The 144179-nt window shown below is 42.7% G+C and overlaps 1 protein-coding gene and 1 long non-coding RNA gene across 2 annotated transcripts; both read left to right on the plus strand.

The window, feature by feature from the left end:
- Positions 1–18336: 18336 nt before the first annotated feature.
- LOC149449872 (uncharacterized) lies at positions 18337–19610 on the plus strand. The gene is made up of 2 exons (XR_016315349.1): positions 18337–18746; positions 19195–19610. It is a non-coding gene; the product is annotated as an uncharacterized LOC149449872 (long non-coding RNA).
- An 8779-nt stretch (positions 19611–28389) lies between these two features.
- Positions 28390–103331, plus strand: SLC25A38 (solute carrier family 25 member 38). The gene is made up of 6 exons (XM_089692608.1): positions 28390–28673; positions 58305–58386; positions 62147–62326; positions 76071–76239; positions 95108–95274; positions 99474–103331. The coding sequence occupies exons 1-6, from the start codon at positions 28483–28485 to the stop codon at positions 99594–99596; spliced, it is 912 nt and encodes a 303-aa protein (XP_089548734.1). The 5' UTR covers positions 28390–28482; the 3' UTR covers positions 99597–103331.
- Positions 103332–144179: the final 40848 nt, after the last annotated feature.

Consider the following 144179-nt stretch of genomic DNA (forward strand, 5'->3'; position numbering starts at 1 on the left):
AACAAAGAAATCTGTTATATAAATTGGAAGACCAGGAGAATAGGGATAGGAGATGCAATCTAAGGATACAAGGCTTTCCAGAGATCTCCCAAGGAGAAGATTTGATGGGAATAATAACGAGAATGCTGAATACTATAATGGATAGAACTATAACAGAGCCTCTCAAAATGGATGGAGTATATAGAATAGGAAAATACCTACAAGAAGATAGAAAGGAAAATCCAAGAGATGTAATAGTGCAATTCCATAATTTTCAGGATAAAGAAGAGCTTTGGAAGAAGATAAAAGGAAGAGCAATAATAAAATATGGAGAAATAAATATACAGATCTTTGCTGATTTAGCAGCGGAAACATTAATAAGAAGGAGAACTTTGAAACCGTTTATTGGAACAGATGAGAAAGCAGAATGTTTGATATAGCTGGGGGTTTCCAGCGTGTTTGATCGGATGGAGAAATGGACATTCAGCAAGACTGAGATTCCCCGAAGATCTGAGAGACTTTTGTGAGAGACTTGATATACAGAAAATAAATATCCCTGGTTGGGGAGAAGAAGAAGGAGAAATGTGGTCTATGGAAAATGAGGGGAGGCAGGTAGCTCTAAGGAGAAATAGAGAGTAGGAATAGTAAAGAGGAATAAGATGGGAGGGAGGGGGTTTTCTCCTTTTTTTTTCTCTCTCTCTCTCCCTCCATTTCTGCCTCTCTCTTATGATTTTTGAAGTTTACTAGAGTATGGCAGGACACGGAGGATGAGACACGCTTATTGGGGAAAAGTTCATGGTCAGAGTTTCACCTTAAAAGCTGAATCAAAGGTGGGGTTAGGACCACAAATGATTCATAGGCAAAATGTAAGCCTAAAGGGAGGTGGGGGGTGGGGAGGGAGAGGAGTGGGAGGGAGGGAGGAGGGGTAGAGGAGGGACAGGAGGGTGGGTGGGAGGAGGGTATGGGGTGGGGATAGGTAGTTTAAGACTCGGTGAAATAGTGGAAGAAACATCAGTCTGGAGAAATCCTAGAGATCAAAGGGGAAGATGTGGAGGAAAGAGGAAGAGAGAAGAGATGGGGAAGATAGAGGTGTGGAGAGGAGAAGAATGGAAGAGATTCACTTTGTGACTTATAATGTTAAAGGGTTAAATAGCCCTGGGAAGAGATATGGGATTTTTAAACAAATTCAACATAGATTTTCTTCAGTGTTTTTTTTTTACAGGAGACACATTTGGTGCAAGAATCAAATGTGAAATTAAATTCCAAATATTATCCAATGTGGTTTCATGCAGATTCCCCAATTACATGTGCCAAGGGAGTGGCAATAGGTTTTGCAAAAAGGATAAGATTTAAGCTGGAAGACAGATTGGTAGATCCGGAAGGGAGATTTCTGTTTCTGAAGGGAAAATTACAGAAAATAGACTGTACATTAGCAAATATTTATTGCCCTAATAAGAAACCGGAGGTATTCCTAAAAAATACTCTGAGGAAGTTAATGGATTTCAAAAATGGCAATTTATTATGGCAGGTGATTTCAATCTCTGCATGGATCCCCAGATGGATATGAGGTCCCCTGTGCAGAGAGATGGTAGTAGGTCTCTGAAATTCTTGAAAAAAATGTTATATCAATGTCAACTTGTGGATATATGGAGAATTAAGCACATGAAGGACAGAGACTATACGTTTTATTCTCATGCATATGAGGTGTATTCAAGACTGGATTATATATTGCTGGACCATCAACTTATCGAGTCTCTGGTCAAAGTAAAAAAATAGAAGTGATGTCAATATCGGACCATGCCTCTGTCACAATGCAATTAAATGGGGAAATGAGCAGATCGGGGGAAAATTATGGAGGTTAAATGAGACACTTCTCCAGGATTCAGAGGTGGATCAAAGAATTAAAAAAAAGAAATATAGCAATTTTTTGAGGAAAATTATTCTGAGGAAGTGTCTGCAGCAACAGTGTGGGAGGCTCATAAGGCCTATATTAGAGGAACCCTGATAGCAATTGGAGCAAAAAAAAAGAGGGAAAGAAGAGAAAAAATAAACACACTTCTTAGTGAACTCTCTGAGTTAGAGCAGATACATAAACAAATTAACAAAAGAGATTATACAGAGGGTAATAAATAAAAGAGAAGAATTAAATAAATTTCTGGAAGAAGATAAGAGTGTTCAATAAAATGATAAGTGAGAGATACAGATGGGGAGATAGGCCAGGAAAGTATTTAATGAGGGCTCAGAGAAAAAAAAATCTAGGAACTATATAGAGAAAATAAGAGACCACAAACGAGATTTAATGTATTCAACCAAAGATATAGCTAAAGTGTTTAAAGAATATTATAATAAGCTATATAATATTATCCCCCACAGCTCCATAAGTAAAGATGAAGTAGAAAAAATAGAAAAAAGACAGACATACTTAAAAAAGGCAGGATTACCAAAATTAAGTGAGGAGCAATTAAAATCCCTAGAATCAGCAATAACGCAGGAGGAAATACACTTAGCATTAAAGAGCACTATAGCTGGGAAAAGTCCAGGACCTGATGGATACACAGTGAGAGATTATAAAAAATATGAAGAATTATTAGTACCTAAACTGAGGATATATATGAATGCATTGGGGGGAGAGATGGAAATGAGGAGGGAATCCCTACAAGCCCATGTAGTTCTCATACATAAGGAAGGTAAAGATGATACTCACTGTTCCATTTACAGACCGATTTCCTTTTTAAACACAGATACCAAACTATATGCAAAAGTTCTGGCAAACAGGTAGAAAGACCTAATGTCAGAATGGATACACATAGACCAAGTAGGCTTTGTCCCAGGGAGAGAGGGTAGAGATAACGGATTGAGATCTCTGTTTCTCATACAAAAAAATAGGAAAGAGAAAATCCCTGCGGTGGTACTCTCTATCGATGCTGAAAAGGCATTTGATAGAGTAGATTGGGGATATATGTTGGATACATTGGAAGTATTGGGGATGGGACCTAGAATGAGAGAGTGGATAAGGAAATTATATAGTCAACCCTCTGCTGCAATCATGGTTAATGGGGACTTGTCAGAGTATTTTGGGATGCAAAATGGAACTAGACAGGGATGCCCTTTGTCTCCATTGCTATATGTTTTATCATTGGAATCTTTTTTGGCTACAATAAGGAATAATATAAATATAAAAGGAATTTGGATAGGAGATACGGAGCATAAGGTGGCAGCTTATGCAGATGACATGTTGTTCTATGTGGTAAACCCAAGGATAACTTTACCAAATTTAATGAAATCATTGAAACAATATGGGTAGATGTCAAATTTAAAAATAAACCCAACAAAAACTGAAATTTTAAACATAAATCTTCCAAATAGAGAGAAAAATAGGTTACAGGAGGAATTTTCCTTTGGAGAGAAAAAGAATTGAAATATCTAGGAATAAAATGAACTGTATCCTCCAAGAACTTGTATAAATTGAATTATATCCCATTGTTAAATGAGAGCAGGGATGAACTAAGGAAATTAGGAGAGGGAACCCCGTCATGGATAGGTCGTATAAATTTGATAAAAATGGTGATTGTTCCAAAAATATTATATAATATAATATAATATTATATACCAATTAAACTACCAGAAGCATACTTTAGATTAATTAAAAAAATGTTAATAAGATTTATTTGGAGGAATAAAAAACCGAGAATAAGCCAGGAAATTTTATGTAGAAATAAAGAGAAAGGAGGATTGGGAGTCCCAGATTTAAAAAGATATAACTCGGTAATAATGGCGAGAATTTTTGACTGGACATATAATGCAGAGGGGAAAAGCTGGGTTAAAATAGAAAATATACTAAATAATACTAAATTAAGTAGAATTGTATGGTTACCTCCACAATACAGAGGATTAGCAGATAGTACATGTTTGTTCACATTTAATGTTTTAAGAGTTTGGGATGTTTTACACAAACAGATGGGATGGGAATTTAATTCATTGTTAATGCCCTTAAAGTCCACAGAGTTTTTCCCCCCGGGTAAAGAAGGTATCACAGGGAAGTGGATTAAGAAGGAAGATGCACAATTAAGGGATATAATGGTGGGGAAGGAAATAGGATCACTTAAGGAATTGGAAAAAAAAAGAGAAGTTTTTACAAGAATGGATGAGTGGTGTTATTTTCAATTGAAACACTTTATAGGAAAGCTTCCAAAGCCTTTAAGAATAAGAGAGGATTGGAATCCTTTTGAGCACTTATTAGGTACACGGGGAGATGGGAAACACGAAACCTCTAAAATATATAAGATTCTCACTGAAATAAATGCAGATATAAGTCCTCCATATATAGAAAAATGGGAAAGAGAAATAGGAGTAACAATAGATGCTGAAAAACAGAGGAAAATGTATAGAATAATCCATGGAAATATAAATATGCAAGAGGTAGAAATTAATTATAAGTGTTTGGCAAGATGGTATATCACACAGAGTGTGGGACATAAGATTGAGTGGAGATAATTCACCTTTATGTTGATGTGGAGGTAGAGGCACAATGTATCACATATGGTGGGAGTGTTCTAAAATACAAGAGTATTGGGGGAAAATAGTAAGCTTGATTCAGAAAATTACAGAGGTTGATATTCTAGTAGACCCAGTTATTTGCCTTTTTCATAGTACTAAGTTTTCAGTTAAAAAATACAAAGAATCTGGTTTATTGTACTATTCGAATGCAGCAAAGGGACTGATACCGAAGTATTAGAGGAGACAGGAGGTGCCAAAAATAAAGGACTGGGTGGATCAAATATGTAAATTGGAGGAACTTTATCATTTGAATGAAGATAAGATGGAGAGTCACCATACAAGATGGAACAAATGGAAGGAATTCAAAAAGTCAAGGCTAGCCTTAGAGGTTATGGGGGATTAACATAGAAAAATAAGAAAAAAAAAAAGAATACATTTTGACCTAGATTTATGAGTAACTTTGAGTTTATAGGATATTTTTTTATAACCAAAAGTAGAAAATATAGGGTTTTTTTCAAAATGTTCGTTCTTTTTTCATTTATATCACAAAAAAACCCAGTGTTGATCATATAGCACCAAAATAAAGCTCTATTTGTGTGAAAAAAAACCCATAAATTCTGTTTGGGTACAGAGTTGCATGACCATGCAACTACCAGTTGAAATAGCGCAGTGCTGAATAGCAAAAAATGGCCTGGTCAGTAAGGGGAGGGGGAAACCTTCCACAGCTAAAGTGGTTAACAAATACTTTTACTTTTTTTTAGCAATTTTGGTTTATACAGTATTTACAGAATTTTTTCTTTGTGTGTTAAATACTGCATAAACGTATAGTGAATTGAGCTTTCCATACTTCATGTTATATTTTGATACATGACCCAAATATCACATGTGATCTGCCTTACTGAATTGAGCCCATCATTCCTTTATGAAATCTGATGGTCCATGTCCATGGTTGTCTTTGTCAATATCTGTTTCTAGATCTTTTTCCCAGTCAGTTTATGTGACAACTTACAAGATGTAGTGACAAACCGTTTATAAAGTATTGAGATTCCTCCTCTCTGAACCATATCCTGAAAACATCTGTTTTCAAAAACAATTCTCAGCGGGAGTTATTTTTTGGAGTAAGCTTAGAAAATGCATAATTTGCCTCAAACTTAAGAAAATCATTTTACAAATCATTTTACGAGATTCAACAAGAAATCATTTTACAAGAGGAATGCCATAAATGCAAGGAGTGGGACAGTGTTGGACACAAAACTGCTTTGCAATTTTTATTCCTATAAATCTGTTTTATTATATTTTTTACAAAAGAGTACAGGAATTGTTATCCATACTTACTGTATTTTTATTTATCTATCGGCTCATCATGACAGCCTACTCATGGGTCAGCTCCACCCCTCTGACCCTACAAGACAACCTCCTGCCAAAATAAAAGCTGGTACTCCCTTCAGCCTAATGTTCACAACAGAACATCAGGGAGGGGAATCCTAGGTTGCCACAATGAGCCAGGAAAGTAACATTACCATAAGTATGGGTAATAATTTTCTGTATTTCTAGGGAAAAACATGTCAGACTATTAATGGGGATATAGTTAGCATAAAAAGGTAGTGTGGAAACAAAACATAGAAAAATAAAAACACTAGAGCCAAATGCATGCAAAAGAATCTGTTAAAGAACTAAACCAAGAGAGCACCGATGAACCTAACGATTGAGACCTCTAGCCAGTAGTGGTGGATGAAAGTGTTAGGGGACTTCCAGCTGGCAGATTTACAAACCACATCTGCTAGTACCTTGGCATAACTTGCCCAAAAAGCTGCTGTTGCACTTGTAGGATATGCCAAAATCTTCACTGGAGTGGAAAGACCAGAACTCCCATATCCCCACTTAATGGCTTGGACTATCTGTGAGGAAATGATCTTTGGGGAAGCTACCGGACTCCTTTTTGGTCTGTTAGGAAAGATGAACAGATTATCTGGTAATCTGTTTCTCTCTGTTCTGTGGAGATATACGGTAACAGCTTGAAGCAGGTCTACCCTAGCCCAATCCTCCTAGGCTGCACTCTCCATTGCTGGAGGGAAGGGAGTACAACTTCCCAATTTAGGTGAAATTGCCTAGAAAAGACAGGACTAGACACTACTGTCTTTAGCATCAACCAGAACAATGGGATATGTTCATTAGGCCAAAAGGAACCTTTCATTAAGGCCTACAGAACTAGAGGCAGATTCCATTTTGGAAAGATAGATTCATAAGGTGGGTTAATCTTCAGTACTGCCCTTATAAAACGTAATAAAATGTACCATGAAAGAGTGTTTCACCCACCTCACTTCCGTTATATCTGAGAGCGCAGATACTTGTACCCTACTAGTACTATAGTTAAAACCTTTGTCCAGAGCAGATTGCAAAAAATCCAGGACATCTTTCTGAGAGAAGATTTGGGATTGAACTGCTTCACAGCTGCCACTTTGAAGAACTTTTTGCATATCCTGTAGTATGCATTGGTAGAAAGTTTGCAAGCCTTTAGCAAAGTAAACTGGACATCCTACTATACCAACTGGGAGATCTTAAGCTTCTTAATAGCCAGGCCATCAAAGTAAGACCTGTCACATTGATATTTGCCACCCTTGAGGAGAGGATCTTTGGACTGTGGGAGCAGTACCGGAGGAGCTACCGACATCGGCTTCAACAGCGAGAACCATGGTCTGTTGGGCCAGAAGAGAGTGATGACAATGGCTATTACTGCTTCCTAATGCATCTTCAGAAGCTTCTTCAATAATATAGACATTGGCACGTAAACATACACCAGCCAAAAGAGTCATAGTTAGACTAGTGCATCTTGGCCCTGGCTTCCAGATAAAAGCGTTGAGCGAAAACACTGGTAGACAGCCATTGAGAGGTGTCACCATCAAATAAACTTCACAGGGTACCCCAGAACACAAACAGTGTATGAGTTACCTCTGGTTCAACATTCACTTGTTTTGATCTAGAAAGTGGCAGCTCAGCTTTTCCGCATGCGAATTCTCCATTCCCAGGAGGTAAGATGCTGTTCAAGACAACAGACTGGACTCTGTCCACCAAAAGATTTGTGCCGCAATTTGCAACAAATGTAGACTCCTTGTTCCACCCAGATGTACCACATAAACCACCTGCATCTGTTGTCCATCTGGAGCCTCACATTATAGCCTTGAAGCAGTGGAGCAAAGCATTTCAACCAGCTGTAAACAAGTGGTAGAAGTCAGAACAATCCCATTCTGTCTTCTGTGGGTGGTCTGATCCTGGCATTGCGCCCCCCAGCCCTTCAGGTTTGCCTCGATAATAAGTATGGTCACCCCTGTGACTGAAAGCAGCAATTCTTATCACAAGTTGGCTGGCCTCGTCTAACAAGTAAATGCCTGTCCGACAAATTGTGGATGGATAATCTTCTGATCTGGAGACTGTTTGTCCCACTGTTGGAAAAAAACAGAACTGGAAGTGTCTGAGATGCCACCATGTTCAGGCTACTGTGCACAAAGTCAACTGGTAATGGTTGAAAGTTATTGTCCAACCAAAGGCTTGGAGCACATTGAGAGTCCTTGCTCGCTTAACCAATAACTGCTGTTTTGAAGTAGGACATTGTCCAGATGGTGGAAAATCCTCAGATTTTCTATGCGGAGGGCGGGTTTCATCGCAAGAAGGATCTTCAAGAAAGTTTGTGACACTGAACTGAGACCAAATGAAAGGCAGATGAATTGGTAGTGAGTATCCCTGACAGCAAATATGAGGAACCGATGAAAAGCCGGATGATCTGGAACATGAAGATACACTTTTGACAGGGCTATGGACAACATTCAGTCCAATTGTTAAACCAGAGAAATGATGGTTAGAAGTGATTCCATTCAAAATCTTCCTGGCTTGATGAATATTTTGATCCAGCACCGGCCCAAGGCCTTTTCAACTAAAAAGATTGGGAAATAAACCCCATCTCCTCTCTGTTGTTTAGGCACTGGAATTATAGCCATTAGATTTTGAATATATGAATCCAAATGCTACCTCTTTATCTTCTTCGAAGAAATATGTATCCTTGCAAAATTATTTCCTGGAGAATAGTGCACCCATTCCAGATGATACCCTTTTTTTACCACAAAGGTAACCCAAGGGCCCTGATCCTGTTCTGCCAAGACTTGTGCAAAGAGAGACAGTCTGGCTCCCACTTGTGCAGTCTGGACAGGCAGAACTTCAGAAGGATCTATCTGTGGGTTTAGAGCCCTGAGAAGACTTAGGCTTCTTAGACTTGGCCATAGGCTGAGGTCCTCATCAGGGCTATCCCAGATACTCCCTGCCAAGTCAGTAGGACCTTGACTCCTGGAACTGCTCTCTGGATATTCTTGTGACATGAAAGGGATTCTTCTGCCTCTTTCTCTCTTGCAGAATGAAGCCTGATTTATCACCAATTATTCAGTGAATAGCCTCGTCTAATGTTTATCGAAAAGAATCTTGCCCACATATGATACAGAGCACAGACCTTGCTTGGATGCACTATCTGCTATCTAATACTTAAGCCACAGAGGCCTCTTGGCCACCACTGAATGAGCCATCACTCTAACCAACAACTAGATTAGTTTAATCTCTGCCTCCATTACAATATCTGCTGCCAACATGAGCTCCCCCATTGTGGAAAGGAATGAGTCCTGCCAATCCTCTGTTTCTTCAAACAATAACACCCGGGCCTTCATAGCTTTGGCTATTGATGTTGAGGCTACCGCAAGCCGCTCCTGCTGTGAGGTTGATCTTCATTAATTATGCATCTAATCTTCTGTCCATTACATGGCCACCGATCCATCCAAGTGCAATGTGACGTGTCTTACCAACCTCTGAAGGGACATATCCACCCTTGGTGCACTTTCCCATATGTCTGAATCATCTGACTAGCAAGGACAGAGTTTTGACATCCTGTTCTGGAGGCTCACTTTCTTGTCAAGTCTTAGCCATTCTTTCTCAATCATTTCCGAATTTAAAACAGAATGGGAAAGGTAAGCAAAACCTTCTTCAAATTAAGAAAGTACTTCCTCACCTTCTGTGGAGGTTCCGATGGATCTTCCTCCAAGGAAATAGCCAATTTTACTTCGCTTAATAAAAAAAGGACACCAAGAAAAAATAAAAGGAATAGGCATCTGTCTGATCCTCCATCTCCTCCAACAATGACCCCACCTCATCGTGGTCCTGCTCTGGGAAAGTAGAAAAATCTTGCGCCTGAGTTGCAGTACCTGAACTTCTGGAACCTCCTGACTTTACTGCAACTTCCTTCAGATTCTCCCCAAGCACTTTGGCAAATATACTCTTTAAACTGCAGCAATTATTCCAGGGCCACCTCTGTAAAGTCTTCCTCGCAATCCAACTTTGCTGGTGTGGTGGCAGGTGCCTGCTGCAGGTTTGGGGAAGAATGCCTGACAGACCTTGAATGATGCCATGAGGGAGCATGGGAACCAGAAAGCTTATCCCTGGAGGCCTCGTATTAGCCTTGTACTTTCCTCATTTCCAGTCTTTCCCCCTGCAAGCAAACATTAAACACACTTTTTTTTTCATAGCAACCACATCCTGAAGTCACGCTCCTACCTGGTGTCCCATTTTTGTACCTCTGCTTCTGGTCTCGGAGAGCTCACCGCAAAATAAATCTGCAGATAGGATAAATTTGGTCAAAAAATTAAAAGCCAAGCAATTCACCTGCCCAGCATATGCATTCCCCTGTTACTTGTGGCCAGCAGCAAACAGATCTTTAGTTCCCTAACAGCCTCCATCCCACTCTGTACCCAGACTACTTTAATAAGATGAAAGCACTCCCTGGAGGGTGAAACTTCCCCCAGCACCTGCTCCCAGCATCCTATAACCTAGGAAATGCCACTCTGCCTTCAACAGAAGTGACATCATGGTGCTGGAAGCTGCACCGGTGCCATTTTCAGCAAGGGCAGAGCGGAGCATAGATGGCTTCTTGGAACTGGAGCAACCACCAGATGCAGACACAGTAAGATAGCAGAAAACCAGACACAACAGCCCTCTGAGATTCCACATGCACCATTTAGGCAGCTCTATCGGTCTGGGAACAAAAGCACTCCTGTTATTGAGGATTGTACCTCTGGGCAGTGAGTCTTACACCTGGAGAGGCTGGACCAGGTGGGAAGGTTGGGAATCTTCAACCCTTACAGGATCCAAAACAAAAAACAGTTGTCCCAAAGCAGGGGTTGGCAGTGGCTTGTCCTGTGGGGTCAGAAAGGTAGAACTGACCTATGAGTAGGCTGACATGATTACCCCCAGGAAAGTAGAGATACCAAGGCCCTGATTTACTAATGTGCATAGACGGCATCTAGACACATTTCCGTGGGCTAAAGTCTACTTTTCATTGAAATCCGTATACTTTTAGATGGCAAACACATTTACTAAAGAAAGAGTCTAACAAGTAGACTCGAAAGCGAATTTACTAATAGGCACAATACAGGAATCAGTCTAAAAAAAACAGATGTCCTAGAAGCACGTCTAACAGAACAAAAAATCACTGCAGAAACATGTTCACATTGAAATTTGCTTTCCCAAATATCTGAACTTCGCTTTAAACAATATATTACTTTTCAATAAAAAAATTTCAGTGGGTAAAAAATAGTTTTTTTAGGGAATTCATGACAGTCAAGAACTAGACGCTTTTCCAACGTCTATGCAGGGATAGAAATGAGCATGAGCAGAACACAATTTAGACGTCTGCCATGGGCGTTTTCTTTTTAGATGTTGTTTAATAGTAAATCTCAGTGTGGACTGCAAGACGGTAATCGAAACCGTCCTCTGTGTTTGACAAAAAGCACTATTTGTAGCTAGGCATATCTTTATGTATTCTAATTTGATTTCCTTAGTTCTAGTGATTCTGTGTTTGTTTCTTATCCTTTATAATGATTTCTGTAATGGTTTTACATATTTCGACAGCTGAATCTAAAAATAAAGGTCATCAATACAAACATTTTTTAAAAAACGGCTTGGGGTCCCCCCTCCCATCCATACTAAGCCCTTTCGGGTCTGGTATGGATTTAGAGGGGAACTTCCACACCAAAATGTAAAAAAAAAATGGCGTGGGGCCCCCCTCCAAAATCCATACCAGACCCTTATCCGAGCATGCAGCCCGGCAGGTCAGGAAAGGGGGGACTTGCGAACGCCTCCCCCCCTCCTGAATTATACCAGGCCACATGCCCTCAACATGGGGGGTGTTTTGGGGCATGTGGGGGGGGGCTCCTCCCCAAAGCACCTTGTCCCCATGTTGATGCAGCCCGGCAGGTCAGGAAAGGGCCCCCCCCCCCATCCATCCTGCTTTTTTTCCCACCAAGAAATTGACTGTACCTACTTGTTGCTGCTGTCCAAATAAATGTGGAATATGTATTTGATCAATAAATGTTTGGACTATATATTTTTTGGTGGGTTATTTCATGTTCAAGTTCAATATACTAGCACACCTAACACTTATTTTTTGCTACCTATGTAATATGCCCAAATCTAGCTTGTTAGAGTGCACATATGCAAGTATGTCCAAACTAACAAACCAAAAGCCCCCTATTGCACCACACGACAATGTTCTGGACCAATGAATAGGTCGTGTTCAATGTGCAGCTAGCTATTCTTTTTCTATAATCCTCTTAACAGTAATAAATTAGGCCCCCAAATTATGTTGACTTTGAGCCTTTACCGGCAAATATATATTCGCCAATGCCAAATACACAATAGAGCTGCAAACATATATTTGCCAATGTCATATACACAGTAGAGCTGCAAACATATATTCGCAAATGTCATATACACAGTAGAACTGCAAACATATATTCACCAATGCCAAATACACAATAGAGCTGCAAACATATATTCACCAATACCAAATACACAATAGAGCTGCAAACATATATTCGTGAATGTCTTATGCACAATGCAGCCGCATGGAAAATTGCTATGGCACACAAATAAACGCCAAGATGGCTGTCGGAGGAGGAGTTAAAGCAGCTGTCATACCAGAAATACGTCATCACTTTTGCAGAAGGACGTTTGCACACACCCAGAAGTGATAGTGGGGAGTGTTAGTGGATGGGAGTGTAGTTAGGACAGTTTAGTGGTAATTTGCAAATCTATTTTTTGTCTTTATGAATCATTCTTTTGTGGAATTCCAGACCAGATCTGGACATGGCGAGATTGCTGTTCTCAACCGAGGAGCTGATCCTCATTTGCAAAGTAAGTGTTCATAGCATGTGAGGGGGTTATGTGATAGTTTGATGCTTTTTTTGGTTTAACAGGTAATGTGCAGCTTTTGGGGGGCTAGCAGCATGTCACTTAGCGCGCATGTGCATACACACGCTACTTCCTGTTTATCTGCACATAAGCTTGCGGGTATTGATAGGTCACCGATATTAACCATCCTAGCAGCTAGGTCTTCATATTTAATCTTTGCATACAGTTGCAAGAAAAAGTATGTGAACCCCTTGGAATTACGTGGAGTTTTGCATGAATTGGGCATAAAATGTGCTCTGAACGTCATCTAAGTCACAACAATAGAAGAACACAGTCTGCTGAACATAATACTACGCAAACATTAGATGTTGCCATGGTTTAATTGCACATAACATGTAAACATTCACAGTGCAGGGAGGAAAAAGTATGTGAACCTTAATAACTGGTTGACCCTCCTTTGGCAGCAATAACCTCAGCCAAACGTTTCCTGTAGTTGCAGATCAGACCTGCACAACGATCTGGAGTAATTTTCGACCACTCCTCTTCACAAAACTGTTTCAGTGTAGCAATATTCTTGGGATGTCTGGTGTGAATCGCTCTCTTAAGGTCATGCCACAGCATTTCAATCGGGTTGAGGTCAGGACTCAGACTGGGCCACTCCAGAAGGCGTATTCTGTGCTGTTGCAGCCATTGTTTTGTTGAATTACTTGTATGCTTTGGGTCATTGTCCTGTTGCATCACCCATCCTCTGCGGAGCTTCAGTTGGTGGACAGATGGTCGTACGTTTTCCTGCAAAATGTCTTGATAAACTCTGGAATTCATTTTCCCATCAATTACAACAATCCGTCCAGGCCCTGAGGCAGCAATGCAGCCCCAAACCATGATGCTCCCTCCGCCATTTTTCACAGTGGGGATGAGGTTTTGATGTTGGTGTGCTGTGCCTTTTTTTCTCCACACATAGTGTTGTGTGTTTCTTCCCAAACAACTCAATCTTGGTTTTATCTGTCCACAGTATATTTTGCCAGTAGTGCTGTGGAACATCCAGGTGCTCTTTTGCAAACTTCAAACGTGCTGCAATATTCTTTTTGGACAGCAATGGCTTCCTCTGTGGTGTCCTCCCATGTACTCCATTCTTGTTTAATGTTTTCCTTATTGTAGATGTGTCAACAAAAATGTTAGCATGTGCTAGAGATTTCTGTAGGTCTTTAGCTGACACTCTGGGATTCTTCTTTACCTCATGCAGCATTCTGCGCTGTGCTCTTGCAGTCATTTTTACAGGACGACCCCGCCTAGGGAGAGTAGCAATAGTGCTAAACTTTCTCCATTTGTAGACAGTCTGTCTTACCGTGGACACATGAACATCAAGGCTTTTGGAGATACTTTTGTAACCCTTTCCAGCTTCATGCAAGTCAACAATTCTTGATCGTAAGTCTTCTGAGAGCTCTTTTCTGCGAGGCATGGTTCACATCAGACAGTGCTTCTTGAAACCAGTAAACCCAAAACAGGTGTGTGTTTTTTAAGGGCAGGACAGCTGTCAGCAACACATCCAATATCATCACACTGATTGGAGTCAAGGTTGGCTCACTCCTGGCTCCAATTAGCTCTGGGAGAAGTCATTAAGCTAGGGCCTCACATACTTTTTCCTCCCTCCACTGTGAATGTTTACGTTATGTGCAATTAAACCATGGCAACATCTAATGTTTGTGTAGTATTATGTTCAGCAGACTGTGTTCTTCTATTGTTGTGACTTAGATGATGTTCAGAGCACATTTTATGCCCAATTCATGCAAAACTCCACGTAATCCCAAGGGGTTCACATACTTTTTCTTGCAACTGTATATGTACATGTATACTGCATACCGTGCATTAGTATACAGTGTGTTAGAGTACAATGCATGTGCGTGTAAAATGCGTTAGAGTACAATGCATTAGCGTGTACAGTGCATTAGTGTAAAATGCGTTAGAGTACAATGCATTAGAGTGTACAATGCGTTAGTGTACAGTGCATTGTGCACTAACGCATTTTACACTAATGCACTGTACACTCAAACGCACTGTACACATTAACACATTTTACACTAATGCACTGTACACTCTAACGCATTGTACACCCTAACGCATTGTACGCTAACGCATTATACACCAACGCACTGTAAGCTAACGCATTTTAGACTAATGCACTGTACACTCTAACGCATTGTAGTCTAACGTATTTTACACTAATGCACTGTACTTTCTAAAGCACTGCACACCTAACGCATTTTACTGTTTAGAGTACAATGCGTTAGAGTGTACAGTGCTTTAGTGTAAAATGCGTTAGTTTACAATGTGTTAGAGTGTACAGTGTGTTAGTGTACAATGCGTTAATGTGCAATGCATTAGAGTGTACAGTGCATTAGTGTACAATGTGTTAGAGTGTACAAATGCGTTAGAATGCACAATGCGCTAGAGTACAATGCATTAGAGTGTAACGTGCATTAGAGTACAGTGCGTTAGTGTACAATGCGTTATAGTGTACAGTGCATTAGTGTACAGTGCGTTAGTGTACAATGCATTGATGTACAGTGCATTACAGTGTACAGTGCGTTAGTGTAAAATATGTTAGTGTAAAATGCGTTAGTGTACAATGCGTTAGAGTGTACAGTGCGTTACTGTACATTGTGTTAGTGTATAATGCGTTAGAGTGTACAGTGCGTTAGTGTGTACAATGCGTTACACACTAACGCACAAACTACGGCCCGCCAAGGACATTTATCTAGCCCGCCAGGCAGTGGCATATCTGCCGCGAGGCAAGGTACTAGGGTTTGGCAGGTCGCGACCTAAAAGCATCGGGAGGGCAACCGCCGAGCAGAAGCGTGCAGTGTCCTGTCTCTCCACCTTCTCCTCTCCGAGCTGCGGAAGTTTCATGTGTGTGTATGGGGCCCGGAGAGCGGCGCTCCTTTGTGTACAATGATCAGATAGGATGGAGATGGCCGGGGATTTACACACGGGGTGACACGTTGTCTGCCAGCCTGGGAGGGGGAGGTGAGGAGGGGACAAGTTAGTCTGGAGAGCGGCACTTCTCACACATCTGGGACCCCGGGCTGTCACCAGGATATGAAGGTGACTCCGGACTACACATCCAGGGAGGGGGCATTCCAGGAGGACCGACACACTCCTCATATATGGAGTCCAACCTTGTTATCAGAATTCACCCAAAACTCTCTGTGCTCTGCTTCATACATGGGGGGTCAGTGTATATAGAATAGATGGGGGGATCAGTGTATATAGTATAGATGGGGTCATGGGGGGTCAGTGTATATAGAATAGATGGGGTCATGGGGGGTCAGTGTATATAGAATAGATGGGGGGGTCAGTGTATATAGAATAGATGGGGAGGGAGGGTCAGTGTATATAGAATAGATGGGGGGGGGTCAGTGTATATAGAATAGATGGGGTCATGGGGGGTCAGTGTATATACTATATACACTGACCCCCCATGACGCCATCTATTCTATATACACTGACCCCCCATGTATGAAGCAGAGCACAGAGAGTTTTCGGTGAATACTGATAACGAGTATGGACTCCATATATGAGGAGTGTGATGGTCCTCCTGTGGAATGCCCCATCCCTGGATGTGTAGTCTGAAGTCACCTTCATATTCTGGTGACAGCCCGGGGTCCCAGATGTGTGAGAAGTGTACACAGATCTGACCCAACAAGGTGTCCTGCATTTACCGTATATTTCGCTCCATAAGACACACTTGGGGGGAAATGTCTGTGCGTCTTTGGAGCGGCCGGCCCAGTATTCCCGCCGCCGTTGTATGCCCGCAGTCTCTGGTCATCTCATGTACTATGTCCACAGTCTCTGGTCATCTCCTGTACTGTGTCCGCATTTGTTTATAGTTTCTTTTTTAAACTATAGCCCGGCCCTCCAACGGTCTGAGGGACAGTGAACTGGCCCCCTGTTTAAAAAGTTTGAAGACCCCTGCGTTAGAGTGTACAATGTGTTAGAGTACACAATGCATTAGTGTAAAATGCGTTAGAGTACAATGCATTAGCGTGTACAGTGTGTTACTGTACATTGTGTTAGTGCACAATGTGTTAGTGTACAATGCGTTAGAGTGTAAAATGCGTTAGAATGTACAGTGCGTTAGTGTACAATGCATTAGTGTAATGAGTTAGAATACAATGCGTTTAAACCATAAGAAATGCACTCACATTCCGGAGGTGTATACTGCACCAGGTATGATGAACATACAGTAATGTACTTCTTTAGGCACAAGATGGCAGTAATGATATGGGCCCTTGCCTTGCATTACACAGTGTGTTGAAGTTTTGGAGCCTGGACTGGTCTAAGCTGCTGGGGATGATACTGCCATCTTGTGCCTAAAGAAGTACATTACGGGATGTTCATCATACCTGGTGCGGTATGCACCTCCGGAATGTGAGTTCATTTCTTATAAAGCACTATGTTGAGCGTTTATGAGGAATTATGGCTGACCCTTAGGCGATTATCTGGAAGGGGCATCCTGGGAGATATTATTAACGCACTTTACACTAATGCACTGTACACACTAATGCACTGTACACTCTAACACATTTTACTGTTTTAGTGTAAAATGCATTAGAGTACAATGCGTTATAGTGTACAGTGTGTTAGTGTAAAATGCATTAGAGTACAATGTGTTAGTGTGTACAATGCGTTAGTGTACAATGCATTAGTGTAAAATGCGTTAGAGTACAATGCTTTAGAGTGTACAATGCGTTAGTGTACAGTGCATTAGTGTAAAATGCGTTAGTGTACAATGCGTTAGAGTACAATGCTTTAGAGTGTACAATGCGTTAGTGTACAGTGCATTAGAGTACAATGTGTTAGAGTGTACAGTGCGTTAGTGTACACTGCATTAGAGTGTACAGTGCGTTAGTGTAAAATGCGTTAGAGTACAATGTGTTAGTGTACAGTATGTTAGTGCACAATGCGTTAGAGTGTACAGTGCGTTAGTGTACAATGCATTAATGTACAGTGCATTAGTATACAACGCGTTAGTGCACAATGCGTTAGAGTACAATGAGTTAGAGTGTACAATGCATTAGTGTACAATGTGTTAGAGTGCACAATGCGTTAGAGTACAATGTGTTAGAGTGTACAATGCGTTAGTGTGTACAATGCGTTAGTGTACAATGCGTTAGTGTACAATGCGTTAGAGTACAATGTGTTAGAGTGTACAATGCGTTAGTGTGTACAATGTGTTAGCATGTACAATGCGTGAGTGTACAATGCGTTAGAGTGTACAGTGCGTTAGTGTGCAATGCGTTAATGTACAATGCGTTAGAGTGTACAGTGCATTAGTGTACAATGTGTTAGAGTGTACCAATGCGTTAGAGTGAACAATGCGTTTGAGTACAATGCGTCAGGGTGTACAGTGCGTTAGAGTGTACAGTGCGTTAGTGTACAATGCTTTATAGTGTACAGTGCATAAGTGTACAGTGCTTTACAGTGTACAGTGCGTTACACTGAAGAGCCGTCATCTTACTGCGATGTGGGGAGGTCCAGCCGAGAAGAGATGACGGCTCTTCACCCGGGTTACCACCCCACCGTTAACTATTGTTAACCACGGTTTTTAAGCTTATGATTACTTCACACATGTGAGTGTTTCTACATTTAGACTTGAATAAAAAGACTTATTGCACTTTGAGGCGCTTCTCACCTTTTCTGATCCTCAGAGTCCATACGTTTGAGACCAAAAGTGCAGTTAAACCACAACTATAGGGCGGGCACAAAGTGGTGCTTGCCATTTTAGTCAGTGTGTAGTCAACATGACAACAAGTTGTCCTGGCCACTCAAACATTACATGAATAAATGCTGTGGCTTTGGGCAAGAGAGTGTTGAGGGAGTAGGACAGCTGGCCAGTTTTGGCTATTGTCCACCTGTAGATTTATGAAGAAAAAAGAACCTCTGCTATGTATCTAAATGTTTGTATTTTTCTTTCAGTCAATTAACATCTGGAGTACAAGGCAGAGGGAGACCCTGGGAAGCCTGTTGGGATTAGCTGTCTGGCATCACAGGTGGGTTTTGAAAAGTAATCTTAACAATTGTTCCAAAATAAAATAATAAACAGGTAAGACTTACCTGCTCTGCACAGTAGTTTGCCACAGAGCAGCCCAGATCCTTCATTTAGTTGCTCCCCCACCAGCATTCCTTGGCCCTTCTCTCCTGTCCAGTGCCCCCAGAAAAAGCACCTTGTTCTGGTGTGAGCCCAAGAAGACTCACTTATGAGCCACGGAGCCCAGAGAGCAAAGCTCATCAAGGAATCAGGATGGGGCTCAACTTCAAGGAAGCATTAATGTGCCTGGGGAAGGGGGACCTTGTGCCTTTCCAAACACAGTAAATGCTCCAAGAATGTTTACTTCAACTCCTGAAATAGTAACAAATTAAAAAGATACTCTAGCAAGCCTTCACTGAGAAGTGATTGTCATGATGAAATGTCAATGATTCTTTGCTCTTATTTTACAGGAGTGGTCCTGCTGGTGGGTCCAGCTTGGAGAAAGCCACCTTCATGTCCTCCACTCGCCTTTATTTGTGGCCAGTGGATATTTTCTGGCACCAGGCAAGAACTGGCATCAAGGACCTGCATAAACACCCTGGCATGCCAGAGGTGGTTTGGAAGCAGCACAGCAACTTGACCATCCCTTTCCTCTATGCTGCTTTTGGGGGTGCATAATTGCTTCTCGTTCCTGAACGAACTTGCACCAGATATCGGAGTCCTCATATTTTGCAGATATATGTTTGAGTCATGTGCTGGCAAAGAGCAGAGCCTGTTTTTGGTTTGCCCAAAAATTGGGAGCTGGCAGCCATGTCTTTACATCAGGCCATGTATTTGCCTTTTTTTTTGGTTTGTCGAATAAAGACTATTTTTTTGTTCCTTAAAACAGTGTCATATCCTCTTGATTCTTTTTCCTAGACTTAAAATGGCCAGATAATATGCAATCTGATGAAAAGTCAGTGCAATTTCCTCAACATGAACATAAAGTCTGTAACAGGAGGACCTACCAGAACAATGCATTCATTTAGAGTGGGCCAGGCCCATACAGTACGTAATGGAGGTTTGCTATGAAGGAACATTCACGTTTGAATACCTGAGCTCATGTGGTTTGGGTCCAAATATTTCCATCCATTGCAACATATTGACTAATGCAGCTCAACATAGATCAGCCATATAAAAAAGTTTACCTTGTCCATAGAATAGCCACTGGGAGGTCCTATCTGGGCACACAGATCTGGCCTATGCATAATTGGGTACATTCTGGAAAATGAGAATTCAGGATGCTTTATAATACTAAGGTGTTAGTTCATGCTTGCTTCAGGGGAAACATTACTAATAATCGTATTTCAGTAGAAAACATGTCCAATTCCTAGATACATTGAGGTACATAGCAGAGGTTCAAGGTATTCCATAGAAGTTATTATTCTTCCTAACTATACAGGTGGCACAGACACAAGCTTACACCCAGGGCCACTGTTAGATATCACAGCCTACCTGACAGGCCCCACACCACCAGAGAAAATATCTAAATTATATTTATGGTAAAAATTATTAATGAACACAATCCAAACCAAATTCCTGTGAAATCTAAATGGTAAAACTGTACTGAGTTAATATATAAAGCTATGTGTGTAATTGAGCTCATTCACATGGGTGCTGTGGCCTGTAGAGTGTGAATCAGTGGTTTTTGTGGCTGTCGCCATTTGTAGGCAACCTATGTTACACTATAGAAATGCTGCAGGTCCTAATTTGACAGGCATATGGGTGCAGGTGTACAGCCCTGAACACAGTGAGCATTCAGGGCCACTTTCCCATGCCTGAACACCTGTCAGATTATAACCTGTGTTCATACAGCTGCTGTGTCCCCATAATGTAACAGGTGGCTCCAGCCACATGAACAACCCACTCATTCATGCTGTACAGGCCAGAGGACCTTTGAGAATGTGGCATTTTTTACTTTTTTCTCCTCAGCCCATTAATTTCAATGGGCTGTCTAACGTGTGGGAACATGCAGAAATACTGGAGGCATATTATTTTAAAAGTGTGCTGCACCTAACTGCACATTAGTGTGGTGCCATGCGTTTTGGTGGCTATGAATGCATCTGTGTTTACTAGACGTGTGGAGGTGTAATAAGGTTTGCATCATGGTACATATGCAAAGAGCACTGCATTTCTTTGCTGTGCAGGAAAATTAGTGCTCTTGCATGCGTTTCTGCACCACAAATGGTGTGAACAAGTCCTAAGGGGCAGTTCACACTATAGAAGCACAGTCTAGATGTGTTCCTGCTGTGTTTTTGCACGCACTTTTTGGATGCATATTTAGCATATTCCAGTGCATTTTGGATGCGTTTTTGACGAGTTCCAGTGCATTTTTTATGCATTCCAGTTATTTTTTTCCCCTCTCTTTTTCTTCAATTTAATTAGGGACATGTGCATTTAGTGTTTTCCAGGGCGTTTTACCGCATTCCAGTACAGTTCTCTGCATAAACAATGCAGCCTGTTCGACTTTTCTGGCTGCACCTGGAACGCACTGGAAATGCAAGCACTGATGTGAACTATAACATTGACAACCATATAACCTTCTTTCTGTGCATTTTGGATGCAAAAAAACAACTGAAACACATGTTGTGTGAACTGGCCCTAAAGGCTTTTATAGGTAAGGGAATGGGACTGACCAGGAATTGTGAATTAAATCAGACTAGTGGTCAGATACAATCAGGAATCATATAATAATGTGAAATCTGAGCTGTAGGTGATAGGAAATGAGACACATTAACTAGATCAGTAAATACATAGTGAAATAAAAAGAATTGGGCAGTGATACATAGATTTGCAGATGGAACAGGTGATAATGGGGTGGGGGAGGGAGGGGGTCAAGTTGTACAAAGAGAGGGGTTTAAGAGAAGAGAAACAAAGTTGCAATTATATATAAACAGAAGGAAAATTGAAAGTTTCAAACTTGTCAGAAAAACAGGACGAATGTAAGATTCACTCCCTCTCAACTTTCTATTCAGTAGCCAAAATCTTAATTGATTGATCAATATTCCTGGCACTTACCCTGGAAATTGACCTGCATATTTTGGGCCTTCAAAATAGTCTGTAATGTCAAGGAGCTTACAATCTAAGGCCAGAATCTCAGACATATACTAGGCCCAATTAACCTAACAGCATGTCTTTGGAGTGTTGGCAGAAACACACTCACACAGAAAGCATGCAAACTGCAGATAGGTGCGCCCATGCCTGGAATTAGAACGCATGACCCAAGTGCTGCAATTTTCTTGTGCTAACCACTAAGCCACTGTAACACAGAGAGTTTGAGCTGGAATGTAGAATAGTTACATGATTAAAGAGAATGAAGATATATAATTATATTGGGAAATTAGAACTAGACATTCAAATTATTTGAGATATAAGTTTGAAAATGTTTGATATTTGAAAATAGGATGTATGACTTTGTAACATTCATCAGAAAATGCATTAGTTGGCCCATCATTTTGGGAGAAAAAAAAGGCAACAACATTGAGGCAACAATCTCAACAAATACAGAAAAATATTCTCCTCTGGCACACAAAAAAAGTGAACAGGACAAAGCACACGCTTGTGCGCCACCTAGCGACCATATCCGGCATTGCTCCTAGAAATGTGTTTAAGCTGGTTTGCACATGTAGGAAGGGAACTGATTCTATCAGATAGACGCATTGTAATCAGCTTGTTAGACGTTTTTCTGACTACTGAAAGGTCTTCATTAATTGAATTGAGTCTGCCTGAATGTTCAGCAACTGCTGTTAGACTTGATTCTTAGTAAATCAGGGCCCAAGTGTCTAAGCCCATGCAGCGGTGTGCCATAATGGTGAAGTAACAAAACACAAAATTAACAAAGAACAGACAAAATCAAACTGTGTGACTTGTGCAAATACACAGGTAATTTCAGATGTATACCCAGATTTTATTCAACTTCTTTGGGCAGCCCCTGTTATAGTAGGTATCTTGGTACAATAGTACATTGAGGTTCAGTAGTTGCTTCCAGCATGGGATGGATAAGATGGCTTTTTCCTACTCATAGTAATTGCCTTACTAACGTTGAACAGCAAAAGACCAAGAAGTGTCCTTTCAGCTGTGGTAGGAACAAGATCCTGCTTTGTGACTTTTATCACAAGTGACAAAAAAAACCTTGTGATGGCATAGGCAGTGCCAAATACTATTTACTGGGAGATCTGGGGTCTGTTAGACCCCAGATCTCTCCTATGCTCTCAAAAGAATCTGATCAAACTGAAATCTGTTTGATCAGATGCATTACAAGTTGAGGTCTGGAAGAAGCACAGTAAGTGTGAAAAATGTGTTACCTGTCCCTTTCCCCCCTGAGTATACTATGGTGTGGTCCTATGAATGCCGGTTTCAGTATCAGGCTTCAAAGTTGAACGGGAGAGCCCAGGAAGTGGGGGAGGGGATGGGGAATGGGAAACAAGCTTCCGCCACATGTATAAGTGATCTGGCAGCTGCTTCATTCACTTTTGCACGCATTAATCAGAGTATAGCATTGTCAATTAAACTCCTGGGATATTGATCTGGTCAATTAAGTAGCAGAGGGGGTTGTTAATGAGTTTCAGCTGCTTTGGTGTTAATATAAATTAACAGGTGCAATAGATGGGCAACAATGAGTTGACCCACAAAACAGGAATAATTTTACAGGTGGAGGCCACTGACATTTGTTTCCCTACTCATCTTTTCTGACTGTTTTTCACTAGTTTTGCATTTGGCTGGGGTCAGTGTCACTACTGGTAGCATGAGGTGATACCTGGACCCTACAGAGGTTGCACAGGCAGTCCAACTCCTCCAGGATGGCATATCAATATGTGCCATTGCCAGAAGGTTTGCTGTGTCTCCCAGCACAGTCTCAAGAGCATAGAAGAGATTCCAGGAGACAGGCAGTTACTCTAGGAGAGCTGGACAGGGCCATAGAAGGTCCTTAAACCTATCAGCAGGAGGTATCTGCTCCTCTGTGCAAGGAGGAACAGGATGAGCACTGTCAGAGCCCTACAAAATGACCTCCAGCAGGCCACTGGTGTGAATGTCTCTGACCAAATTTTCAGAAACAGACTTCATGAGGATGGCCTGAGCTCACTGCCCGGCACCATAGAGCTCGACTGGCATTTGCCATTGAACACCAGAATAGAAAGGTCCGCCAGTGGCGCCCTGTGATTTTCACTGAGAGTAGGTACACCCTGAGCACGTGGCTGACGTGAAAGGGTCTGAAGAAGCCGTGGAGAATGTTATTATTATTATTATACAGGATTTATATAGCACCAACAGTATGCTCAGCGCTTTACAATATAAAGGAAGACAATACAGCAATAATACAGTTCAATACAAGAGGGTTAGGAGGGCCCTGCTCCTTGGAGCTTACAATCTAAGAGACATTATGCTGCCTGTAACATCATTCAGCATGACTGTTTTTGTGGTGGGTCAGTGATGGTACAGGGAGGCATATCCATGGAGGGACGCACAGACCTCTACAGGCTAGACAATGGCACCCTGACTGCCATTAGGTATCGGGATGAAATCCTTTGACCCATTGTCAGACCCTACGCTGGTGCAGTGGGTCCTGGGTTCCTCCTGGTGCACGACAATGTCTGGCCTCGTGGTGAGAGTATGCAGGCAGTTCCAGGAGGGTGAAGGAATTGATACCATTGAATGGACCCCATGCTCATATGAGCTAAATCCAATAGAACACCTCGGGGGTATCATGTTTTGGTACATCCAACGCCGCCAGGTTGCACCTCAGACTGTCCAGGAGCTCAATGATGCCCTGGTCCAGATCTGGGAGGAAATCCCCCAGGACACCATCTGTCGTCTCATTAGGAGCCTCCCCCGACATTGTCAGGCATGCATACAAGCACATGGGGGCCATACAAACTACTGAGTACCATTTTGAGTTGCTGCAATGAAATTTCAGCAAAATGAACTGGCCTGCTGCATCATTTTTTCACTTTGATTTTCGGGATGTCTTTGAATTCAGTCCTCTGTAGGTTGATAATTGTCATTTCCATGAACCGATGGGCCATCCTTACATTCCTAACACATTACCTAGTCCATATCAGTATAGAGATCCAGCATGATATTTTTCCCCATTGAGAACTGATGGGTTTTCAAAGTGTTCCTTCAATTATTTTGAGCAGTGTATATACAGTGGGGATCGAAAGTTTGGGCACCCCAGCTAAAAATTTGTACCGTATTTTCCGGCGTATAAGACGACTTTTTACCCCTTGAAAATCTTCTCAAAAGTCGGGGGTCGTCTTATACGCCGGTATACGGCATACTGACACTTTTTAGGGGTGGCCGCCGCCGCCCCCCCCTTCCAATGGAAGGGACACCAAGTATAGGGGTGGGCAGGGGCTGCTGTTTCTTACCTGGCTCCGGTCCCATGACGATCCAGTCCAGGAAGCACGGCTGCTCCTTCAGTTCGGCCACTGGATGTTCGCGCGGCTGCTCGGCTCCACATCCTCACCGGTGATTGGCCGCCAGAACTGTAGCTCAGGAAAGGCACACAGGCGGCCAATCACCGACGAGGGGGCGGAGCCGAGCTGCCCCGCGAAAATCGAGTGAAGGAGCGGCCGGTAAGTGTGCCGTGTAGAGGTGCTGCTGCAACCACACATGCTGGCTGCAGCAGCACCATACTAGAACAGAGGTCAGCAAGTGTAATTGGTGTCAGTAGGAGGAATAGTGCCCCATCATTGGTGTCACTGATACCAATGATGGAGCACTATTCCTCCCACTGACACCAACGATGGGGCACTAATCCTCCCACTGATACCAACGATGGGGCACTATTCCTCCCCCCACTGACACCAACGATGGGGCACTATTCCCCCCCCCACTGACACCAATGATGGGGCACTATTCCACCCCCCACTGACACCAATGATGGGACACTATTCCTCCCACTGACACCAATTATGGGACACTATTCCTCCCACTGACACCAATGATGGGGCACTATTCCTCCCACTGACACCAATGATGGGGCACTATTCCCCCCACTGATACCAATGATGGGGCACGATTCCCCCCACTGACACCAAAGATGGGGCACTATTCCTCCCACTGATACTAATGATGGGGCACTATTCCTCCCACTGACACCAATGATGGGGCACTATTCCCCCACACTGATACTAATGATGGGGCACTATTCCTGCCACTGATACCAATCATGGGGCACGATTCCTCTCACTGACACCAATGATGGGGTGCTATTCCTCCCACTGACACCAATGATGGGGTGCTATTCCTCCCACTGACACCAATGATGGGGCACGATTCGTCGCTCTGACACCAATGATGGGGCACTATTCCTCTCACTAATACCAATGATGGGGCACTATTCCTCCCACTAATACCAATGATGGGACACTATTCCTCCCACTGACACCAATGATGGGGCACTATTTCTCCCACTGGTGTGCATTGCTAGAGGGGTAGTCTTATACGGCGAGTATAGCCCAAACACTACATTTTAGCAGGAAAAGTAGGGGGTCGTCTTATACGCCGGAAAATACGGTATTAATGTGCATAAAGAAGCCAAGGAAAGATGGAAAAATCTCCAAAAGGCATCAAATTACAGATTAGACATTCTTATAATATGTCAACAAAAGTTAGATTTTATTTCCATCATTTACACTTTCAAAATAACAGAAAACAAAAAAATGGCGTCTGCAAAAGTTTGGGCACCCTGCAGAATTTATAGCATGCACTGCCCCCTTTGAGACCTGCCAGTGTCATGGATTGTTCTCAATCATCGTCTGGGAAGACCAGGTGATGTCAATCTCAAAGGTTTTAAATGCCCAGACTCATCTGACCTTGCCCCAACAATCAGCACCATGGGTTCTTCTAAGCAGTTGTCTAGAAAACTAAAACTGAAAATAGTTGACGCTCACAAAGCTGGAGCAGGCTATAAGAAGATAGCAAAGGGTTTTCAAATGTCAATATCCTCTGTTCGGAATGTAATTAAGAAATGGCAGTCATCAGGAACAGTGGAAGTTAAAGCAACATCTGGAAGACCAAGAAAAATATCAGACAGAACAGCTCGCAGGATTGTGAAAAAAACAATTCAAAACCCACGTTTGACTGCACGATCCCTCCAGAAAGATCTGGCAGACACTGGAGTTGTGATACACTATTCCACTATAAAGAGATACTTGTACAAATATGGTCTTCATGGAAGAGTCATCAGAAGAAAACCTCTTCTACGTCCTCACCACAAAAATCATTGTTTGAACTTTGCAAATGAACATATAGACAAGCCTGATGCATTTGGAAACAAGTTCTGTGGACCGATGAGGTTAAAATTGAACTTTTTGGCCGGAATGAGCAAAGGTACGTTTGGAAAAGAAGGGGCACAGAATTTAATGAAAAGAACCTCTGTCCAACTGTTAAGCATGGGGTTGGATCAATCATGCTTTGGGGTTGTGTTGCAGCCAGTGGCACAGGGAACATCTCACGAGTAGAAGGAAAAATGGATTCAATAAAATTTCAGCAAATTTTGGATGGTAACTTGATGCCATCTGTGAAAAAGCTGAAGTTAAAGAGAGGATGGCTTCTACAAATGGATAATGATCCTAAACACACCTCGAAATCCACGGGGGATTACATCAAGAGGCGTAAACTGAAGGTTTTGCCATGGCCTTCACAATCTCCTGACCTCAACATAATTGAAAATCTATGGATAGACCTTAAAAGAGCAGTGCGTGACAGACAGCCCAGAAATCTCAAAGAACTGGAAGACTTTTGTAAGGAAGAATGGGCAAAGATGCCTCAAACAAGAATTGAAAGACTCTTGGCTGGCTACAAAAAGTGTTTACAAGCTGTGATACTTGCCAAAGGGGGCAGTACAAGATATTAACTCTGCAGGGTGCCCAAACTTATGCAGACGCCATTTTTTTGTTTTCTGTTATTTTGAAAGTGTAAATGATGGAAATAAAATCTAACTTTTGTTGACATATTATAAGAATATCTAATCTGTAATTTGATGCCTTTTGGAGATTTTTCCATCTTTCCTTGGCTTCTTTATGCCCATTAATACAAATTTTTAGCTGGGGTGCCCAAATTTTCGATCCCCACTGTATATAGTTTGGGGGTTCCAAGTAATTTCATATCAAAAAAATGCAGATTTGTACATGTAGGAGATAAATGTCAGAACTGGCCCGGTAGAAAAGTGGTTAAACATCATTGTAGCGGAGATCCGATCACCCCTGGTTCACACGAGCCCACACAATGCAGCAATTAATGATTCCCGCACTGTGCTGCTCTTGCACAACACGCAGGGCTGACGTTCATTCTGAATGGCAATCCCACACCTCTCAGCCTGCAGGGCAATCACAGCTACCGAATGGTGAAAAAGACCATACAGTTTTTAAAAAGAAGCATGCACCTTTTTTTGTGCGGTTCACTTGGCACAACAACCCACTCTAATGAATGGGTTGCCGTGCCACAACAAACGCGGGCCTTATGGCCTGCAGTAGTTTGAACCAGGCCTTAGTTTGCTCACGTTGATAGCCTTTCAGTGACACATGCGCATGCGCTTACAAAGCACCCTACCTCCGCCCTGTTATCAATAGCAAGCACATGTTAACGGACGTCATTCCTTCTGAGGAGAGAGTCACGTGTTCAGACATGTGACTCTGATGTCACGAAAGGTCCTTTGGCAGGAAGTGAGGCTGATAGTAGTTTTGGTGGAGTGATGGGGCTGTAACTTTGTCATCATGTGTAATGCTGCAGTGATGGCGGGAGAGCCGCTGGCCTCTGGGAATCGCCTCAGCTCTCTGTCCCACATGCACCCGGTCATTAAAGCTTTCCTGTGCGGCTCCCTCAGTGGTACCTGTTCCACACTTCTCTTCCAGCCTCTAGACCTGGTGAAAACCCGGCTCCAGACACAGCGGATCTCCTCCCCGGGGTAAATATGTACGGGGCCGGGGTGTGAGTACAGCATGCCGGTGTACATGGTGTGTTCTACAAAGGAGATGAGGGGAAGGTGCATTGTTATGGTGGCATTAGAGAATCACATTGTACAGTGGGGGTCTGTGAGGTCATGTATTGGGAGAGTAGCAGATTCTGGGATGGCAGCACATCATTGTGACTGCAGCTTGTGGGGAAGGACATTGTTGCTGTGATAGCAGTCTGTGGAGAAGTACGTCCTAGTGGTGACAGCGTTCTGTGTGCAGTTGCTCTGCCGCGGGGACAGCGTTCTGTGTGCAGTTGCTCTGCCGCGGGGACAGCGTTCTGTGTGCAGTTGCTCTGCCGCGGGGACAGCGTTCTGTGTGCAGTTGCGTCGCCGCGGGGACAGCGTTCTGTGTGCAGTTGCGTCGCCGCGGGGACAGCGTTCTGTGTGCAGTTGCGTCGCCGCGGGGACAGCGCTCTGTGTGCAGTTGCGTCACCATAGGGACAGCGTTCTGTGTGCAGTTGCGTCACCATAGGGACAGCGTTCTGTGTGCAGTTGCGTCGCCGCGGGGACAGCGTTCTGTGTGCAGTTGCGTCGCCGCGGGGACAGCACGTTGTTGAGACAGTGCTCTATTCAGTGCATGTGGTTGCGGCGTGGTGGCATGGGTGGTATAGGGAATGAGGCTGATCACCTCCTCACTGCCTGTCAAGTTGTGAAAAGTGATCCACCGTAGATTGCTCTTTGGTGCCAGCACTTATGTAAATGAGCCCTTACTGAGCGATTACAGCTTAAGTCATATATTCCTCCCTCGGTTGCTCCAAAGTAGCACAGCTACAAAATACACCTGATCCTGGCCACTTCTTATTGGGACATCTGTTTAGAGTGAATTTGCCTCCTCTCCAGCGATCTGTCGCAGAACTTTTCAATTCTGTCACAGTAGACTGCTCAGAGTTCCAGGTGCAGGGGTTGCGAATACACAGAAAAACTGTCCCAAAGACTTTGAAGCAGTGGAAGCCTGATTGAGGGCGGTTTATCACTGAAATGCGTCTGCAGCCGCAGGGCAGTCGGCTAGTAGGATACGAGCCACAAGTCCCCAATTTGCCTGCATTGGGTTTTGCGTTAACCTTCCTTGACTTATTCCAGCCTCTCTTTATGATCCAATACGTTGGAATAGGTCAGCTGGTAAACTTTCCATCTCGAAATCCCCAACTGAGAGGTTGCAGTTCTTGTTCTGTTCATGTTTGTTTCCTTATTTGGACCCTTGATCTCCTTTTCTAAGCTGCAACTCCCGTGTGCCAGTCTACAACATCATGTTCCTATTGTGGCTGTCGGGAGCCTCCTAAGCACCGCACACTTGCACTGGGTCTACTTGGACTTTCAGGTTGAGCAGCTGCTATTTAGTTAATTTTATATGTACACTAATTGGTTTACGCTTGTACCTTTTTCTAATGTGAACTTCTATAAAAAGTTATTGAATATCAACCACAGATCATGTTGCCACTCTGAAAGCAGTATTAAACCCAATAGCAAACATTTACTACATTGAAGCTTGATTCTTAGATGTGGTGGCTGCACTTGGTTTCCCTTTTTTTTTTTTTTTTTTTTTTTTCTTTCTTTTTTAGGGTTTTTCTTCTATTTTTATCTGGTGATCCCATCAGTAAGTCTGTTGATTTTCAAAAACATGAGCTGTATCAGCTACAGGGATGACACAAGCTATATAACACTGGCAGGTGTGCTTAAAATGATCATCTTTTATTAATGTAAAAACGTATCGCAAAAGGAAACATCTGTTTGCTGTAACTGATTATAACATGTTAGCTGGAGTTTGTCTTTAATTTGTTAATGTATTTAAATTTGCTACTACATCCGTCAGTCCCCTCCTCCCAGACTGCCAATGCTGCTGTCTACTGTGCCCTCTGTGCTCCTTCATCCAGAGTCGGGGCATGCTAATACAGATGGTTTGTTACTGGCCAGATAACCAGGTGAAAACAGAGGGAAGAAAGCCTAAGAAGAGAATGCTAATGCAGCCACCACATCTGATTGGTAAGCTGCAATATATTCCATTTTTGGGTTTAATACAGCTTGAACAATCCCAGGAAGTGACAGTAAGTCAGAACAAGCACTCTCACTTGTTTCCCAGGCTTTTGTTTGAATATAACTAGTATGGCGTACAGGGCAGTGTTGTCAAATATGATTAACCTCCCTGGCGGTATGATTATTTCAGATTTTTGGTGCTGAAAGCGGTACCATTTTTTTGCATGGAAATATGTATTTTTTTTTTATTGTAGGCCTGTAATTTAGGAATAACTCCCTGAAATCTGTCTGAACAAGAGTCTAGTAAACATTCCGGATATGATAAAACTTGAAACACGAAATCATAAATTATAATTTAATAAATTTAATTCAATAATATAATCAAACTAACACTGAAATTTGAAATATAGCGCCAAGTTCGCACATCACTGAGGAAAGTCGCAAAATCGTTTTCAGTGTCTGATGACGAATTTCCCCCATGAATCATCACTCAATTCTGCAAGTAGTTCTGATTTACTATCGCTGCTCTCTAGTCGGTCTAAAACCGATTTTGATCTAAAGGGGCGCTTTTTGGACGCCATGGACTTTTCCAAGTTTCCAGGCAGAAAGAACAATTAAAATGCAGGCAGGGCACAGGACAAAGCAGTAGGAACAAAATGTATGTGACATGCTTTGATACAGGAATGTTTTGCTCTGAAATAATCGGCTTAAAAAAAGTCATTTTTTTAAAATTCTCAAATTTGCCGCCGGTTCCGGCGCCCGTACGTCCCGACGTCACAGGGACCGGAACACGGAAGCCAGATGCCGGCATCGGCCAGAGGAGATGGCTGGGGACGCTGCAGGGGACGCATCGCGGGAGCGAAGGACAAGGTAAGCACTGTAGGGAGTCCCTGTGCAACGCCGCATGGTAAGCCCGAGTGTAGCTCGGGGGTTACCGCTTTTGGTACTGAAACTTTACCCCAAGCTACATTCGGCAATACCGCCAGGGAGGTTAAAGCCTGAAATAGGAAATAGCAGAGTTTTTAAAGCCCAACTCCAGCCAAGCTTTTTCTTTTTTGTTTGAGAATATTTTCTTCATATCCCTCTGCGGTCTGATTCCTTTTTTTTTTATTCCTAGGAAACTGGCACAAGTAAGGAGCACACCTACACAACCCCACACTGATTAGGGAAAAAAAAAACGGGTTGGTATTTTTCCCCATTGGAGACATTGGAAATAAATCTTTGGGACACAGTAATAAGAACCTGACAGGTTTAAAAGAAAAAAACAAAAACTTATCCAGTCATGTAACACTGTACCCAAATGTGTAAGAATGATCATTTTTTTGAGGTAGAGCTTTCTTTCTTTATGTAGTATCGCCACTGATTAGGCAAAAATGTATTCAGCTACATTTGTTTGGTAGAAGTAATCCAAATCGGTGTATTATAGTATTTAAAATACTGGAAAATGAACCGAGCGCTAATAGAAATGGGATCAAATAAAAGCAGCTGAACACACTAAAAGGTAAACCATATGCCTTCAAAATAGATCTGTAAATTAATGTTGGTGCAGCGCTAAGGAAATATGTAGAAATGACCAATCACAATGACATACACGCATGTAGGTAATGCGTTTAGCTCATAATATATACTGAAATGGTAATTCTAGTATAGAAATAGGTATATAAATAGGTGAATAAAGGTGCAAGTGTCCACATAAAATGCATAATCACAACATGCGTGAGGATTGTACAAAGTCCATAAATTCTTAAATTCAGATGTAATCGCCAAGTGATTCAATTAAATCCCAGTGTGCTTTTTCCTCAGGTGGGTGTGCCAATAAATATATGAAATGCGCACTCACCAGATGCGCTAATAAAAAGCGCGTTGTATCATAAAATCCTGGTCATTCACGGTTCCCATAGGGGTAGTCCGGGAAGTAGCCTGGGGGTAGATGGTCTCCCTTAGGTGCCAGGATATGGTGGCCAATGAAAGTAGTTCGGCCTCTTCAGGACGCTGGTACATTCACTGGAGGTAGCGCTAGGGGATTTAAGATGCTCAATGCAGAGCAAAAATTAGGGATAAGCACATAGTGTAGTATTCCATGTACTTTATTGTTGGTAATTAGAGATGAGCGAATCGAACTAGGCGAAGTGGAATTCGTTTCGAATATTAGGAAAATTTCGATTCGCGACGAATCCGAAAATTAGCATACTTCGGATGCGCGAATCAAAATTTTTCCTAAAATGGCGGCGACATGTGCGGCGACGGAGCGGGGATGTCTGGGAAGGCACGCAGACAAGGCGCGCTGACCCATAATGCATTCATTCATGACATGTGATCGCATTAGCCAATCAGCAGCCAGCCAGCCAGCACTGTGTAATGGTCGAGCTATAAATGGCGGCCATTTTAGAATTCTCCATTTGCCTCCAGTCATTCAACAGAGGCAGACCTGGCTGTATTGAGGGAGAGAGTTAGGGCCACAGAAACGTTACTGAGGGCCACAGAAACGTTACTGAGGGCCACAGAAACGTTACTGAGGGCCACAGAAACGTTACTGAGGGCCACAGAAACGTTACTGAGGGCCACAGAAACGTTACTGAGGGCCACAGAAACGTTACTGAGGGCCACAGAAACGTTACTGAGGGCCACAGAAACGTTACTGAGGGCCACAGAAACGTTACTGAGGGCCACAGAAACGTTACTGAGGGCCACAGAAACGTTACTGAGGGCCACAGAAACGTTACTGAGGGCCACAGAAACGTTACTGAGGGCCACAGAAACGTTACTGAGGGCCACAGAAACGTTACTGAGGGACAGACACAGAATTGTTACTGAGGGACAGACACAGAATTGTTACTGAGGGACACAGAATTGTTTAATTAAAGAGTATGTCAGACAACATGCAGAGGAGTGGCAGAGGAGGCAATGTTTTAGGAGCGAGCAGACGTGGCAGCAGAGGAAGGGGTCGAGGCAGCACTAGTCGCAGCCAGAGGCCATTGCTCCCGGTGTCATCCAGCGGTCTTGTCTCCACCTACAACCCTGCCGTCATCGATTGGTTGGCTCGGTCGTATTCCTCTTCCCAGGTCACCTCTGACACCTACAGCCAACGGTCGGTGGGTACGTCAGACACAACCGTTAGTTGGCATGGCCCGGGAGCAAGCCCACTGAAATCACCTGTCCTCGACCTGCCCCTGTCCTTTGGTGTTCCCTCACCAAGCGAAGTATCGCATGCTGTGGGCTCAGCCCCACTGTACAGTGAGGAAGAGCTAACAGAGGGCGGTCAGGAACGGGGGGAGACATCCGCCTCTTCAGCAGCCAGGCGAAGAAGTAGTGGCGAGGAGAGTGGCTCGGTAGCCGGTCTAGAGACAGGTCTGTCTCCTGACCCACACGCAGCCGAGGGGGCTAGTAGTGAGGCGGAGACCCTAATTGATGATTATGAGACTGATCGCACTTGGCAGCCTCGTCGTCATCAGGCTATTGCTTCCGCATCATCAGGAGAAGAGGATGGCAGCTTGGCAGCGAGCAAAACAGTCGGTGGGTTGCCCAGGAGGCAGCAGGGTCGCAGCAGTGTCAGTGGAGGCAAACGGCCACGGAGTAGAGCACCAGCTCCACTGCAGCCTACCACCACGGCCAGTAGTGGTGCCGGTGTGCACGGAGGAAGTAGCAGTCAGCCAGTGAGGAGTATCGGGGGCAAAGTTTCCTACTCGGCGGTGTGGCAATTTTTCGTCAAGCCGCCCGAGGAAGTAAACGTAGCCGTATGTCGACTATGTGGCCAGAAAGTCAAGCGTGGCCAGGGGGCCCATGTTGGGACTACAGCGTTGCGGCAGCATATGCAGCGTCGCCATTTGGTGGCCTCGGAAAACCGTGATAAAGATACGGCGGTTCTGCCTGCCCCAGCCCCCACTCCATCACCCGCTCCGTTACTTGCTCCGTCACCCGACGTCAATCGCCCTCTATCAGCCAGACAAGGCTCCAACACCTCTGCTGAGGGGAGTTGTCACTCGTTGGCATCTTCCGCTCGTTCAGATGCTCCTTCTCCTGCTACTCCTCTTCACGGATTCCGTCAGCAGTCTTTCTTGGAATCCGTTTCCAAGAGACAACAGTTTGCGAGCACGCACCCGACGGTGCAAAAGCTGAACGTCCTCCTGTCCAAGTTGCTGGTGCTGCAGTCCCTCCCTTTCCAAGTGGTGGACTCAGCACCTTTTCGAGAAATGATGGCTTGTGCCGCGCCGCGGTGGAGAGTGCCAAGCCGTCATTTCTTCGCCAAAAAGGCAGTGCCAGCCCTGCATTCACATGTAGAAGAGATGGTGGGCCAGTCTTTGAGCATGTCGGTCTCTGCCAAAGTGCACGACAGCGCCGACGTGTGGAGCTGTAACTACGGTCAGGGACAGTACATGTCATTTACGGCCCACTGGGTGAACGTGGTGCCGTCACAGCCGCACCAGCAACTTGGACAGGTCACGCCGCTTTTGCCTCCACGTTTGCACGTCCTTGGTCCACAAAAGATGTCCGCCTCTACCACCTCTTCTTCCTTCCTGTCCTCAGCCGCCACCCCCGTGCCAAGTCCCATTACCCGACCGGCATATCACATGTGCAGGGCGCAACTGTGTCACGCTGTGCTGCACCTGGTATGCCTTGGCGAACGTAGTCACACAGGGGAGGAACTTCTCAGTGTAATGAACAGAGAAATCGACAGATGGCTGTCTCCGCGCAAACTGAAAATCGGAACCATGTTGACCGACAACGGAAAGAACATGGTGTCTGCTCTGCGTCAAGGAAGGTTGTGCCATGCGCCATGCATGGCTCACGTGTTCAATCTGGTTGTCAAGCGGTTCCTAAAATCCACCATCCCACTGCAAGACATCCTTAAAATGTCACGTAAACTTTGCATGCATTTCAGCCATTCCTACACCGCAAAGCACACCCTCCTTGAGCTGCAGCGGCAGAACGGAATTCCACAGCATCGCCTGATCTGCGACGTTGCAACAAGGTGGAATTCAACCCTACACATGTTAGACCGCCTTTACGAACAGCGAAAGGCCATCACCGATTTCCTGATGTTACAAGCGGATAAAGGTACTCCCCTGTGTAACTTCGATGTCAGCCATTGGCAGCTCATGCGTGACACCTGCCGCTTGCTCAGGCCCTTTGAGGAGGCCACTCTATTCGTGAGTCGGCAGGACTATGGGATGAACGACGTCATTCCTCTGTTGCACGTCCTGGAACAAATGCTGTTAACAATGGCTGGTCAGGGTGCGGTAGACGTGGCGCACAGTTCTCAACGCCACATGACCCCTGTGGGGGCAGGACAGGAAGAAGAGGAGGAGGTAGAGGAGGACATTTGTGCTCAGGAATTATTGAGTGAAATGGGTGGTTTTTCCACTCAGCGGACAGGAGTGGAGGAGCAGGAGCATCTGGTAGAGGAGGAGGAGGAGGAGGAGACAGAGGACCCAGACGCACCGTGGCAGTATGCTGTGGAGATGGAGGCAGGGAGTCCCTCGCATTCCTTGGCACAAATGGCCCATAGCATGCTCGGTTGCTTGCGTAGCGACAGCCGAATAATAACCATCAGACAGAGGGATGACTTTTGGCTGTCCACCTTGTTGGACCCTAGCTACTGTTCAAAAATGGTGGCCTTTTTCACACCTGCTGAGAGGGAGGCCAAAATAACGTACTATAAAAACCACCTCTGTAGTCAGTTGGTCTCTGCCTTTGTGCGCCAACGTCCAGCAGCAGCAGCATCAGGTGGACCTGGAGCAGGACCTCAAACAACAGGCTTGGGCCTACTTGGACAGCACCCTGCCAACCGAGGTAGACAATCCCCTTGACTACTGGGCAACGAAACTTGACCTTTGGCCCCAACTAGCTGAATTTGCCCTTGAAAGGCTGTCATGCCCGGCCAGTAGCGTGGCATCGGAGCGCGTGTTTAGTGCGGCAGGAGGTATTGTAACTCCGCGGAGCACACGACTGTCCACCCAAAGTGTGGAGAGACTCACGTTTGTGAAAATGAATCGGGCGTGGATTAGTCTGGATTTCAAACCACCAGTTCCTGACACAACTGATTAAATCCGCCATGAATCATGCCCCAAACATGTGCCACTTTCAGGTCTCCTCACACTGCTGGTGTGTTCCATTTTTTGTCATAGGGTGCTGGCAGATTACGGGCCTCCCATAGCTGCTGCCAGGCCCCTAATCTGCCATGGGCCCCTGTACCGCCTCCTCATGTTGCTGCCAGGTCCAGAGTGTGTCATGGGTCACTGTACGGCCTCCCATTGCTGCTGTCTCCATCGCCACACTCTGCCATGTGCCACTTTCAGGTCTCCTCACACACTGCTGGTGTGTTCCATTTTTTGTCATAGGGTGCTGGCAGATTACGGGCCTCCCATTGCTGCTGCCAGGCCCCTAATCTGCCATGGGCCCCTGTACCGCCTCCTCATGCTGCTGCCAGGTCCAGAGTCTCTCATGGGTCCCTGTACGGCCTCCCATTGCTGCTGTCTCCATCGCCACACTCTGCCATGTGCCACTTTCAGGTCTCCTCACACACTGCTGGTGTGTTCCATTTTTTGTCATAGGGTGCTGGCAGATTACGGGCCTCCCATTGCTGCTGACAGGCCCCTAATCTGCCATGGGCCCCTGTACCGCCTCCTCATGCTGCTGCCAGGTCCACAGTGTCTCATGCCATGTGCCACTTTCAGGTCTCCTCACACTGCTGGTGTGTTCCATTTTTTGTCATAGGGTGCTGGCAGATTACGGGCCTCCCATAGCTGCTGCCAGGCCCCTAATCTGCCATGGGCCCCTGTACCGCCTCCTCATGCTGCTGCCAGGTCCACAGTGTCTCATGGGTCCCTGTACGGCCTCTCATTGCTGCTGTCTCCATCGCCACACTCTGCCATGTGCCACTTTCAGGTCTCCTCACACTGCTGGTGTGTTCCATTTTTTGTCATAGGGTGCTGGCAGATTACGGGCCTCCCATAGCTGCTGCCAGGCCCCTAATCTGCCATGGGCCCCTGTACCGCCTCCTCATGCTGCTGCCAGGTCCAGAGTGTGTCATGGGTCCCTGTACGGCCTCCCATTGCTGCTGTCTCCATCGCCACACTCTGCCATGTGCCACTTTCAGGTCTCCTCACACACTGCTGGTGTGTTCCATTTTTTGTCATAGGGTGCTGGCAGATTACGGGCCTCCCATAGCTGCTGCCAGGCCCCTAATCTGCCATGGGCCCCTGTACCGCCTCCTCATGCTGCTGCCAGGTCCACAGTGTCTCATGCCATGTGCCACTTTCAGGTCTCCTCACACTGCTGGTGTGTTCCATTTTTTGTCATAGGGTGCTGGCAGATTACGGGCCTCCCATAGCTGCTGCCAGGCCCCTAATCTGCCATGGGCCCCTGTACCGCCTCCTCATGCTGCTGCCAGGTCCACAGTGTCTCATGGGTCCCTGTACGGCCTCCCATTGCTGCTGTCTCCATCGCCACACTCTGCCATGTGCCACTTTCAGGTCTCCTCACACTGCTGGTGTGTTCCATTTTTTGTCATAGGGTGCTGGCAGATTACGGGCCTCCCATAGCTGCTGCCAGGCCCCTAATCTGCCATGGGCCGCTGTACCGCCTTCTCATGCTGCTGCCAGGTCCAGAGTGTGTCATGGGTCCCTGTACGGCCTCCCATTGCTGCTGTCTCCATCGCCACACTCTGCCATGTGCCACTTTCAGGTCTCCTCACACACTGCTGGTGTGTTCCATTTTTTGTCATAGGGTGCTGGCAGATTACGGGCCTCCCATTGCTGCTGCCAGGCCCCTAATCTGCCATGGGCCCCTGTACCGCCTCCTCATGCTGCTGCCAGGTCCACAGTGTCTCATGCCATGTGCCACTTTCAGGTCTCCTCACACTTCTGGTGTGTTCCATTTTTTGTCATAGGGTGCTGGCAGATTACGGGCCTCCCATAGCTGCTGCCAGGCCCCTAATCTGCCATGGGCCCCTGTACCGCCTCCTCATGCTGCTGCCAGGTCCACAGTGTCTCATGCCATGTGCCACTTTCAGGTCTCCTCACACTGCTGGTGTGTTCCATTTTTTGTCATAGGGTGCTGGCAGATTACGGGCCTCCCATAGCTGCTGCCAGGCCCCTAATCTGCCATGGGCCCCTGTACCGCCTCCTCATGCTGCTGCCAGGTCCACAGTGTCTCATGCCATGTGCCACTTTCAGGTCTCCTCACACTGCTGGTGTGTTCCATTTTTTGTCATAGGGTGCTGGCAGATTACGGGCCTCCCATAGCTGCTGCCAGGCCCCTAATCTGCCATGGGCCCCTGTACCGCCTCCTCATGCTGCTGCCAGGTCCACAGTGTCTCATGCCATGTGCCACTTTCAGGTCTCCTCACACTGCTGGTGTGTTCCATTTTTTGTCATAGGGTGCTGGCAGATTACGGGCCTCCCATAGCTGCTGCCAGGCTCCTAATCTGCCATGGGCCCCTGTACCGCCTCCTCATGCTGCTGCCAGGTCCACAGTGTCTCATGCCATGTGCCACTTTCAGGTCTCCTCACACTGCTGGTGTGTTCCATTTTTTGTCATAGGGTGCTGGCAGATTACGGGCCTCCCATCGCTGCTGCCAGGCCCCTAATCTGCCATGGGCCCCTGTACCGCCTCCTCATGCTGCTGCCAGGTCCACAGTGTCTCATGGGTCCCTGTACGGCCTCCCATTGCTGCTGTCTCCATCGCCACACTCTGCCATGTGCCACTTTCAGGTCTCCTCACACTGCTGGTGTGTTCCATTTTTTGTCATAGGGTGCTGGCAGATTACGGGCCTCCCATAGCTGCTGCCAGGCCCCTAATCTGCCATGGGCCCCTGTACCGCCTCCTCATGCTGCTGCCAGGTCCAGAGTCTCTCATGGGTCCCTGTACGGCCTCCCATTGCTGCTGCCAGGATGCAGCAGGGTCGCAGCAGTGTCAGTGGAGGCAAACGGCCACGGAGTAGAGCACCAGCTCCACTGCAGCCTACCACCATGGCCAGTAGTGGTGCCGGTGTGCACGGAGGAAGTAGCAGTCAGCCAGTGAGGAGTAGCGGGGGCAAAGTTTCCTACTCGGCGGTGTGGCAATTTTTCGTCAAGCCGCCCGAGGAAGTAAACGTAGCCGTATGTCGACTATGTGGCCAGAAAGTCAAGCGTGGCCAGGGGGCCCATGTTGGGACTACAGCGTTGCGGCAGCATATGCAGCGTCGCCATTCGGTGGCCTGGGAAAACCGTGATAAAGATACGGCGGTTCTGCCTGCCCCAGCCCAGGGTTCCTTTTTGTCATAGGGTGCTGGCAGATTACGGGCCTCCCATTGCTGCTGCCAGGCCCGTAATCTGCCATGGGCCCCAGTACCGCCTCCTCATGCTGCTGCCAGGTCCACAGTCTCTCATGGGTCCCTGTACGGCCTCCCATTGCTGCTGTCTCCATCGCCACACTCTGTCATGTGCCACTTTCAGGTCTCCTCACACTGCTGGTGGGTTCCATTTTTTGTCATAGGGTGCTGGCAGATTACGGGCCTCCCATTGCTGCTGCCAGGCCTGTAATCTGCCATGGGCCCCCGTACCGACTCCTCATGCTGCTGCCAGGCCCGTAATCTGTCATGGGCCCCTGTTGTCGCTTGTTGGCATCTTCCGCTCGTTCAGATGCTCCTTCTCCTGCTACTCCTCTTCACGGATTCCGTCAGCAGTCTTTCTTGGAATCCGTTTCTAAAAGACAACAGTTTGCGAGCACGCACCCGACGGTGCAGAAGCTGAACGTCCTCCTGTCCAAGTTGCTGCTGCCAGGCTCGTAATCTGTCATGCGCCCCTGTACCGCCTCCTCATGCTGCTGCCAGGTCCAGAGTGTGTCATGGGCCCCCGTACCGACTCCTCATGCTGCTGCCAGGCCCGTAATCTGTCATGGGCCCCTGTACCGCCTCCTCATGCTGCTGCCAGGTCCAGAGTGTGTCATGGGTTCCTGTACGGCCTCCCATTGCTGCTGCCAGGCCCGTAATCTGCCATGGGCCCCCGTACCAACTCCTCATGCTGCTGCCAGGCCCGTAATCTGTCATGGGCCCCTGTACCGCCTCCTCATGCTGCTGCCAGGTCCACAGTGTGTCATGGGTCCCTGTACGGCCTCCCATTGCTGCTGTCTCCATCGCCACACTCTGCCATGTGCCACTTTCAGGTCTCCTCACACTGCTGGTGGGTTCCATTTTGTCATAGGGTGCTGTATGGCCTCCCATTGCTGCTGCCTCCACCGCCACACTGTGGCTCCACACTCTGGTTTTGGCCCCGTGACTGCCCAAATGAGTGAAGTGTGCGGTGATTCTAAGATCGACGGCACTCATCTGCATGTCATACTGACTGACAGTATTAGTTCTCTTCCCCAGCAGACTCCAAGGGCATTTAAATTAAAGGTACAGTGTTCTGCACTAATATAAAGGCTCTCTGAAGCCTAGAAACACCCTTTTATAAGTTAAATTCGCAGCGAATATATTCGACTCGAATCGAAATTTTTTCACGAATCAGTCGAATCGAATTTTTGAATAATTCGCTCATCTCTATTGGTAATATTTAAAAAATTAGGTCAAATGAACGTACAATATTGCAGTAATGTCACAATGATAATCGCATAGAAAACTGACCAGCTGGTGTAATGCAGTGGCTGTCGGATCCCCGTGATCTGATGGCTTGATGTCAACGGCTCGCAAGGGCTCCTCCTTAACACGTTTCGAACTCAGCGCTCATCCTCAAAAGGGGTATGCCTGTGTGCAGCCTGACGTCTGATTTCTGCTATTTCTAACCTCAAGAAATGTGAAAAAAACTCCAAGAAAAAACGATTGGGTGCCATTTTGCCGAAGTTCGGCGCAAGTGCACATGCGCGAACCCGTTGGTCATAAGCTATAATGCTGTATTGCCAAATACCAATGTTACACTGTGCATGTGCGGGCGCCATTTTCCTTTAGTTTTTAGTGATGGAAGCAATACAGACGGCTGTGTGGAAATATGCCATTACAGCTAACATGAAGACGGGCAATTTGAGCATTTATTCTTGTATGCAAGGCCAATGTATATTCTATATGCACTATAAACGTTATAAGCATGCCGTCGTTACTTGTCCATTGCGCATGCACATGCGCCATTGATACGGAGTTTAAGGGAAAATGCACATCCATCCGCGCTCGTACTGCGCATGCGCCATTTTCCCTTAGTCCAAAGTAAAGCAGCACTAACGGCTATACATCTGTATTAAAAGAAAAAGCTAACGGAAAAAATAGCTCAATCGGCTTCTAATGATTCCATATAATAGTGTTTGTTAGATGGGCACCCGGTTTCCTAAATCCGATAAAGGAAACCATATATGTCACAACAATATAATAAAAAGGGGTCACAATCGTCTTATGTTATAAAATGTAACAATTAAATATAAACTATAAAGAATGTGTAATATCAATATTTAATGCCGTCTGGGCTGCCAGATGACATATTAAAACAATATAAAACATATAATCTATATCTACAAGGTAAAAAACCCTTGTCTGAAACGCATCCTTTAAGTATGCACTTCCTTCATGAGGTTTATGCAAATATAAAAATGGACCACGACTGATAATATCCAATTTAGAAAAAAATATGGAATGTAAAAATATAGGATATAAATCCAGGGAATGAGCCAATATCTAAAAACACAAGTGTTATATTCCAAAATTACAAAATACTGAAAAGGTATGTACACTCACTTCACATCTCAATCCATTGAAGTTGGAATTCCTCATCATTTTAAAAGGTGTGTAAGGACTAAGCTCTAGCTATTATCGATATAGCAATTTAAATCGATATCCACATTATGACCAACCGGGGTTAAGGTCCTCATGTTAAAAATCCACTTGGTCTCAGCCTGTGAGACCAATCTGGTCTTATTTGACCCTCTCCAGTGGTTGGCAACAATCTCTATGCCCATGAATTTAAGTGTTGAGGGGTCACGGTTATGGTGATATCGAAAATGTTTGGATAAAGGATGTTCCCTAAAGCCTTTTCTGATGTTATATGCGTGTTCTCTAAATCGATCCCTCAGACGCCTAACTGTGTGACCTATGTACTGTCTTTTGCATGGAAATTCTAGGAGATAAACTGCATGTTTGCTGTTGCAAGATATAAATGAAGAAACCTCGTATGTTTGTCCTGTGCATGTTGATGAGAAGGTTTCAATCTTCTTAAGTTTTTGATTTTACTTTGCTGACAAATTACACATTTTTTACATGGGTAAAATCCCTTCATTTGTGAGAAGAAAGTAGAGTGTGTGGGGGGATCTATAATGTTGGGTGCTATTCTGTTCTGAAGAGTAGGAACTCTTCTGAAAACGATCTCGGGTTTATCCGGTTAAAATTTTTTTTTTTCTCTTATACTAATGTTTGGATATTTGATTTTACCCTTATTAACGGATCATGTGTCTTTTTTTTTTTTTTAATCTCATATTGTTTATTTGTAATGACTGTATTTATTGTAATCCGGTTTTATCCACATTTTTCCATGGCGTTAATATTTTTATTTCATATGTCATGCTTATACCATTTTTACATATCGTTATTTACCACTTGCATTATAATATTCCTCTAGATCCTTTAACATAACATTACCTCCAGTATGGTATATTATATTTTCACATATTATCCTTATGTAATCAGTAATTTAGATGTCATTCTGACCATACACATTGAAAACCATGGAAACATGGCACTCTCGCATGGCACTCATGGCACATGGCACTCTCATTATGTTCTGATCTTCTGCAAAATGGTGACTGCGTAACGCGCATGCACCATCTCCTATTTAAGTGAACGGCACGGTGTGATTGGTGACACACACACACCCCCCCCCCCCCCGAAGACGTGCGTGTGCACGATACGCGTCAGGAGGAGCCATATCACGCCGTGACGTCACGCTGCCGGAGCAACGTGGAGCTCCGGCGGCCATCTTTAATACCAGACGGTCAGTCCTTTACAGAGTGAATAACTGTTACTTATTTTAATCAACATTTGATGCATCATTTTAATTTTATTATAAACTTGCCTCATTAAATGTATTTAACATTACTACACTATGGACGTACCTTTGTTCTAACCCCCTGGGGGAGCCTTCAATTCTCAGATACACTGCCTTAGGATGAACCCCTGTATCCAGAGAGGGAATCTCCCACCCAGGGAGCAATACCGGTTTAACCCCTTAAGGGGAACTCTGGTGGACGTGGATCACTCATAAAGCCCTAAGGATCCTGTCTGATGACCAACCATCCCTTAGAGGGAAGACCGCCTAGTTCCTGACTCCACTTGATGATATTTGGAATATTGATTTAAAGGCCTTCCTTCCTTCCTTCCTGGCTTTGAAGGTCAGCTTTGAAAATAAAGCAATGAAAGTAAAGATTGCATGTAAGTCTTAAGAATTGTTGAGTTGATACTGTTGCAGGACGGTGTACTATAGTTTGATTTACCACTATTACATAAGACAACTATGAAACTCCCACTGAACGCCAGGTAGAAATTTTATTGAATGTGTATAATGGGTCATGTACACTGCAGCTGCTAAACTCACATTTAGGAGCAGTTGAGCATTTTTTCAGCAGCCCCTAAACCTGGGGTGGGCAAACTTTTTGACTTGAGGGCCGCAATGGGTTCATATATTGGACCCGGGGGCCGGACCAAGAGTAGATGAATGATGTGTATGTGTCATCCATAGTAAGTATAGTAATATTCCCCCATAGTAAGCATAGTAATTAATCCCCCATATAGTAATTCATCCCCCATATTAATTCATCCCCCATATTAAGTCCCCCCTGTGTCAATTCACTTACCTTTGCTCCGCGTGTTCCTCTCGCCGTGTTCCCGCGCCGTTCCGGTCTTCAGGACAGACTGTGAGAGGAGCCTAGCTCCCCTCCCCTCACGTTCGTCACGCTGCCCCACCTACACACATCCTGACAGCCATCCTGACATTATTGCTCCGCGGGCCGGATTAAAAGTCCCGCCGGGCCGTATACGGCCCACGGGCCGTAGTTTGCCCATTGCTGCCCTAAACTCTCATTGTTTTCCTATGTGTCCATGTACACATAGTCATTTACAGGCATTTTCTTGAAAGCACAAAAATCGCGTTCAGGAGTAGACTTTACCGGTATTCCAAACGCTTGTAAACGTTTTTGGCTGGTCCATATCCAGATGCTGTCCATAGCCTTTTTTCTTCATCACAAATGCATGCACAGCGTTTTCCATGTATTCAAATGGACCTAGTACACCAGTGCAGTCAGTTCCGGGTTTTGCGTGCAGCAAAAAATGGTAGAACGTGCTGCATTATTCTCATGATGGGATCCATAGTGAATACAGCCAGAAAAGGCAGGTAATCTCAAAACATGCTGCTCTCTCTGCTTCTGCTTTCTATTTCTCACAAAATGTCTGAAATAGTTAATTATTTACTATTTTTCAGTGCATTCTGGGCATTTGGGAGGGTCTCCTGAGGTTCTCTTTCAAAAATGCTTCTAAACGCAAACACGTATAAACGTGGTAGATAAATGCCGCTAAACTCACATTTTGAACCTACGTTTTCTAGGAGTCAGTTTCCAGCGGTCAGAAGAGTTTTTCAAATGCCCTGTGTACATGAGCCCTAAAGGTGTTTTTTAAAGTGACGCTAAACTCTGGTTAAAACTCTTTAATTATGTTTTCTTAACTCAGTTTCTTCTACTGCTCCCGGCCTCCTCCAAATCTCGAAATTTCTTTTTGAGATCTGACTTCCAGTGGGAGGGTGACTACGTTTATTCTCCATGGTCCCACTGTATGTAGTAACATAGCCACCATCTGTTGCTTGCACCCAAGATAGCCCCTTGTCCATTCACTGTGGAATTTGTAGTTTGCATAGAGCAGTGTACAGGACTGCAATTAGCGTGTAGTGCATATTCCAATCAAATGGACATGAGGAAAATGAGGTTTGAGAGCTCACAGAGGATGTTAAAAGGGGGCAGAAAAACACAGTAAAGATCTATTTCATATTAAGTAGTGGATGTGTGTGGGTTATTTTTGGAGAATACGGATACCATTTAGGGTCAATTTAACCAGTTTGTTCTGGCTTCAATGCATAGGGATCTAGGTTATTAAACTCCTTTTGTTGGCTTTCGATCGGGGCGGAGCCTGAATATTGCGGCGGAGAGCACTAGATAGGAGCTCTCTGATAAGACTCCCCCACCCAGCCTCCCCAAGAACCCTATCCGAGCGGGGATATGCGGGGATGAGAAGTACCTGGAGTGTGGGGACCTCGGTGGTGGTGTGGTGACCCAGAGACTGGGAGAGCGGGGAGCTGCTGGCGGAGACTGGTCTATCCGGAGACCCGAATCTCGGCAAGTGAGAGAGCCAGGTTGCCGAGGAGACAGGAGAGCGGCGTGACCATGGGATCAGCCGCAACTGAGTGCTGGGAAAGGAGGAAGCCAGCCGGCGTCCCGCCAGGAGTGGAGAGGGACGAGGCGGCTTTTTTGAGTACCCCCCTGGCTGGATATTCGGACCAGAGAGAGGTCGTGTGCCCTAGCATACCCAGGAACCACGGACACCCCTATGGGAGAAGATTTAGGGAAATGCAACCAAAGTCACCCTGTGGAATCCCCCAGGAAATTGTTCTGAAGATAGTAGCTGGATGTCAACTAGCTGGATGTCAGCAAGCTGGAACCATACTGAAGAGAAGGAAGGGAGAACTGGGTGAGTGGAAGCAGCTTGAAATAAACTAATGTTTTATTACTTTCCATGTCTTGTTCATGATATGGCATAAAAGAACAGAAGATAAGAGAGATGAGGGGATTCCCAGGGGCTTTGAAGAAGAGATCAATTAAGCAACCAAAGAAGGAAATCTAGAGGACAATTTATCAGGCAAAGAGGGGACCCTATCATAGAGTTGCAATACCTAATATCATATGAAACTATAGAGGTGCCCCACAGAAAATATGAAGAATAAAAGTACTAAAGGAAGTGGGCTTAAAGGGTCCCAAACGGGAACAATTAAAAAATATACGTCGCAGGGAAATGTGACCCCAGAAAGGCTACAAGGTATAAACGGAAAAGGGGAAGTTGATATTAGTCTGGAAAATAGCCCTAGATTATCACTGGGCTTGAATGTTAGTAATCAGCAAATAACTAGAATGGTGGAGATGAGAGAAATGGAAAGTGACCTACAAACACCAAACAAAAAAGAGATGGCAGAAATGTTTGGGGCCTTAGAAAAAATAATAAAGAATGAAATGGCAACTATCCGGAAAGATCTGGGGAAGGTGCTGATAATAGTGGAGGAAACGGAGGAGAAAGTTAAATATCAGGCCCAAAACATTTCTCAATTAGAGAAAAAAATAGAGTATGGAGAAAACCCAGGAAAAGTTGCTGTATAAATTGGAAATACAAGAAAATAGGGACAGGAAGCATAATCTAAGGTTGAGAGGAGTCCCAGAGACTGTAAAAGGGGAAATATTGCAAAAAGAAATATGTAAAATCTTAAATTTTACAATGGACAGATCTGAATCAGAAGTGATTAAAATGGATGGTGTTTGGAGAAGAGGAAAAAAATATCAAAATGGTGGGAAGGAAAAACCGAGAGATGTAATCGTCCAACTCCACAGATATGGGGATAGAGAGGAGATCTGGAGGAAGATTAAAGGGAAAACAGATATGGTGCAATGGGCATTCAGATTTTTGCAGACCTTACACCAGAGACCTTGTGGAGAAAAAGAACTCTGAAACCACTGATAAAGCAGATGAGAAAAAAGAATGTGTCTTACAGATGGGGAAATCCAATATGCCTGACTGGTTGGAAAAATGGTGTAACAGCTCACCTGAGATTTCCAGAGGATATGAGGGATTTTTGTGAAAGACTTGAGTTGCAAAGAATGGAGATTTTCGGATGGGAAGAAGAAAATAAAGAACGAGGAGAGACAAGACAAGAGGACTGGCAGGCAGTTAGGGGGAGAAGGTAGAGGGGGGAGAGGAAGGGAAGGGAAAGTGTTGTGTTTTTCTTTTTTTTTTTTTATCCCCCCCCCTTTCCATGTTTTAGATCACTGCCTAAACAGAGACCTTTTTGAGATCGTCCCCCGGGGGGATACCGTGGAATCTTAATGTTAAAGAGATGATATAACGGATGGGAAGTTCTGGGGAGGAGGGTGGGAGGAGGAGCTGCCCATGGGCGGAGTTCAACCCCAAATACTAATCAATAGTGGTGCTTAGAAGGGGGGGTTGAGGAGGGCAATAATACTCTACGGGATAAGAGAAACAAGAAAGAGGAAGGGAAAGAGGAAGAAAGAGTTAAGAGGAGTAGGGTAAGATGGAAGAAATCCAATTTACAACCTATAACGTAAAGGGGTTATGTTGCCCTGGGAAGAGATTCAGGTTATTTAAAGAACTACAATACAGAACATCTTCGGTGGTATTTTTGCAAGAAACACACTTAGAAATGGAGTCAAAGATTAGGTTGAAGACTAGGTATTTCCCGACATGGTATTATGCGGACTCCCCAATCAAAAGAGCAAAAGAGGTTGCTATAGGTTTTGCAAAGAATATAAGGTTTGAGGTGGAGAAGAGAATAACGGATCCAGAGGGAAGGTTTTTATTTTTGAGAGGTAAACTACAGGGAATTGACTATACAATAGCCAACATATATTGTCCAAATAAGAAGCCGGAGACATTTTTGAGAGGAGTATTGAAGAGACCGATGGACTTCAAAAGGGGGTGTATGATAATAGCTGGAGACTTTAATGTCTGTATGGACCCGCGGATGGATACTACTTCCTGTGTGAGGAGGGAGGAGAGTAGGTCCTTAAGACTATTAAAGAAACTGATACATGAGTGTCAATTAGTGGATATCTGGAGAATTAGGAACATGAAGGATAGAGACTATACTTTTTTTTTTTTTCACATGTACATGAGACTTATTCTAGATTGGATTACATATTGGTAGAACATCGATTTATAGAGTTTGTAGTAGAAGTAAAAATTGGAGGAAGTACTCTGTCGGACCATGCCCCTTTTGCGATGAAGACAACATGGGGTAGAGAGGAGAGAGAGGGTTATGTCTGGCGGATGAATGAGGCACTCCTCATGGATGAAGAGATCGATTGAAAAATCGAGAGGGAAATTAAATGGTTTTTTGAAGAGAATGAAACGGAGGATGTGTCGTTTGCAACAGTATGGGAGGCCCACAAGGCCTATATTAGGGGACTACTCATCGCAATAGGGGCACAAAAGAAAAAAGGAGAGAAAAGATTAATAGATTGTTAAATGAAATATATGATCTTGAACAGGCTCATAAAAGGGAAAGATCTAAGGAGATAATGCAGAAAATAATAAAGAAAGAAGAACTAGAGAATGTAATGGAGGAGGAAAAAAAGAGTTTTTAATAAAGTAATAAGTGAAAGGTATAGATGGGGAGTAGGGCCGAGAAAATAAATCCCAAGGGGAATTTGTACACTCAACTAAAGACACTGCTAGAGTATTTAAAGATTACTATAATGAGTTATACAATATCATACCTCAGGATATATTAAATAAAATGGAAACCGTAAATAGAGAAAAAAGGATATACTTAAAGGAGGCAGGCCTTCTGAAATTAAGTGAAATACAATTGAAATCTCTAGAAGCAGAAATTACTTTAGAGGAAATGAAAATAGCGTTAAAGGCACTGCGGTGGGGAAAAGCCCAGGTCCAAATGGGTATATGGTAAAATATAAAGAGCTACTAATACCCAAGCTGAAGACATATATGAACACTCTGGGAAATGGGATGGAGATAAGGGGAGAATCCTTACAGGCTAATATAGTTTTAATTTAGAAGGAAGATAAAGACCCCTCGCAATGTGCGAGTTAAAGACCAATAGCGCTGCTGAATGTAGATACTAAACTATACACAAAGGTTTTGGCAAATAGACTTAAAGATCTGATGCCGGAGTGGATACAGGGAGATCAGGTGGGGTTTGTCCCAGGGAGAGAGGGTAGAGGTAACGGTTTGAGATCGCTGTTGCTCATACAGGAAGGTAAAAAAAGGAAAACCCCAATGATACTAATGTCGATTGACGCTGAGAAAGCATTTGATAGAGTGAGTTGGGGTTTCATGATGGACACCTTGGAAGTGTTGGGAATGGGAGATAGAATGAGAAAGTGGATTGGAGAGCTATACAGAGGGCCTCCTGCTGCTATAATGGTAAATGGAGGAAGATCGGAGCTTTTCAAGATGTCAAATGGTACAAGACAGGGATGCCCATTATCCCCACTACTATATGTTTTATCATTGGAGCCTTTATTGTCCACAATTAGGAAGAACATAGCTATAAAAGGAATAAGGATAGGAGATAGAGAACATAAAGTAGCGGCTTATGCGGATGATTTGATGTTCTATGTTGGAAATCCTAGAATATCACTTCCAAATTTAATGAAAATATTGAAAGAATATGGGGAGCTAGCAAATTTAAAGATTAACCTGACAAAAACCGAAATCTTAAATATAAACCTTAAAAATAGTGAAAAAGAAAAAATACAAGATGAATTCCCTTTCGTTTGGAGAGATAAAGAATTAAAATACCTGGGGATAAAACTAGCAGCCTCAATTAAGAACCTCTATAAAGTTAACTATATTTCATTACTAAACGAGATTGAGGAGCTGAAGAGAGTGGGAGCGGGAAACCAATCGTGGATAGGTCGCATAAACCTGATAAAGATAGTAATTGTGCCCAAAGTATTATATAAATTTCAAATGATTCCAATCAAAGTTCCAGAGGCATATTTCAAAGAACTTAAAAAAATTATAAAATATATATGGAGAAATAAAAAGCCTAGAATACGCTATGAAACGCTGACTAGAAGTAAAGAAAGAGGGGGACTGGGTGTACCAGACTTTAAGAGATACTATAAAGCGGTGATAATTGCGAGAATTTTTGATTGGACTCATAATCCTGAGAAAAGTTGGGTCAGAATTGAAAATACACTGAGTGGAACAACTCTGAGTAAGATTGTATGGGTACCTGCACAATATAGGGGATTAGAGGATAGCACAAGCACGTATACTTTTAATGTTTTAAGAGTGTGGGAAATGTTACACAGACAAAAGGGATGGGTCTTTAATTCACAATTAATCCCACTAAGGAACACAAAATATTTTATCCCTGGACAGGAAAGTATCGCAGGGAAATGGATTCTAAAACAAGAGGCGCAAGTGAGAGATATAATGGTAGGGGAAGAATTAGGATCATATAGAGAGATGGAGGGAAAAAAGGGAGAAGTTTTCAATAAGATGGATAGACTACGATACTACCAACTGAAACATTTTTTTGAGAGTCTAACAAAAACCTATAAGAACTAGAAAAGAGTGGAATCCATTTGAGAGAATATTGGAGACACGGGGAAATGGGAGACACGGAATTGCAAAAATACACAAGATATTAATGGAATTAGACACCGACACAAAACTAATATACATAGAGAAATGGGAAAGAGACATGGGAAGAGAAATAGACGAGGAGGAGCAAAGGAAAATGCTTAGATTAATTCACAAAAACATTAGTATGAGGGAAGTAGAAATAAATTATAAGTGTTTGACGAGATGGCACATCACACCCAATGTAGAGCACAAATTGAATGGGGAAATTTCACGGTTATGCTGGAGAGGTGGGCACGTGGTATCATGTATGGTGGGAGTGTTCAAGAATACAGGTGTTTTGGCGGAAAATAGTTTATTTAATAAGGAAAATCACTAAAATTAATATAGGATTAGACCCAGAGTTATGTCTTCTCCATATCACAGAATTCCCAGTGAAATCATATAAGCTCTTGGGGATATGGCATTACTTGAGTGCAGCAAAGAGCTTGATACCTAGGTTTTGGAAAAAAAAAAAAAGAGGTGCCAACAGAGGAGGATTGGATGGGCAGAATGAATCAGATCAGTGAGACAGAAAAACTGTATTACATGCATATAGATAAGATGGAGATGTATAACATAAAATGGAAAAAAATGGGAAGAGTATAGAGAAAAAAGTGAAATATATGAGGATATAATACCCCTAGAAATGGAATTAGAAATAACAGAAATGTATGGTATAAAGAAGAAGAGAGAAAACGTAGAGAGGGAGAGGTAGGGGGGGTGGGAGGGGAGGGGGAGACTGAGGGGGAGGGGAAAGAGGGAGGGTGGAGGGGAATGAGTTAAATAAGTTATGCAAATAGGAAGATATTGTTTGAATATCATTTTAATAGAAATGTCAATGTGATTTGTATTTGAACTGATAAATTAATAAATAATTATAAAAAAAAAAAAATTAAACTCCTTTTGTTAAACACTCTCCACAGTGTACTGCAGATGGGCGGCAGCTACAGGACCAATGTGGCTGATGTTTTTCTATCACGGGGGTGCACAAATCCTGATTCTTAACCGCTCTGCTTCTCTTCCTGGTGAGCTATGATTGGCCCTCAGCTCTCACATGACGCATGGGGGCCAATCGCAGCACCCCTGTACCATGTGGCCAGCTGGAGCCAATCACTGTATTTTGAGCTGTCATGAACTGAACCCATTCAAGACAGTTCAAAGCAAACATAACAAACATAATCTTTATTGCTCCTGCAATGCAAAGTGAAAAAAAAAACCTGATCACCCCCCAGTAGGTTTATATTTAAGATTTCGGTTTTTGTCGGGTTAATCTTTAAATTTGCTAGTTCCCGATATTCTTTCAATATTTTCATTAAATTTGGAAGTGACGTTCTAGGATTTCCAACATAGAACATCAAATCATCCGCATAAGCCGCTACTTTATGTTCTCTATCTCCTAGTGTGAGCAGGATGAGCCTGTTCGCTGCCAACACTAACGTTTAGCCCCTCTACTGTTTTTCATGGAAGATTTGTATGAATTGATTGTGGGCCAAAGAAATTTATACTCACAACAATACATCGCTGCCAACCCAAATTCAGCTCTTGCCAAACAATTTGCATGGAAATCTATCACAGTTTCTGGATTTAAAAATTTTTGGGACTAACCCTCAACATGGGCATTACAAAAAAGAATGAATTGCTGTCATATTGGTCCACAGACCCGATTTTGTTCTCTGCTGTTACATATATGCTCAACAAGGACCAGCGATGTACTGGTATATCGCTGGACTTTGAGTGGTTATACCGAGATGCCTGTAGCTGGTATTGTTTTTTTTTTCAGCTGGCGGTCGGCTTTTATGTAAAAACAATCCTAGGAGCTAATTAGCCACTGGATCACTTTTACAAGCAGTGGGAAGGTATGTTTCCCCCCCCCCTTCCTGCCACCTTCCACAGTTTTCTTCTTTTTTTTTTAAACCCTGTGACAAAAATATCTATAAAATACTCATGCCTCTTATCAAATTTCTTGAGGTGTCTACTTTCCAAAAAAGGGATAATTTGGAGGGTGCTTGTACTATCCTTGCATTTTAGGGCCTCCAAAACTGTAATGAGTAGTGAGGAAGTGACATAAGGAAATATGCCCTTTGAAAGCTTGGAGGTGCTCATTGGATTTTCGGGGCCTGTATGTAGTTATGCTACCAGACAGTCTCTCGCATGTGGTATCTCCATATTCGAGAAAGTGTTTTGGGGTGTTTATTCCACATATACCAATGGCATGTGGGTTTTTTTGGCCATTTTTACAAAAATTTGTGGCAAAAAATAAAATCTTCCATGGACTCAACAAGCCTTTCAGCAAATTTTATGGGGTGTCTATTTTCCAAATAGGGGTCATTGGGGGTGTTTCTAACTGCCTATCACATTTCTTGAGGTGCTAAAATGCCAGGGCAGTACAAAGTAAAAGCTGCGTCAATTCCTTTATATACCATAGTTTTGTTTTGTTTTTTTATAAATATTTATTAATTTTCCAATTCATATACAAAACATTTCACCATTTCTATTAAAATAATTATCACAAACGTTTTCTCTTCTTACATAAATTATCCCTGTATATGACTTTCTTTTCTTACCCCCCCTCCCCTATTCCCCCCCCCCCTCCCCCCCCCCCATCTCCTCCAACCCCTCCCATGCTCAACATTCTCTTTACTCTCAACTCCATATTATTCTATTGTTTCTAAATCCCAGTTCTAAGCCAACTTCCAGGAATATTATCTCTTCATATATTTCACCTTTTCTCCGTATTCTTCCCAGCCTTTCCATTTTTTTTTATATAACTCCAGCTTGTCCTCGTGCGTATAATACAATCTTTCTGTCCCAGAGATCTGGTTTACTCTAGCCATCCAATCCTCCTCATTTGGCACCTCTCTTTTCTTCCAGAACCTGGGTATCAGACTCTTTGCTGCGGTCAAGTAATGCCATATCCCCGAACTCTTATATGTTTTCACTGAGAGTTCTGAGATATGGAGGAGACATAATTCTGGATCTAATCCTATATTAATTTTAGTGATTTTCCCTATCAAATGAACTATCCTCCGCCAGAACACCTGTATTTCTGAACACTCCCACCAGACATGATACCATGTGCCCTCCTCTCCACAACCTCTCCAACACATCCGTGATATTTCTATGTTCATCTTGTGCTCCACGTTGGGGGTAATATGCCATCTATTCAAACACTTAAAATTTATTTCTACTTCCCTCATACTAATATTTTCGTGAATTAATGTGAACATTTTCCTCTGCTCCTCCTCTATTTTTCTCCCCATGTCTCTTTCCCATTTCTCTATGTGCGTTAATTTTGTGTCTGTGTCAAATTCCATTAATATCTTGTGTATTTTTGCCAATCCGTGTCTACCATTTCCTCGTGACTCAAATATTCTCTCAAATGGATTCCAATCTTTTCTAGTTCTTATAGGCTTTGGAAGGCTTTCAAAAAAGTACTTCAGTTGGTAATATCTTAGTCTATCCATCTTATTAAAGACTTCACCCTTTTTTTCCTCCATGTCCCTATATGACCCTATTTCCTCTCCTACCATTATATCTCTCAATTGCGCCTCCTGTTTTATAATCCATTTCCCTGCTATACTCTCCTTACCCGGAGTGAAAAATTTTGTGTTTCTAAGTGGTATTAATTGTGAGTTAAAAACCCACCCCTTTTGTCTGTGTAGTAAATCCCATTCTTTTAAAACATTAAGAGTGTACATGCTGGTGCTCTCCTCTAATTCCCTATATTGTGAAGGTACCCAAATACTTTTACTTAAACTTATTCCACTCAGTGCTGTCTCTATTTTAACCCAGCTTTTCTCTGGATTATGAATCCAGTCAAAGATTCTCGCAATTATCCCCGCTTTGTAATATCTCCTAAAGTCTGGTAGCCCCAATCCTCCTCTTTCTTTACTTCTAGTCAACGTTTAATAACCTATTCTAGGTTTTTTATCCCTCCATATACATTTTATTATCATTTTCCTAAGTTCTTTAAAGTATGCCTCTGGGAGTTTGATTGGGATCATTTGAAATCTGTATAATACTTTGGGGACAATTACCATCTTTATCAAGTTTATACGACCTATCCATGATGGATTTCCATTTCCTACTCTCCTCAGCTCCTCAATCTCATTTAATAATGTTTTATATAATTTGCTTTATATAGGTTCTTCATTGAGGCTGATAGTTTTATTCCTAGATATTTTAGTTCTTTATCTCTCCAAAGGAAGGGGAATTCCTCTTGTAATTTTTCCTTTTCGCTATTTTTGAGGTTTATGTTTAAGATTTCAGTCTTTGTCGGGTTAATTTTCAGATTCGACAGATCTCCGTACTCCCTCAATGCTTTCATTAAATTTGGAAGTGCTGTTCTAGGGTTTCCAACATAAAACATCAAATCATCCGCATATGCCACTACCTTATGTTCTCTATACCATAGTTTTTAGACGTTGTAATTTTCATGCAAACAAATGGATATACACGTATTGGGTTTTTTTTTTTTTTTTTTTACCAAAGACATGTAGCAGAATACATTTTGGCCTAAATTTATGACCAACTTTGAGTTTACTGGATCACTTTAATAACCGAAAGTAGAAAATATCGTGATTTTCTTCAATTTTTTTTTTTCCATTTTATATCACAAAAAATAACCCAGTGGTGATCAAATGCCAACAAAATAAAACTCTATTTGTGTGGGAAAAAAAGACACAAACTTTGTTTGGGTACAGCATTGCATGAACGCGCAATTACCAGTTGAACTAGCGCAGTACCAAATAGCAAACAAAATGTCCTAGTCATTAACCACTTGCCTACCGGGCACTTTCACCTTCTTCCTGCCCAAGCCAATTTTCAGCTTTCAGCGCTGTTGCACTTTGACAATTGTGCGGTCAAATTTTGAAAAAAAATTTTTTTCTCCGTTTCTGTTTATACAATTTTGTAAATGAGTAATTTTTTGCCTTCACTGATGTGCGCTAATGAGGCTGCAGTGATGGGCACTGATGAGAAGGCACTGGTAGGTGGCACTGATGGGCATTGACAGGTGGCACTGGTGGGCTTTGACCGACATCACTGATGGCCACAGAAAGGCAGTACTCCTATATGGCACTGTTGGGTGGCACTGATAGTTGGCACTGAAAGGCAGCTCAGATGGGCACTGATATGTGGCATTGATGGGCACTGGTAGGCATTGATGGGCACTGACAGGTGGCATTGATAGGCACTGACAGCTGGCACTGTTGGGGCTACACTGATCATCAGTGTCCTGATCATCAGTGTAGATGTTCCCTCTGAGGAATGCCGATTACCGGCTCCTCTCCTGTCAGCGTGACAGCTCTTGAGAGGAATGCAGATAACCGGCATTTCCTTATTTACATGCGATCAGCTGTGATTGGACACAGCTGATCACATGACAGAGCTCAAGCCATTGGCTCTTTCCACTGATCGGTGATCCGCTGTGTCCCACTGATCGCCGGGGGGCACGCTGGCACGGTTAGAGCGGGAGGACGTCATATGACGTCCTCACAGAACGAGAGAACTCCTGCGCTCCCGTCATTTCCTTATATGGCGGGCGGGAGGCGGTTAAGGGGGGAAAATCTTTTGGAGGGCAAGTGGTTAATGTAAAGGTTTCTCTCCCCTTAACATCCATTTCATAAGACTGATGGCAGTCGGTTTTGTAAATTCCCCATTGTAGTTCTCTTTGCAGCAATTGGGGGATGTAATTAATAATTCTCTGCTCACTGGGCTGTCCTGGGAGTCCAGGAGACTCTTGAGACTGATTGGGAGCTCAGGAGACTTCTGGTGTGTCTTGCTAACATACAATTCCTTTTATCTCCCCCAGTGGCGCTTGGTCACAACTACAATTCCCATTGCGGTTTCTAGTTTTTCATACCGGGAGTGGGTGTGACATCTCCACATCAATGCTACCACCTCCAGGTGCCAAACCAAAGCTGCATTTTTCAATGAGAGTGATTTTTTTTTTTTAAGGTAAATTTCTACTAACTGGGGCAGTTTTAATGAAACTTATTAGGAGCTTTACAATGTACATCTCCTTTTGGCTCTTATAGAGAATGTTTTCATGTATTCCATAGTTCAGCTTTAAAATTGAGTGACATAAGTTTTCAAGAACCTAAAGGGTAACTCCACTTTTTGTTAAAAAAAGATCAAATAAAAAAATGGTATATAAAATTGCTACACAAGCCATATTGCAAGTTGTCATTAAAAATTACCTTTCTTTTTTCAGTTTGCAGCAGTCATTTTCTGTAAACATTAATGCAATATGGCAACTTGGAGGTGTTCTGTACGCTGGGTACAGAATGCCTCAGAACTGTAATCTCCTGCTTTAAGAGCTTTGCTGTATGGTACAAGTCTCAAGTTTTAGGCATCCTCTGCAACAGAAATGTCATTTTTTGTGAGATACACCCTAAAGGATAATCACTTCTAAAGGGATGCAGACACTGCAATCTTTCTCATCAGAACACCGTGCACCAGCTAATTAAAATCCCATTCAGAATCACTGTGGTCAAGACAGTATTAATAAAAAATGTTGTTTCCTCAGAACAGAGACAGGTAGGAATCTGCAACAAAGTTTGTTAAAACCCTTGCAATATACAGTACATTGACCACCCAGAGGGGGGTTGCTTTTTCTCAACAAAAGTGGAGTTACTGTTTAAAGCAGAGCTTCACCCAATAGTCGCACTAGGCACCATTAAAGAAAAAAAATAAATATATATTACACAATTTATTTTTGTTCGCTATGCCCCCTTAGCTGCCATTCTCACCTAGGCAAGAATGTCACCTGTTCTCTGAAGCATCCTGGGATATGCACATCGCATATCCCACGATGCTTTAGGTTCTATATATCATCTGGAAGATGGCATGTCATCAGGGGGCTGGGCTGTCTGGACCAGAAAGAAGCATCTGGCTGCTGCCGACAATGGTGGCATTGGACCCAGTGTGTGACATTGGCATGGAGGCGAGTGTGTGGATTGTGCACAACAGAAGGAAATATGGTAAGCGGGGAAAAAGAAATATGGGATAAACTTCCTATTTAAACTTCAGTTCACTGTACATTTTTTTCCCCCAAATTATATCAGTGGCTTACCTGGTGCACCTCATAAAAATGCAAAATTGCATTTCATACATACAAAATAAGCATTTACTGTTTACCTAGAAACACTATATTGAAATTAGTGTTCCATAACAGTTGCATTCTTTAAGTATTCAAATTCACAATATATTGAAGCTGATGATTTGCTTCTCTTTAGGAACCGTGTTGGAATGTTCCAACTCTTTCTCAAAGTAATTCGTAATGAAAACCTATTTGGATTATGGAAAGGAGTCTCTCCGGTAAATAACAGCTAATATGCTACTGTACTATACACACACACACACACAAGAAAATCAGTGTTATAATATATTTCTAGATTGTGCACCAAAACACACTTGAATTTTAGTAGTTCCATGCTTATCACATGTATGCATTAAAGTTTATGTCCAGACAAAGGCTTTTTATTCGTTTTGAATAGAGTGGGGAAGGTCTACAACCCCTGTTGGTTTTTTCTGTACTCTGGGGCTCCATTAAAGCGAATTTCCCTTACTTTCTGTAAATCACGGTCCTTTCACACGGGCGGTCCTTTTTTATTTTTAATCGGTTCAGTCACGTTTTTCATAGAAAAAAAGGATACGTTTTTAAATCTACTACCAATGCAGAAACGGCCATTTGTCCATTTACATTTGTTTTTTTATGTCCTCCCTTTTTTTTTTTTTTTTTTTTTTTTTTTTTTTAAATGGAACAAAAATAGGGTTTTGATCCATTTAAAAAAAAAACAGGTGTTGGTGAATGCAGATGTAATTGGATAATGATCATTCATTTACACCAGTTTTTCATAGAGATGCATTGATGTCCACTTTTCATCCAGCAGTGTGAAATCGGCTTAAGGGAAATTCTCTGAGTGCTGGGTAAATAAAAACCTGACAGGGATTCTAATCCCCCTAGTCCAGGGGTAGGCAACCTGCGTCTCTCCAGATGTTGCAGGACTAAAGGTTCCATTATGCCTCTGCAAGTCATAGCTGTAACTGTCAGTTTTGTGATGTTGAAATGCCTCATGGGAAATGTAGTTCCACAACAGCTAGAGAGCCGCAGGCTGCCTAACCCTGCCCTAGTCTATCCAAAACCTAAAAAAAAAGTAGAACACTTTAAAGAATGTGCCCCTTTTTGTGTTTTGATGAGTTATAGATGTACTGACCCAAAGCAAAATGTACAGTAATTGACAACTGTCAAAAAAATGAAATTTTCCCATAACATGTAATGCTAGAAATCACTACAGCTACATGATAATGACATTGTATTTCACCTGTGTATACCCTACATGTTTGGTTATGTATTTGTGTTGCAATTTTTAGACCAAGTGTTTTTCCTTTCGTGGAGATGGAATTAGGTTTCAGGGACCAAAAAACCCTTGAGGTCAGTCTGCTAGACGCCCTAGAATTACCTTAAAACTCTAATCCATTCTATACTATTTTATGTGTAGAGACTTATTTTGCTAAAAGGAAGAGCAAGACCCCTATGCGGTTTACCCAATTAAAGAGGCTAATTAATGTCAGTCTACCCAAATTCAAAATTTTAAGAAATAATTTAATTCCAAGTTTGCGATGCTCCTGTCATTTGTAATTAAACTCACATGTATCAATTAACAGTTCTTAATGTTCCTGTGTCCACCTTGCGAAACATTGTCAAGAAGTTTAGAGCTCATGGCACTGTAGATAATCTCCATGGATGAAAGAAAAACTTGATTAAAGATTGCAACGAAGGATTGTTGGAATGATGAATAAAGAACCTCCATCAACTTCCAGACAAATTCAAGCTGACCTTCAGAGACAGGGTACAACTGTGTCAGCTCACACTATATGTTGCAATCTGAATGAAAGGGGCCACTATGGTAGGAGACCCAGGAGGACCCCAATGCTGACACAGAAACATAAAGCCAGATTGGAGTTTGCCAAATTTTACCTGAGGAAGCCAAAATATTTTCGGGAGGATGTGCTGTGGACAAGCAAAACAAAATTACAGCTTTTTGGTAAAGCCCGTAATTCTACTGTTTTCAGAAAAACAAAAGAGACCTTTAAATAAAAGAATACAGTCAAACATGGTGGAGGTTCATTGATGTTTTGGGGTTGCTTTGCTTCGTTAGACACTGGATGTCTTGACCGTGTGCATGGCATTATGAAATCTAAGACTACCAAAAAATTATGGGGTGCAATGTATGGCCCAGTGTCAGAAAGTTGGGTAACCGTCAGAGGTCATGGGTCTTACAGCAGGACAATGACCAAAGCACTCATCAAAAAGTACCCAGAAATGGACAGCATCTCCATCCCATAGAGCACCTGTGTAGAAATCTCAAAACAGCAGTTGGGAAAAGGAACCCTTCCAATCTGAGAGACCTGGAGCAGCTGGCGAAAGAAGAGTAGTCAAGAATCCCAGTAGAGATTTGTAAGAATCTGATGGTCAGAGAGAGCCATTGATTTCAGTTATTTTTTCCAAGGGGTATGCTACCAAATATTCTATTGAGGGTGCCAATGATTCTATCCAGTCCATTTTTGGGGTTTTGCGTGGATGTGTCAGATTTGGACTTTTGTTTCTCCACTTTTTTATGTCATACCAATACAAACAAAAGAAATAAACATGAGAATGCCTAAACATTAGTAATTGCAACAATTTTCTAGGAGAAGTTGTGCATTATCTGACAGAAGTGCAGGGGTGCCAATATTTTTGGCCATGACTGTAAGCTTGCCCTCCCTTGACTTATTTTCTTTGAGTACACCTCCTTTTGCACACTCCAAAAAAAAGAGATATGAATCAATTGAACGCATCATGAACGAATGTGCTCAAATTGATATTGCATCAGCTTCATGTGAATCTAGAAAAGTGTATGGAACATTGCATCACAAATGGTGGAAATAATCTTCCAATGAATTAAAAAGTTGAAAAACATTTAGAAATGTATTGAAAATATGCATTTTTTATTTATTTTTATTTATTTTTATTTTTTTTTAGGGACACCCAATACAATATTTGGGTCTGCCCTAAAAAATTCTATAAGATTTGGCACCCCTGGATCGATGCACTTGGAAACCAGTCTTGGCAAACTAATATTGGGAATGTGATCTTCCTTTTGAGTTTTACATTCAAGGTAGAACTTTGGTCAAAAATAAATTAATATTCAATTCAAAATAGATTTGAAACTGAGCTTTTGCTGCAATATTTTCAATCTGGTGCTGTTCTACACATTATTTTTCTACAGCTAGATGTCCTCCTGTGTGTTCTAGGTTAATGACAGCTATTATCTTTCAGCCCACTTCCTCTGAGCCTAGGCTGGCATAGACCCACTCCTAGTCTGTGAATGGACAGCAAAGAAGAAACCGCATATTGCTGAGCTCACCTTTCTGGTCTTGTCACCATGCTCCTTGTCAGCACATGATCTGATCTGAACTGCTTCCTCTGTTCCCACTCTTAGCTCTACAACACTTATACTGACTACAATTTATGATGTATTAATAAACACAACTAGTATTAATTTGTGCTGTTCCTGGAGTTCAACTTTAAAAGGCCAGTGTACCTTTCAGAGCAATTTTCCTTTAATCAATTTTGCCAACCCATGAGGGCAACCTACCAGCTCAAATATTTACTTTTCTGTTTGATCCAGTGACCGTTGTGTGCCCATCTCTGCACAACTTTTTAGTGTTCATGTCCCTGCCCCTTCCCACCTTTTGGCACCTCACATGTATAGTTTACCCATATGAATAAATGAGTACCACTTACTAATGGGAATAAATGGGGTTGCTGCATGCATGTACACCAAGAGTAAGACGCTGAGGGGACATTTTTTGCTTGAAGGGCTATGCAGCAATCGGCAGGGCCACACAGTGAATATCGCCAGATGGAGGAAAGAATTTGAATGTGTGCTGCAGTAAAAGTGGTGGGGGAATTGATTAAAGGACGGTTGTATCAAAGGTATAATTTGTTCTTAAACCCTCATAATTTGAATGTGTAATACTTTGCTAGGTTTGAAGATTTTTTTTTTTTTTAATGCTTTCTTTGTTTCTGCAGTCCTTTCTACGATGTATTCCTGGAGTTGGCATTTACTTTAGTACCCTCTATTTCCTGAAACAACAACTTTTCTCAGTCAAGGAGATCAGCCCTCTGGAATCAGTTTTTTTGGGAGCAGGATCCAGAACAGTGGCAGGAGTTTGCATGTTACCCTTCACTGTCATAAAGACTCGTTTTGAGGTGAGTTGCACTAATTGATTTTAAGATTAAAACAGAAAATTTTACTGATTTGTGAGGGTTCTTTATCATTTGGACGTGAATGTGTAATGACTGCAAACCCTTAATTTTGATTTTAAACTTTTTTTTTTTTTTCCCCAGAGGGGTAATTTACAGGTTAGTAATCTCATTTTCAGGAAACACAATTAATTGTCCCCACCCTTCCCCTTGACCCTCAGTATTGATGTGTTTCTCCCTACACAGCAGAACGTTTGTTATTTTCACTGACCAGAAGTCCAGGGAGAGTTGGATGGTACCCCTGTGAGGCAGGCAAAGGGAGGCCAGAGAGGGATGAACTATCCTGCAGGCCAAGTGTCTCTCACGGGTTGCCCTGGATGTACAGCGGCGATTTAGACACAGGGGAGTGTGTTCCGCCACTGCTGCAGACTGTATAGTCAGTGTCTGTCTCTCTCTCTCTCTCTCTCTCTCTCTCTCTCTCTCTCTCTCTCTCTCTCAGGGAGGGAGAGGCTGTCTGCTAGCCACCCCTGTCTGTCTGTCATGTCCATGTCCTTCCATTCTTTTGGGAAAGTTTTTGGGTTCCTGGAGAGGTATGTGTGGGACACATGGCTTAACTTGGCAGCCTTCCAGGAAGGACAACACCATGGGTGAAATTGGCCGCTATCCTCCTCTTGTGACTCTTCGGATGATATTCTGGAAGGAATTCTGGCTGCAGAGACTTCAGAGGCCAGTTCCTTACATTTAAGCATACCAGAGGCACTCCCTGGGCCTGCAAACTGATAGGGTTAGAGGATATAATTTAAGTCATGTAGCATTGGAGGAAGGCTATGGAATCACCTTTCTTAGTACAAGAATTTACTTCTATGGGAAGAACCACAAAAAACTGCCATAAGGCAGAAATTCTGAAGTTACCCAGTGAAGTATGACCCAATGTATCAGAACTTACCAATCTGACCTGTATACCTAGTCTGGTATGTTATGGTTCTAGATGTGTCCTCTGTGCAGAACATGATGTAGCAAGCTGATATACAGTTGCAAGAAAAAGTATGTGAACCCCTTGGGATTACGTGGAGTTTTGCATGAATTGGGCATAAAATGTGCTCTGAACGTCATCTAAGTCACAACAATAGAAGAACACAGTCTGCTGAACATAATACTACACAAACATTAGATGTTGCCATGGTTTAATTGCACATAACATGTAAACATTCACAGTGCAGGGAGGAAAAAGTATGTGAGGCCCTAGCTTAATGACTTCTCCCAGAGCTAATTGGAGCCAGGAGTGAGCCAACCTTGACTCCAATCAGTGTGATGATATTGGATGTGTTGCTGACAGCTGTCCTGCCCTTAAAAAACACACACCTGTTTTGGGTTTACTGGTTTCAAGAAGCACTGTCTGATGTGAACCATGCCTCGCAGAAAAGAGCTCTCAGAAGACCTACGATCAAGAATTGTTGACTTGCATGAAGCTGGAAAGGGTTACCAAAGTATCTCCAAAAGCCTTGATGTTCATGTGTCCACGGTAAGACAGACTGTCTACAAATGGAGAAAGTTTAGCACTGTTGTTACTCTCCCTAGGCATGGTCGTCCTGTAAAAATGACTGCAAGAGCACAGCGCAGAATGCTGCATGAGGTAAAGAAGAATCCCAGAGTGTCAGCTAAAGACCTACAGAAATCTCTGGCACATGCTAACATTTTTGTTGACACATCTACAATAAGGAAATCATTAAACAAGAATGGAGTACATGGGAGGACACCACGGAGGAAGCCATTGCTGTCCAAAAAGAATATTGCAGCACGTTTGAAGTTTGCAAAAGAGCACCTGGATGTTCCACAGCACTACTGGCAAAATATACTGTGGACAGATGAAACCAAGATTGAGTTGTTTGGGAAGAACACACAACACTATGTGTGGAGAAAAAAAGGCACAGCACACCAACATCAAAACCTCATCCCCACTGTGAAACATGGCGGAGGGAGCATCATGGTTTGGGGCTGCTTTGCTGCCTCAGGACCTGGACGGATTGTTGTCATTGATGGGAAAATGAATTCCAGAGTTTATCAAGACATTTTGCAGGAAAACGTACGACCATCTGTCCGCCAACTGAAGCTCCGCAGAGGATGGGTGATGCAACAGGACAATGACCCAAAGCATACAAGTAATTCAACAAAACAATGGCTGCAACAGCACAGAATACGCCTTCTGGAGTGGCCCAGTCAGAGTCCTGACCTCAACCCGATTGAAATGCTATGGCATGACCTTCAGAGAGCGATTCACACCAGACATCCCAAGAATATTGCTACACTGAAACAGTTTTGTGAAGAGGAGTGGTCCAAAATGACTCCAGATCGTTGTGCAGGTCTGATCTGCAACTACAGGAAACGTTTGGTTGAGGTTATTGCTGCCAAAGGAGGGTCAACCAGTTATTAAGTCCAAAGGTTCACATACTTTTTCCTCCCTGCACTGTGAATGTTTACATGTTATGTGCAATTAAACCATGGCAACATCTAATGTTTGTGTAGTATTATGTTCAGCAGACTGTGTTCTTCTATTGTTGTGACTTAGATGACGTTCAGAGCACATTTTATGCCCAATTCATGCAAAACTCCACGTAATCCCAAGGGGTTCACATACTTTTTCTTGCAACTGTAATTGTCCGATTGCTGATACGGACTTTATCTCCGGAAACGGGGATCTGCTTAATTTAACATTCACCGGTACCAATAGGCACCTAATGGTGTTGGAATGGAATCAGGATTCAGACATCACACAGGACACTTGATATTTGTGGAATAGTTCCAGTCATTATGTACCAAGCTCCTTTCTGCCTAATTTATTTGTGTTCTACTGCAGGTGTTTAGGGAGCTTTGGTGGGTTTATATAGAGCACTTTCATTGCTGGCATACCAGCATTCATGTGTGAGGAAGCCATAGGTATGGGTGTGGTTGGGTACATACCTGTCCAGCCTTTTTTGAGCCCAAGTAGCTTACTTCAAATCTGTTACCCATATGTGTGTTGCCTTTTATGGGGGTAAAAAAAGGGAGATTCCACAAAGCGTGTCAGGGAGCCTTTCCTAAATCAGCATTAGGCAGGATCCTCTTTGCCCAAGTAGTGTCCTTGTTTCACAGAACAAGTTACTGCTTAGTCCTGTGAGGGATTCTAAGAAGTGGTTACAGGCAAGAAATTGCTAGATGGTTTAGACAGGGGACCTCTCTAACCTTCGAAATTCAGAGTTTCTTCTGGTTCCATCAGCTTTTGGAGTAAGAGCAAACTCTACTAGATCCGGCATCCAGGTGGAGAAGTCGGGACGTCAGTGGACAGATTGACAGATCAGCCATAGGATCCAGCCAAAATATCTTCATCGGATGTTTATATAGTGAAGGTACACTCAAAGCAGGACCTGGCGTTTGGCAGGAAGGTCCTGCAGGCAGTGGTCCCACACTATGGTTGGCTTGCGGATACTTGACTATCCTCTCAAGTGTGCCGTACTGGAAGGTGAGAGGAGACATACAACCGTTCCTTACTGATAAGTGTTTCTGCGAACCTTCCAGGATGGCAGGCCTACTTCCCACCCTATTAAGGGGGGAGAAAAGTAGTAAGTGGTGAGTACCTAGGTAGAGTTATTCCCCTTGTGGACTGGTTTGGGAGTTGCTTTATTGCAAACAGAATCAAGGGGAAGGGTAGGGACTTTTAACAACTGTCAATTGATTGTGTTTCCTGTAGAGAGGAACCTCTCATATCTGAGGTGTGCCATCCTGGAAGGTACGCAGAAATACCGTTATCAGTAACTAACGGTTGTATTTTGTGGTTTGAAGCAGATACCATTAGTGATGAATCAATCAAACTACCCAAAGCAGGCTTTGAAAGAGTGGGCTGATTTGCTAGGTGTGATTTGATATGCCCAAACCAATATTTTCAGCGATTTGTGCTGACTTGCCAGATGTTGCTATGAACATAGTTTTCGCAATTTTTGCTCAAATTATTTTTGCCCTCGTGTTGCTGACACAGTTTCAAGTCTCTTCCTTGTGCTCACACCCTTTGGCCCCTTGAACTAGGGAGTCATAATTTACTAATTTTTACTCAGGAACTTGTGACGCCCATGTGCAAGGAGCCACAATACTGGCAATGAAGAAAATGTTACTCATCTATATGCTTATACACCTTTACTCCATCTTACTCAGGTCATTAGACACCGTTTTCAGCCCCTTGCACATGGGCATCACAAGTTCCTGAGTAAAAATTAGTAAATTATGACTCTCGTGTGCAAGGGGCCTAAACAAGTAAATGCAAATAAATGACTGCACTCAAATGAAAAATGTTCTATTTTTGTTTTACTGCTGTGTACTCAACTCTGTATTGCTGATCTTTACCCAATTGTGTGCAATGTCCCATAGACAACAATGCATCTAATTTCAGTGCAACAAGCCTTAAAGCAGCCAGAAAGCAGGTATTTTAAAAGTGTTGAAGGGTGACCAGTAAAAGTTGTTTCTACACAAAAATCTGAAACCCATTATTTTCTTTATAGTTACTGTTGTGGAGTGTCACAGAATTTGACAGTTAAAAATTGTTGCCTTTTAATTTCTATGCAGGAACGGCCTTATTTGCAGCACTAAATTGATGCAAAACTGTAGCAGCATCCCTCTTTATTTATTTGTCAGTGTATAGAATTATAGAAGCAGTTTGTTGCATACAAGTGCAACTTGCCTAAAATTAATCTGCAGTACTGTTCTAAAAGTTCCTACAAGTTAGTTTTGCATTTTGCTGTGGAAGCTAAAGAAACATTTTAATGGCTCTTGTGCAGACACTTTCCTCTCCTTGTGATGGTGCTTTACATAGTTAGGATACTACCTCTTAACATAAGGAATGCGTGGACAGCCTTATACAGGTAGTGACTGAGACTCTTAAGGTCACTTAAGATATATTATACACCTGCGCTGGGATGAATGTTCATATGCACAAGAGCTCTTACAATCTCAGCCCTGGTTCACACTGATGCGGTGTGGAATTCGCACAGTTTTCAGGTCACCAAGCTTTTCATTCAAACCAGGTTGCCCTACTCTGGAAGGACAGATGGATTCTTCATTTTGGAACTCACTGCCTATTTGTACCAAACCTCAATGCTTCTTAGGCTTTGCAATAGGGGGACAGCACTTCCGGTTTCTCTCACTAACCTTTAGGTTGGCCATGGCACCTGTCACTATATTAAGTTATAGAGTACCACAACTTATTGGTTAAGGCAGAGTGATAGCAGCTGTTAGGATAGGGACTTATTCATATTAAGCGCAGGAGGATATTCCCATTTTTTACCTGTCACTATATTATCATTAAGGGGTAGCACCCCCAATACTTTATTACAGCTTGCAGATTTCTCTATGTTCCTTCTGAAACTTAAGATGGATCATAAGTCTTCACTATTATTATTATTATACAGTATTTATATAGCGCCGAAAGGTTCGCTCAGCGCTGTACATTATAGTGGGGGACAGTACATGAGACAATACAGTAACAAAACAATATATGAGGGGTTCGAGGGCCCTGCTCTTTCGAGCTTACAATCTAGGAGGGAGGGGATAGTGGTACAGGGGGAAGTGGCTGTGGGGGGATGGAGTGGTAGGAGATCGGCTGTTAGTTTAAGGTGGGGTAGGCTTCCCTGAAGAGATGGGTTTTCAGGGTGCGCCTAAAGGTGAGGAAGGTAGGTGACAGTCTGATGGATTGGGGCAGTGAGTTCCAGAGGATGGGAGAAGTTCTGCAGTCGGGCGTGGGAGGAGGAGACCAGGGAGCTAGAAAGTAGGAGGTCTTGTGAGATTGTAAGTCTTCACTAGTTCTGATTCAAGGCTTAGAGTACCTGAACTTGACTGTGGGTACCAGTTCAGTGAGATTTTTTTTTTTTTCTTCTACGATAAACAGAAAAAACTCAAGCTACAGATTTGGTATAATTAGATGCAGGGAAGGTGCTTTTTGCAAATGCTTGCGGGCCCTGGGACTCAAGGAGGTTTCCTTTGCTCGGTTCCAGGAGATGCTTTGGCTCCATGAAACCTTAACTTGTTGCTCTTTGCACTGCAGAGGCCCCAAACTTTAGGAAGTCTGTCTTATGACCCTGTCTTATGCAGGCCATACATGGGTTGAATTCCAAACAAATTTTCTTTAGAAAATCGGAAATTTCATGCGTTTTGTAATCCGATGGTGCCACCATTGATTTTGAAATTCAACCAACCAAGCCTTCAGTTTCACTTCGTGTTGCTACAGAAAAGAATTTTCGTGGCCAAGAATTTTCTTTTCTTTCCAGGTCACATGTCATTTCTCTTTTCAATTACATTTCTTGCCCGATTCCATCATTGATTCAAAATTCGTTTGTTTTTCAAAATACTTCCAACATTCCCGATCACTCAAATTTGACGGTCTCACAGAAAGCAGCCTTTTCTGTGACACACTAATGGAGCAAAATTCGAACAAAATTTCTTGGAAAAGATTTTTTTAAAGACAATGCTTTTGGAATTTTAACCATGTATGGCCAGCTTTACAAAGTATTTTTTCTAAATGTCATTACCTTGGCCAGGGGGGTCTTGAAGCTGGTAGCCTGGTCAATCATGTAGCCTTTCGTCATCAAGGTTGGTTGGAGACCTAGAACCTCTTATTAGCTGCAAGGTTTTGTACACATTTTACATCAGAGGACATCAAACTTCCTTCATTTTGTCTCTAACCATCTCATCCAAAGGAGTATGCACACGCTGGATATGGTGAAGGTTGTTGGGTTTCATCTAACAGTCGCTGCTTCCTTTTGAAAGACCTATTTGCTTGTCATTCTGGAAGGTTTATGCAAGGGTTTATTGGCTTCTTATGTAGTTATTTCCTGATGAATTGGATTTGCTTGACCATTTTACAGGCTTCATCTCTGAAAGGAGATGGGATCATCTGTTTGGTCTGTTGTTCACTAAGTTTTTCACCATGTGGATGTTGCTTCATTGGTTGATGCTAGCTTTGGGCATAAGATCCTATGGGCAGCATTGTTATCCAGTCATATAAATAACTTTGGGCAATGCTTTGGTCCCTGGTTTGTTTTGCCTTTCCCACTTTTTGGAACAGCTTTTCAAAATCCCATCAGTTAAAGAAAAGTGACCTGTATACTACCCCCCCCCCCCTTAACATCCCAAATTAAAGCCCAGAAATTATGTTCTTGGCCAAAAATTAATAGGTTGTACTGTATGTATGGTTTCATATTGGCCTTTTTTCAACACCTGTCTACCTGTTTACATAAATGCACTCCAGTCATGGTTGAATGTTTCTCAAGACAAGTTTCCTGATGTTAATACCACTGGACTTTGCGATCTGTATTGTTAGGCCAGGTAACAAAGCAGGAGCGCAACTGGAAGACAGGGACAGGGCATTTTCAATCTATAGCAAAAAGTGTCTGAACAAGGACTGTCAGGACAAAATTGCCATTTTGTTATTTTAATAACTAGTTTTTAAAATCTAAAAAAAATTGTTAAATTATTTATAACAAGATTTAGTGCCTGGGTTTACATATATTCTTTAGTTTTGTACACATACAGACTGTTTAAACTATTATTGTAGAATATAAGGCCATGTTCACATCAGTGCGCTGTGAATGTATGCATGTTTTGCTCGAGATTTTAGGTGCAATCCCATTGACTTCTATTAGACTGTGCGTTTTTCTTAAATTGCAACATGCAGAACATTGATGCACGTTTCATGAAAATACGCAGTCTAATAGAAGGCAATGTTGTTGCACCTAAAACCTCATGCAAAATGTGCATATAATCGCACTGTGCCCAAACTGCAGCTCACTGATGTGAAACTGGCCTAATACTTTAACGTAAACTATTTAATTTAACCAATGTTGGCCATTTGGTTGTTCTTTAATAAATCTTCTTTATATTGGAATGGGAATCCAAGCTGAAGGCATACTGTGTATCCTGAAATCTGAGGAAAACTGTTCAGTGGAGCCTCCTTTTAGATAAATAATAGTTAAAGAAATGGCATTTAATGCATTTTACGCTAATATAGAACCTATCTACAATTTTCTCTACAGGCTTATCTATTTAAGGGCTGATTCTTCCTTTATTCGTTTGTTTGTTAAATTGTAGTTGAAAAACTATTATACACAAAATTGAAAAGTCTTCTCAAGGCATTCCAGATGTAAACATTAGATTTCGAACAAAATAGCTCTTTACAGTCCATCTCAGATGTTACTAGAAGCTCCACAAAACTATTAGCCATGATAATGTTAATTTGATTGTATTTAATTGACTATCTGCAAAGTTTGCAATTTCCTTAAAGATGTTGTCTATAGATCACGTAATGCTGGTCTGTAGGGTTCTGTCTATAATTTGATAATTGGTCTTAGATTCTTGAATGCATAGAATCCAATCGGCTTCCAGATTTTTTTGTGTAATCTAAATTGAACAAGCTGAAGTTTAGATGCTGATTGGCTACCATGCAGAGCTGCATCAGATTTTGCGCACTCCAGTTTTAGTAAATCAACCCCTTTGACTCTGTTTAACCTGGTCCAATAGGTGTCCATATTTTAACTGATTTAAAGCCCTGGTAAATGTATTGCTATTTTAAGGACTTCTGATTTGATATATTCATTTCATTGGTCAGTTTGGTGGGACTCTTTAGTCCCACAATATGATGGGAGTGTTATTTTAATAGTGCCTCAACAAGGCAGGGAAGAAGAGGCAAATATGATTTTCTGCTACATACAGTTGTGTTCAAAATAATAACATCACTAACCTGATCAATCACTGTTTTTGGTAGAAATTATATTTCTACATGGTAAATAATTTACTAGCAGGTGTAGTAGAGTAATAGAAATCCAACAGACCCAACAGTCATGACATGCTGATTCTGTGTAATTGAATCACTAATTGAAAGGGCCATGTTCAAAATAATAGCAGTGTGGAGTTCTATTAGTGAGGTCATTCATTCTTTGAAAAACAGGTGGCAATTATTGCCCTTCTTTAAGGAAGGAAGGCAGCAAATGTACATGCTGGTTACAGTGCATTTTTCTCTGAAATTCTGAGGAAAATGGGTCATTCCAGACATTGTTCAGAAGAACAGCGTACCTTGATTAAAAAGTTAATTGGAGAGGGGAAAACATATAAAGAAGTGCAAAACATGATAGGCTGCTCAGCTAAAATGCTTTAAAATGGCAACCAAACCCTGAAAAACGTGGAAGAAAGCGTAAAACTACCATTCGAATGGATAGAAGAATAGCCAAATTGGCAAGGACTCAGCCAACAATCAGCTCCAGGAAGATCAAAGAAGGTGTAAAGTTACCTTTGAGTACTGTTACAATTAGAAGACGCCTATGTGAAGCCAAGCTATCTGCAAGAAGCCCCCGCAAAGTCCCACTGTTGAAAAAAAGACGTGCTGAAGAGGTTACAATTTGCCAAAGAGCACATTGACTGGCCTAAAGAGAAATGGCGCAACATTTTGTGGACTGATGAAAGTAAGATTGTTCTTTTTGGGTCTAGTGGCCAGAGACAGTTTGTCAGACGACCCCCCAAACACTGAATTCAAGCCACAGTACACTGTGAAGACAGTGAAGCATGGTTGCGCAAGCTACATGATATGGGGATGTTTCTCATATTATGGTGTTGGGCCTATTTATCGCATACCAGGGATCATGGATCAGTTTGAATACATCAGAATACTTGAAGAGGTCATGCTGCCTTATGCTGAAGAGGAAATGCCCTTGAAATGGGTGTTCCAACAAGACAACCACCCCAAACACACCAGTAAACATATACCGTATTTTTCGCACCATAAGACGCACCTGACCATAAGACGCACCTGGTTTTTAGAGGAGAAAAATAGGAAAAGAAATATTCTGAACCAAATAGTGTAATAAAATATTTAATAAAGTATAACAGAATAATATTTGAACCATATAAACTGAACAGCAGTCCACAGTGGCATTAAGAACCATTATCACTGTCATAAACACATAAAGACAAAGGTTTGAGTACTCTAGTCTTCTGAAAACCCCAAGAACTCTTCTTCGCTAGAGTCAGAATTCATGAAGCTCATTTGGTCACAATCACTGACATCACTTTCTTCGCTGTCTTCGTATAAAATACAGTCTTCACTTCCATCTAAGGCATTGCTAATGCCACATTTTTGAACGACTGTACAACAATCTCTTCCTTCACTGAGTCCCATGATCTTTTCACCCATTCGCAAGCTTGAGTGATGGTGGGCCTCTTCATTCTTCCAGTGGGTGTCAAATCATGGTTACCATCAGCCATCCACTTGTTCCACTCTTCTCTCATAAAGACCTTAAATGGCTTGTTTATGGAGACATCAAGAGGTTGCAACTGGCTGGTAAGACCTCCGGGAATGACAGCTAGATGGGTCTTTACTTCCTTGAAGCACTTTTTGGTTGGTTCACTAATATGTGCTCTAAATTGGTCAAGCACTAATAGGGCAGGTTTTTGTCAGAAATCCTCCAGAATGTTTGGACCACACCTTTTCAACCCATATTTTCATGCCATTGTCATTCATCCATCCTTTTTCATGGACGTGTACCACAACACCTCTTGGAATGGCATCTTTTGGAAATGTTTTCCTTTTAAAAATCAGCATGGGTGGCAATTTGGTGCCATCGGCACAGCAGGACAACACAGCTGTATAATGCGTCTTCTCGTGCCCTGAAGTTTTCACTGTGATGGTTTTGGCACCCTTCAGGTCGACAGTCCTATTAGAAGGCACATCAGATGTTAGCGGAACTTCATCCATGTTCCCAATCTGGCCAATTTCAAAGCTGTTTTTCTTTCTGGCTTTGATAACAAAATTGTGAAAGGACAGAATTTTAGCCTCGTATTCTTTGGGCATTTTTTGGGCAATTCTGGTTTTGGTACGCATAGCAAGACCACATCTTCTCATGAATCTGTAGCACCATGATGGTGATCCTGTAAAGTCTTGAATGCCCCTCTCTTTAGCAATGCGTTTCGCTTCAAAAATTATCATTTTTGTTGAGACGGAGAAGCCATTATTGCGATGAAGCATGATCCATTCTTTCACGTCCACCTCCAACTCTGGCCACTTTGCAGCATGCCCACGGAAAGTGTGCTTGCTTTTGTCTTTTTGCAGCCGATCCTCCTGTTTCCTCCACTCTCTAATCAGTTTTTAAGTTGGAGGCGGCCCAAAATGCCTCTCCGCTGCTCTGTTTCCATGCTTTTTAGCATATTTGATAACCTCCAGTTTGTATGGAATTTTATAGGCTATTCTTTTCTGCTTCAGCATCTTTGTAGAATGAGGTACAGTAGTACGGTACAATATTTTTCTGCAAGAAATGAAGGAACTTTCAGTATACCATAATTTCTTCAATGATTACTATTGAACACTAACCATTTGCGTTTTCACTGAGCAATCACCATTTGCATTGTCACTGACCACTGACCATTTGCTTTGTCACTGCATACTGTATACGGTATTTTTCATACAGGTTTATGGTACCATATATGGGAGTATGGTTTATGGTACCGTATATCTGAAGTACCGTATATGGTACGGTACTTCAGATCACAAAAGTGACAATTGAAAGAAAAAGAGTGACAATTGAAAGGAAAAAAGGGACAGAGGGAAAACAGTTTTTTTTTATTGGGAACAGTTTATTGGGAAAATGTAGTGTAGTGTGTACCGACATTTTACCTCAGAAGCCGATGACTGGAGTGAGGGGCATGCGCACTGCTGTGTACTGTAACACCGCCTACTACATGCTATCCTCCAATAGCATACGGCGGTGACACAGCAGCAGCATCGCGCCTCCTGCACAGATCGGCTTCTCGAGGACAAGGTAAGGTGAGGGGGGATCCGCTGCCGCTCTGCCAATAACACTCCCTGAGAAGCCTGGACACGGGGCGGGGGAGGGATGATGCAGTCCCCAGAAAGCCTGGAAACGGAAGGTCCCGGGGGACCCGCTGCCGCTCTGCAACTTCTTCTATTCGCACCATAAGACGCAGGTACTTTTCCTCCCACTTTTTGGTGAAGAAAAAGTGCGTCTTATGGTCCGAAAAATACTGTATATCATCTTGGTTCCAGACCAACAAGATTGACGTTATGGAGTGGCCAGCCCAATCCCCGGATCTTAATCCAATAGAAAACTTGCGGGGGGACATCAAAAATGCAGTTTCTGAGGCAAAACCAAGAAATAGAGAAGAACTGTGGAATGTAGTCCAATCATCCTGGGCCGGAATACCTGTTCACAGGGGCCAGAAGTTGGTTGACTCCATGCAACACAGATGTACAGCAGTTCTCAGAAACAGTGCTTATACAACTAAATATTAAGTGATTCAAAGGAAAGCAAAATCTTCAAACATTTTTCAGTTTATATAGTGAATGTTTTGAGTTTGTAAAGAAGAATACAAACACTGCTATTTTTTTGAACAGTCTAATATTCACTTTTCTTCAATTTTTTTAGAGGAACAACACATTTGATATTTTTCTTCATGTTTTTTGATTTGGAATAGAATGTGTAGTGTTCCCAATGCATTTGTGTGTATGGAAATAAAAGCTATTAGAAGGATTTTGAGCTTTATTCATTTTTTTCAACACACTATTATTTTGAACACAACTGTAAGTATGGGACTTGTAAGACCTTCATCTTTTAACTTGTGTCTAGTCAATAATATGCTAAAAATGTATTATTCATGTCAGATCACCTACTGATTGGTCAGCCTCTATAGTTGAAGGATAAGTTCACTTTTTTGGGAAAAAATAATAAATGTACTTATTTTTTGCAGGAAAAAAATGTGCATTTAATATTTTTTCCCTAAGGAGCCTGAAAAGCATTGCACCTGTGATCAGTGGATCGGGGTGCAATGCCACACTCCTTCAGACAAGCCCTGCAACTTTCAGCTTGCACCTTCATACGGGTTGGGTGTTTACAAGCTGCAAGGCTTGTGAATGGACTATGAGGTGGCTCATCATTAACCCAAACACCAGCCTTTTGCTGTCCAATGCTGTGAACCTCTTTAGGCACCACAAGTTTTGGACGTTTGACTGCAAAGTTTCAGCAAGTGGTGTAACTTATTTTTTGCTTTTTTTTGTAGATGATAGAGACATAGGGGTTGATTTTACTAAAGGCAAATAGTCTGTGCACTGCAAGTGCAGGTGCTGTAGATCTGAGGGGAAGCTCTGAAATGAGAGTAAGCTCTGCTGATTTTTATCATCCGATCATGTGCAAGCAAACATGCAGTTTTTTTTATTTTCCTTGCATGTGATTGGGTATTCTTTGCAAAGTCAAACTTTACCTCATTTACTACGTTCAGGAGCAAGGCTCTTGCAGTGCACAGTATATTTCCCTTTTAGAAAATCAACCCTCTAGTGAATCAGTCTTGGAAAATAACTCTCAAGGAACCCTCCAAGACTGCAATGAATCAATATTGGCATAGAACTCCCTTATTTCCAGTTGCCAAGCTGGAGGGTTCCTGGGAAAAGTAGTTACCAGAAAATCTGCTTATTTTTGTAAGCTTGACTATGATATAGATAGATATAGATATATATATATATATATAGAGATATATATATATATATATATATATATATATATATATATATATATATATATATATATATATATATATATATATATATGGTAAGATTTTATTAGTTAAGGGGCTACATATACCATTACCTGTTTTGTTGCTCTGGTATTAATATCCAGTTGCAGTTTGAATTTGTTACTTTCAAAATGCTAAATAGTTTCTCTTTACTGTCTTTCAGAGTGGTAACTACAGCTATAAAAGTGTATTTGGTGCCATGGGGAGCATATACAGGACTGAAGGTGCTCGCGGCCTGTATAGTGGTCTTACTGCCACACTGCTCAGAGATGCTCCTTTTTCAGGCATCTATCTGATGTTTTACACACAAGCCAAAAGATTTGCTTTTCAGAGTAAGTTTTAGAAACCAATCGTTCCTTTTTCTAAAATGTATTAACTTTTTTTTCTTGTTAAAGTGGTTGTAAACCTCAAACATGAAATATAAGCAAATCATGTCACTCTTTAAGCTGCATTCTCATTTGAGCGTTTTGAAGCTCCAAAAAAAAGCTCAAACTTAAAAAATCAATTGTTCTCTATGTTGCCTGTTCGCGTGATCAAGTGTTTTTTGTTTTGTTTTTTTGGTTTCCTTTTTAGTTTAAGTTTGAGCTTTTTTGAAGCTTCGAGCTTCAAGCTACAAAACGCTCAAGTGTGAATGCAGTCTTAGTGTGTACTAGTCTCGGTCCAGAGCACTAAGTGTCATTTCTGCCCGCTGCCTTGTTCTTTTGCAATAAGCATGAGTCACTTTTGATAAATTTTCCTGACACCAAGAGAAAAATGGTGACAGGGTACTGTGTGAAGGGAGCCATGTCCTTTTCCTCCAATGGGCGCTCAGAGCTCTTCTTACTGATATAACTTCAGTTCCCCGCCCCTGCTTTTCAAAGCTTACAGATCCTGTGTAAATTCAGCACTTTGGATGTGGGGGACAGATGGCTGCAGGTAATCAGGTACAATTTATGTAGGAGGATTTGTTTCATCTTTGCGATCACCGGAGACCACTCTTCACTGGGTATATGTAAAGGTTTACAACCACTTTTAATTACATTTTTTGTTTGATTTGTTTTGATAAATAGTGTTTCTCAATTGTTCAGTAAGTGACTCGCTCTGCAAATTCTGTAACCTGTGGTTATGCTGCTATCTACAGGAGTTTTCATACGCTAATTTGAAACCTAAAAAGTGGCCTCCCTCCTAGTGGTTATAATCCCAACTCTTCTGTCAAGCCTCAGTTTAGCTTGGTGTCCAGCTTTGCTGAATGAAGTGGAATTTCTTCAGTGAATCAGCTTCTGGTAGTTTCATTATTATTAAAGCGGAACTAAGCCTCCTATCCTTTTTCAGTCCAGGAAGCTACCATCTTAGAGTCTGCGACTTCAACTGCCATGATGCTTCACGTGTGATCAATTAGGAACCCAGCCATTTGATTGTTTGCTAGTTTGGTTGAGAGAACAAGTAAATGTGACAATTGGCATTCCCGGTGTGTGGTGTCTCTCATCCCCTCATGCTTCACTGCTTTCTGGCGCAAACACAAGACAGCCTGCACCCTTCCTTACATTGCTGTGAGACACCTGATTCTCTACCAGCAGAGTACCCTGAGCAGCGCTATACAGTAAGTGGTTACAAGGTTTTGTGGATTTTTTTTAAACTATTAAATTGATGGGTTTAGTTCCGCTTTAATATTCATGGTTTGTATAGAGACAAGTGTTTATACAATACTTTACAAAAAAAGCCTAGGTATTTGAAATCCAGGAAGTCTCTCCAATCAGCCACAAAGTTACTTCCTGGTTGTTTGAAAATTGGATATTTTACTGTGTAGCTCCTGCATCTCACCTCACCAATATTCATGAACAGTGCTTCAAGTACATGAGGTCTGCATTGAGTGTCATGGCAGATCACCAAGTTAGTGTTATGCACTGCAGGTGTCCTTTCCAGGATCCAGAGCCACTGGTCTCAGACTCTGAAGGTTTAACTTTTAGGTGAATAGACAGTTTCATTTTGTTGTGGTGTGTTTTTGCTTGTTCTATGTAGATGTTGTCATTGCCTGTATTTTTATTGAATTTTATGTTTAGCCTCCAAAGTACTGTGAGCACCAAGCAGCCTTTGCCAAGACTTTTCATTCTGTGGTAGTACACTGATTATAGTAGGTCACTTGTACACCACCTTCATGCAGGCAAGACCTTGTTTTCATTATTCTAACTTTCTATGATTATAGGAGAGCAGATTATGAAGTCCATCCACCCCTCCTCCAATCACAAAAAAGCCTTGCATTCAGTGAAAATTAATACAAGGCTTTCTCTGAATGGAGAAGGTGTGCAGCATGCTATGATCAGTGTACCCACATGACAGGTGTCACCAAGTGGAGAGGAACTTCTATTTGCTGATTTTCCCTAGCTAAAAAAGATCCCAGGATCTTCTGATTCCAGGTGTCATTTTTCCTAGGTTCTGTGGTCAGGGAAGAAGCTAACGGAGCATGATCTGTGTTCTGTTAGCTTCAGTAGAGGGCAGACAAGATATCGGGTCTGTCTCATTAAAGCTATCCTGGTTTTTTTTTTTTTTTTTTTATTTTGTATTTTTACTGAAAATTTGCTCGATACACCATTGCACAAATATTAAAAAAAATTGCAGTTCAGGAAGGGACCACTTGACATTTTTAGCGTTTATGGGTAAATATGGGTGTAACATGGTGCCAAACCAACCTCCCCTATGATCACATGTGGGGTTTCTTCTCCTGGGTGACTGGTGCAGAGGAAGTTTGTGTGTGTGTACCTTCCTGAACACCATTCATTCACAGTGAATGTATAAACTATAAGTCAATCTGTCATTGCAGTAGATGGACATGTTGCTATTAATGGAACACAAGTGCAGTGATTACCATGCTTGTAGTCCATTGACACATCTTCTGGGTCTCTAAAAGTTCATACAAGTTCGTACCTTGGTAGAAAGAGGAAGAGACTTGTGCATTGCACCTGGGAACCTCTGAGCAGTTACAATGCTTTGCAGGCTTATTTGTGAAAAATAATAAATGCACATTATATTTTTGCAAAATGTAGACTTAGGCATTAGAAGCAGTCTGCCCTCAATGCAGGTCCGTTCTTGGATCCTCTTTCCTTTTCTTGACAGGAAATGTATCATTTTTAATTTATTTAATTATGTTTAATGCTACATATAATCAACCGTTCTATATCCACTTCAGCCTCTGAAGGTTTTCTTCCTAACCAGACCATTTTTCCCAAGTCATCTTCCAGGACATCTTACAAGAGAGAGAGTTGGGTTCCTCTTCCCGTCAGGAAACACCTGATCCACTCTTTCCACTATAAGTATCTTCTCCATTCCTGGGTCCTCAGTTTCAGTGTTTTTTTTTTCAAGTCTGGTGGGGTACAGGGGCCTCCTGGAGTGGGTGCCCACCTACCAGGGAAGGTAGGGACCTTGCGGGCAGACTGCATCCAGGTAAATCCCTAGGAATTCCCTTTTGTGGCAAGACTAGGGGGGGCACCCTTCTCTTGTATAGCTCCAGGCAGGCACACCAGGGGTGTTGGTGGCCTGCACACTGAACCTTTGGGGGCCGGGGGGCCTCAACCCTGTAGGTGCTTCTTACCTTGGCTGGAGCTGGATGCCAGCTTGCCGGTCGGCACCATCATGGCAGTGGTATCACTACGGAGCACGTGTTGCCGGCCTACATGTCACTTCCGGGCATGCATGGGCTCCGGCAACAAGGAAGCGTTCACCACCAGATAGGAAGAGGCGGACCGGACACCAGCCCATGCCACAGCTGCTCAACATCCACGGCAGCTGTGAGGGGAGGTCAGCTCCACTGGACCAGGGGAGAGGGTGGGGCCCCACTACCCCACATGAAAAGTCGCCACTGAGGGCGGCAGTGAACTGCAATGGAGACAGATCTGTCAGAGCAGGGGGAGGCCAGCACCAAGGTAGGAGCCATACGGCTGACTAAATGCTCTTATGCTGTTACAGCATGCTTGTTTTTTCTCCTCGTTTCACACTGCAGTAGTCACACCTTCCGGGGGTTCTTTTTTCTTTTTAACATGGCACTCCTAGGTGGCAAATGCAAGAGTAACCCGGTTTACTAGGGGATTCTATGCCTTTATTTCTCCTGTAAGGCGGCCTCTCTGGAGGAAGAAAGGGAGGAGAAAGCAGGCCCAGCGGGGGTGAAAAAAAAAACAAAATTGTGCAACCTGCAAGAAGAAACTGTCAAGCTCATAGAGAAAGCAACTTTGCCAGGAGTGCATCGACAAGCTTCTTAAAAAAGAATCTGGGTCCCTATTTAAAGATTCCCTGTATTCTATGACAAATAGAATACAGGAAACTTCAGGAAGCAAATGCACGAGCCCGTGCCAGACAAACCACAGCCAGGCACGTCTGGAGGCTACGCACAAGCCAAAAAGAAAAGACCAGACCCCATACCCGTGGACCCAGACGAAGAATATTACAACTCCGTGGAGTTGGAAAAGGGAGAAATCGGGAACCGGATCACAGGGCTCAAAGATTCAAAGCCTCCTAAAAGTAATCTGACACTCTAGACCTAAAAGAAGAACCGCAAGATCTCTCATTGCATGACCAGCTGTACGCAGAACTCCAGAAGATGGGAGGTTGCACATTTCCAGTTCATGCCACCTTATGGGACACCCATTAAAAGAGATTGGGAAGTACCAGAAAAAAAAGCATTCTTTACCAAAAATTTGAAGGATATTTCCTTTTGAGGAGGATACCTCAATCTGGGAAGCTTGCCCAAAACTGGACGCTCCCTTGAGAAAGTCTTCAGAAACACGGGCCTGTCATTTGAAAATGGAGGATCACTAAAGGACCCGATGGAGAGCCGATACTTTCCTCAGGAGAGCTTGTGAAGCATCCATGTTAAATTTTAAACCGGCGATGGCAACCACCTGCGTTGCACGCACACTGGACATGTTTCTAGGCCAGCTTCAGTCCCACCTAGAACAAGGCACACCAGCGGAGGAGATCTACAGCACCGGAAGTGATTTGGTAAAGGCAGTAGCTTACATAGCAGATGCATCGGCTGAGACTATTTAAATATACGGCCAGGTCTACCGGCCTTATTAATTCAGCAAGGAAGGAAGTTTGGCTAAAGTCGTGGCAGGGGGACACGCATCCAATTCCAGATTGTGCGGCCTGCCCTTTGAGGGGACACTCCTCTTTTGGCTCCAAATAAACCCTGGTGCTCAAAAGAGCGGCCAATAAGAAAAAGGGATTTCCTATCCCCAACAGGCAAACAGGAAGGAGGTTTTTTTCATCCCTACAAGCAGCGCGCAACTAGAGATGCAAAACCCCAAGGCCAAAAGAAAAACTGGCCTGGCAAGAAAGGAAGAGACAAAGGAGGGTTCCTATTCAACCCCAACCAAGACAAACCCAAAAGTCAGCCCAAATGACTGCCAGATGGGAGGAAAGCTGGGACACTTCCACACGCAATGGCTACAGACCACCCAGAATGCATTTATACTGGACATAATCCAGAACGGTTACAAGACAGAGTTATGTCACCTTTCCCCTCGCAGGTTCTTTGCGACCCTCCCCTCCTACCAAAGGAAAAGGCAGACGTGCTAGTAAACCTTCTGAGGGAGATGCTCCAACAGAAGGTGATATGTGTACTTGGAGAAGAGAGGGATTCTACCCCCATTTTTTTTCCTGAGGATGAAACAGTCAGGGAAATACCGAATGATCCTGAACATGAATAAAGTGAATGAATACGTAAAATTCCAAAAGTTCCAGATGGAAACTATCTATATAGACAGATATGATTTACCCTGCCGTGTTCATGGCATCCATAGATTTAAAAGATGCTTACCTTCATATCCAGATAAGAGAAACCTCAAGGAGATTTTTGAGGTTTGTGCTAAAAGGGCCCAAGAAGACCATCTTGTTCCAGTTCGATGCTCTCCCCTTCAGCCTATCTTCAAGCCCAAAGATATTCACAAAGGTCTTAGCGGAGGCACTACAAAGTCTCAGACTGGAGGGGATAAACATCATCCCCTACTTAGATGATCTCCTCCTATTCGCAGACTCAAAGGAAGTATTAGAAAGTTAGATATTGCATACGATATCTTTCTTGACAGGCCTTGGTTGGCTAATCAACTCAGAAAAATTCCAATTAGTACCTTCCAACAGAATTACATATTTGGTATACATCCTGGATTCAACGAACTCCCAGCTATACCTAACTGGAGAAAAAATTCTCAAACTCCAACAAGACACAGGACGTTTCAAAGAAGCGTCAGACTGTACAATCAGGAACACAATGAAGCTGATCAGTAGGATGACTGCAGCCATACCAGGGGTACAGTGGGCATGATTACACTCAAAAGTAATACAAAACCATGTGCTCTCCCTCTGGGATGGCCACCAAATCTCCCTGGACTCCAGGATTCCGCTAACACAAAAAGAGAAATCGTCACTTACCTGGTGGAACAACTCCCGGACCTTGGAACAGAGAAGGAAATGGAAACCGTTTCCAACGGATGTGAGCACCTGGAGCTGGGGAGCTCATATGGAGGAATGCCTGGCCCAATGCAAATAGTATCCAGAGACAGCAAGAAGCACCTCAAACATTTGAGAACTGATGGAGGTCTTCAAGGCGCTCAAGTGCTTCAAGGAAAAGGTAAATAGAAAAGCAGTTCAAGTCCTGTTGGACAACATAACAATGATTGCCTACCTAAACAGGCAATGAGGTACAAGATCACCAAACCTGATGCGGCTAGCTTTGACTCTTTTAGCTTGGGCGGAAGAAAACGTAATCAATTACAGAGGTTCATCTGAAGGGGCACCTGAACTTGCTGGCAGACAAGCTAAGTCAAGAAGAAATCAATCAGTCCAAGTGGTGCCTCTTGAGTCTTACAGAAAATACAGTTATCTCACACCAAGGTCATCCTAATAGCTCCATTCTGGCCGAAGAGGTCATGGTTTTCCCTAGTGAAGAAATAAGTATGACAGATCCCTGGATAATGCCACCCAGGGCAGACCTCCTAGTACAGGGGGAGGTACTTCACCCGCACCCAAAGAAACTGGCACTAGCGCCATGGCTTCTGAAAGACAGACTAACCAGGAAAGGTCTGTCAGAAAAGGTAATCACTACTATTGTAAGCGGAAGGAAAAACTCCACTAATGCCATTTATGACCAAATCTGGAAAAGATTTTGACTTCTGGAAATCAGAAAACAGCGGTCCGGACACACCTATCATGAACACAGTGCTGGAATTCCTTCAAGAGGGAGCAGATAAGAACCTTTCAGTTAGCATACTGAAAGTTCAAGTGGCGGCTCTATCCAACTTTCTGGAACAAAAATTAGCAGAAGATCCTCTGGTGATCAGATTTCTAAGAGCTTTCTCCAGACGGAGAAACCCTTGGAAGCCCAGTTTCCCCTTTTGGTACCTAGGCACAGTTTTAAGAAGCCTTCAGCAAGAACCTTTTGAGCCTGTAGAAGAATGCACCCTCAAGCATTTAACTCTCAAAACCATCCTTTTTAGTGGTAGTTTCGGCACGCGGAGTCAGCGAATTACAGGTGCAATCAGTCGTGGAACCCAACTGCACGATTATTTTGTATAAGATTATCCTAAATACAGACCCAGCGTTCCTGCCTAAAGAGGCATCTCACTTTCATAGGACAGAAGACATTGTGATACCATCCTTCTGCGGGAACCTGAGCTGCACCAAAGCGAAACACAGCAAAATTGACGTAAGAAGGTGCCTGATCACTTATATCAAGCGCACAAAGGAGTGGAATATCTCAGCTAGCCTTTGTCTTGTTCAAAGGTCTCAAAAAGGGTTTCCAAGCCTCTAAAATTACTATAGCTTCCATTAGCCTTCATGCTCAGAAGGATATAAAGCTGCAGGCCTGACCCCACCACCTGGTCTCTAGGCACACTCAACGAGAGCCATGGCAGCTTTGTGGGCGGAAAAAGCTGTACACCGTGTTCCAAATGATTATGCAAATGACATTTTTCTCATTCACCTAAATAATTGATGTAAATAACAGCATAATTCTCATGTTATCAACTATTAAGAGTACAATTCAAATTTTATTGAACAGACCTAATAACAGTATTTTTTTTTAAATATAAACTTACAATGCACTGTTCCAAATTTTTACGCACAGTAAGTTTCAAAACACTTTATAGGTTGTAAAGAACTGAAAATTGTCATTTGATGTGTTTGCAGCATATTTACTGAAATCAAAAGCTATTTCAATCAAACTTTTAACAACATTTTAACTTTTTAAACATTTTAACAGGTCACGTTACATTGTAACATAGGACCCCTTATTTGATAGCAGCTTCACAAGTCTTGCATCCATTGAGCTTGTGAGTTTTTAGACAGTTTCTGCTTGAATTTGATTGCAAGATGTCAGAATAGCCTCCCAGAGCTGCTGTTTGGATGTAAATTGCCTCCCACCCTCAGAGATCTTTTGCTTGAGGATGCTCCAAAGGTTCTCAACAGGATTGAGGTCAGGGGAGGATGGAGGCCACACCATGACTTTCTCTCCTTTTATCCCCATAGCAGCTATTGATGCAGAGGTATTCTTTGCAGCATGAGATGGTGCATTGTCATGCATGAAGATGATTTTATTACGGAAAGCATAGTTCTTCCTTCTGTACCAGGGAAGAAAGTGGTCAGTCATAAACTCCACATACTTTGCAGAGGTCATCTTTACAACTTCGGGGACCCTAAGGGGCCGACCAGCTCTGTTCCCATGATTCTGGCCCAAAACATGACTCCACCACTGCCTTGCTGATGTTGCAGCCTTGTTGGAACAGGGTGGCCGTCCACCAACCATCCACTACTCTATCTATCTGGACCATCCAGGGTTGCACGGCACCCATCAGTGAACAGGACTGTTTGAAAATTAGTCTTCATGTATTTTTCTGCTCAATGCAACTGTTTCTGCTTGTGAGCATTGGTTAATGGTGGCCGAATAGAAGGTTTATGCACAGTTGCAAGACTCTGGAGGACTCTACACCTTGATGTCCGTGGGACTCCAGAGGCACCAGCAGCTTCAAATATCTGTTTGCTGCTATGTAATGGTATTTAAGCAGCTGCTCTCTTGATCCGATGCATGGATCTGGCAGAAATCTTCCTCAATGTGCCTTTATCTGCACGAATTCGTCTGTGCTCTGAATCGGCCACAAATCTCTTAATAGTGCGATGATCACGCTTAAGTTTTCGTGAAATATCTAATGTTTTCATACCTCGTCCAAGGCATTGAACTATTTCACTCTTTTCGGCTGCAGAGAGATCCTTTTTCTTCCCCATATTGCTTGAAAATGGTGCCCTGCTTAATAATGTGGAACACCCTCCTTTAGTAGTTTTTCCTTAAATTGGGCTCACAGGCCAATCTAATTATCACAGGTGTCCGAGATTGTTTTCAGTGATCAAAAGAGCCCTGACACACAATGCCATCCATGACTTAAACTGAAAAACAAAATATTTAATCTTTGTGACACCTAAATAGAATTTGCATAATAATTTGGAACGCTGCAGCAAAAGTACAACCCCCCCCCCCCCCCCCAATGACCCCCTTCTGGAAAGTTGACAACCCCAAGGGATATGCTAAGGCATATTGAGTTCATGGAAGGTTTTTTATTTTTTTGCCAGAATTAAAAAAAAAAATTACAAATTTATTTTATTTTACCCAAAGTTCTCACTTAAGTTATGTATTGCTCACACATACCATGGGTATATGTGGAATAACACCTCAAATCACATTCAGCTACTTCTCCCGAGTATGAGGATACTACATATGAGAGAAGTTTTGGCAGCCTAGCCACATACAGGCCCCCAAAATCCAATGACCACCTCCAGGCTTTCAAAGGGCATGTTTCCTCATGTCACTTCCTCCCTACCCATCACAGTTTCGGAGGACCTAAAATGCCAGGAAAGTACATACCCCCCCCCCAAATGACCCCTTTTTGGAAAGACACCCCAAGGAATTTGATAAGAGGCATGGTGAGTATTTTGTAGATATAATTTTGTCACAAAATTTTGAAATAGAAAAGAAAAAATATATTTTGGTTTCTTAATTTTCCAAAAACTTGTGACAACAAATGAAATCTGCAAAATACTCACCATGCCCTTTAGCAAATACACTATATTGCCAAAAGTATTGGGACACCTGCCTTTACATGCACATGAACTTTAATGGCATCCCAGTTTTAGTCCGTAGAGCTCAATATTTAGTTGGCCCACCTTTTAACAGCGTCAACTGTTCTGGGAAGGTTGTCCACAAGGTTTAACAGTGTGTCTCTGGGAATGTTTGACCATTCTTCCAGAAGCATATTTGTGAGGTCAAGCACTGATGTCAGACAAGAAGGCCTGGCTTGCGGTGTTTGCTCTAATTCATCCCAAAGGTGTTCTATTGGGATGAGGCCAGTCAAGTTCCTCCACCCCAAACTTGCTCAACCCTGTCTTTATGGGCCTTGCTTTGTGCACTGGTGCATAGTCATATTGGAACAGGAAGGGGCCATCCCCAAACTGTTCCCACAAAGTTGGGAGCATGAAATTTAGCAAAATGTCTTGATATGCTGATGCCTTAAGAGTTCCCTTAACTTGAATTAAGGGGCCAAGCCCATCCCCTGAAAATCAACCCCACAACATAATCCCCCCTCCACCAAACTTTACAATTGGCACAATGCAGTCAGGCAAGTACCGTTCTCCTGGCAACTGCCAAACCCAGACATACCCATTGCATTGCCAGACAGAGAAGCACGATTCATCACTCCAGAGAATACGTCTCCACTTCTCTAGAGTCCAGTGGTGGTGTGCTTTACACCACTGCATCCGGCTTCGAGTCTTTAGCTATTGACTCTGCAGACAGTTGGCGACTTCTGCTCACTGTGTGTTTCAGTATGCGCTGACCCCTCTCTGTCTTTTTATGTGGCCTACCACTTTGTGGCTGAGTTGCTGCTGTTCCCATTTGCCTCCACTTTGCTATAATACCACTAACCGTTGACCGTGGAATATTTAACAAGGAAATTTCACAGATGAACTTATTGCACAGGTGGCAACCTATCACGGTACCACACTTTAATTCACTGAGTTCCTGAGAGCGACCCATTCTTTCACAAATGTTTGTAGAAGCAGTCTGCATGCCTAGGTGCTTTATTTTATACACCTGTGGCCATGGAGGTGATTGGAACATCTGAATCCAGTGATTTTGGGGTGGGGGGAGAGATGTCCCAATACCTTTGGCAATATAGTGTACTTTAGAGTATCTACTTTCCAATAAGGGGTCATTTGGGAGGGGTGCGTCTACTATCCTGGCATTTCAGGGCCAACATTAAAAACTTATGCCACATATCACCCATTCTTCTAAATTGATGTGAGCCAAAGTCATAGTTTCTGGGCCACAATTGTAGGATTCAGAAAAAACGCAGTATTCCACAGAAACAATAGGACCTTGTGACATAACAGATATGTAACTGTTGAGGTGGTTATACACGGCCTGTTGTACAGTAGTATGAGTGCACCTCGATTTGTTCCGTTTTCTGTGTGGACAAGTTTGTGAAACATTTCTTTATGTGCCACAGTTATCTGTCAAATTAAGCATTCCTGGCATTGTGCAGAAGAGAGAAAGTCTAATAGAATTGCAAGACATCTGCCAGTCTGTTGCTTGCTTTACCTGAAATACTTCAGTACCAGGCAATTTCTCCCCTTTCCTGCCCAGGCCAATTTTCAGCTTTGAGTTGTTATATGACTGTACAATTGTCATTCAAAGTGCAACACTACACCCATATGAAATATTTATCATTTTTTGAGACAGACTTTTCATTTGGTGGTAATTTAATCACCTCCTCGGTTTTTGGGGGTGTTTTTTTTTTTTTTTTGTTTTTTGCTAAACAAAGACTGTATATTTTGAGAAAAACATTTTTTTTTTCTTAGTTTCTATTATAAAATATTGCAAATAAGTAATTTTTCATCGCTGATGAAGCTGCACTGATTGGTGGCACTGATGGGCACAAATGGGGCTGCACTGATCATCAGGCCACTGATGATTGCTGCCCTGATTATCAGTGTAAACAATATACTGACAGACTTGACGGTTATCGGCTCTTTTCCTCACACAAACACTGTGTGTGAGGAAAGGACTGCTGATAACTGGCAAGTCTGTTTATCATGATCACCTGTGTCCAATCACAGCTATCACATTTTAAAGGACCACTTTAATTGGCCTTTTACCGCGATCTGTGATCAGCTGTGTCCAAAGGACACAGTGGTCACAGAGTGTACTGATACACGCCCCAGGGGGCACGTGGGAGGAGGTCCACGGACGCCCTTCCAAAACTGCAGGACCATGCTGTCAGTCTTTTGGCTATAGCACAGTCAGGAAGTGGCTAAAGTGACCCTGTCGATACAGGGTCACTTAAAGGAGAATTTTACCCATAACTTGGTAAAAAAAAATAATGTCCCTTAGCAAAGATCATACATTCCACATTAACCTCCCCAGCGGTATGATTATGTCCATATTTCTGTGCTCAAAGCGGTACATTTTTTTGCATGGAAATATGTTTTTTTTTTTTGTTTTGTTTTTTTTTTTTTTTTTTTTGGTATTTTTATTGTAGGCCTGTAATTTTTAGGAATAACTCACTGAAATCTGTCCGAACAAGAGTCTAGTAAACATCCCGGGTGGGATAAAACTTGAAACACAAAATCATAAATTATAATTTAAAAAACACTGAAATTTGAAATATAGCGCCAAGTTCGCACATCGCTGAGCAAAGTGGCAAAACCGTTTTCAGTGTCTGATGACGAATTTCCCCACGAATCATTATCACTCAATTCTGCAAGTGGCTCTGATTTACTATCTCTGTTCTCTAGCTCGTCTAAAACCGCTTTTGACCTAAAGGGATGCTTTTGGACACCATGGACGTTTCCAGGCAGAAAGAACAGTAAAAATGCAGGCAGGGCGCAGGACAAAGCACTAGGGCCAAAATGTATTTGAAATGGTTTGATACACTAATGTTTTACTATGTCATTTTAGTGAATGTCATTTTCAAATTTCCTGCCGTTCCGTCCCCCGTGCGTCCCGACACTCGCAGGGGACAGAACCCAGATGACAGATGCCGGCATCCGCCGGATTACATTGCCGGGGAGACTGCAGGAGGGACATCGCGGGAACGCAGGACAAGGTAAGTGATCGAGGGATCTTGGAGCAGCTCCTCATGGTAAGGCCGAGTGTAGCTCGGGGGTTACCGCTTGTGGTACTGAAACTTTACAACGAGCTACACTCGGGAATACTGCCAGGGAGGTTAAGGGTCCATGCACACTGGCTTAAATAACACTGCTTCTAGAGAAGTTTAGCGTTTTGCCTGTAGAAGCAGCTAATATTATCCTACGTATCCATGCACATTAGGATCTTTAGAGCTATGTTTTAACCTCTTCAATATTGGGCACTTTCACCCCCTTCCTCCAAGGCCATTTTTCAGCTTTCAGCACTGTTGCACTTTGAAATTTTCATAATTTTTTTTCACACAAATAGAGCTTTCTTTTGGTTGTATTTAATCAACACTGGATTTTTTTTTTTATTGCTAAATAAACAAAAAATACTCATTTCTTGAATTCTGAATGTCAGGACAGTACTTTTTTGGAAAGGAGACAGTCTAAGGTATTTGGTAAGAGGCATGGCAAGTGTTGTGGTGTTTTGTTTTGTTTTTTTTTTCCAAGTTGTAATTTTTTTTGTCATTTGTTTTTGAAAAATGTGTGGTGGTGATAAGTGACTGGTGACCGTATGGGTAGAAAAAATGTAAACAACATTTTCATTACTTTTTTTTTTTTTTTGTAAACAAACTGTGACCAGAGCAATACAATGTTACCCTAGTAACATTGTACTACTCTGGGAAGGTGATCAGAATTTTTTTTTTTTTACATCGCTGTGTCTGGTAGATATAGCAGGTGACAGATTGCACCCTCGTGCAAGGCGCTTTCTGGGAGGACGTCATATGACAGGCAGGCAGGAAGTGGTTAAGCTCAGCATTTAGAGGCAGAAAAAAACCCTTCATGTTTTTTCATTTTGAGAGCAGTTATCTGACAGAAAAAAAACCCGCTAGTACTATAAATGCTCAAATTTTGATCAGCCTCTACATTTTTTGAGTGAAAAACCTTATCGGAGAGGGCACACAGAGGAGGGGTTTCACCTACTAAATTAGGCACTTAGTTTTAAAGTTCCTAAACAAAGTGCCTACTTAATTAATTGAAAACCCTCCTCTGAGCCCCTTCTCCGAGATTGTTTTTATAGGGACTCTGTGCTATAACTTTGGTGCCAAGCTCCACCCTTCTGTTTCCCTGCTATCCGGTTATGGTGCGTCATAGCCTATTTAAGGCTTGTTCACTTTTTTTTTTTTTGCACACCACAGCACGTCTGGTTTAACTAGTTGCCGACCGCAGATAGCCGAATGACGGCTATACTGCGGCCAGCCAGTTCTGGGAGGGCGTCATATGACGTCCTCCCAGAACGTGCTCTCCTCCGCGCCTCCGGGGGCGCGTACCCGGCAATCTCCATGATTGCTGTGTCCTACGGACACAGCTGATCACGTGATGTGGTAAAAGGCCAATCACAGTGGCCTTTTACCACGTAATCAGCCGTGTCCAATGACACGCTGATCACAGGGAAATGCAATTGCCAGTTCTCGGCTGCACTTTCCTCACGCTGTCAGAGCATGAGGAAAGTACTGCCGAGAATCGGCAGTTGTCAGAGCAGGGATCAGCACCGATCATCACAGCACTGATGACACTGTTCAACAAATTTTTATTTTTTGCCAGTTTTGGAAACAAAAGGATCCATTTCTTAATGAATTTCACATTCTGAGTTCAAATATAACAATGAAATTTGTCAATTGGCTCTAGTTTTTCTGTAAATGGAAAGTTTTCTACTATAGGCGTAATGACTACATAATGCACAATAATTATATAGATAGATGTCTTTCCACAAATATAAAGCAAGTGATATTGACTACATAACAAAGCCTAAATGGCATAATATATTGCATAGGATTACCAAGAAAAATTATAGCCATAAGCTAAGTTGAATCATTTTAATACTTAGGATTCTCACTAGTTTTGTCTTCAGTTTGTGTCGGTTTTGCTTCTCTTGGTTTTTCTCTTGTATTCGAGGAAAGGGCTATCTCTTACAACTGCACGTGACTACACGCTTCAGGTTCTTCCTCACTTGACTCAACCACGAAGGATTCTGGTGCTTTAGGAATTGGTAGCCCCTCTCCATGAGGAACTGGACGTATTGCCGATGGAATATTTGGATAGTGCACAGATAACTTTTTCTTCTTATTTAGCCCTTTTACAATTGGAGGCACCATACAAAAGTAACAATTACTAACATGATCTTTTGGCTCTCTCCAAATCATTGGCACAGCGAAAGGCATAGATGCCTTTTTTCCATTCAACCATTGCTCCAGTGCCGTCCCACAAGAATTGCAGCATATATGTGGTGCCCAGCTCTTGTCCTGGTCTCCTATCTTGCAGCCAAAATACAAGTTGTAGGCTTTCTTAATCATTCCTGTTATCCTCCTTTTTTGTGAGATAAAAGTTATTTCACCGCAGATATAGCAGAAATTATCTGCTTTATTCACACAAGTTCGAGGCATTACTGAGTAGCCTATATAAGCATAAAACGAAATGTAAAGACGCTGTCGAACTACAATCAGCTACAGATACTGCAGCTTTTATGCAGTGAAGTGATGCAATTAAAGGCTAATATTGCATCATCTCAGTATACATGCAATTTTCTATTGGTCACCAGTATCAATTGCGCAATATGCAGCTGAAGTTGCATCATAATTTTGAATGGCTTACGTCATTAGATGGGTGAATATATCATGGAAACTAGAGCCAATCAACATTTTTTAGGGTCATTTTCGTTTTCAGCACCCCAAAATTATGTAAGATTAGCTAATTTTATGCCCAAAACTTTTTACCTGTTGAACAGTGTGATCAGTGCCCTAATGATCGGTGCGCAACAGTGCCACCCACCACTTCTGCCCACCAGTGCCACACAATTGTGCCGCCCACCAGTGCTGTCAGTGCCCAGTGGTTGTGCCAGTCAGTGCCCAGCAGTGATGCCAGTTAGTGCCACCTATCAGTACCCATCAGTGCCACCTCATTAGTGCCGCCTATCAGTGCCGCCTATCAGTGCCCATCAGTGCTGCCTCATCAACGCACATCAGTGAAGGAGAAAAATTACCTGTTTGCAAAATTTTATAATAGAAACAAAGAAACTTTTATTTATTTTTTTTTAATTTTTTGCATTTTTTTGTTTATAGCGCAAAAAGTAAAACACCCAGCGGTGATTAACTACCACAAAAAGCTCTATTTGTGCGAAAAAAATTTCATATGGATACAATCTTGCATGACCGCGCAATTGGCAATCAAAATGCGACAGCGCTGAAAGCTCAAAATTGGCCTGGTAAAGAAGGGGGTATAAGTGCCCAGTAGGCAAGTGGTTAAATAGACCCTGAAATTCTGGACGCTGCTATGGGGTATGGCAGTGATCAGGATGTTGGTATGACTCATGACTGTGCTCAGGACGCTGGTATGAGGCATGGCGGGAATCAGGATGCTGGTAATATTATTATACAGGAGTTATTCAGCGCCAACAGTTTTCTCAGCGCTTTACAATAGAATGGGGTATGGCGGTGATCAGGGTGCTGGTATGGGGTATGGCGGTGATCAGGGTGCTGGTATGGGGTATGGCGGTAATCAGGGCACTGGTATGGGGTATGGTAGTGATCAAGGCACTGGTATGGGGTATGGCAGTGATCAGGGCGCTGGTGTGGGGTGTGGCGGTGATCAGGGCGCTGGTGTGGGGTGTGGTGGTGATCAGGGCGCTGGTGTGGGGTGTGGCGGTGGTCCGGGCGCTGGTGTGGGGTGTGGCGGTCCGGGCGCTGGTGTGGGGTGTGGCGGTGGTCCGGGCGCTGGTGTGGGGTGTGGCGGTGGTCCGGGCGCTGGTGTGGGGTGTGGCGGTGGTCCGGGCGCTGGTGTGAGGTATGGCGGTGATCAGGGCGCTGGTGTGGGGTATGGCGGTGATCAGGGCGCTGGTGTGGGGTATGGCGGTGATCAGGGCACTGGTATGGTGGTGGTTTTGTGAGCACTGGGACAGGTGCTGGCTGAATTTTATTTTGATCAGTGATCAGGGACACTGGGGTGGCTGGTACTGCAGTCTGAGAGTGTACAAGCAGCCTGACTCGCAGGCTGCAGCATCTGTTCTCTCTCCTCTCAGTGAGAGAACCAATACTTTCAGTTTCTATTGTTTACTATGTGATTGCTGTGATTGGACACAGCAGTCTCATGGTAAAATAGCATATAATCACCTGGACACAGCGGTAATGTGATCCACTGTGTCCAGATGGCACGGATCGTCGGGTATGAGCCATGCAGGAGCCACCAATGTGAACATTAGCCCACATTGGCACGGCTTCCCATCCTCCCACTGCCTATAAACGGTGGACAGGAAGCAGTGGTTAAAAGACAGAAGTGGTAATGTGCAAAGTGTGGTAAAACAGCCATGTTTCTCTATATCCGCTGAATGGGCTGCTCCAATAATGTGCCCTCCTCCCAACATACTAAGATTAATAATAGGTTCAATACTACACAATTCCTTCAGCCTTGTTTCAAAAGAAGGCAAAACAAAAGTATTTGTGCTCATGTGCAGGATGTCCTCTTCCTTTTTTTTTTTTTTTTTTTTTTTATTGTGGAAGTGTTGCAGTTGGCTGACCAGGCTCTCTGAAAAATCCAGCTCCCCATGTGGCAGATAAGCTTTTGAGATCTTTGGATGAGATCAATGAGAAGGCCACTGGTGGCAGAAGCATTTGTCTTCTCCAGATTCGTAAGGCGAAGCTCCTGGTGTGGGGGAAAAAATGCACGTTCCTTTCATGTGCACAAATATGAAAATGGTTTGAAAATGGACACAGGGTTCACATGTGTGCAGAGTGCAAAACTCCAGAGTATCGATTTTTCAGCTGAGAACCATTTTTCCAGCTTTCTCCATGTCTTGAGGGAAATCTCCAATTCATTGTCCAGGTTTTGTTGAAAACCAGCAGGGTGTGTCTAGCTCCAGCTCCGAAACATGCCAAGGAGATTTCCTTGCACTTTCTAGATGTTGTCAGGACTGTTAGGCCTCATGCATAGTGCAACTCTCTGCCTTTTAATGCGCCTCCATGTTAGCCTATGTTTTTATGCACACTATAGGTATTTTCAGAAGTTTAGTGGCAAGGGAGTTTAGAGGCAAATAAAACATCACTTGTGCATTCAGGAGAGGAGCTTTTGGGCACAAAAAACACTAAAAAGTTGAACGCCCATCAGCACGCATTAATACACGTTAACCTGCGTTCCCATGTTAATGCATTCTAATGGCCAGACTTCTGTCCAATACTGTAGAAGGCATTAATGCCAGATGTGGGAAAGTGCATGAAAGCATATTAACATGCATGCAGAATTGTGGCTTTTTACCCCGTTTTTGATTCTGAATTTTGTGGTTGGGAAAAGTGTTTGAGAGTCAGTGTGCATGATGCCATAGGGTCTACTTAGCAGCTATGGCTCCTTTTCACATGACAGAGTACCTTTTTTTGTCCTTCCTACAGTTTCTAATAAGGGACATCGGAAATAGGTAGAACATCACCGTGCCACATCCCAAAGAGGATATATATATATATATATTATAATTTGGAACTATGTTACCTAAGAAAAAAAAAACTGGATTTTATCGGCACAACATGAGGGAACTTCATGAAAATTTTTTTTTTTTTTCCACACAGTTAAAAAAAAAAAAAAAAAAAAAAAAAAAAAAATGATTGCCATAAAACATTGCAACATCAACTCAATACAATTATGTCTGGGATAGCCAACACCCAATCCTGAGATTAAGTCTAAATCTATAGTAGTGATATACATTATATATGGTCACTTAGTGTTAGATGAGTAATGTATGGTAGTGTAATGCTATTTTTATGTAATGCTTTTTCAATCTCTTATCTGTTTTTCGTTATCTGTCTGGTGTATGGGATTTCCATCTATGTACTGTCTAGTCTGGGATTTGGTAGCACCATAAAAATGTTATAAATTATTTTTAATATAGTATTAAACATTATATGTTAAATAATATGCAATAAAATATAAATAGTACAATGTCAGAGAGACATATTATGCTGTCTAGATCAAACTATAAAGCATGTCTTTTTTTTTTTTTTTTTTTTTTATCTGCAGGAAATATTGACCAAACCTTCACTCCCATAATGAACTTCAGTTGTGGTATCATGGCTGGTATCCTTGCATCCATAAGCACCCAGCCAGCTGATGTCATTAAAACTCGTATGCAGCTTTCTCCAGAGAAGTACCGCTGGACTGGTCATGCTGCCTACTCTATCTACAAGGTATGTTGTAAACTTGCTTTCTGCTGCAATCTTTATCTTCTAACACATGTTCTTACTGCCATGCAGAAGGAAAGTGCTTCTTCTTATTCTCAGGGTGCATCGGTCCAGGCACATAAACTCCCACAACTGCTGGAATGCCTGGGTGGTGATGACACCCATAGGCTTACTATGGGGCATCCATTGTCGGCTGTCCCTCCTCTGCCCTGAAGCTGGGAGCCGGTCATGTGACTAGACCAGAGAGCTCTGAGAATAGGTGAGTATAAGCATCTTCCTTCTACAGGGTAGTTTAAATAGGAGCTATACCCCATACACACAATCAAAAAATTGGATGACAAAAATCACTTTCGGAGGGATCATACAATAATCTGATCGTTAGTACACAGCTTTTAACAGCAGATCTCGACAGTTCATGTAACAATATTGGAAGGAACAAGCACAAAATTTGTCTGAAAAAAATCAAGAAGCCAAGATCACGCATGCTCAGAAGCTAAAGAATACATTACATCACTTCCGAAGCTGTATTCTGTCATGAGAATTTTTTCGTAACTTTAGCAACCTCTTCATTTTTTGATATGAGACTAGTATGCGACAAGAAACAAACAATAAGTCATCCGAATATTTGATTGTGTGTACTAGGCATTAGGAGGGTAGGGGGAGCCATTTTAAACTTGGTTAGATATAACATGGACTGCCACTTTAAAAATGAACACCATTGATGCCTAGAAATCTAAGTTGAGTAGAAGATGCATTTTCAAGTCTCACATTATTTGGTTTAATGGACCATTGTAGTAGTAGATGGTAAAATCTGCACAACATCCATTTCATACAGCAAAATAATGCTCGCTGTGAGTGAGTGAGTGCCACTAAACATTTAATATGCTTCCTCTGCATAATATATGTGCATACTGGAATGGGTCACTTGTTGGCACTATATATGCGCATATAGTTCCAGGTTTGTGCCTTATGATATCACACTCTATCTTCTTGATTAGTAACTGGGAGTGACAGGTTTTTTTTTTTTTTTTTTGTTCACAACATGAAAATAACCATAACATGTCTATAATCTTTTTGGCAAGAGTGGCACCACAGTGGTAGTAATTAAAACAGAATCCCTTAATCCCTAATACCAAATGCAAACCAACAGACAAAAGCCAATCACACCACGTGTCATTTTCTTGCTTAAATAAAACCAAGGATTTGTGCAGTGCTGTGAAAAAAGTAATTGCCACCTTCCTGATTTTTTTTTTTTTTTGCATTATTGTCACACTTGCATGATTAATTTATTAAGGGAAAAAAGCTGGTCAAACCTGCCTGACCCTAAGTGAAAGAGTAATCCCCCTCCCCCATTCCTTTGCTAAATCATGATTAGTCAAATTTTTTGGAAAGCTGAGTTAAATTTCACTTGCCACACCCTGGCCTGATTACTACCTTTTTGAATCAAGAAATCACTTACATAGATGCTGACAAAGTGAATCATGCTAATAGATCTCAAAAAGCAACACCACCATTCCGCAATCTAAAGAATTCTAGAACAGATGTTAAAGTAATTGGCATCAGTCTGGAAAGTGTTACAAAGCCATTTCTACAGCGGAGTGGCCGGCCTACCAAAATTTACTCCAAGAGCACAACGACTACTCAGGTCTTAAAAGAAGCCAGAACAATATCTAAAGAACTTCAGGCCTCATTTACCTCAGTTAGGGTCAGTGTTCATGATTCAACAATGAGAGAGAGACTAGGTATCCATGGGAGAGTTCCAAGGCGAAAGCCACTGCTGACCAAAGAACACAAAGGCTTGTTACACATTTGCCAAAAACCTCTTGATTAATCCCTAAGACTTTTGGGCAAATATTCTGTAGACTGATGAGACAAAAGTTTACATTTTTGAATGATGTGTGTGTCCCGTTACATCTGGCGTAAAACTAACACAGCATTTCATAAAAAGAACATCATACCAACAATCAAATGTGGTGGTAGTGTGATGGTCTGAGGGTGGTTTTCAGCTTCAGGACCTGGACGACTTGCCAAAATTGATGGAACCATGAATTCTGCCCTGTACCAGAAAATCCTGATTGTCTGGCTATCAGTTCATGACTAACGGTTATTCAGCAGGACAATGATCTGAAAAAACACAAGTCTGCCTCTGAATGGCTCAGAAAAAAACAAAATTAAGGTTTTGGAGTGGCCTAGTCAAAGTTCAGATTTAAATCTGATTTGAGATGCTGTGGCATGACCTTAAACAGGCTGTTCATGCTTGAAAACCCTTAAATGTGGCTGAATTACACCAACTCTGCAAAGAAGAGTAGGCCTTATTTCCTCCACAATGATGTAAAAGACTCATTGCCAGTTGTTGCAAATGCTTGAATGCAGTTGTTGCCGCCAAAGGTGGAACAACCAGTTTAGGGAGCATTTACTATTTCTCATAGGAGCAGGCAGGTTTGGCAAGCTTTTTTTTTTTCCTTAACCACTTTGGGACCGCCCTATAACAGTTTTTCTGTTACAGGGCGTCCCTCCTGTGCAAAATCATAGCTCTGTTCTGACTTGTGGGGAGTGAAAGATCAAGTTTCCCTGTGAAGCTGGGAACACTATCTTTCACTTCCCATAGTACCAATGCCACTTAGTGTACATAAATCACATAACTAGACACACTTAACCTTTTGATTGCCCTAGATGTTAACCCCTTCCCACCCAGTGTCATTAGTACAGTGATCAGTGCATATTTGTAGCACTGATCACTGTAATAGTGTCATTGGTTCCTACAAAGTGTCAGTGTAAAAATGTCCACTGCAGTATCGCAGTCCCCATATAAGTCGCTGTTCACCACCATTACTTGTATAAAAAATAAATAAGAAACATTCCAGCATACATACTGCCATTTGTAAACGCTATAACTTTTGCATAAACTAATCAATGTATGCTTATTGGTATTATTTTTTTTTTTTTTTTTTTTTTTTTTTTTAACTAAAAATATGTAGCAAAATAAATTTGCCCTGAGTTTATGAAGAAATGTATTTTTTTTAATTTATTTTTTTTGTGGGTTTTTTTTATTGGATGTTTTATAGCAGAAAATAAAAAATATTGGGTTTTTTTTTTTCTCTATAGTGCAAAAAATAAAAAACCGTAGAGGTGATCCAATATCGCCAAAAGAGCTCTATTTTTTTTTTTTTTTGGGGGGGACGGACACATTTCATTTATGTGCAGCGTTGCATGTCCTCATTCAAAAACTGCATTTTGTAGTTTATCTGTGTAATAATAAAAATTTGCTTGATCCGAATCATTTCTGTGTGACAAATGTGCCAAAAAAAAGTAAGAGTAAAGTCTGATGCAATTCATTCTGGATTAGTAGATTAAAAAAAGATCTTTACCCTAGAAAGAAAAAAAAAAATTAACTGCTGACTTTTAATAAAAAGGGATCCAGCGATGTCCTCACCTGGGCTGGTTCTTTGCTGGTCTTTTGGGTCCCCGGCACCCACACATTTTAGGCAAAGCCAGCTGTGACTCTGGCTTCACAGTCGGCTTACCACTGCGCATGCGCAAGCTATGCTGAGCTTTTGTGAAAGGTCCTGTGTCTACGGGCAAAGATGGAGGCTGAACTTCCGCTCATATTGCCTAGGTGGTCTGAGCAAAAGTGGGAGCAGGTACCTAGCAAAATTGGGTATCTGCTCCACCTAACAAAATGTTATTGTGCCAAATATAGTAGTGGAGGACATAAAGCAGAATTTCCCCTTTAGGGTGAAGTTCACCTTTAAGTTCACTACACACATTATGATGTGACTACTATCTTCTTTAGATCTACCAACAAAGCAATGCAAAGGTCTGTGTGATTGTATACAGACTGATTGGATAGTTTTATGAAGGTCCTTTTTTATATTACATGGTTTTGGTAAATCTAAAGGCAATTTGTGCAATAATTGTATATGGTTAGATTTTTACCGGGCTTGTGTTTGTTTAGGCTTTCAAGTTGGACAGACAAAGCCAGCACTTTTCTGGTGTTCTGGCTAAAGAGGTTTTGCATAGTAGCAGTCTGGACAGTTTTAGAAACTGGAAGATGGTATTATGCTATATCTTGGAATCTGAACAATATAAAAACATTAGCAAACATAGTATAGATAACACAGGGCTAACCTATCATCTAAAACAAGGATTTTGATTCAGTAGAATCTTCCTTTAGCATATTTATTAATTGTATTTGTTTATTTTAGAATCACGGTTTGACTGGATTCTTTAATGGGGGTCTACCTCGAGCATTACGTCGAACCCTCATGGCAGCAATGGCATGGACAGTATATGAAGAAATGATGGAAAAAATGGGACTGAAGTCTTGAACAACTTCATTCATTAAGACTTGCTTAGGAACCTTAGACTGACAAACAGTGAGCAGTATTTTGAAAACTACAGCAACAAAACTCTGCATAGGTGATGAGTATAATTTTTAAAGTTGCTGAGCACTGTTTACAAAATAATAGCTTGATTTGCTTTGAAATTAATCTGTTAAAAAGAATACTAAAGTTTCTTTTTTGGGTCAACACCGAAGTGTTGAATCATGTCTCTTGCAGACTTCTGTTCATGAGATATTCTAAGAGTAGCCTTTGAACAAAAAAAAAAGGAGAGGGGCACAAAAACCTAACCTTGATCACAAGGCAAATCAATCTTGATAAGGGTAAAATAATCACTCAAAAAATCAATAAAAACAGACTTGCATCATGAAGGAGGGAATCCTCATATCGGAAATAATTATCAAATAGAAATAGTAAAAGCAACACAGGCTTATCTGTGACTGATGGCAGCATAGCTGATAGGGATGAGCAGTTTTAGATCTTTTCATGGAATAACCGCTAGAACCCAATCCTTCATAAGATGCCAATCTTTCAATTTGCTACATCAATGATAATCATTTATATGAAAACATGATTTGTATTAAAACTGGAAACAGCAAATAGTTCAACCCTTAATTAAAACAGCTGTTAAAGATTGTGCACAGAGGGTTAATAAAAGTATGCTTATGTGCTGCTGAGAAAAGCCTGTGTTGCCAGTCTAGCTGTGTCCTGAGAGTCTAGCAAGTGTTGGAGAACATCATGGGGAGAGATGTCAACATGTGGCCAACAGAAGCTGAAGTCAGTGGTGAACTCTGCTTTGGATCCCCCTAGAACACGGCATTGTATTGTGGAGGAAATGTTTTTTGTTTTTCTCAAGCATATGATGGAGCATGAGAATGTCATCCATAAAAAAAAAATGTTTGTAGGAGCATGGGGATGTAAAACAGGGAATTGGTGTAAAGTATAGTTTAAAATGGTACACTAAACATATTCCCTACACCATTATAACTACATAAATCATTATGAATAAATAAAAAGTGTATCAATGTATATCCAAGAGTTTAACAAACAAAAACTCATGATGGATTACCACTGTTAGATTGTTGTCCAAAGATATAGATATACACATAGAAACAGTGGAGCAGATTAACAAGTCTGATTACTCCCAGGCAGAATAGTATGTAGTAGATAACTTGAGCATCCTAGTGAACCTGATATGCAAAAAAGTGTTAACATTTCACAGGCTAAAATATATAAAAGAGCTAAAAAAAGACCACAATCATAAAATGGTGCTAAAATCTAATTCTTCATTGAAACCCGAAGCCATTAGGAACCTACATTTGTAAATCCAATATATCTCTTCCATGCAGAGTTTTAATTCTTCATTACAAGTGTTTATATAGCGCTGTAAGCAATGTGAGTTCCGTACTAGTGATGAGCTCAGATTTACTCCAGACTCATCCCTAGTCAAACTCCAGTAAACTGCAGGCCAGGTCACTGCAGTGCAGGAATGACCCAGCCTGCAGCTCTTTGAAGTAAATAAAATGGTGAAGTTTAAAATAAAAAAAAAAAATTGGGTTGGTGCTTATTAACCTACCTGCATGTCTTTGGCGTATGGAAGTAAACCGGATTACCTGGAGAAAACCCACACAAGCAAAGGGAGAACATACAAATCCATTGTATTAAGCCCTGATTCACACCAATAAGATTTGTCATGTGATTTGACAGTTCAAAATTGCATGACAAGTCGCACCCCATTTGCGGTAATGGAACTGTCCAAATCGTTGCAAATCAAGTCGCAGCGACTTTGAAAAAAGTTCCTGAACTACTTTTCTGTGATTTCATTGCTACTTGCATTGACTTCTGTAAAGAAGTTGCAAGCAGCAATGAAATAGAAAATCCAAATCGCAGAGATCTTCAGTTTTGAAATCACGCTGAAATAGTGTGATTTCAAAGCTGCACTGGTGTGAACCAAAGCTTAGTGACCCTAGAGCTGCTAGGCAGAAGTGTTAAGTATTAAGTCACAATGTCTCTCTGCAGACTTTAACCTCTTCAATACCGGGCACTTTTCATCTCCTGCCCAGGCCAATTTTTAGCTCTATCACACTTTGACCATTGCATGATCTTGCAGCACTGTACCCAAATTAAAATTTGTATAATTGTTTTTCACACAAATAGCTTTCTTTTGGTGGTATTTAACCCCACCGGGTTTTTCATCTTTTGCTAAATAAATGGAAAGGTCAAAAATTAAAAAAAACAAAACACATTTTTCTTTGTTTCTATTAGAAAAATTTGCAGATAAATCTTTGTTCATAAATTTGGGCCAACATGTATACTGCTACATTTCTTTGCTGAAAATAACCCAAATTGGTGTACATTAGTTTGTAGGAAAGTTGTTAGAATCCACAAATTATGGTGTGTGTAATATAAATACACCCTATTTTTGTTTTTTTTCTCTTTCGCTCTCTGAAAATTGATCAATCCTGATGTACTGACCTCATTTCTTGAGACTTAAAAATGCCAAGACAGGTTGTGTGTGTGTTTGTTAAAAAAAAAAATACTGTCACCAGTGCAGTACAGCGTCATCCTATAACTTGTATAGCAGTGATCAGAGACACTGACTAATGACCGTATGTAACAAGAATTGTAATTTTTAAATATTTTTTTCTTTTTTTTTTTTGCATACTGCAACACTGTACTACTCTAGGGAGGTGATCAGGATTTTTATTTTTTTATTTTTTTATTTTTTTTTACACACACTGCTTATAACAGTGAAAATCACTGTTTTAAAAAAACATTTATTCTGAATGAAGTTGATTCATTTAGTGTGTACTCTTGTGATTGGCCCTTTCTGTACTATGTGATCACTGTAACCAATCACAGACATCATCAAAATAGTACACAATTGAATGGAAGCCATCCATTGTGTACAATTGTCATGTGATATGCCGCATTTGGTCACAGTAGGCTGGTAAACTGATCTGTCATCCGCTGTGTCTGGTGGACACAGTGGGTGACGTGCTGCAGCCCATTCTGGGGAGGACATCATATGACGTCCACCCAGAATGGGAAAGCTCCCGCCCAGCCATAATGTTTTCTATAGGTCGGGCGGGAAGCAGTTAAATGCATCCATCTGGCTACTTTTTTTTTTTTTTTCTCAGAATAACCTTTGTCACTATCCTCTTGCTAAAAGGTCTGAATGAAAGTTGCTGTTTTGTGTGTTATTTTTTTTTTTTTTTGCTTTACATTATGTAGCACCCATCAAGGGAGGGTAGCCGCACAATTTGGCTTTGCAATAGCTACAGCAGGTAGACAAAACTAGGGAAACTATGTTGTTACTAGATTCCCCATTGTAATTGGAAGACAGCCAATGAGTTCACTTAGTGTGTGATTAGTGCAAACATTAGGTGGGGAAGAACATATGTTTTAGGCCATAATGTTTTATTACTCTTATTGAAAGACTGTGTGTGTGTATATATTATAAAATAAAAATGTTGACTTATTTAAAGTAAAGTTATTGAAATAGTCACTATGCTGTGATGACTAAGAATTGTAAACCCTATACTTTGAATGCATGGATAGATGACAATAGTGATAATTTTAGGTTTTTGGCATTGCAAGGCAATATAAATTATTTCATAAAATGGACTGTAAACACTATTTTCCCATGTTTTAAATGAACAAATTGTGAACATTCTAAGTTTTCCATGTAATGTGAAATATATATTTTTATAAACTACCAAATGTTGTTCTGGTTTTGTTTTGGATATATATTTGTGTGTGTGTGTGTGTGTGTGTATGTATATGTGTGTATGTGTGTATATATATATATATATATATATATATATATATATATATTTTAATAAAATTTTCTTGAGAAAGAAGTACAGCACAAAGAGAAACCAACAAACCATTCAGTCAATAGTATACAATATGGCAAAACGGGTACAATAATATTGCCAGTGTTCCAGAAACTGTAATGTGGGTCAAACAAAATGGCTATACTAAGCAACTAAAAGTGATACGGGACGCCAAGAATGTCTTTTGGAGGAAGTGTAGCGGTTTGCCCAGACATCTCAAGGAGAAAGTTTATTTGTATATAACAAATTTCCCAGTTGTACATCCATTATTTGAAAGATGAGACTCCCACCTGCTTCCAGAAGGTGTGTACTACCAGGCATCCCCAAAACATAGAGACTCATAGAGCCCTCCTGTTGCTGACAACTGCAACAAAATGGGTGGTACTGCGGGAAGAGCTTATGCAAGGTTTGAGGGACTCCATACCAGCAGGACAAAATTTTAAATCTAGTTTCCTGGTTCTTGCTTGCAATGATGCAGAGTAAGTTTCAGGATCCTTTCTTTCTGTTCCATGAAAGTTGTATCTAGATCAGCTTCCCATTTTTCATAGTATGCAAGGGGCAGTAGATCAAGCGGGTGAGCAAGCAGATTGTATGAAACAGATATCCCATGTTGAAGTAGAGTCGATGAGGAACACATCTGCTTGAAATCCAACTTAGGAGGTAAGGAATGACCATCCTTCCAAACACTGGAATGGAAGTGTTGAATTTGTAGCGCACTCCAAAATGAAAGAGGGCTCTACTGTTGTCTGAATGTCGGTAGTAGTAAACTTGAATTTCCCGGAGGATCAAATGGTACCCTTTTGGAGATGAAAACGTCCCTGACGGAGTAATGTTGAGAGTGGTAGCAAGTAAGGGGTGAGAGGCTACTGAATGGGGTTATGCACCTGAGCACCATGATAATCTTTGCGGAGGAACCCTGGCTAATGCCTGCTCTAATTGAATCCATCTCCTAGTCGATCCCTGGGTACACCAGTCTAGAATTCTAACCATGTGAACTGCTTTATTATATTTTAGAGGGTCGGGAAAACCTAGAACTCCGTATCATTTGGGACAAGACATCAATAGTTGCCTCAGTCTATGTGCTTTGGATTCCCAGAAGTTACTAAATTCACTTTTGACCTTTTTCAGGAATACTCTGGGGATCTTAATTGGAGCTTATACAAAAATCTCAGCAATATGTTCATTTTCAAAATCTTATTTTGACCAAACTAAGAGAATGAGGGGAGATTTCCATTTTTGATAAGTCTGCGTATGTTTGATAGTAATGTTGAGAAGATAACTGAAAAGATGTCCTTCAAATGCTATGTCAGACGGATGCATAAGTACACGATGGAGGCCGATGTCCACTTTAATGGGAAGTGGGCTTTAAGTGACTCCAGTTCTTGAGGTGGGATAGTCAAATTTAGAGCCTCTGATTTTGGTAAGTTAATTTTGCAGTTTGATAGGGAGCCACAAGTAGCAAGTTCCTTCAACAGGACGGGTAGGGACAAATGTGGTTTAGTAAGAAAAAATAAATACTACCAAATGTTTATCTCTGTCTTTGTGCAATATTCTGTTTATATTGTAATAATTGTGATGAATGGCTGGTCAAGACAGTATAATTTTGTAAAACAGCCTTTTAAAGGATAGGTAAATCCAAACAATGAACTCATTTGTTCTACTTTTGATCTTTTAAAGATATTCAAAGTGTACGGTTATATTTGTTCTGTAAGTGCAAAAAAATTGATCTGCCAGCAATCTGTTCAGCCTCGCAACTTCCTACTGTAAAATTATAAAGCAATATTAAACCCAAAAGCAAACATTTACAATATTGCAGCTTACCAATTCTTAGATGTGTATGGCTGTATTAGTTTTGTTTGTTTAGGCTTGTTTTCTTCTACGTGTCAGGAGTGTGTAAAATGTTCCATGACAGCTCCTGGTCTCACTCCAGCATCTTGGTTTCGGCTGGGATGCATTCTCCCTGTCTGCCTGACCACCTTCAAGGTGATTGATGTAGCTAGTCTCTGCCTAGAGACCAAACCTGATTTAAGTCAGCCAAGCCTGTGCTCTAATACTTGTGTTAGTGTTTGTTACACGTGCTTCAAGCTCCCAGTTTGTCTGCCCTGCTCTGCTGTTTGAGTTCCTTGTTTATGACCATAGATTGGGACTTGGACTATTCCCTGAACTCTGCTCGGCTTTTGACTATGGATTGGACCCTCACTTTTCTGAACCTTCCCTGCCTTGTACCTGGACTGTCATTGAACCATCCTGTCTGTCTGCCTGCCTGCCTACCGCAAGTACCTGTTCGCTGTGGGCAGGCACTATAGCATTGTATGTAGCAATATAGCTAGCAACTAATTTCTTCATCATAATAAATGATGAAAGGCTGTGGCTGAAACGTGTCAGATTTTATGGATTTTACATCTTCTACTGTGTGCGAATAAATATATTATGATGAACAAATTAGTTGCCGGCAATATTGCTACATATCTTGGATTCAAAAATCAGCCTGAGCGCAAGCACTTCACTCACATCTTTCTGATTAGCATTAGAGCCTTGGGTGAGTTGTTTTTGCGTACTATAGCATTGTATAGAAGACCTGAGGGCAACTGAGTACTGGTAGGCCTTCATGCTTTATGGGGAAATGGGCTGCTATAGGTGAAGAACACAGAAGCCAGCTCTAGTCCCTGACCACCACTGTTAGGGGTAGGCATGATTCTACAACATTTTCATGTGGTGATCTAAACCATAAGTGTGCTGTTTTTAACCATCAAGAAAAGCTCTCTTACAGTTACAGGGATGAGACAGACCATTTAACACTGGCAGGGGTGTAAAGCCTTTATTCCAAAAGGAAAAAACTGTTTACTGGAACCTCATTTGTAAAGTACTAGCTGGAGTTTAACACTAGCAGGGGTGCTTATAATCCGCTTTTAATTTTTTATTTTTTTTTTTACGTAAAACCGTAATCCCAAAAACAGAAGAGCACTCTTGCCGTTTACAGGGATGAGACAGACCACTTAACACTGGTGGAGGTGCTTACAATGATGAGCTTTTATTTATGTAACACCTTTATCCCAAAATGGAATGGCTGTTTGCTATAACTGCTTATAAAGTGTTAGGAGTTTGGCTTCAATTTGTCATTGTATTTAAATCTGCTAGTCCTTCTAACACTACCTTCTTCCCAGAATGTCAATGCTGCTGTCCCTGTGGCCCTTTATCCAGAGTGGGAGCACTCTAATACAGGAGGTGTGTTACTGGCCAGATCTGCAGGAACTGCATGCCGCATGTGCTGGATAAGCTGATGCTGAAAATGATCTCATGACGGACCAGGAGGCTAAATTTTTTATTTTTTTTTAATTAAACTGTGCTGACCCTACAACCCTGCTACCCCGTATGATAAACTATCGCTTTTGTGTTTTTGTTGCAATGGTCCCTAATGTACACAGACAGCCCTTAAATGCATATTGGTCTCTGGGCTACTTCCTTGCAAGCTCCAGCTTTGAAGCTGACCCCCACAATTGGTGGAAGATGCAGGCAAAAGAGTCACTCACTTTGCTGGTCCCTGCTGAAAAATTAATTGTCATGTGGTCAACTGTGTACTTTGTGCTAAAGTGCTATCGAGTGAAGAGCTGAAAAGTATGCAGGAGCAGTAATTTACAGGGACAGGGTGCCATTTCTGCTTAATCTGTAAAATGATTGTTTAAATCCTGGGGGAAAGAACTCAATCTGATCCTGCTCACAGCAAACCTTGTTGGAAGGTGGAAACACTGAGCTACAGTGTGTATAGAAAAATAATCCCCCCCCCCCCCCCTATTAAAATCACATTTTGTTGCTTTGCAGTCTGATATGAAGACCGTTTTTTTGTTTTATCCAGCAGTATTTACTCAGTGCAACTTATAATATCCAAGTATAAGATAAAACACCAACATGTCAGAAAAAAAATTCAAGAACAGAATCACAGTTGGAAAAAGGATCACCCCCTTGTGTCAGTATTTTATTGAACCATCGTTGCTTTAATTACAGCCTTTAGCCTGTTGGGATCTGTTTCTGTTAACTTTGCACATCTAGACTTTGCAATATTTGCCCACTCTTCTTTGCAGAACTGATGAAGTTCAGTTACATTTGATGGTAATTTGATGCAGTCCCCAAATCATTTCACAGATTTTTCAATGGGGTTTAGGTCTGGGCTCTGACTGGGCTATGCAAGGACATTCACCTTTTTTTTTCCTTCAACCACTGTTTGGTCATTTTTGCTGCTTTCTTTGGGTCATTGTCCTGTTGGAAGGTAAATCTTCCCATAGTAAGCTTTGACAAAAGCTGTGGCCGAAAAGCGTCAGTATTTTAGGGATTCTATGTCCTCTACTGTGTGCCAGTAAAGCATATATGATAAGGATATGAGTTGCCGGCTATTCTGTAATGTATCTTGGATCTAAAAACCAGCCTGAGCACTAGCGCTCCACTCACATTCCTTTGATGAGCGGTAGAGCATGGGTGAGTTGTTGACTACATAAGCCTTCCCATTGACAACTTTCTGGCAGAGGGCAGCAGATTGTCCTCAAGAAGGGAAAATGGATGGGCCAAAACGTCAACTACTTGAGGAAAATCTGCTGCCCTCTGCCAGAAAGTTGTGATGCTCTGGTATGCACTGAGGCTCAGGTGACTGCTTTTACCCAGGTCACTGAGGTTGAGTTGACTGACAAGACTTACGTAGAAATGTAGAAAAGTGATGGCAGAAAAAAGACCAAGTGGTCCATCAAGTTTGCCTGTGTGTGTTTTTTTTCTTTTTGTTTAATTTGTTTTATTTTGGTAAATTTCTTGTTTTGAGTACAGATCTGTTTTTTCCCAAGAGCGTTTGAAGCCATTGACGTTTGAAGACTTGAAAGATGTGATTGAGCTCACAGGCTTTAGACGTTTCTTCTGCTTACTCTGCTGCCTTCTGTTTACTCACAGTAAGTCACCTCCTACAAAACATGACAGTCCTACATTATGTGGAGGGCTTCTTATGTGCATTTGAGAGGACTACAGAAGGGCAAGCCTGGCCCAAAGAATTATGGGCAACACTTGACGTGCCATTGTTATAGGGAGACTCCCAAAAGGCTTACCTAAATTTGCCTGCTGATGATACTCTGGATTATGAAAAGTTTAAAGCCAAAATCCTGCAGTGTCTGAGGGTGACAATCTCAGTGAGTGTTCAGGTAAACCGCTGAAGCTACCAGATGGGAGGGGTCTCTTGGCTCCAAAATATATGACTTAACCAACCTTGTTAAACAGTGAATGCAGGTTGAGGTTCTTGCAGGGCCACAAATTGCAGAGTGGGTTACCATGGACCAGGTCCTGAGGGTTCTACCTCTGAAGGTGGGTGAGCCAAGCAGCTCCAAACTCAGCAGCTTAACTGTTGGAGCATTATTCTGCTGCTGAGGGCCTCTTAGTAAAAGCTACAGCTACGAGATTTCGAACAAGCAAATTGCCTGTAGGAACCAGCTCAAAAATAGTTTAACAACCGGTAAAGCTGCAACAAAGGCACCAAGAGGGCTGCAAGAATGGTTGTAGGGTTGCACCACTTGGAAAGCCCTGGAAGAACTTGTGGTCATTTCCAATGTTGGCAGTGTAATGAGTGGGGTCATATTGCCACCATGGGCCCTCAGACTCAAGAGCCCTATGAATTGTGGCCAAGTCTGACAGTTGTTTTTTGCACACCTGGGTCTGGTATGCCAAATGATGTGGTTACGTTAAGTGGGAGAAGTATGTCATCCTAAGCTGCAGGAGTCTGGTTACCCTTATCCATACCCAACTTGTTGGCCCTGAACATTTGACCAATTTCCAGGTGCTAGTAGTAGTGTGTAAATTGACTATAAAATGTACCCCATGTGACTGGTAATCTTTGAAACCGTCTGCAATAAAGTGGCTGTACCCCCATTACTGTTGCTCAATGTTATCTTGGAAATAGACTTTCCACTATTTCAGGAACTGCAGCAGAAAAATGCCTTTGCACCTGAAAATACCATTTGGTCAATGGAGTGGACACCTAACCTGTTTGAACATAACTCTGATGATAGTGCTGTAGGGGTGACCACTGACGAAAGTGTATATCTTCCCCTAGCAGTTTTTGCTGGCGAAGCAGAGGTGTCTCCAGGGACCACTGACATGACAGGCATTCGTAGAGGTCTCATGGGGCAACTTTGAAACTGCCCAATTACATGACCCCACTCTTTCAAATGCATGAGAAAATGTAGCAGTAAACATTGGGAATGCAGTAAGTCCTTGGAATGCATTTCCCCATATTGCAGTCCACCATGAATTGTACCAGATTGATAAAACATATTGTATTCTTTCCTAAGAATATATTAGACAAAGGTGAGATTGTGATGTTCATGCACCCCTAGTCCAAACACAGAAAGTTTTATATTCATTGAAAAGAATTCAAGATGTTTTATGAATGGAGGATCTGCAAAGCGAGCGATTTGCTGTGTTTTTCAGCAGTGAATGCTCAGCACTTACATCACTGTCAGACATGCATGAATGTAAGTTTTCAGGACCCAAGATGCATCCACAAGTGTGGCACAAATCAAAAGTACATTACTGATACTTGGCTAATGCACCAACCTTGTGTTTGCCCCAAGTTAATCTTTAAGCCTGCTAGAGACCATAAGTACATCCTTGTGGTTATGGACTACATTACCTGGTATCCTACAGCTGTTCTTTTTAAGCAAAATTTCTTCCAAAATCGTTGACAGAGAGTTCTACATGTTTGCCCACACGAGGACCTCAAAGGAAGTCTGGACAGATGGAAGGGATTCCCTTTTATGTTGACAATAATGAAAGAGTTTTGCAAATTGCTAAACAATATGCAGTTGCATACTTCAATCTAGCCCCCCCAAAAGGATTGGTTAGTAGAAAAGTTTAATAAAACTCATATTCCTTCTGTACTGAAATGTATTGTAATTGTACTGTCTCCCTTATATTGTAAAGCGCTATATAAATCCTGTATAATAATAAAACTCAGAGTTTGCCAAAGAAGGTGATGGGTGAATATATTTTTACCAAAAAGACAGAATCTTTATTGAATAAAAAATCTAAAACAGAAATTTAACTGTACAAATAATTGTGTGAGAGTATACAGGAATGCTAGGCAACCATTAAACAACCAGAGAAAATCAACATTGTGACAATGTAGAGAAAACACCAAATATGACATGGAGATAAGGACCTGTGCACATTATATAGTTATGTAGTTATTTACTACAGGGGCTGTACAGGCCAGTGACTACATCCTGGGGCAACAGACCTATCTCATCTAGGTGCCAGTCTCTGTAGATTGAAACCAACGATCCCAAATTTTGTTAGATTTGTTGGGACATCCTCTATTAATATATATCAATTTCTTCAAGGGTAGGGTGTTTAATATCTGCCTTCCACTCCTCCAGAGTTGGAAGAAGTGCATGTATCCAATGACCGGCTACCGATTTCCTGACACTAAACGTTTCATGTAAAAAGTAGTCAAATGCCTGTCAGCTTCTGAGGTGGGGATTATTCCCAACAGATAAGGCTTTGGGTCCAATGGTACAGGAGAACCCATATGATCGTGCAAAAATTGGACTACCTGAGCCCAAAATCCATTTATCAGTGGGCATTGCCAAAGCAAATGGAAAAACGTTCTCAGGGGCACATGGCATTTAGGACAATAGGGGTCCCTGTCAGTTCCAAACTGCTAAACAAGTTGTGAGATATGCCCTATGCATTATACAGAGTTGGGTAAGGGTTCGGTAATTTAGGGGAAACCTGCTTACAGTTATCTAGGATTTCCTACCATTTCTCAATGTTGTTAACCCCGATGTCTGTCACCCATCTAGATTTAAGAGAGTAGGCCAAATCAGATGCCTCTTGGGTAAGCAAAAGGTCATATAAAGAAGAAATCAATTTACAGGGCACCTCTCATATATCACATCCAATAACAGTGATGAGAGGGATGGGAAGTTATTAGAGAATTGGGACACTAGGGCATGTTGTACATGAATGTAACAACATAAAATTTGGGAGGGAAAACTCCCGCTTCAAGACCTCAGAAGACTTTAATACCCCATTTAATAATACATGGGAGAGAAGGTATACACTTCTTGGTCAGGAATAGTGAGAAGTTCAGGCAACAGTCGGTTAGACCAAAGTGGGGTATCTACAGTTGTGTTCAATATAATAGCAGTGTGTTGAAAAAAGTGAATAAAGCTCAAAATCCTTCTAATAGCTTTTATTTCCATACACACAAATGCATTGGGAACACTACACATTCTATTCCAAATCAAAACATGAAGAAAAATATATCAAATTTGTGTTGTTCCTCTAAAAAAAAATTGAAGAAAAGTGAATATTAGACTGTTCAAAAAAAATAGCAGTGTTTGTATTCTTCTTTACAAACTCAAACATTCACTATATAAACTGAAAAATGTTTGAAGATTTTGCTTTCCTTTGAATCACTTAATATTTAGTTGTATAAGCACTGTTTCTGAGAACTGCTGTACATCTGTGTTGCATGGAGTCAACCAACTTCTGGCACCTGTGAACAGGTATTCCAGCCCAGGATGATTGGATTACATTCCACAGTTCTTCTCTATTTCTTGGTTTTGCCTCAGAAACTGCATTTTTGATGTCACCCCACAAGTTTTCTATTGGATTAAGATCCGGTGATTGGGCTGGCCACACCATAAAATCAATCTTGTTGGTCTGGAACCAAGATGTTGCACGTTTACTGGTGTGTTTGGGGTCGTTGTCTTGTTGGAATACCCATTTCAAGGGTCTTTCCTCTTCAGCATAAGGCAGCATGACCTCTACAAGTATTCTGATATATTCAAACTGATCCATGATCCCTGGTATGCAATAAATAGGCCCAACACTGTAGTATGAGAAACATCCCCATATCATGATGCTTGCGCAACCATGCTTCACTGTCGGCCACTAGACCCAAAAAGAACAGTCTTACTTTCATGAGTCCACAAAATGTTGCACCATTTCTCTTTAGGCCAGTCAATGTGCTCTTTGGCAAATTGTAACTTCTTCAGCACATGTCTTTTTTTCAACAGTGGGACTTTGCGGGGGCTTCTTGCAGATAGCTTGGCTTCACATAGGCGTCTTCTAATTGTAACGGTACTCACAGGTAACTTTAGACCTTCTTTGATCTTCCTGGAGCTGATTGTTGGCTGAGTCCTTGCCATTTTGGCTATTCTTCTATCCATTTGAATGGTAGTTTTTCGCTTTCTTCCAAGTCTTTCAGGTTTTGGTTGCCATTTTAAAGCATTTGCGATCATTTTAGCTGAGCAGCCTATTATTTTCTGCACTTCTTTATATGTTTTCCCCTCTCCAATCAACTTTTTAATCAAGGTATGCTGTTCTTCTGAACAATGTCTGGAACAACCCATTTTCCTCAGAATTTCAGAGAGAAATGCACTGTAACCAGCATGTACAACATTTGCTGCCTTCCTTACTTAAATAAGGGCAATAATTGCCACCTGTTTTTCAAAGAATGAATGACCTCACTAATAGAACTCCACACTGCTATTATTTTGAACATGCCCCTTTCAATTAGTGATTCAATTACACAGAATCAGCCGCATGCATGTCATGACTGTTGGGTCTGTTGGATTTCTATTACTCTACTACACCTGCTAGTAAATTATTTGCCATGTAGAAATATAATCTCTACCAAAAACAGTGATTGATCAGGTTAGTGATGTCTGACTGCTATTTTTTATATATATATATATATATATATATATATATATATATATATTTTTATAATTTAAATATTTATTAATTTTTCAATTTAAATACATATCATCATCTCATTATTTATATATATATATATATATATATATATATATATATATATAAGAATACAATATAATATCCAACATTCTACTTTATTTTCTCTTTCCAGAATTATTTCTCAATCCCTCCCACCACCTCCCCCCACCCTTTCCCCATCTCCCTTCCCTGCCTTTTCTCTGCATCTTCTTATAATAGCAAGTAAAGTAAAGTTCTCTTTATTCTTTCCTATACTTCATGTATAATCTGGCTTTTTCCCAATTCTCCCAATTCCCATAGTAGACCTCCATCTTATCTTTTTGAATATGGCAGAGTTTTTCCATCTTTCTGATCTGCTCCACTCTTTCTATCCAGTCCTCCTCCCTCAGCACCTCCATTTTCCGCCAGAACTTGGGTATCAGACCTTTTGCAGCGTTTAGATAGTACCATATCCCTGATTTTTTTATATTCACTGTTATATCCATATTGTGCAAAATACATACTTCTGGATCTAGCCCTATGTCTATTTCAGTTATCTTTCCTATCAAATGGGTTATTGTCTTCCAAAATACCTGGATTTTTGGGCATCCCCACCATATATGGTATACCGTACCTATTTGTCCACATCCCCTCCAACACAGCGGTGAATTCTCTCCACACATCCTATTTTCTACATTTGGTGTAATGTGCCATCTTGTCAAACACTTATAGTTCATTTCTACTTCTCTCATAGAAACGTTTTCGTGAATTAATCTATATATTCTACTCTGTTTTTCCTCATCTATCACAACTCCCATATCAGTTTCCCATTTTGCTATATATGTTGGTTTTGTGTTTGTGTCTAATTCAGTGAGTATTTTATAAACTTTAGCAATCCCATGTTTCCCATCACCTTGTGTCCCCAATACCTTTTCAAACAAGTTCCAATTATTTCTTGTCCTTTTAAAGGTTTTGAAAGACTTCCAACAAAACACCTCAATTGAAGATACCGCCACTCATCTAATTTAGTGAAAATCTCTCCCTTTTTTTTTCTAATTCCTTAAATGAGCCTAATTTACCCTCCACCAAAATATCTCTTAATTGAACCTCATCTTTTTTAAACCACCTACCTCCTATTTCTTCTCTACCTGGGGGAAAAAACTCTGTGTTACTCAGTGGCATCAATGTTGAATTAAAAGCCCATTTCATAATTTTGTGTAAGTTATCCCAAATCCTTAAAACATTCAAAGTGTATGTATTTACATTGTCATTTAAACCCCTGTACTGTGTTGGCACCCATATCACTCTACCTAAGTTTGTTCCGCTGAGTTTGTTTTCAATTCTCACCCAACTTTTCTTATAGTTATACACCCAATCTATAGTTCTTGCCAGTATTACTGCTTTATAATATCTTTTGAGGTCTGGGAGCCCTAATCCACCTCTCTCTCTCTTCCTTCTCAGCAACTCATATGATACTCTTGGCTTTTTATTCCTCCATATGTATCTTGTTATCAATTTCTTAATTACTTTGAAAAAGGTTTCTGGGAGTTTAATTGGTATCATTTGATATCTATATAAAACCTTTGGTACTATTACCATTTTTACCAGATTTATACGCCCTATCCATGTCGGGCCTCCTCCTTCCAATATTTTTAATTCCTCTCTAATCTCGTTTATCAATGAAATATAGTTTAGTTTATATAAGTGTTTATATGAAGCTGTGAGTTTTACTCCTAAGTATGTTATATCTCTATCTTTCCATTTAAAGGGAAATGCCTTTTGTATGTTTTCTTTTTCATTTTTTAAAATATTTATATTTAGAATCTCCGTTTTTGTTGGGTTGATCTTTAAATTTTACAATTCCCCATATTCCTTTAATAGCTTTATTAAGTTTGGAAGTGTTATCCTGGGGTTTCCTACATAGAACAACAAGTCATCCGCAAAAGCAGCAACTTTATGCTCTATGTCATCTATCTGGATTCCCTTTACATCTCTATTCGGCCTTATCGTTGACAACAGTGGTTCTAATGATATAACATACAGCAATGGGGACAGTGGGCATCCCTGTCTTGTTCCATTTGACATCTCAATGGGTATCAACCTCTCCCCATTTACCACAATGACCGCAGAGGGGTATCTATACAAATTTCCTATCCACTCTCTCATTCTAGGCCCAATTCCCAGAGCTTCAAGGGTGTCCATCATGAATCTCCAGTCTACTCTGTCAAACGCTTTCTCCGTATCGATCCAGAGTAGCACTGCCGGTTCTTTTCCCTTTTTACTTTTTTGGACAAGCATCAGTGATCGTAACCCATTATCTTTGCCCTCCCTCCCTGGGACAAAGCCCACTTGGTCCTCATGTATCCATTCAGGCATTAGTTCTTTCAATCTGTTTGCTAAGACCTTTGCGTATAGCTTAGTGTCGGTATTCAATAATGAAATAGGTCTATAGCTCGAACACTGAGAGGCTTTTTTACCTTCTTTTTGAATGAGCACCACATGAGCTTGTAGCTTTTCTCTTCTTACTTCCATCTCTCCACCTAGAGCATTCATATAGTTTCTAAGTTTTGCTACTAATATTTCACTATATTTTTTATAATATCTCACCTTATAACCGTCTGGTTCTGGGCTTTTCCCTGATGCTGTATTTTTTAAAGCTATTTTTATTTCTTCCTGTGAGATTTTTGCATCTAGGGAGTTCAGTTGTTCTTCCCTTAATTTTAATAACCCAGCCATCTCCAAGTATTTCTTTCTTTTTTGATTCTTCTCACTTTCTTTATTTTTTAATCCTTCCAGGGGGCTTATATTATATAATTTCCTGTAACATTCCCTGAAAACTTTGATGATTTCTTTATTTGAGTGTACCAGGTCACCCTTAGCATTTTTTATTTTTTCTATATAATTCCTATTTTTCTTTTTCCTCAGGGCTCACATCAGATATTTTCCAGGTCTTTCTCCCCATCTATACCTCTCACTTAGAACTCTGTTATACACTCTTCTCCTCTTCTCTTCCATTACATCTTCTAGCTCTTCTTTCTTTTTTTTTATCTTCAACTCTATTTCTTTTGTTATTCTGTTCTTATGTATTTGCTCTAATTTATTTATTTCTTCTAAGAGCCCACTCATTTTTTCTCTTTCTTTTTTGCCCCAATCGCTATCAATACTCCTCTTATATATGCTGTATGAGATTCCCACTCTGTGGCCGTTGATACCTCACCTGTCTCGTTCTCCTTAAAAAAAAGTTCGATCTCCTCACCTATTTTCTGAGCAATATCCTTTTCTAATAAGAGTGTATCATTCAATTTCCATCCCAGCCCTCCTATTGTCCTCCTTCCCCATTCCATTTTCATAATAACTGGGGCGTGGTCTGATAGAGACATTGTCTCTATTCCTACTTGAATCAGATGTTCAATTAATTGATGTTCTATAAGTATATGATCTAATCTTGAGTACCTCTTATGCATGTTTGAGAAAAAGGTGTAGTCCCTATCTTGCATATGTGTGATTCTCCAGGCATCTACCAGTTGGCATGCGTGTAATTCTTTTTTCAATAATTTCAGGGCCCTACATCCCTCCGTGTATGGGAAGTAGCATCTTTTTGTGGGTCCATACAAAAGTTAAGATTTCCTGCCAGAATCAGACGGCCTTTTTTAAAATCCATCAGCTTCCTCAACACTTTTTTCAAATACGCCTCCGGTCTTATATTAGGACAATAGATATTAGCCAGTGTACACTCAATCTCCTGTAGCTTGCTCTTTAAAAACAAAAATCTTCCCTCTGGGTCTGTTTTTCTCTCTTCCAACTCAAACCTAATATTCTTTGCCAACCCTATTGCTACACCTTTTGCTCTTTTAACCGGTGAGTCTGCATAATACCATGTTGGATGGTATCTAGGTTTTAACTTAACATTTGATTCTATCTCAAAATGTCTCTCCTGTAAGAATATCACTGAGGCTGCCCTATGATGTAGTTCTTTAAATAGTCTAAATCTTTTCCCAGGGCAGTTCAGCCCGTTTACATTATGTTATAAACTGTATCTCTTCCATCTTTCTTGGGTCTCCCCTTTTTTCCTCCATCTATATTTTTCCTCTTTTCTCCCTTTTCTTTTTACCTTCCTTCCTCTCTCTCTCTTGCTTTTATATCTTCTTTTATCCTGCAGAGAATTATCCTCCCATCCCCCTCCCCCCCTATTTTTGCATCCCCCCCTCTTTTTAGGCCTACAATTTGCCTACCAATCATTTGTGGAAAATAAATGCACTTTTGATTTAATCCTTAGGGCTAAAACTCCGACCATGGACAACTTTCCCCTTCTCCAACCTCCCCATTGACCCCCAAGTCCTACCAAAATATCTCAAAAACAATGGTTTGAGGACGGTAGGGAGAAGGTGGAGAGAGAAAGGAGAGAGAAGAAAAAAAAAAGTTTATTTCTCTCCTTCCTCCCCTCCTCCCGCCTCCTACCCCCGCCTCCTCCCCCCAACAAATTGCCAGTCCTCTTTTCTTTTCGTTCTAATTTCCCAGTGTTCTTCTTCCCAACCAGGAATCTCCATTCTTTGTAGTTTAAGTCTATCACAAAAGTTTTTCAAATCTTCTGGGAACCTGAGATATGCTGTAACTCCATTTTTCCAACCTATTAGGCACTCAGGAATCCCCCATCTATATTGCACATTCTGTTCTTTCAATCTTTCCAACAGAGGTCTTAGGGTTCTCCTTCTCCACAGAGTCTCTGGTGACAAGTCCGCATATATCTGTATATCTTTTCCTTCATACTTAATTACTGATTTTCCCTTAATCTTCTTCCAAATTTTTTCTTTATCTAGAAACTCATAAAATTTAACAAGTATATCTCTTGGCCTTTCCTTTCCCGGATTTCCTTGGAGTTTTCCTTGCCTAAAAATTCCTTCTATTTTAGTCTTTTCCATATCAGTGCTGTCCATTATAGAGTTTAATATTTTACAGACCACCTCTTGCAGAATTTCTCCTTTTGAGTTCTCTGGGACCCCTCGTATCCTAATGTTTCTCCTCCTGTCCCTATTGTCTTGCATCTCAGCCTTATAGAGCAATTTTTCTTGAACTTTTCCTATATTGATTATTTATTTTTCTAATTCAGAAATAGTCTGGGACTGATTTTTAACTTTTTCCTCCGTTTCTTCCACTCTCACCAAAAGCTGTCCCAGGTCATTTCGAATATTTACAATTTCTTGTTTTATTGTTTTCTCCAGTTCTTTGAACATTTCTACCATTTCTTTTTTATTTGGTATTTGTAGGTCTTTCTCCATCTCTATATTACCTGATATTTGTTGGCTACTAGTGTCGAGGGCTACTTTCCAGGCTAAGGTCTGCTTCACCTTTTTCAATCTTACCCTGAGGCCTTTCTGGGGTTACATTTCCCTGGGAGGTATATTTTTTGATAGTACCAGTCTGAGTCCCTTTAAGCCCACTTCCTTTTGCGGTTTTATTTTTCATTCTTCTGTGGCTCTTATTCTTCTTTATAGGCTCAGGGTTAGGGAGAGACAGCTATTGATATACAAGTCACAGCCCTATCCACTTGCTTGGCTTTCAAACTTTTCTTTCAGCTTTCCTCTTCTCCTTTCCACTTCTTTACATTCCCCAACCGGGGGGTCCCCTCTTTCTCTCACACCCTGCTTCTCCTAGCAGCTCAAAACAAAGTACAATATATATCGAGTTTCAGCCAGAGTCACTCACCCTCCTCGTATCTCTCTCTTCTTCTTGTGACCCGGCTAGAGGCTCTCTTCATCTGTCTTTCAGCTGGGCAGTGTGTTCATCTAGGGGACTCCCCAGGGTATCCTCTATTTTTCTCTCTCCAATCCTCGGCGTTTCTCTTCTCTCCCAAGCAGGGCTCCGGGTAGTGGACCGGCAAGCAGGGCAGCTCCTCTCTCCCACCGCAGGACGCCGGACGGCTTCCTGGTTTCCCAGCAGTGCTTAGCGGCTGACCACGTGGTCACGCCGCTCCTCCTCGTCTCCTAGCAGCCAAACACGCTGTCACCGCCGGGCACCACAGCCGAACCCAGTCTCCCGGATCACCTCTCCTACAGGACCCCTCTGTCTATCCAAAGGGGACCATCAGAGTGCAGTAGGTCTTTTCTTTTCTTCATGGGGCTTCCGCATTACATACAGGACCTGGGGCTTGGGGAGGTTGGATAGCGGAGCTTCGTCCGGGAGCTCCTACATCGGGCTCTCCTCAGCCGCCATGGTTAGGCTGCACCCCTGAATGCTATTATATTGAACACAACTGTATATAGCACCCAAAATAGCATGAGAGGAGCCATTCCCAATATTCAAGAGGTTGTGGAGCAGGATGCCCATGGTGGCTATATATATGTCTTCCAGAAACAGCAACTGACTGCATATCAAACAAAAAGATGAGAGAAAACAGAATGTGGGGAAAAATATCTCAGGAGGGATCCAGTTGATCCAGCCATACATTGGCAGCCTCCGGTTCCTCAAAAAAGTCTACATGGTCTTCTCCAACCACACGGAGATGTGCCGGGTACAGCATAGCATACTTAAGATGGTGGACTCTAAGGCATTGTTTAACACAGTTAGAAATCTGTTGCGACGACTTATCTCCGTAAAGAAATCTGGAAAAACGTAAATTTCCGTGTTATCAAAAGGTGTATTACCCTTCTCCCTGGAAAGGCATAGTATAGCATCTGATCTGCGTAATTAAGAAATTTAGCAATGAAGGCCCATGGCGGGACTCCCTGAGGGGCTGGTTTAGCCAGCATGCAGTGGGCACGCTCCACTACAAACGTAGCTGAGAAGGCCTCTCTACCATAGGTAGAAATGAGAAGGTTTTCCAGGAATCCCGCCGAATTGTTTCCTTCTGCACCCTCAAGAAGGCCAATGAAGTGGAGGTTATTATGTCTCAATCTATTTCAAGGTCATCCTGCTTTTGTTGCAATTGGGATAGAAGATGGCATGCCTGTTCAGAGGAGCCCTGTAGTGGGGGGAGGGCATCCTCCACACAAGTCACCCTATCTTCTGCTTCAAATACACGGGCCTAGAGCTTCTGGAGATCCTGCCAAATAAGGGAACTATCCACCTTAACGTATTCTATTTTAGATGTAAGTGATGTTTGGCAGGTCAAGATAGCAACATCCTAGCCATCTCTGCTGATGTGGATTCCTGAGCAGTAGAGGAGCAGCCATCCTCCCCTGACACATCCCATTCGTTATGTCTGTATTTGTCCAACTTAACACAGGCATCTGCTGTTTTCCAAGGGGGAGACATGATTAGTGCTATTATGCTGACCCTTCGGTGATAAATCTGGTCAGGAAGGCTGCTCTGTGATGCACAGGATAGCTAAAAGGATAAATCTTCAGTGGAGCTCTGCTTACTTGAGACCTACTCCATGTTGCGACAGGCCACGCCCCCCGGCAAATATATTTGAACTTGGGATTGCTTATTCTCTTATTTGTTGCTAGCAATTAAAGACATCCCAAAATCTTCCACAGGATTTTTGCCCTTTGAACTGTTGTATGGCATCACCCCTGAGGGTTGTTAGATATTGTGAAGGAAACCTGGGAAAGTGACAATACTACATACAATTGGTACAGCATATCTCAGCCTTGCAAAACATAATTGCTTTGCTTATGCCTCTGGTCTAGGAACACCTGCAGCTGGCTCAGGAAGCCCAGAGTTTATTATTCAAAAGTTTTCTGAAGGTTCAAATCCTCCACCCTGGGTCTCGCATACTTGTTCTACTCCCCACAGTGGTTTCTTGCCACATGTCAGAGACCTTATGAAATACTTAATATGGTTAAAGAGGTTGAGATACTAAACAGGTTGAGGAGGTAAACTACAAGGTGTACTAGACAAATGGAAGAAGGAGCAAATCTAGTGTGAATTGAATACAGCCTAGAAAGATACAAAAGCTCCTCTTAGCTATTGGAGATGGGCCACTGAAGAAAGATGAAGGCATATGGAAGGTCCAAATAGCAGAGTCCCTCTCTTTTAGCCCAAAAGTTAGAGGTGAGTTTCCAGGCTGCACAGATCTAATTAAACATGACATTATTAAGGACCCCAAGGTTAGAGTTTGACCTAAGCCCTGTCATGAAAGACGTTGGGGTAATTGAACAGTTCAAAACTGAATGGTGTAGCCCAACATTCCTGGGTTCCAAGTCTGATTCATTGAGATTCTTCAATGAGTCCAGAAAAATGAAAGTGTTCTGAAAGTTTGCCTACCCCATGCCACAGGTTGATGAACTCATTGAGGGGTTCATCTTGACCTTACTAGAAGATATTGACATGTGCTACTATGGAGAAGGCAAAAGAAAAGACAACATTTGCTACCCTACCTGAATCTTTTCAGTGTGGTAGAATGCCACTTGGCCTCCAATGAGCTCCTTCTGCATTTGAGGGAATGATGCATGAGATCTCCTTAAGTCTCATCAGCACTTTGTGGTAGCCTCCCTAGGTGATGTAGTGGTCTTTATCGCTAACTTAACTACATAGGAGGTTTAATGGCAAATACAGGAAATGTGCAACAGGGCCAGAAGAGCCACAGTACTTTAGTTTTATTAGGCCTTGGCCAACTGTAAAACCAATCGGTGAATTAAAGCGATCAAGAATTGGCCCACTCATCTTAGCAAAAGCAGGCTAGAACCTTATTCTAAACAGTTCATTTCAAATGTTGAATAACTGTACCCCCAATGCAGAAAAGGCCTTCCTGAATCTAAAACAGGACCCTTAAAAGATGTGACCGACAGTGCCAGAGTTTCAGAAAGAGAGTTCTTGGTCGAGACCAATTCTTCCAGTGTAGCTAGTTCTTCTAGATAGCAAGTAGAGAACAGCAGCTGGTAGTGTATTTGAGTTCCAGAGTTCACTGTTTTGTAGCTGGTGTTCAAACTGACAAGCTCAAAACAGAATGGGTAGATATGTTGCAGACAGCTTCTTTGGGTCCATGGAAGTGTTGTGGATAGGATTCAACTGCCCCCTAGCCTCTGTGTTGGGGAGGAGTTGTGAGATAAGCGGATCATAGTCCTAGACTAGCAGCAGCATGTAAGGGCTTGAGCACTGGTTACACCCTTTCTGTCAGCTGAAGTATAATAAAAATCTTATCTGGGATGAGTCCGGGTGTGTTAGAGTGGGCCAGTTTTTGTTATGTTCTGAACTGCGTAGACCCAAACATTTGTGTGAGAAAATCAAATTTTGTACTCGCTACAAAATTTATTTGAGTTCCTTGAGGGACACAGGATTTAGAGATGTGTGGGTTACACTGTTGCCTACAGGATTATTTGGACAATGGCAAAAAAAAAAAAAAATAGTGACCATTTTGGCATATCCCTTCCCAGGTACAGTATGCCTCTTTTTTGTTTTGTCACAAAGCAGTGCTGATAGCAAGACCATAAACCTATAAAGGGCTGGGACCGGTGTACTTCAATTAACTCCAAGACATAGGATTCTGAATCATTTGTGACATCCAAAAGTAGGGGTGGACAACACCGCAAACAAAACACCAACAGGCCAGACTAAAAACAAGCTGGGGTTTGCCTGCTATTCAAATAGTTATCTGAGGGACTTTAGACCCAAAGTGGGCATCAGAAATGGCCTGAACATCCACCTGTTAACTCAAGAAGCACTCACAAATCTAGTACAATGCACATTGTCACGAAAGGGAGGACCCGATCCTTTAAAGTGCTTGTAAACCCTTACATAGGCCTACTGAACTGAGTGGGTCAGGTGATACAGAGATTAAACAAATCCTCATTCATACGTTGTGCCTTTTCAGCTGCAGCCCTCTCTTCTCTACAGCCATTCAAGTTCACACATCAAAGGGTATTTCTGAGCTTCCAGAAGACGGGGTGGGGATCTGACATCACACACTGCACAGAGCTGACTGTAATCTGAGACCTGAGTGCAGGGAAAGGACACCCACCCCCTATCCAGCCTCAAAGGGAAACATGCACAACAGAGGCTGTTAATCAGCTGCTATGTGGTGAAGGGGGCAGGGTCATCTCCACGATCTAATTTCCAAATTGACTGTCAAAAATGACTCATGCATATAGCAGAGGAAGGAGGGACCAGACAAGATTCACACTAGGTGCATTTAACTGAGGTAAGTATGCACTATAGAAGGATATGTTCTGTTCATTTTTCAGCCACTGAGATATAGTGGAATGAGAAGCTGGTTCCCCTTTATGGAAATCAATAGGGATGACAAAGAGAGAGTCAATCTTTCTAATGAAGACAGTGGCTGTGAGGTAAACATGCACAGCTCAAACTACATCCAGGCAATAAAGGGCAATCTCCTGATGTATTAGGACTAGACAGAGTGACAGGAGCACAATGACCTGTTTAGATGATAGGCTGAAGTAACCTTGGGAAGGAAGGAGGCTCAAGGCCTTAACACCATCTTGTCTTTGTGTATGACCAGAAAGAGTTCTGTACAGGACAAAGGCAACTGTGCAGACATCTGCCTTGTAGCAGTGACGGCAAAGAACACAACCTTTTGAATGAGTGTGGAAAGGGGAATATCCCTGAGAGGTTCAAAAGGTGCTATTCGAACTGCCTAAACAACCAAATTAAAATCCCACAGAGACAAAGGTAGGCAAAAGGAGCCACGTGAGAAACACCCTTTACAAAGGTCTTACAAGAAATAGTTGTTAATGGTCTTTGGAACAAAATGCAAGAGCTGAGATCTAACCCTTGATAGTACTTGGGGCCAATTTTAGATCCAGGCCACACTTTTGGATTTACTGTTTGATATGATTGGCAGGTTTTTGGTACCCACAGTAATATCAGTGTTTTCTCTGAGCATATTTGTTTGACAGGACTCCTAATGGAAATGAAGCATCTAAGGGCAAATAGGGATTTTGAAGTATGCAGAAAATCAATAACCTCAAGATGAACAGCTCTGCAATACAAATGAAAATGATTGCCCAGTGCTTGCTGTTTGCATGACCTCTACATGCGTGATACGTAGTGACAGGCCCAAGGCCCAAACACATCATGGCCTACATTTGTGAAAGGAAGGTCTGTACTAGAAACATTGACCATCTTGTGTTTGTACTAAGCTACAAAGTTTGTGGCAAGGACTGTATTTGAAGATCATACTCCTCACACATCCTCACACATCTCTTTGCTTCAGCTATCCACAATACAGTAGCTCCTAACTAGAGATGAGCGAAGTATTCAAAAATTTGATTCGACTGATTCGGCGAATTCGTGGAAAATATTCGATTCGAGTCGAATATATTCGCTGTGAATTTAACTTAAAAAAGGGTGTTTCTAGGCTTCAGAGAGACTTAATATTAGTGCAGAACACTGTACCTTTAATTTAAATGCCCTTGGAGTCTGCTGGGGAAGAGAAATAATACTGTCAGTCAGTATGACATGCAGATGAGTGCCGTTGATCTTAGAATCACCGCACACTTCACTCATTTGGCCAGTCACGGGGCCAAAACCAGTGTTTGGAGCCACAGTGTGGCGGTGGAGGCAGCAGCAATGGGAGGCCATACAGCAACCTATGACAAAATGGAAACCAGCAGGAGTGTGAGGAGACCTCAAAGTGGCACATGGCAGAGTGGGAGCAATGGGAGGCGGTACAGGGACCCATGTCACACTGTGGACCCAGCAGCAGCGTGACCAGGCGGTACGGGGGCCCATGGCAGATTTGGGGCCTGGCAGCACCTATGGGAGGCCTGTAATCTGCCAGCAACCTATGACAAAATGGAAAACAGCAGGAGTGTGAGGAGACCTCAAAGTGGCACATGGCAGAGTGGGAGCAATGGGAGGCGGTACAGGGACCCATGTCACACTGTGGACCCAGCAGCAGCGTGACCAGGCGGTACGGGGGCCCATGGCAGATTACAGGCCTGGCAGCAGCAATGGGAGGCCCGTAATCTGTCAGCACCCTATGACAAAAAATGGAACACACCAGCAGTGTGTGAGGAGACCTGAAAGTGGCACATGGCAGAGTGTGGCGATGGAGACAGCAGCAATGGGAGGCCGTACAGGGACCCATGAGAGACTCTGGACCCAGCAGCAGCATGAGGAGGCGGTACAGGGGCCCATGGCAGATTAGGGGCCTGGCAGCAGCAATGGGAGGCCCGTAATCTGCCAGCACCCTATGACAAAAAATGGAACACACCAGCAGTGTGTGAGGAGACCTGAAAGTGGCACATGGCAGAGTGTGGCGATGGAGACAGCAGCAATGGGAGGCCGTACAGGGACCCATGACAGACTCTGGACCTGGCAGCAGCATGAGGAGACGGTACAGGGGCCCATGGCAGATTAGGGGCCTGGCAGCAGCAATGGGAGGCCCGTAATCTGCCAGCACCCTATGTCAAAAAATTGAACACACCAGCAGTGTGAGGAGACCTGAAAGTGGCACATGGCAGAGTGTGGCGATGGAGACAGCAGCAATGGGAGGCCGTACAGGGACCCAGGACAGACTCTGGACTTGGCAGCAGCATGAGGAGGCGGTATAGGGGCCCATGGCAGATTAGGGGCCTGGCAGCAGCTATGGGAGGCCCGTAATCTGCCAGCACCCTATGTCAAAAAATTGAACACACCAGCAGTGTGAGGAGACCTGAAAGTGGCACATGTTTGGGGCATGATTCATGGCGGATTTAGTCAGTTGTGTCAGGAACTGGTGGTTTGAAATCCAGACTAATCCACGCCTGATTCATTTTCACAAACGTGAGTCTCTCCACACTTTGGGTGGACAGTCGTGTCCTCCGCGGAGTTGCAATACCTCCTGCCGCACTAAACACGCGCTCCGATGCCACGCTACTGGCCGGGCATGACAGCCTTTCAAGGGCAAATTCAGCTAGTTGGGGCCAAAGGTCAAGTTTCGTTGCCCAGTAGTCAAGGGGATTGTCTACCTCGGTTGACAGGGTGCTGTCCAAGTAGGCCTAAGCCTGTTGTTTGAGGTCCTGCTCCAGGTCCACCTGATGCTGCTGCTGCTGCTGCTGCGGCTGGTTATTAGTTTCCTCACTGCGCTGGTGAAGAAAGCTACTCATCATCGACTGCAGACTGAGGCAGCTGCTGCTGGTGGAGCTGCCACTGCTCCTACCACCCCACCCCTCCCCTGCTGCCATGGCAGCATAACGCGAGCGCACAGGGCCCACAGTGTCTGAGGATGGACGTTGGCGCAGACAGGCAGAGACCAGCTGACTACATAGGTGGTTTTTATAGTACGTTATTTTGGCCTCCCTCTCAGCAGGTGTGAAAAAGGCCACCATTTTGGAACGGTAGCGAGGGTCCAACAAGGTGGACAGCCAAAAGTCATCCCTCTGTCTGATGGTTATTATTCGGCTGTCGGTACGCAAGCAAGCGAGCATGCTATGGGCCATTTGTGCCAAGGAATGCGAGGGACTCCCTGCCTCCATCTCCACAGCATACTGCCACGGTGCGTCTGGGTCCTCTGTCTCCTCTTCCTCCTCCTCTACCAGATGCTCCTGCTCCTCCACTCCTGTCCGCTGAGTGGAAAAACCACCCATTTCACTCAATAATTCCTGAGCACAAATGTCCTCCTCTACCTCCTCCTCTTCTTCCTGTCCTGCCCCCACAGGGGTCATGTGGCGTTGAGATCTGTGCGCCACGTCTACCGCACCCTGACCAGCCATTGTTAACAGCATTTGTTCAAGGACGTGCAACAGAGGAATGACGTCGTTCATCCCATAGTCCTGCCGGCTCACGAATAGCGTGGCCTCCTCAAAGGGCCTGAGCAAGCGGCAGGTGTCACGCATGAGCTGCCAATGGCTGACATCGAAGTTACACAGGGGAGTACCTTTATCCGCTTATAACATCAGGAAATCGGTGATGGCCTTTCGCTGCTCGTAAAGGCGGTCTAACATGTGTAGGGTTGAATTCCACCTTGTTGCAACGTCGCAGATCAGGCGATGATGTGGAATTCCGTTCTGCCGCTGCAGCTCAATGAGGGTGTGCTTTGCGGTGTAGGAATGGCTGAAATGCATGCAAAGTTTACGTGACATTTTAAGGATGTCTTGCAGTGGGATGGTGGATTTTAGGAACCGCTTGACAACCAGATTGAACACGTGAGCCATGCATGGCGCATGGCACAACCTTCCTTGACGCAGAGCAGACACCATGTTCTTTCCGTTGTCGGTCAACATGGTTCCGATTTTCAGTTTGCGCGGAGACAGCCATCTGTCGATTTCTCTGTTCATTACACTGAGAAGTTCCTCCCCTGTGTGACTACGTTCGCCTGGACCTGGCAGCAGCATGAGGAGGCGGTATAGGGGCCCATGGCAGATTAGGGGCCTGGCAGCAGCTATAGGAGGCCCGTAATCTGCCAGCACCCTATGTCAAAAAATTCAACACACCAGCAGTGTGAGGAGACCTGAAAGTGGCACATGGCAGAGTGTGGCGATGGAGACAGCAGCAATGGGAGGCCGTACAGGGACCCATGAGAGACTCTGGACTTGGCAGCAGCATGAGGAGGCGGTATATAGGGGCCCATGGCAGATTAGGGGCCTGGCAGCAGCTATGGGAGGCCCGTAATCTGCCAGCACCCTATGACAAAAAATGGAACACACCAGCAGTGTGAGGAGACCTGAAAGTGGCACATGGCAGAGTGTGGCGATGGAGACAGCAGCAATGGGAGGCCGTACAGGGACCCATGACAGACTCTGGACTTGGCAGCAGCATGAGGAGGCGGTATAGGGGCCCATGGCAGATTAGGGGCCTGGCAGCAGCAATGGGAGGCCCGTAATCTGCCAGCACCCTATGTCAAAAAATTCAACACACCAGCAGTGTGTGAGGAGACCTGAAAGTGGCACATGGCAGAGTGTGGCGATGGAGACAGCAGCAATGGGAGGCCGTACAGGGACCCATGAGAGACTCTGGACTTGGCAGCAGCATGAGGAGGCGGTATATAGGGGCCCATGGCAGATTAGGGGCCTGGCAGCAGCTATGGGAGGCCCGTAATCTGCCAGCACCCTATGTCAAAAAATTCAACACACCAGCAGTGTGTGAGGAGACCTGAAAGTGGCACATGGCAGAGTGTGGCGATGGAGACAACCCACCGACTGTTTTGCTCGCTGCCAAGCTGCCACCCTCTTCTCCTGATGATGCGGAAGCAATAGCCTGATGACGACGAGGCTGCCAAGTGCGATCAGCCTCATCATCATCAATTAGGGTCTCCGCCTCACTACTAGCCCCCTCGGCTGCGTGTGGGTCAGGAGACAGACCTGTCTCTAGACCGGCTACCGAGCCACTCTCCTCGCCACTACTTCTTCGCCTGGCTGCTGAAGAGGCGGATGTCTCCCCCCGTTCCTGACCGCCCTCTGTTAGCTCTTCCTCACTGTACTGGATGACACCGGGAGCACTAGCCTCTGGCTGCGAATAGTGCTGCCTCGACCCCTTCCTCTGCTGCCACGTCTGCTCGCTCCTAAAACATTGCCTCCTCTGCCACTCCTCTGCATGTTGTCTGACATACTCTTTAATTCAACGATTCTGTGTCCCTGAGTAATAATTCTGTGTCCCTGAGTAACGTTTCTGTGGCCCTAAGTAACAGTTCTGTGGCCCTCAGTAACAGTTCTGTGGCCCTCAGTAACAATTCTGTGTCCCTCAGTAACAATTCTGTGTCCCTCAGTAAAAATTCTGTGTCTGTCCCTGAGTAACAATTCTGTGTCTGTCCCTGAGTAACAATTCTGTGTCCCTGAGTAACGTTTCTGTGGCCCTAAGTAACATTTCTGTGGCCCTCAGTAACAATTCTGTCTGTCCCTGAGTAACAATTCTGTGTCTGTCCCTGAGTAACAATTCTGTGTCCCTCAGTAACAATTCTGTGTCCCTCAGTAACAATTCTGTGTCCCTCAGTAACAATTCTGTGTCTGTCCCTGAGTAACAATTCTGTGGCCCTAAGTAACGGTTCTGTGGCCCTCAGTAACAATTCTGTGTCCCTGAGTAACGTTTCTGTGGCCCTAAGTAACAATTCTGTGGCCCTCAGTAACAATTCTGTGTCTGTCCCTGAGTAACAATTCTGTGGCCCTAAGTAACGGTTCTGTGGCCCTCAGTAACAATTCTGTGTCCCTCAGTAACAATTCTGTGGCCCTCAGTAACAATTCTGTCTGTCCCTGAGTAACAATTCTGTGGCCCTAAGTAACGGTTCTGTGGCCCTCAGTAACAATTCTGTGTCCCTCAGTAACAATTCTGTGGCCCTAAGTAACGGTTCTGTGGCCCTCAGTAACAATTCTGTGTCCCCAAGTAACAATTCTGTGTCCCTGAGTAACGTTTCTGTGGCCCTAAGTAACAGTTCTGTGGCCCTAAGTAACAGTTCTGTGGCCCTCAGTAACAGTTCTGTGTCCCTCAGTAACAATTCTGTGTCCCTCAGTAACAATTCTGTGTCCCTCAGTAACAATTCTGTGTCTGTCCCTGAGTAACAATTCTGTGTCTGTCCCCGAGTAACAATTCTGTGTCCCTGAGTAACGTTTCTGTGGCCCTAAGTAACATTTCTGTGGCCCTCAGTAACAATTCTGTCTGTCCCTGAGTAACAATTCTGTGTCTGTCCCTGAGTAACAATTCTGTGGCCCTAAGTAACGGTTCTGTGTCTGTCCCTGAGTAACAATTCTGTGGCCCTAACTAACGTTTCTGTGGCCCTAAGTAACAGTTCTGTGGCCCTCAGTAACAATTCTGTGTCCCTGAGTAACGTTTATGTGGCCCTAAGTAACGGTTCTGTGGCCCTCAGTAACAATTCTGTGGCCCTCAGTAACAATTCTGTGGCCCTCAGTAACAATTCTGTGTCTGTCCCTGAGTAACAATTCTGTGGCCCTAACTAACGTTTCTGTGGCCCTAAGTAACAGTTCTGTGGCCCTCAGTAACAATTCTGTGTCCCTGAGTAACATTTATGTGGCCCTAAGTAACGGTTCTGTGGCCCTCAGTAACAATTCTGTGTCCCTGATTAACGTTTCTGTGGCCCTGAGTAACGTTTCTGTGGCCCTAAGTAACAATTCTGTGGCCCTCAGTAACAATTCTGTGTCTGTCCCTGAGTAACAATTCTGTGGCCCTAAGTAACGGTTCTGTGGCCCTCAGTAACAATTCTGTGTCCCTGAGTAACAATTCTGTGGCCCTACGTAACGGTTCTGTGGCCCTCAGTAACAATTCTGTGTCCCTCAGTAACAATTCTGTGTCTGTCCCTGAGTAACAATTCTGTGGCCCTAAGTAACGGTTCTGTGGCCCTCAGTAACAATTCTGTGTCCCTGAGTAACGTTTCTGTGGCTCTAAGTAACGGTTCTGTGGCCCTCAGTAACAATTCTGTGTCCCTGAGTAACGTTTCTGTGGCCCTAAGTAACGGTTCTGTGGCCCTCAGTAACAATTCTGTGTCCCTGAGTAACAATTCTGTGTCTGTCCCTGAGTAACAATTCTGTGGCCCTAAGTAACGGTTCTGTGGCCCTCAGTAACAATTCTGTGTCCCTCAGTAACAATTCTGTGGCCCTAAGTAACGGTTCTGTGGCCCTCAGTAACAATTCTGTGTCCCTGAGTAACAATTCTGTGGCCCTAAGTAACGGTTCTGTGGCCCTCAGTAACAATTCTGTGTCCCTGAGTAACAATTATGTGTCTGTCCCTGAGTAACAATTCTGTGGCCCTAAGTAACGGTTCTGTGGCCCTCAGTAACAATTCTGTGTCCCTGAGTAACAATTCTGTGGCCCTAAGTAACGGTTCTGTGGCCCTCAGTAACAATTCTTTGTCCCTCAGTAACAATTCTGTGTCTGTCCCTGAGTAACAATTCTGTGGCCCTAAGTAACGGTTCTGTGGCCCTCAGTAACAATTCTGTGTCCCTGAGTAACGTTTCTGTGGCCCTAAGTAACGGTTCTGTGGCCCTCAGTAACAATTCTGTGTCCCTGAGTAACAATTCTGTGTCTGTCCCTGAGTAACAATTCTGTGGCCCTAACTAACGTTTCTGTGGCCCTAAGTAACAGTTCTGTGGCCCTCAGTAACAATTCTGTGTCTGTCCCTGAGTAACAATTCTGTGGCCCTAACTAACGTTTCTGTGGCCCTAAGTAACAATTCTGGCACTCAGTAACAATTCTGTCTGTCCCTGAGTAACAATTCTGTGGCCCTAAGTAACAGTTCTGTGGCCCTCAGTAACAATTCTGTGTCTGTCCCTGAGTAACAATTCTGTGGCCCTAAGTAACGTTTCTGTGGCCCTAAGTAACAATTCTCTGGCACTCAGTAACAATTCTGTCTGTCCCTGAGTAACAATTCTGTGGCCCTAATAACGTTTCTGTGGCCCTAAGTAACAGTTCTGTGGCCCTCAGTAACAATTCTGTGTCTGTCCCTGAGTAACAATTCTGTGGCCCTAAGTAACGTTTCTGTGGCCCTAAGTAACAATTCTCTGGCACTCAGTAACAATTCTGTCTGTCCCTGAGTAACAATTCTGTGGCCCTAATAACGTTTCTGTGGCCCTAAGTAACAGTTCTGTGGCCCTCAGTAACAATTCTGTGTCTGTCCCTGAGTAACAATTCTGTGGCCCTAACTAACGTTTCTGTGGCCCTAAGTAACAATTCTCTGGCACTCAGTAACAATTCTGTCTGTCCCTGAGTAACAATTCTGTGGCCCTAACTAACGTTTCTGTGGCCCTAAGTAACAGTTCTGTGGCCCTCAGTAACAATTCTGTGTCCCTGAGTAACGTTTCTGTGGCCCTAAGTAACAATTCTGTGGCCCTCAGTAACAATTCTGTGTCTGTCCCTGAGTAACAATTCTGTGGCCCTAACTAACGTTTCTGTGGCCCTAAGTAACAGTTCTGTGGCCCTCAGTAACAATTCTGTGTCTGTCCCTGAGTAACAATTCTGTGGCCCTAACTAACGTTTCTGTGGCCCTAAGTAACAATTCTCTGGCACTCAGTAACAATTCTGTCTGTCCCTGAGTAACAATTCTGTGGCCCTAATAACGTTTCTGTGGCCCTAAGTAACAGTTCTGTGGCCCTCAGTAACAATTCTGTGTCTGTCCCTGAGTAACAATTCTGTGGCCCTAACTAACGTTTCTGTGGCCCTAAGTAACAATTCTCTGGCACTCAGTAACAATTCTGTCTGTCCCTGAGTAACAATTCTGTGGCCCTAACTAGCGTTTCTTTGGCCCTAAGTAACGATTCTGTGGCCCTCATTAACAATTCTGTGTCCCTGAGTAATGCTTCTCTGTCCCTAAGTAACCATAAATATCCTGTCACAAACAGAGTGACATGCAGTGCAAAACAGTCTTTGGTGACAATCCTTCAAAAAGTGCTTCTTCCACACGGTGATAGTGAAAAGATATAGCTGTGCACTCACCAGATGCACAGTTTAACTGCGCATTTAAAGATGAACTCTTTTCCAAATCCACCGACTGTTTCTAAAGGTCAGGTCAGGCCAGATATTCATTCTCCTGTTGTATAGCTGACAATCCACGGTCTCTCCCTTAGGTGGCTCTATAGGTGATAAGTGACTCACCAAGGGCCACAAGAAAAGGGAGACCAATAGCGTGATACCGTTTCAAAAAGTTTGGACTTTATTCCACACAGTATACAGATAAAAGGGAAAAAAAACACACACTGACCATGAGGTGAATTTAAAAGATGGCCACCGGGACCTCCATTGTGCCGGTGACAGAGAGATAGTGACGCTGTAGCTCCTTCCCTGACGCGTTTCGTGCTAGTCGCACATCATCAAAGGGGAAAGCTTCCCCTTTGATGATGTGCGACTAGCACGAAACGCGTCAGAGAAGGAGCTACAGCGTCACTATCTCTCTGTCACCGGCACAATGGAGGTCCCGGTGGCCATCTTTTAAATTCACCTCATGGTCAGTGTGTGTTTTTTTTCCCTTTTATCTGTATACTGTGTGGAATAAAGTCCAAACTTTTTGAAACGGTATCACGCTATTGGTCTCCCTTTTCTTGTGGCCCTTGGTGAGTCACTTATCACCTATAGAGCCACCTAAGGGAGAGACCGTGGATTGTCAGCTATACAACAGGGGAATGAATATCTGGCCTGACCTGACCTTTAGAAACAGTCGGTGGATTTGGAAAAGAGTTCATCTTTAAATGCGCAGTTAAACTGTGCATCTGGTGAGTGCACAGCTATATCTTTTCACTATCACCGTGTGGAAGAAGCACTTTTTGAAGGATTGTCACCAAAGACTGTTTTGCACTGCATGTCACTCTGTTTGTGACAGGATATTTATGGTTTCTTAGTAGTCACCAATCATCACACATACCTTGGATATTTCAATATAACCATAACTGTGATTCAGTATAATTATAATTGCGATACAGCGCCGCATCCTTTATATTCATATGATTGCGAGGTTTTTTTGGTTTACTTTTTGATGCTTGGCTGCTTTATTTCACTTTGAGCGCTCGCAAATTTCTTTTAAGCTTGTCCCTAAGTAATGTTTCTCTGTCCCCAAGTAACGTTTCTGTGGCCCTAACTCTGTCCCTAATACAGAGCGGTCTGCCTCTCTTGAATGACTGGAGGCAAATGAAGAATTCTAAAATGGCCGCTATTTATAGCTCGACCATTACACAGTGCTGGCTGGCTGGCTGCTGATTGGCTAATGCGATCACATGTCATTAAGGAATGCATTATGGGTCAGCGCGCCTTGTCTGCGCGCCTTCCCAGACATCCCCGCTCCGTCGCCGCACATGTCCGCCGCCATTTTAGGAAAAATTTCGATTTGCGCGTCCGAAGTAGGCTATTTTTCGGATTCGGTGCGAATTTTCCAATATTCGACTCGAATTCCACTTCGCCTACTTCGATTCGCTCATCTCTACTCCTAACACTCCTGTTAATGGCTATCCTTGGCTTGCTTCACATATCTTGGGCTTTTGCAGGGGCAATTGCATGTGCATTACTCGCAGATGAGGATTTAGGCCTCTTACACACTGCTCCCTAAAAATACAGCATTTTTAGGCATACAGGCTTTTTTTAACTGATCTAAATGCAACATATTGTTTCAATATGCCTTATACACACAGGTGCAAAAACATGCGCTGCGCAAAGATGAATAAAAAAAAAAAAGAAATCTGAGTTGTCTGACATTTCAGCCAGGAATACTGATGTTCAAACATCAGTACCATGTTGTGGGGAAGGGCGTATTGTACCCATACGCATATGTGTGCGTAAGCGCAGAATTACTGTGAGTCATGCGCATATGCCTGCCACTAAGACAAGCGTCAAGCGGCTCTTTAAGTATCACTCATGCTCTGGATCATTGTTGTTTGGTCTGTAACATTTCTTGTATACCTGCTATCAGTTCCCATATCTGATCTCCTGTTGCTGACCCGATCTGCTTTTGACCATATCTGAACTTTCCCTGCACTGACCCCTGGCTTGTCTCCTGGAGTATGTTTCTGTCTGTTCCCTTTTGCCAAACCTGCCTCACTGTTACTGACTCTGGCCTGGACTCTCCTGTTTTCTGTTTGTTCCTGACCTGCCTACCAGTTACCAACCCAGCTTGGCGTTTTCAGACTGTCTTGGGAGAGGTTGTTATCTGAAAGTATTGCTATGTAGAAAAGGCTGAAGTGCCGATCATTCAGTCTGGGAGTGAAGTCACGGTTACCAATCACAATTGTTAAAGTGATATTAAAGGTTTGGCTTTTTTTTTTTTTTTTCTAACAAGTGTGTCATTTTTACCAGCTATGTGCAGTGGTTTTGCACAGAGCAGCCCCAATGCTCTTCTTCTCTAGTCCCCCAATGGCACTCCTAACTCCCCTCCCCCCGACCAGTAGCCCCAATAACAAGCCACTTGCTATGGGGGCACTAGTGCATGCTTAGGCTGGGTATCAGGACCTGGATCTGAAACCAGGACTGCTGCTGTGTCTGAGCTATCCAAGATACTGGACAGCTCCCTGCCTGTTACTTGGACAAACTTTCTATCGTGTTTTTGGTAAGCCTTGAACTTCTTGCTCCTTTCATGAACTTCCTGTTTGAGCCATGCTTTTGCACTTCTTGTTTGCCAGAGTATTGTGCTCTTTTCCAGCCAATATCTTGCTCCTTTTGCTGTCCATATGTTTATTACCATTTGTTACTGACCTTTGGCTTTTTCCCCTACTACGTTTCCACTTGATCCCAACCTGCAACCATTTCTTATTGACCCTTTTTTTTTTTTTTTTTGTAGCCTTGTTCCTGGACTGTATGTCCACTTTATCCCAAGCTGCAACCACTTGTTACTGACTTTTGTCTTGTTTACTGACTATACTTCTGCTTGATTGCTTGATACCTACCTGCTACATCTGCTACCACATCTCAGCTTGCTCACCTCCTGGTGGGGTGATTCCAATAACCTCGACATGGCACTAGCACACAGCAAAACCCATCTTCAACATCAGTAGCTCTGGTGAAGACCAGCTAGTGCTTAGACCCTGTGCCTTGGGTGAGTTTGCATCACCCACCAGGAGGCTCTGCTCATGTCTTTATCTTGCTGGTTTCTGTGTCGGCCTTCCCACTGCTATAGCCACCAGCCTCCAAGCCTGACACCTGATCATGACAGAATTATCTGGCCTAAACATGGAAGCCTCTATTGCAACTGCTTTGGCTCCTTTCAGGCATAAACTACAAAGCTGTAAGAGTTTGGTGTTACTTACCAAGAGAAATTTTCCAAACTAGTGAGTGGGCAACAGGAGGAAATCCATGCTTTGCAGAAACAATTACTGTACTTACATTCCCGAGATAATGTTAACGCACATACAATGCTCAACATAAATGAGTACAACCCTTTTGAAAAGTAAGATTTTAATCAATATCTCAATGAATACAAGAACAATTTCCAATATTTTGACAACACTGAGTATTATAGAACATTTGTTTAGCTCTTTACATGAAAGTAAGGTTAATAATATAACCTAGATTACAAAATCTTCAGTTTTACTCAAATTAGTTGATGCAAAAATAAATACACCCCACAACAAAAAGCACTACATCTAGTATTTTGTTTGACCTCCATGATTTTTAAGGACAGCACTAAGTCTTCTAGACCTGGAATGAACAAGTTGGCAACATATTGCAACATCTATCTTTTTCCATTCTTCATGAATGACCTGTTTTAGAGCCTGGATGCTGGATGAAGAGTGATGAACAACTTTTCTCTTCAGAATTCTCCATAGGTGTTCGATTGGGTTCAGATCAGGAGACATACTTGGCCACTCAATCACTGTTTTTCTTCAGAAATGCAACAGTGGCCTTAGATGTGTTTTTTTTAAACCCCATCGTGCCTAAGGGTAAAACAAATCTTAACGCCAAAGCACAATTTTGCACGTTTGACATGTGTTAGCAAAACCAAACATATCATAACAACTACTTTGTGCATCTAGGTGGATTATACAGTTAGGCCCATATATATTTGGACACAGGCACAATTGTAGTTTTTATTTCAGGTATTTACCAAAACATATTCAAGTTATAGTTATATAATGGATATGGGCTGAACGTGCACACTCTTAGGTTTAATTTGAGGGTATGTACATCCAAATTAGAAGAAGGGTTTAGGAATTACAACTCTTAAGAGTAGCCATCCACCCTTTTTCAAGGGACCAAAAGTAATTGGACAATTGAATATAATCATAAATAAAATGTTCATTTTTAATATTTTGTTGAGAATCCTTTACTGGCAATGACTGGTCCCTTATCATTTCTTCCATTAGTTTACATACAGTTAGGTCCATATATATTTGGACACAGGCACAATTTGTATGCCATCAGAATAAATAAAAACAAAACAATCCAAATTAATTTGAAGTGCAGACTTTCAGCTTTAATTCAAGGGGTTAAACATAAATATCAAGTACAAATTTTAGGAACCACAACCATTTTTATACACAGGCTCTCCATTTTCAGGGGCTCAAATATAACTGGACAAATGAATATAATCATAGATAAAATGTTCATTTTTTATATTTTGTTGGCAATGAATGCCTGAAGTCTGGAACCCATGAACATTACCAACGACTGGGTTTCCTCCTTTCTGATGCTTTGCCAGACTCTAACTGCAGCTGTCTTCAGTTCTTTGTGGGTCTTTCTGCCTTTAATTTTGCCTTCAGCAAGTAAAATGCATGCTCAATTGGGTTTAGATCAGGTGATTGACTCAGCCATTCCAGAATATTCCACTTCTTTTCCTTCAAAAGCTCCTGGGTTGCTTTTGCAGTGTGTTTTGGATCATTGTCCATCTGTAATGTGAAGCGCCGTCTAATCAACTTTGCTGCACTTTGCTGAATCTAGGCTGACAGTATATATCTAAACACTGCAGAATTCATCCAGCTGCTTCTGTCTTCTGTCACATCATCAATAAACACCAGTGACCCACTGGAAGCTATGCATGCCTATGCATCACACTGCCTCCACCATGTTTTACAGCTAACGTTGTGTGCTTTGGATCATGAGCTGTTCCAAGCCTTTTCCACACTTTTTTTTCTTCCTGTCTTTCTGGTACAGATGAATCTTAGTTTCATCCATCCAAAGAATGCTTTTCCAGAACTGTTCTGGCTTTTTTAGATGTTTTTTGGCAAAGTCTAATCTGGCTTTTCTATTCTTCAGGCTTATGAATGGTTTGCACTTTGTGATGAACCCTCTGTATTTGCTCTTGTGAGGTTTTCTCTTGATTGTAGACTTTGACAATGATACGCCCACCTCCTGCAGAGTGCCCCTCACTTGTCTGGATGTTGTGAATGGGTTTTTCTATACCATAGAGAGGATCCTGCGATCAGCCACCACTGTTCTGTCTTCCGTGGCCGTCCATGCCTTTTTATGTTGTTGAGCTCACCAGTGCGTTCTTTCCACAGAATGTACCAAACTGTTGATTTGGCCACTCCTAAGTTGCTGCTATCTCTCTGATGGATTTGTTTCATTTTTGAAGCCATACAATGGCCTGTTTCACTTGCACAGACAGCTCCTTTGAATGCATGATGTAGGTTCATAGCAATAGATTCCAAATGCAAATACCACACTTAGAATCAACTCCAGACCTTTTACCTGCTTAATTGATGAAGAAATAACGAAGGAGTAGCCCACACCAGGCCATGAAACCGCTTTTGATTCAATTGTCCAATTACTTTTGGTCCCTTGAAAAAGGGGGGATGGCTACTTTTAAGAGCTGTAATTCCTTCCTCCAATTTGGATGTACATACCCACAAATTAAACCTGAGAGTGTGCACTTTCAGCCCATATCCATTATATAACTATAGCTTGAATATGTTTTGGTAAATACCTGAAAATAACTAAAATTGTGTCCAAATATATATGGACCTAACTGTACCTTGTTTTTTTCAGGAAAATTGGGCTTTCATTTGGTGGTAAATGGTAAAGGATTTCTCCTGATTTTGTTTTTTTTTAATTACCTAAGGAAAACTGGCCCAAAATAGTAATAAAAAAAACTTTTTTTTTTTTAAAAATGTAGCTGTATATTTATTGCTATTACCATAACGTACCATCAAAGAACAGCCCAAAATAATTTCTCCTTCTCCTGACGATTGCAACGATACCACATGTGTGTATGTTATTTGTTGTTTGTACCCGTAGTACAGCCCAGAAACCATAGTGCGCAATTTGCTTTTTTTTATTCTGCCACTAACTGACACTGATACTAATTTAAAAGAAAAACCTGACCCTCCCAAAAAAAACTGACCCTAACCTTGACCAAAACACTAACCCTGGCACAGACCTACATCAAACCTTGATCTAGGTATCTTTTATTATTTTTTTTTTACACCCACTTGTTTTTTTCTCTCTGAAAGGACAGAGAGAGATACAATGTATCTCTCTCCTCCATTCAGAGAGAGAAAACAAGGGGGGGCAGGCTTCACAGTGACTGATCTCTGTGATAGCCAATCAGGGGCTATCACAGCAATCAGGTGACCCGGAATCGGGAGTTCTGGGTCCCGAGTGTTAGAACAGGACCCGGGGCTCTCAGTGACACCCCATTCTTTGTGCTGGGAGTGCGCCGTGTGGTGTGCTCCCAGTAGAAAGACCGGTAAAATTAGTGGCCCCATGGAAAAAAGTTTTTAGTTCTGTGAAGCTGCTAATTTGCATACGGTCGGTATCAAGGGGTTAATCATTGTCATGTTGGAAAAGTGAATGACGACCAAGGGCATGGAGTGATGGTAGCATCTTCTCTTTCAATATAGAGCAGTACATCCATGGATTCATGATCCCATCAGTAAAGTGCAGCTCCCCGACACCAGCAGCACTCATGCAGCCCACAGAAGGACACTGCTATCTCTGTTTCACTGTAGGCACCATGAATTTTTCTTTGTACTCCTCACCTTTGCAACGCCATACAGTTTTGAAGACAGTTCCAAAAACATTTATCTTGGTCTAATCACTCCAGAGTACAGAGTTCCAGTAGTCTTCTTCTTTTTCAGCATAGGCACTGGCGGGCTTTTTTGAGCATGGGCTTTAGGAGATGCTTCCTTCGTGGATGACACCCATGCATTCCATTCCTCTGCAGTGTACGCCATATTGTGTTACGGTAAACAATCACCTCCGTTTTGCTTTCTACTTCTTTAGCTAACTGCAGTGAACTTGCGATTTTCTTCAACCCTTATTAGAAGACATTCCTGGAGAGGTGTTAACTTCTGTGGACGGCCTGGACATCTCTGTGAGATGGTTGCAGTTCTATCTTTGTATCACTTTTCCTACAGTGATCTGACTGATAAGTAAAGCTTTGCTGATCTTCTTGTAGCCTTCACCTTTCTTGTGTAAAAAAAAACAAATTAAATGGGAAGGGGTTTTCTCTGTTAAGCAATGCCCTTTTATAATCAACTGTCTGCTGGACACCTGTTTAATGAATAATTAGAGGAAGAATTAGATTATAATGGGATAGACAGATCAGACAGGGGTCAGTACTTATTGGTGGGTGAACTGGGGAAAGATGGGGGGAAGGCTATTGCAGATAAGAAGGTTGCCATGGAGGGGCGTGGCTTGACGCCGACGAGCATGGCCGCTTGAATCCGGAGCTCCCGCCGGCCGGATCGATCCACCACGCCGCACAGAGGAGTCGGGTGAGACAGTGCCCCTTCACTATGGGGAAACCCGACAGGGTGTCCTCCGGCGCGCGGTCCCGGTCCCCGAGGGGCCCTAGCACCACTGGGAGGCACATAAAGGAGCTGTTCAGCTCCCACCAGCAGAGAGCAGGGCCGCAGCCTTCTCCCTCTCTCTCTCAGTCCCCCTCTCCCCCTCCCTCTGCAGCCGAGGACACAGGCTGCTCTCCCTGCACTGAGACACACGCTGGCCAGGACACAGTGCCACATCATGATATCTCCTCTGCCACACAGTCCCTCTCATTAAGGGACTTGCAAGCTGTGGCTGCTGACATTAAGGTCACACTAACCACTACACTAACCACTGCCCTTAACGACCTGCGCGAGGATATCCGCGCTATGGGGTCCAGAGTGGATCAAGTAGAGATGGCCGCTAGACAAAATAAGACTGCCATAGTATATTTACAGCGACAGTCAGAGTCGCACACCTCGACTATCCGGGATTTTTACAAGCATATTGAGGATTTAGACAACCGTGGCCGTAGACACAATATCAGAATCCGTGGCATGCCGGAATCCGTGGAAGCCACTGACATTCCTAAGGCAGTAACTACCATCTTTAATGACCTCTTAGGCCGCCCGCCAGCCACCCCAATTGACATTGAGCGTGTACATAGGGCCATCCGGCCTAGGGGGGGTGACACAGACCCACCCAGGGATGTGGTATGCTGCATTGTCAGCTTCCCGCTCAAGGAGGATGTTCTCAGATGTGCTAGGGACAGAAGACAGCTAATGTACAAAGGGGCGGAAATACAATTGTACCAGGACCTATCCAGCATGACCTTACGCCAAAGACGAGCCTTACGTCCATTACTAGACGCGCTTCGCTCCCGAAATCTGTCCTATAGGTGGAGATTTCCCTTCTGCCTTTCAGTACAGGATGGTGGTCACACCTTTAACTTGAGAAACCCCGAAGATCTACCGTCTTTCTGTTCCTCCTTGAACATCCCACCGATAGCCCTGCCAGAATGGTGCGGACTCTTGGGACTGCAGCCGGTCCTGGATGCAGGATCTACAGAAAACGCAATGGATTGGCAAGGACATTCCCATCGGAGACGTCGGACAGTCCCGTCGACTCCTCCAAGACACCCCACAGGGGGCACTGCTGCGGCCCCTAGCCCTACGGCTTCGCCTGCGCATAGAAAGTCACGGCACGAGACTTAATCCTACCTAATCCTCATCTACTCCTGCCACTCAAGCGCATTTTCTCACAGGTGCCTGCAGTTTTACTGTTATCCTCATGTTTCTATACCATTTCTTCACGAGTCCCGGCGATTCTTCGATCTCTCACGCACTGATTAGTGGACCTTCATTACTTCCATTTCAATATCTGACATCCTAAAGGGAACGCAATGCCCCAGAGGTCTGCTCCGCAACTAACGAATGGTGGACTTCTGTGAGCCCCCTATTGATCATCTCTACGCCATGGTCAGAAGAGATCTATACATGATACGAATGGCTCCTCCTCCTGGACAGATGACCTATTCTTCAGCTCTCTCCTCTCTTTCGACATTCAGCATCCCGGTTTCAGTCAACAGACCTCGCGCTGACTTGCCCTCTGAGCTAGACCCACACGTACTCCGATCTCATGTGGACCTCTGAGTCGTCTGTATTCCTTTGTCCCTGCCCTTTTTGTTCCCCCAGAGCCTCCTCTTGCTATACTGGAAGAAGATCTATTTCTCCGTGGAAGTATCCAGATGACCTCTGCTTCTCTGCTGCCCGTCCCGTCACACTCTGCTTAATCGGTGTCCTCAAAGAAGACCCTGACAGACTTAGTACAGTATATGATTCAATTGGGGGTGTGTTGGGGGCATGGGAGGGAGGGGGGGCTGGTTGCGGGGAGGAGGGTGGGACTTATAGGGGTTTCCACAGATGTTGGTTTTTTTTTTTTTTTTTTTTTTTTGTGTTGTTTTTTGTTTTTTGTTTTTTTTTCTTTTGTTTTTTTGTCTTCGCGAGCGAACATCACCTCTCCTCGCCTCCTACTAAGCTGTCCCATCTGTCCCATCTGGACGTGCCTCTGCTTACTGGCCGGTCCCCGTCTCTTGATCCGGAAGAGGGTACGATTCAGGGGTTGCCCGCACTGTCAATGCTTCCACGGGACCTGCTTCCCCCATACCACTGCGACTTCCCCCGATTTCCCTAGTGCATGAGAGGTGATGCTCGTTCTTGTTGTCACCGTAGAGGCTGTAGATGGTTTATCCTTGCTTTGATTTTTGACACTTAGCCTTTCTACTCTATGGGACATGATTGGCGTTGACCCTGGGGTAGCCCAGACATTTTTGCGCGATGCTTGGGACTCAACACTGTTTTTTCTGTTTTTGCATTGCTTCAACTGTTATTGCATATGTTGTCCTGTTGATATTATGTTTTATGTAAGGGGATGCTTGTATTACTCATTTGGCCTCCTACAATTCCGCATATTGCCTTTTCCCCCTTGTTTGCCTGCCAAATGTCTCACAATTACCTGTTGGCTCACAAATGGTTATGGCCTCTAAACCCTGATATGTGCCCTGCTACTTTACAGTGAGGGCTGGGACCCTGCGCTGCATATCGTACCTCAGGCTTCTTCTGCAATATGGGTCTTTGTAGACTCCTCCTTCTTCAAATCCCACTCCTTTAAACAAATTTTTACACATTTCATGGTGGTTTCCGACCGGCGGTGGTTCTACTCTCGTTTCGTCGTCTACCTCGTTCCCAACACAGTAGGCTCTGCGAGCTATTACTGAATATTTTTACGGCTATCTTCACTATCTCGATTTTCCCCTTTTTTCTCTTTACTTGCCTCATACTGTTCGTCTCCTTCTCTTATACGTACTCCTCCTCTTTTCTCTTTCTCTCTTTCTGTCTATTTCCTTTCAGGTGTTTTGTCCTCTCTCACGTGGAATAGCAGGTCTCTTCCTCTAGCCGTTTACTCTTACTATCTTTTCGCCCCCCCCCCCCTTTTTTTTTTTTTTTTTTTTTTTTTTTCCCTTTTTTGTTTTTGTTTGTTTGTTTTTTTTTTTTTTTTTTTTTTTTTTTGTTTTCTCTCTCTCTCTCTTTCCCTTCAACCCTGCCCCCCCGGGGTGCTGCATCTTTGGACACTCGAAACACTGATTGGTAAACATGCCGTCCCTCACCTCTGTTTCGAGACCAAGGTCCCTGAAAATCCTCTCACTCAACACCAGGGGTCTGAACACACCCGAAAAGCGCTCCATGTTGCTCTCCTATCTGCATAAACAAAAGGCGGATGTTGTCTTCCTTCAAGAGACGCACTTTCGTCAGGACTCTATTCCCAAGCTTTTTAATTTTCACTTTCCCATAGTCCACCATGCCACTAACCCTCTGGCCAAGTCGAAAGGGGTAGCTATTTTACTCGCTAGACATCTTCCCTTTACTATGTCAGACTCCCTTGCTGATCCTGAAGGCAGATACTTATTCATAAAGGGTTCATTCGCCAATAGACCCGTCACATTTGCTAATGTATACGCCCCTAATACCAAGCAGGTCTCTTTCACACGCTCAATAACTACCACCCTATCTGCTTTCCATACAGGTGTTCTGATCTTAGGGGGCGATTTGAATGTCCCACTATATCCTCTGCTAGACTCCTCCTCCGGAAGCTCCTTTTTACCGTTTAAGGCCCTCAAACAAATAAACATACAATTACAACACTTACAACTGCACGATTCATGGAGAACTCTCTACCCCACCGTAAAAGATTACACATTTTATTCCGCACCACATAATAAGTACTCCAGGATAGACTATCTTTTTCTGTCGCAATCAGATCTCCCGCTACTCCATGCCGCTTCTATAGAACCGATGGTTCTTTCCGACCACCATCCCATTACCATGACTTTACGGTTCCCAGATACCTACACACGCTCGAAATATTGGCGCCTAGACGCCTCCCTTCTTGCTGACACTGCTATCGAACAAGAGATCCGCACCAATCTGGTTGAATACTTTTCCTTCAATTGCTCCCCTGATACCTCCCCACTCACGCAGTGGGAG

This window comes from Staurois parvus, unplaced genomic scaffold (assembly GCF_062004578.1).
Source record: "Staurois parvus isolate SC_StPar_1 unplaced genomic scaffold, SC_StPar_1.0 ptg000597l, whole genome shotgun sequence".
NCBI lineage: Eukaryota > Metazoa > Chordata > Amphibia > Anura > Ranidae > Staurois > Staurois parvus.

Bases quoted from the DNA above. Each gene is read 5' to 3' on its own strand.
- SLC25A38 (XM_089692608.1), top strand. From the start codon at position 28,483: ATGTGTAATGCTGCAGTGATGGCGGGAGAGCCGCTGGCCTCTGGGAAT. The intron at 62,327-76,070 runs GTGAGTTGCACT...ACTGTCTTTCAG, and splicing joins TCATAAAGACTCGTTTTGAG to AGTGGTAACTACAGCTATAA. The intron at 76,240-95,107 runs GTAAGTTTTAGA...TTTTATCTGCAG, and splicing joins CAAAAGATTTGCTTTTCAGA to GAAATATTGACCAAACCTTC.